The sequence below is a fragment of the Maylandia zebra genome, linkage group LG10, assembly GCF_041146795.1.
Source record: "Maylandia zebra isolate NMK-2024a linkage group LG10, Mzebra_GT3a, whole genome shotgun sequence".
NCBI lineage: Eukaryota > Metazoa > Chordata > Actinopteri > Cichliformes > Cichlidae > Maylandia > Maylandia zebra.
This window is the reverse complement of record NC_135176.1, coordinates 25,870,515-25,976,482: the sequence shown is the minus strand read 5'-3', so window position 1 is coordinate 25,976,482 and position 105,968 is coordinate 25,870,515. Positions and strand designations below refer to the sequence as shown.

At 40.1% G+C, this 105,968-nt stretch overlaps 4 protein-coding genes and 30 non-coding genes across 41 annotated transcripts; 2 read left to right on the top strand and 32 right to left on the bottom strand.

The window, feature by feature from the left end:
• Positions 1-20,859: 20,859 nt before the first annotated feature.
• On the bottom strand, positions 20,860-29,061 carry tmem120aa (transmembrane protein 120Aa). 4 transcript variants are annotated; one of them, XM_076889396.1, is made up of 13 exons: positions 28,887-29,061; positions 28,449-28,478; positions 27,204-27,322; positions 26,219-26,350; positions 25,709-25,768; positions 25,501-25,596; positions 25,214-25,303; positions 24,894-24,959; positions 24,685-24,746; positions 23,968-24,060; positions 21,800-21,864; positions 21,609-21,677; positions 20,860-21,425 (listed from the first exon to the last, which is right to left on the bottom strand). In XM_076889396.1, the coding sequence occupies exons 4-13, from the start codon at positions 26,245-26,247 to the stop codon at positions 21,312-21,314; spliced, it is 744 nt and encodes a 247-aa protein (XP_076745511.1). In that variant the 5' UTR covers positions 26,248-26,350; positions 27,204-27,322; positions 28,449-28,478; positions 28,887-29,061; the 3' UTR covers positions 20,860-21,311. The 4 variants fall into 4 exon arrangements, 3 of the variants coding, with proteins under 3 accessions (XP_076745511.1, XP_014264723.1, XP_076745510.1); XM_014409237.2 differs by lacking the exon at positions 28,449-28,478; XR_013100629.1 differs by lacking the exons at positions 20,860-21,425; positions 28,449-28,478 and adding an exon at positions 22,613-22,735 and having other exon boundaries at positions 21,606-21,677.
• A 1,554-nt stretch (positions 29,062-30,615) lies between these two features.
• Positions 30,616-35,154, bottom strand: styxl1 (serine/threonine/tyrosine interacting-like 1). The gene is made up of 8 exons (XM_004573484.5): positions 34,919-35,154; positions 34,161-34,222; positions 33,898-33,997; positions 33,587-33,720; positions 32,897-33,042; positions 32,693-32,790; positions 32,020-32,132; positions 30,616-31,846 (listed from the first exon to the last, which is right to left on the bottom strand). Exons 1-8 carry the CDS (start codon positions 35,019-35,021, stop codon positions 31,718-31,720), a joined length of 885 nt encoding a protein of 294 aa, XP_004573541.1. The 5' UTR covers positions 35,022-35,154; the 3' UTR covers positions 30,616-31,717.
• Positions 35,155-35,318: 164 nt separating this feature from the next.
• Positions 35,319-60,148, top strand: LOC101472723 (hepatic and glial cell adhesion molecule). 3 transcript variants are annotated; one of them, XM_076889393.1, is made up of 8 exons: positions 49,612-49,823; positions 53,629-53,970; positions 57,310-57,457; positions 57,530-57,591; positions 58,548-58,641; positions 58,715-58,788; positions 58,909-58,982; positions 59,480-60,148. In XM_076889393.1, exons 1-8 carry the CDS (start codon positions 49,661-49,663, stop codon positions 59,627-59,629), a joined length of 1,107 nt encoding a protein of 368 aa, XP_076745508.1. In that variant the 5' UTR covers positions 49,612-49,660; the 3' UTR covers positions 59,630-60,148. The 3 variants fall into 3 exon arrangements, with proteins under 3 accessions (XP_076745509.1, XP_076745508.1, XP_004573542.3); XM_076889394.1 differs by lacking the exon at positions 49,612-49,823 and adding an exon at positions 35,319-35,458 and having other exon boundaries at positions 57,310-57,591; XM_004573485.5 differs by having other exon boundaries at positions 57,310-57,591.
• Positions 60,149-61,362: 1,214 nt separating this feature from the next.
• Positions 61,363-61,451, bottom strand: trnay-gua (transfer RNA tyrosine (anticodon GUA)). The gene is given in 2 exon segments: positions 61,363-61,398; positions 61,415-61,451. It is a non-coding gene; the product is annotated as a tRNA-Tyr (tRNA).
• Positions 61,452-62,219: 768 nt separating this feature from the next.
• Positions 62,220-62,308, bottom strand: trnay-gua (transfer RNA tyrosine (anticodon GUA)). The gene is given in 2 exon segments: positions 62,220-62,255; positions 62,272-62,308. It is a non-coding gene; the product is annotated as a tRNA-Tyr (tRNA).
• A 784-nt stretch (positions 62,309-63,092) lies between these two features.
• On the bottom strand, positions 63,093-63,181 carry trnay-gua (transfer RNA tyrosine (anticodon GUA)). Its single transcript is given in 2 exon segments — positions 63,093-63,128; positions 63,145-63,181. It is a non-coding gene; the product is annotated as a tRNA-Tyr (tRNA).
• Positions 63,182-63,965: 784 nt separating this feature from the next.
• On the bottom strand, positions 63,966-64,054 carry trnay-gua (transfer RNA tyrosine (anticodon GUA)). Its single transcript is given in 2 exon segments — positions 63,966-64,001; positions 64,018-64,054. It is a non-coding gene; the product is annotated as a tRNA-Tyr (tRNA).
• A 784-nt stretch (positions 64,055-64,838) lies between these two features.
• Positions 64,839-64,927, bottom strand: trnay-gua (transfer RNA tyrosine (anticodon GUA)). Its single transcript is given in 2 exon segments — positions 64,839-64,874; positions 64,891-64,927. It is a non-coding gene; the product is annotated as a tRNA-Tyr (tRNA).
• Positions 64,928-65,711: 784 nt separating this feature from the next.
• On the bottom strand, positions 65,712-65,800 carry trnay-gua (transfer RNA tyrosine (anticodon GUA)). The gene is given in 2 exon segments: positions 65,712-65,747; positions 65,764-65,800. It is a non-coding gene; the product is annotated as a tRNA-Tyr (tRNA).
• A 784-nt stretch (positions 65,801-66,584) lies between these two features.
• trnay-gua (transfer RNA tyrosine (anticodon GUA)) lies at positions 66,585-66,673 on the bottom strand. The gene is given in 2 exon segments: positions 66,585-66,620; positions 66,637-66,673. It is a non-coding gene; the product is annotated as a tRNA-Tyr (tRNA).
• A 773-nt stretch (positions 66,674-67,446) lies between these two features.
• Positions 67,447-67,535, bottom strand: trnay-gua (transfer RNA tyrosine (anticodon GUA)). The gene is given in 2 exon segments: positions 67,447-67,482; positions 67,499-67,535. It is a non-coding gene; the product is annotated as a tRNA-Tyr (tRNA).
• A 784-nt stretch (positions 67,536-68,319) lies between these two features.
• On the bottom strand, positions 68,320-68,408 carry trnay-gua (transfer RNA tyrosine (anticodon GUA)). Its single transcript is given in 2 exon segments — positions 68,320-68,355; positions 68,372-68,408. It is a non-coding gene; the product is annotated as a tRNA-Tyr (tRNA).
• A 784-nt stretch (positions 68,409-69,192) lies between these two features.
• On the bottom strand, positions 69,193-69,281 carry trnay-gua (transfer RNA tyrosine (anticodon GUA)). Its single transcript is given in 2 exon segments — positions 69,193-69,228; positions 69,245-69,281. It is a non-coding gene; the product is annotated as a tRNA-Tyr (tRNA).
• Positions 69,282-70,065: 784 nt separating this feature from the next.
• trnay-gua (transfer RNA tyrosine (anticodon GUA)) lies at positions 70,066-70,154 on the bottom strand. The gene is given in 2 exon segments: positions 70,066-70,101; positions 70,118-70,154. It is a non-coding gene; the product is annotated as a tRNA-Tyr (tRNA).
• A 784-nt stretch (positions 70,155-70,938) lies between these two features.
• On the bottom strand, positions 70,939-71,027 carry trnay-gua (transfer RNA tyrosine (anticodon GUA)). The gene is given in 2 exon segments: positions 70,939-70,974; positions 70,991-71,027. It is a non-coding gene; the product is annotated as a tRNA-Tyr (tRNA).
• Positions 71,028-71,811: 784 nt separating this feature from the next.
• Positions 71,812-71,900, bottom strand: trnay-gua (transfer RNA tyrosine (anticodon GUA)). The gene is given in 2 exon segments: positions 71,812-71,847; positions 71,864-71,900. It is a non-coding gene; the product is annotated as a tRNA-Tyr (tRNA).
• A 784-nt stretch (positions 71,901-72,684) lies between these two features.
• trnay-gua (transfer RNA tyrosine (anticodon GUA)) lies at positions 72,685-72,773 on the bottom strand. Its single transcript is given in 2 exon segments — positions 72,685-72,720; positions 72,737-72,773. It is a non-coding gene; the product is annotated as a tRNA-Tyr (tRNA).
• Positions 72,774-73,546: 773 nt separating this feature from the next.
• Positions 73,547-73,635, bottom strand: trnay-gua (transfer RNA tyrosine (anticodon GUA)). Its single transcript is given in 2 exon segments — positions 73,547-73,582; positions 73,599-73,635. It is a non-coding gene; the product is annotated as a tRNA-Tyr (tRNA).
• Positions 73,636-74,419: 784 nt separating this feature from the next.
• Positions 74,420-74,508, bottom strand: trnay-gua (transfer RNA tyrosine (anticodon GUA)). The gene is given in 2 exon segments: positions 74,420-74,455; positions 74,472-74,508. It is a non-coding gene; the product is annotated as a tRNA-Tyr (tRNA).
• A 784-nt stretch (positions 74,509-75,292) lies between these two features.
• On the bottom strand, positions 75,293-75,381 carry trnay-gua (transfer RNA tyrosine (anticodon GUA)). The gene is given in 2 exon segments: positions 75,293-75,328; positions 75,345-75,381. It is a non-coding gene; the product is annotated as a tRNA-Tyr (tRNA).
• Positions 75,382-76,165: 784 nt separating this feature from the next.
• On the bottom strand, positions 76,166-76,254 carry trnay-gua (transfer RNA tyrosine (anticodon GUA)). The gene is given in 2 exon segments: positions 76,166-76,201; positions 76,218-76,254. It is a non-coding gene; the product is annotated as a tRNA-Tyr (tRNA).
• A 784-nt stretch (positions 76,255-77,038) lies between these two features.
• trnay-gua (transfer RNA tyrosine (anticodon GUA)) lies at positions 77,039-77,127 on the bottom strand. The gene is given in 2 exon segments: positions 77,039-77,074; positions 77,091-77,127. It is a non-coding gene; the product is annotated as a tRNA-Tyr (tRNA).
• Positions 77,128-77,911: 784 nt separating this feature from the next.
• On the bottom strand, positions 77,912-78,000 carry trnay-gua (transfer RNA tyrosine (anticodon GUA)). The gene is given in 2 exon segments: positions 77,912-77,947; positions 77,964-78,000. It is a non-coding gene; the product is annotated as a tRNA-Tyr (tRNA).
• A 773-nt stretch (positions 78,001-78,773) lies between these two features.
• trnay-gua (transfer RNA tyrosine (anticodon GUA)) lies at positions 78,774-78,862 on the bottom strand. The gene is given in 2 exon segments: positions 78,774-78,809; positions 78,826-78,862. It is a non-coding gene; the product is annotated as a tRNA-Tyr (tRNA).
• Positions 78,863-79,646: 784 nt separating this feature from the next.
• On the bottom strand, positions 79,647-79,735 carry trnay-gua (transfer RNA tyrosine (anticodon GUA)). The gene is given in 2 exon segments: positions 79,647-79,682; positions 79,699-79,735. It is a non-coding gene; the product is annotated as a tRNA-Tyr (tRNA).
• A 784-nt stretch (positions 79,736-80,519) lies between these two features.
• trnay-gua (transfer RNA tyrosine (anticodon GUA)) lies at positions 80,520-80,608 on the bottom strand. Its single transcript is given in 2 exon segments — positions 80,520-80,555; positions 80,572-80,608. It is a non-coding gene; the product is annotated as a tRNA-Tyr (tRNA).
• A 784-nt stretch (positions 80,609-81,392) lies between these two features.
• trnay-gua (transfer RNA tyrosine (anticodon GUA)) lies at positions 81,393-81,481 on the bottom strand. The gene is given in 2 exon segments: positions 81,393-81,428; positions 81,445-81,481. It is a non-coding gene; the product is annotated as a tRNA-Tyr (tRNA).
• Positions 81,482-82,265: 784 nt separating this feature from the next.
• Positions 82,266-82,354, bottom strand: trnay-gua (transfer RNA tyrosine (anticodon GUA)). Its single transcript is given in 2 exon segments — positions 82,266-82,301; positions 82,318-82,354. It is a non-coding gene; the product is annotated as a tRNA-Tyr (tRNA).
• A 784-nt stretch (positions 82,355-83,138) lies between these two features.
• Positions 83,139-83,227, bottom strand: trnay-gua (transfer RNA tyrosine (anticodon GUA)). The gene is given in 2 exon segments: positions 83,139-83,174; positions 83,191-83,227. It is a non-coding gene; the product is annotated as a tRNA-Tyr (tRNA).
• Positions 83,228-84,011: 784 nt separating this feature from the next.
• On the bottom strand, positions 84,012-84,100 carry trnay-gua (transfer RNA tyrosine (anticodon GUA)). The gene is given in 2 exon segments: positions 84,012-84,047; positions 84,064-84,100. It is a non-coding gene; the product is annotated as a tRNA-Tyr (tRNA).
• A 784-nt stretch (positions 84,101-84,884) lies between these two features.
• trnay-gua (transfer RNA tyrosine (anticodon GUA)) lies at positions 84,885-84,973 on the bottom strand. Its single transcript is given in 2 exon segments — positions 84,885-84,920; positions 84,937-84,973. It is a non-coding gene; the product is annotated as a tRNA-Tyr (tRNA).
• A 784-nt stretch (positions 84,974-85,757) lies between these two features.
• trnay-gua (transfer RNA tyrosine (anticodon GUA)) lies at positions 85,758-85,846 on the bottom strand. The gene is given in 2 exon segments: positions 85,758-85,793; positions 85,810-85,846. It is a non-coding gene; the product is annotated as a tRNA-Tyr (tRNA).
• A 1,286-nt stretch (positions 85,847-87,132) lies between these two features.
• On the bottom strand, positions 87,133-103,632 carry ap2b1 (adaptor related protein complex 2 subunit beta 1). 3 transcript variants are annotated; one of them, XM_004561819.5, is made up of 22 exons: positions 103,474-103,631; positions 101,286-101,339; positions 101,064-101,169; positions 100,077-100,212; positions 99,540-99,785; positions 99,187-99,377; positions 98,815-99,036; positions 98,257-98,377; positions 98,044-98,139; positions 97,821-97,936; positions 97,485-97,650; positions 96,406-96,504; positions 95,907-96,166; positions 93,988-94,180; positions 93,144-93,185; positions 91,976-92,128; positions 91,745-91,890; positions 91,516-91,645; positions 91,053-91,137; positions 90,610-90,696; positions 89,694-89,848; positions 87,133-89,090 (listed from the first exon to the last, which is right to left on the bottom strand). In XM_004561819.5, the coding sequence occupies exons 2-22, from the start codon at positions 101,320-101,322 to the stop codon at positions 89,016-89,018; spliced, it is 2,862 nt and encodes a 953-aa protein (XP_004561876.1). In that variant the 5' UTR covers positions 101,323-101,339; positions 103,474-103,631; the 3' UTR covers positions 87,133-89,015. The 3 variants fall into 3 exon arrangements, with proteins under 3 accessions (XP_004561876.1, XP_004561877.1, XP_076745507.1); XM_004561820.6 differs by lacking the exon at positions 93,144-93,185; XM_076889392.1 differs by lacking the exons at positions 87,133-89,090; positions 89,694-89,848 and adding an exon at positions 89,869-90,158 and having other exon boundaries at positions 103,474-103,632.
• A 678-nt stretch (positions 103,633-104,310) lies between these two features.
• On the top strand, positions 104,311-104,399 carry trnay-gua (transfer RNA tyrosine (anticodon GUA)). Its single transcript is given in 2 exon segments — positions 104,311-104,347; positions 104,364-104,399. It is a non-coding gene; the product is annotated as a tRNA-Tyr (tRNA).
• The last annotated feature ends 1,569 nt before the right edge of the window (positions 104,400-105,968 follow it).

Below are 105,968 nucleotides of genomic sequence, written 5' to 3'. Positions count from 1 at the left end.
GATTTACACCAGTCAGTGCTCACAAACTATCCTATTTTTGGAAGCCACACAAAGGGCAGCCAATCAGAAGAAAGTATTTTGGATACTTTTGGATAGTGCAAGAACAGGGGGGCTGCATTAAAGGTCAGTATATTTGAACTCAAAGAATAAACAATCTAGTCTGACAAACACCTATTTCTTGATTTTGCACTGGGGTTACACTTATATGAGTCATTACTCAGTCAGCGTTGTCAACTCAAAATAAACCTAATGCTTCATGCTGAAAAGGGCATAGCAGCAGCTGCATGCAGTGTAAAAGTGTATATTGCGCCTCACATCAGAAAATATTTGGTTTGAATAGAAGCCAGCTTTTCTGTAGGAAATCTTTCTCACATGTACCTACCCCTTACTCCTGAAATGATTCTCACCAGGCTTCTCTAAAAAGGGAGTTTTTTTCCCCCAACTCTCGGCCCACACATTTTCTCCTTTGTTAATACCAGAGGCTCGGTATCTCTCGTCTTCTTCCACCTCAGTCTGACCTAGTTACCCGCATTACTGATGAATATAAGCTTAGACCTCCCTTTGAGGTAGAAGCCTTGCAACAGTATTTCAGCTGAAAACTTTAAGAGAATTTATTTAATAATTTATCGTACTTTGAGATGCATGAGAGTTGCTTCAAAACACTGTATTCAGATAGAAAGTGAAATAAATGTTTTGCTTTATTTGCATGAATTTGACTGCAGATGGCTTCAAAACCAGCCAGTCACACCATGTCTTTCCTTTATATCCCTGCAGGCTGTGTCTCTTTATGTTTAGTCAGCACTTACCCAACCTGCATGTGTTTTTCCATCAATTTTAGCTTTGTACCAAATTGTGCTCATATTCAACCGCTTCACATTTTGAGCTGTGATCCAAAATTATGCAAAAGTTTTTACATTTAAAATTTCTAGACTTTTAAATGCTTGTTAGTGCATAACAAAGTGAGATGTCTGAAACCATCAGTTTAACACTGCAGTGTTGGTAAGGAGTAAAACACCTTTACAAACATGGTGACACATACCTTCTCAGACACAATCTGGTGCTGTGTAGTGGTCATCTTAAAAGCCCTGTCTTTTATCACTTACTTTGAATACAGAAATAGCCACAATCAGCGACAGCTGTTGCCATTATCTGTGACATTTCTGGCATCTGATGACTCTATGCAGCACTAAATAGTGTTGTGATTATTGGGCTCACTGATGCAGTTGTCTTAGAGTCATTATTTTAAATTTTCGCATTGTCCAACAACAGAAAAAAATGTCTGGAGAACTAAATTGTGATGTTTACATAGTTTGTATTGCTATACTTGCAGCTTTTCTTTTGCAGAAATAAAGTGATTGGAAGGGGAACAGAGCAGAGGCTAAAGGGGTGCCTGCTCCACTTGGTACCAGATATAAACTATATATAAACTTTTTGCCAGCACATCTGTGTAAATCCAGTGGGAAGAAGGAGGATGTAATGGTTTTCCCCATGAATGTTTTGGAGACCTTCAGCTAGATGATCTGATAACTTTAGTGTAGACACAACAAGCATCATGTACCTGACTCATGCTTTAAAGCATGTGCATTTCCTCATCTTTGCTTTCAAGAAACTATTATTACTCTCTCTTGAAATTACAAATGCAATATTATTATAACTCCTGTTCTGTTAAATGTTAGCTCATTTATGACCATGGCATGCATACAGAATGACATAGTTCCAAAGTTTGAACAAAGTCAGCTTTTTAAAATTAAAACTGTGTTTTGATGTGTTGGTGCTGTGGTTGACGGTTAGTTAAATGTAGCCTTTAAAAAAGAGATACTGTGGTTGCTGTGTGTAAATAGATCTACTTTGTTAAGATTGGGGAATCTTGTTTATGTGCTTAAAAAGAGAAACTATTTGTTTGAGGTCTAGGAATAATTTAACATGTTTAAAGGAACCAGTGTTGGCAGAAAACAGGAAGTAAATGGTGATTACCTGTATGTTAGTATATCAACATATATATCATCTTCCCTTTTCAGAGAATGTGGCTTTATATTAAAGCTTGCTATATCTTTCATTTATCAAAAACAGTGTTAAATCCAGTTGAGCCTCAGTTAAATATCTGCAATGTCCGTTCATGAACTTTTTTCTTCTTCTAATTTAGAGCCCAATTCCCTTTGCTCTGCAGTCATTTTACTATCACTTCTGTTGTCCGGGGAAGGGTGTGTACAGGCATGTGCTACATGTATGACAGATGGTATGGACAGCCCACTTCTTTTCACCTGCCACGAGAGGGGAGCTCCATCAGAAGAGCATAACATGCCTGAGGTTTTTGCTATCCCCTCTAGTTCACAGCCCCCCCTCTGTGCAGGCAGCCCAACAAAGCATGTGCTCTCATAACTCAACTTTGACTGGAGCTCGTGAACTTTTTGCCAGGAGGCAACAAGGAAAGTTAGGCATCTCTGTAAAAGCTTTTTGAAATAATCGAATGCATCTAACCTGCTTTTCAGTCTTCGTTTAATCATTTCTTTGCCTACTCGTGAGACACTTCACTAGTTTTTGAACATAGCTACAACTTAAATCACTGCGAGGAGTAGCAGTAGAAATAGTTTGCATTTTTTTATTAGTAGTATGAGGTGAGATGTGTAGAATCAATCAAAAATATACAGAAAACAGAGCCTCTGTCCAGCCAGACTCCAGCTTGGTGCAGAAAAGCCACACACGAAGGCTGCCACAGAGATTAAACATCCGTCTCCAGTATCAGATTTCTCAGTATCTCTGCCTGAGTTATCAACCAAACCAGGACTGGAGAGCCATGAGGAAAACACCAGCCAGAAAGAAAGAGAGAGATTAAACTGAGAAGTAATTCTGACAAGCTTGAGGCAGTCTAAGGCATCTTAAAAATCAATAAACAACCATGAAATGTATGATTGATCAGTTAACAGTAAGGTAGTGGTGTCATTAATGGTTTATACTTGTATTACTATACTTATAGTGAAGAATAGCCAGAGAAACTATTGATGATTACATGCCTAATAAAGTGCTGATGTTATAAGTGTCTTCTTGTAAAATCAGAAAGTGAAAGGATTTTGAAAAACAACCAGAGAGGGTCAGTGTCTGCTGGTGACTGGGAAAAAAAGAATGTATACAAAGGTTTTAGTGAAATTAAACATGGTAACTAATTTGATTATTTACCCATAATGTGTGTCATCACACCATCTATTACCCCACTTGACCTGATAGGTAACTGGGGTAAGCTTATGCAGGATGTTCAGCTACGACTGGCAAAAATGGTTTAGAAACATTCGGACTTTATAAAGTTTACTGCTGCCTTGGGCTTCTGCATCACTTTAAATCAGGATTCTGAATCTATGCAGAGCTCTCAGCCGTGTTACACGGTCAACAATGACTGAGTTTCAACTGATTTTGGATTTAGTCTTCAGCTTTCAGAGAATAGTAGCCTGAGTGGGCTGCTAATGCTACCAATTACTGCATGCATTAAGTAAAGTAAAATTACATTAAAGGTTTTAGTAGCATTATTGTATTTGAGTTAAAGGCGTCTTTATGGTACCCGTAACCTCTCTTCACTGACGTAAAGGTGTGTGCCTAAATCAAGCCCATTAGATGAAAGCTGTTGTTGCTTTGTCTAGACTCTGAAAGTAACAATCCCTCACCAGTAAAAGTTCATTTACAGCATAAAACTATCCATCAATTAAGAACTATTTCAATTTTTGCCATTAGGCAAAGAGATTTCATAGTTTTCTTGGGGTTGGCCGGTATGGGTGTTGTTGAAAAACTAGCAGTGAATGGTTTGGGAAGTAAGACCACAGCTAGACATATCACCTTGACCTCAGGCTTTTAGTAAAAATAATTAGAGTCTTGCTGTGGACAGATCATTAGCCAGGCTAACATATCAGTTTACTGCGATGACTGAACTAGGCTCCTGAGTGGAGTTGCCAAAGTATCAGCGTTGCCAGATTGTAGTCAGTAACTAAAGTGCACATTCCTGAGACAGGATTTTGATTCAACACGCGCGGCACTAAAGTGAGAGAAAAGGACTGGAGTCAGAGAGACCGGGGTGGGTTGATAATACACTAAAAAATCTATATTCATCTCTTTAGTTCTTGGTTGACAGACATAAGTGGAGGGCCACACAAACATCCCTCACCCATAGAGATGAAGTCTGTTTTATATAACAATGAAAAGAGAGCGAGAGACTTGTGAGAAAAGGTCTTTGAAGTGGGCAGAAATCCCAACCCTGATCGAAAATCCTTCATTTCCCTCCAATAATGGAGCTGGGGGGAGTCAGAAAGAAAGATGATTCCCCTCTGCCAAATCTTTCCTCTGCTGTATTTTAAATCAACTCTGCCTCTTTGTCATATTCCTGCCTCTCACCTTTTTCCATACTTATCTTTATTGCAGTCATCCGTGGCGCCGAGGAGTGGCTGGAAAGCAAGACGGGAGAGGGCGGAGGGAGAAGCCATGTGTCAGCTGTCACCCGTTAGTGTGTGGAACTGAAGATTTAATGTTTGTGTACACATAACCTGCCATGAGACATAAAACTGATATCCCTGTTAATTCGGTAAGGTGAGCTTTTAAATGACAACAAACAAAAAACTGTAAATGTCAAGTTAAATGTTTCATTGTGTTTTTTTTACCGAGCCAACAGAAATCTTTGGCTGTTGGAACCCCAAATATTGTTGCTAAAACAAACACATTTTTATCTTGATAGGACTGTCTGACTCAAGGCTCAGGTGAGAACTTATAGACCTCTAACCGTAAAAGTGTAAACAAGAATCCTAATTTAACCATTTTGTTTTCTAGCCAAACATGTGCCACATATTGAATTCAACATGTTGAAAAAATCTCTGATGTCTTCCAATAACTAAAGAAATGTCAACACAGGCCCTGGTTTCTCATTACTATTAAAGCCAGTTATACTCAGATTGCACATCACTGTGCCATTCTTTGTTTTGAGCTTGTATACAGCAGATAAGGGATGCGGTGGAAGATAAATTATAAGATGGTTTAAAGACTAATGTGCCATGGCTTTTAAGCGCTCCGAGATTTGAATGTACTTTAAAAATTATTGGGTTTAATTTTGAGTATATAAGGTTTAAAATATTTGAAATCCTAAAGATATACTTAGTCAATGGATTAAGATGCGGGGTTGTACTTTGAAAAGAGCATTTTGGTTGTAATGCAAAAGATAATGGTGACATCCATCCATCCTCCTAGCTGCTTATCCATGGGTCATGTGGGGTTTCAGAGCCAACTGTCATAGGGCAAAAGGTGAGATAGCCCTTGGAAATGACTGCAAGTCTAAACAGGGTGATAACAGCTTTGTATTTTCTGTTATTTGGTACTTATATTGATTTAGTTTAATCGATGGTGCAGATTTTTCTGGTTGAACACTGTGTGATACAGCAGGGGATGCTGATAAACATCATCAATTAAGATTGCATGAATTTCTCATTTCAGTCTAATCATTAAATAACTGCCTCCCGAACTTACACGATTAAAACTAGTAAACTAACATAGTAGATTTACAAAATTAAAATTAAAATCATTAACTACGGAAGGACAACACACCCACATGAGACTGGTGAGTTTCTTTATTTAGAGGTTTTGCTACAACTGAACTGGTTTTCTGCAGATGCAGGGGTCAAACAGGAAGCTGTAAGAGCAGGTAGAGGAAGTACGGTGGATTATTCTGGGTGGGGTTTAAATGCAAGTTTGTTTGGCTGCACTGTAACAGGAGTTATGAGCTGTTCTGCTGCAGTGTTTTGGATTAATCAAAAAAAACGAAAAAAAAAACAAAACAGCTTCTCCAGCTGTGCTTCACTTGTATGAAGAGTCAATGTGGATTTTACTATAATACTAGAAAAGCACTACATAAATGTCAGACCATTTACCAAAACTAACCAACTACCAAAAATAACCAAGCATTCAAAACAGAATAACTAAGCAATTCACTATATATATATCTATATCTATATATCCATATAGATATAGATATATATCTATATCTCTCTATATATGTATATATATGGTAAATATTAAACAGCTCCAATCTCTCGAGCTGTTCCCACGAGATGATAACTGTACACTTTCGTGCACCAACATAAAAACGTAATCACCTAATGGCTTAAAAACTCTTTACAGTAAGAAAGGACATGGTACTTAATCATCATCATCATCATCATCTTGATGTCCGGAGCCTGGAGTGAGCCTGCACACTGGCTGCTCCGCTCACACAGATTGGGAGCAGAGTGTTTCACCACAGGAGTGCCAGACAAAGTCAAGGGCCGATGGTTTGAGCAGGCAGACACTTACAGAGGAAGGGGTGGGAAAGAAAGGACACCATTCACTAAAAAAAAAAAAAAAAATGCCAGGGGGCTTTAAGGGCACGCTTCCCTGTTCAAGCAATGGATTGCAAAACCTTGCCTGTGTTGACCAGGGGAAAAAGATTTATGTCTGTGATGTCTGTCTTAAAGAAAATTGCAGCAATCAAACTAACAATCTTCCAAATGGGAACAGGAGGACCGCTGGGCCAGAAACGACATAATTAGACAGAAGATTCTTGTGTGTATTGACTTAACTGCTTAGTATTCAGACTGGAAATCTTGCACTGCACATTGCAGTTTGAGTTTCAAAGCAAAGCTCATCCTGCAGCATCACCCAGGAAGACAGAACGAAAACATTAGGCTGGAGGAGGCAGAAGAAAAGAGTGATGGAAACTGCCAGGCTGGGCATTAAATTATATAACAGATTGTTTATATTTATTGCTATAATGGTCTTTTTGTTCCAGTGTTTCTTCCTTAAGTCGTGTTTGGTTTAGGGTTAAGCTTCTCTGGTTACCAGGTTATCTGTTTATATAATACGTATTGGTAAGCATGCTAAACAAACTAAATACACAGCACATTTCTTGGTAATAGAGGAAAACACAATATTGCACAAAAAGGTTGATCCGAGACTGACTTCTTAACTTGAATTCTTGGTATGTAATGTTCATAATACAAATCAAATAAATGAATAACCCATTGTTTACATTTCTTTCTTTCTTTCTTAAAAAAACAAACATTATTTAACATATCTTGTACGGCACTAGTGCACTGGAAACGCTGAATAAATTGAGCTTACAGTCAGAGCAGATTCTGGATAACACACACACACAAAAGAAAAAAAGAGATCCATGTGCTTTCACCTCCATTAGCTGCGGTGAATTTTGCCCGACCAGAGGCACACTGGAACTATACAGAGACACTACCCAGAATTTCTTATTAGATCATAGCTGGAGCATTGTGTGTTGAGGCGATCTGCGTGAGTGTGTATACGTAGTTGTTTTTTGTTTTTTTTCTAAAGCTGAGGGCATAAATGGGTTAGGGGACCTCATGATGTTTTGGGGGTGGGGCAACTGATTGTACCTCCTGCCATTGCTCAGATCGTGTGACAGGGTTCGCCCTGAAGGAGACTGTCATGTTACCGGTGACCCCGTTAGAAAGATTGTTGCCATGGCCACAAGACGCCTTAATGAACTAATGAATCACTCTGGCACACCTCAGCTCAGACGCATCAGTGTCTCGTTGAGGGCACGGTGGGAGGGAGCGGAGGGGTGCGGTCAGGCCTCAATAAGAGGGTTTGCTTGAAGCAGACTTGGGGACCCAGGTGGCCAATTGTTCGTAAATGTACTGAATCAGAATTTGGTCAGGGGGAGCTCTTAATCATCTGCAGAAAGCACACTTCTCATTCATTCTTCTCTGATTACATTAACAAGGCGTCTAGGAGCATGCCATCTATTTTTTCCTTCACATAATGGAGAGACTGAAACCTCTTTTGTTTGCAGTGAATTACATTATGTAAAAAAACAAGACCGTTTAGTTGTTATATCCCATGATGTCAATCCAGTATTAAGGAAGAGTTTAGCATTTTGGGAAGTAATTGTATGTTTTTTACTTACTAAGTACGAGATGACATTGCTGTGGTATGAGGAGATAATCAGTCAAGTTCAGGATAACGACTTGAATCTGAGGCAGGAAAATCTACCTCACCTTACACCTGGTCTCTATGAATAAAGGGGCAACATCAGGCAGGTGCAGTCACTGTGTATCCTTAAGTTCCGTTATGGCAGTCAGGTTGCCAGGTTTGGCACCAATGGCAACTTTAAACGCTACAACGAATTACTTGGTGGGTGGATAAACTGTTTGTCGGGACACAATTAAATCACACATATCCCTCCCCAAACCACAGATTGCCGTAGAAGTAAACAGAGCTCATACAGCCACATCAAAAGCAGCGGATTAAGGACACATGCCGAGCGCTCGAGTTGGGAAGCCTCTCCTCTGGCTCTGATTACCTTCTTAAAGTATAAGTAATGTTATCCGTCTTAGCAAGACTTCAGAAAAGTTGCCTACAGATGCCGTCGTCATTTGGGTTTTAAATCATGGGGTTTGATGGGAGCTTAGATTGTATATAAACAGTAGATGCAGACACTATGATGTCACTGACTGGCATATGAACTCCAGTCTTGAAGATTCAGCATTTTGGTTGTCGCCATGCTTTTTTTCTTAACCCGACATAATGAGTGAGGGGATGGTCTGACTGAGAAACAGAAGATACTCACACAGTAGCTACTTTCCAGTAAAAAATAGCAACACAGTAAAGTATTTCCTGCTAAATATAAAATAAATATGACCATAATTTACTAAATTTGCTTCATGCCATCTTGAAAAAGACCTGAAACTAGTGACTGAGACCAGAAAATCATTTTTAAAGTCTTTACTGAAGTCGAAAATTAGGGGAGAAGTAAAGTGATTATCTCATAGATTTCAATATAAATGGACTTATTTCTGCAGCCAGTGGTGTCGCCACCTGCTGGCTAACAGAAAGACTGCAATTTTAAGATGCTTCTGCATTGGCTCTTTCATGGCAGCACTTTGAGACAGTTATCCACGCCTTTGTTACCCATATGGAAATGAAATAGTAAAAACTTGCATAAAAAGACTTGCATAAGATGTGGTCAACTTCATATAGTGAATCATGTAAGGCTTATATGATTTACTCATGAAAGTGGCCACTTTCTCATTACTTTCATATAATTAGTAAGTATCCAAAACATACAAGTTTCATTTATATAATTTTTTTAAGGGATCTTATATCTGTTTTCACTCTTGTATGCTTTTCATACAAGTTTCACACAAGCCGCAGCTTGTCTTTTAACCGGCACTCAAAAGTTTGGGCACATTTCCCCTATTTTAGCTTCACTTCACTGGCTGCCCGTTCATTTTAGGATTCATTTTAAAATTCTTTTATTTGCTTTTAAAGCCCATGGCCTAGCCCCATCTTATCTCTCTGAGCTGCTACAGCCTTATACACCCACCCACTCTCTCAGGTCAGCTGATCAGCTGCTCCTGAATGTACCCAGGACTGAGCGTAAACTTAGAGGAGATCGTGCTTTTGCTGTAGCAGCTCCAAAACTGTGGAACGATATTCCTTTAGAGATTAGACAGGCTTCTTCTCTACCTATTTTTCAATCACTCCTGAAAACCCACATCTTTACCCTGACCTTTGACACCACGTGAGATGTTGGCTTTTATTTTTAGTTTTATTTTAATTGTTTTTAGTTGACTCTGTGCTGTTTTATCTTGTTTTTCTTAATATAAGGCTGTTTTAATTTTTATGTATTATGTGTTTTATTTAGTTATTTTTGCTGTTTTCTGCTATTCTACTGTTTTTAACTTATTTTCTGTACAGCACTTTGGTCCTGTGCTGGGTATTTTAAAATGCTTTATAAATAAAACTGGATTGGATTGGTGTCACCTTACAGATCCAGAAGAGATGTCCATCTTTTACTAGAAATACAGTTTACATTGAGTTTTTGCAGTGGAGGAATTGAAAAACAGAGCGGCAACAGAGCTGTCTTCTTCAGCGGGTTTAGTGCTGCAGTTCATGTAAACCTAAAGGATTTCTCCCAGATTTATAAATATGTAGTGACTCACACTCACAACAAACTCCTCATCCTGAACACAATAGTTCAAATCCTTCTTAGCATTTCTCCCCCCCAACATTACACGGAGCAGCTCAAATTATATTTGCTCCTGTTGAGTAATCCTGCTGAATTTAATTTACTAAAAAACAAAACAACAACTAAGAAAACAGGGTTTAAATTGATGAATTTGAGCCTTCGGGCAGCTCTGATAACAAGCTTTAACCCCTCCTTGCTCTGCCCTTTTAGCTGTTTACAGCTTTACACAGAAAAAATGGGAGCTTTAATGCACTTTTCTCGGGTATCTCACTGACTGACGCATGCACTTCTAAACCGAAATGAGAAAATGTAAGCAAAGTCTTGAGGAGACCTGGCGACAGACCTCTTAACACTTCACAGGACTAATGGGAGCTTCTATTCCTTGTTTATGTATTGAAGGGCATGTAGAGGGCCAAGACGGGCCCCTTGAAACTGGCCTCCGGTTACTTGAATGACAACCCCAAGTGTGTTTGCTAACACCATTAACCTTAAAACATAAAATTATCCAATCACATAAAAAGTCAAGTGTTTAGTATTCCCAGTGGTGTTATTCCCAGTGCTCAGAAGGGCAGCAGGTCTGTTTTCGGTGCAAAGGGTTAGCAGGTTTTATTCTCATCATCTTTTTAGTAGGCTTGTTTTCTTAGCAGTACTTACATGTAGTTATTTTATGTTCTTTTGATTTGGGTTCCTGTTGCATTTAGATTCTCCTTTTGACCTTTTAATACTGGGTTAGCTGAAAGAGGTCTCCCTGTTATTTTGACTGGTGTCTTAGTTGCGATCCCATTGTTTTTTGCTGGTTTATTGCAGTGTTGTTAAGTGATGTGGCACTGTTTTCTTGCCCCTCCTGTGCACCACAGGCAGCTGTGACACAGCATTCAACTCTATTGTCCGGGGTGGCTTTTTATAGTGTGACGTGTCTTGCAGCTGCCAGCCATTTAGTGTTTGCTTGATGTTTCATTTGTGGAAAGTGAGTAATGCCTGAATTGCAATGTGTAATTTAACATCATTAAATTTGCTTGTGTTCTTTAGATTTACTCAATTTTGCATTCCAAGCATTGGATTTTAAAGACAGTGCCAGACAGTATCGGTGGGTATTGCATGTCTATCAAACAGTTGTCTCACAACATTCAACACCAGCGCAGGGACTGTTGTACAGTTTATATTGCAAAGTGGAAAGTAATGGGCTGGAGGTTGTCTAATTGGTATAGCAGACTCACAGGCTTGCAATTAAAAAGAAAATGCAATTACTGACCTACGTCGTCCTTCCGTAACTATGACTAAATGTTTTTCTTGCTTAAACTTAACCACAGTTTATTTACTGCCTCCACAATCTTCCTGTTAACTCAGCAACAGTGTATACAATAAGACAGAGACAATGTAGAAAGCAGTGCTGACAATGGAAACTCTGAATGTAGCATGTTGCAGAATGATCTAATACTGGTGTTCTTGACTGGTTGTTCTCTCTGTCCAGTACTTAAATCTTATCCAGAACAAGATAAGTCAGCACATTTGCAGCACAAATTTGCTACAGTAATTACATTTTGCCAGAGATTACATTTTCCCTGACCTGTACTCAGGACAAGAAAAACACTTTTGTGAGAAAGTTCAAGTCTTAACAGGCAGATAGACATGAAACCTATGAATGACATTTGCATTCTTAAGTCCTGAACTCTTTCCATTTTGGGCACCGCCATCCGTGAATGTGAGATGTTGTTACTTTCCACTTCAAATACTCATTATCATTAAATGCAATGGCAGCTACTCAGTGTATTTAAGCATGAAGACATTGTCAAGATTACTCACTGAAGTCAAACCTGAGCATCACAATGAGGAAGAGTGGTGATTTAACTGACTTTGAACACTGCATGGTTGTTGGTACCAGACGAGCTGGTGATCTCCTGGGATTATCCCACATAAGCATCTCTAGGGTTAAAAAAAATGGTCCAAAAAGGGAAAATATCCTTGGTTGAAAATGCCTTATTGATTTTAAAGGTTAAAGGTGACTTGGCAAACTGCTTAAAGCAGAAAGAAAGCCGACAGTAATTTATGTAACAACTCGTTACAACCAAAGTATGCAGAAGAGAATTGCTGAACATGTTGAACCTTGACGTGGGCTACAGCGGCAAAGATCAGACCAGGTGCCACTCCTGTCAACTAAGAACAGAAAACTGAAGCTACAATTCACACATACTCGCCAAAACATTGCCTGTTCTCATGAGCCTGGATAATTGCTGTGACATTCGGATGGTATGGTCAGATCCATGCTTTCATTCAGACTGATGATGGTGTAAGGATGTGGGGGATATTTTCTTGGCACACTTCACCAGCTGAGTATCGTTTAAATATCTTAGCCTACCTGAGTATTTTTGTTGACCATATCCATCCCTGTATCACAGTGGACCCATCTTCTGATGGTTGCTTCTAGTAGGTTACTGTGCCATGTTTCTGGAATATGACATTTAGTTCTCTGTACTCAAATGATCTCCACAGTCACCAGATCTCAATTGAATAGAGCGCCTCTGGTATGTAGTGGAACAAGAGCCTCAGATCATGGATGTGCAGCTGACAAATTGCAGCAACTGAGTGATGTCATCATGTCAATAACAACTAAAACCTGCGGAATATATCCATTCCTCTCCGGTTCTCATATAACGCTGTTCTTCTCTAACTGAGCACTTAAAGTGCTTTCTACTACAAGAATATCACTTTATTCTGTGCCTTTAAGTGCTTTCTAACTATCACATACATGCATTAGGGGAAATTAGTGGTTTAGTATCTTGCAAAAGGACACAATCACTCCTGGTTATATCTGCACAGTGAGTGCAGGTATAAGAAAATAAGTGAAGCATCATTTATATTTATTTAGACCTAATATGTGTATTGTCAGGTTTGTTTTATTTGCTTGTTTACACCTCACTTCAGTTTGGGGAGGGTGCTATTGGTTTAAAATGGAAATGGTAACCAGGGGAAACTGAAAATAGCAGTAACAGCACTCACTGACAATGGCCGCACTGAGCATAACAATGACAGCGGAGGGAAATAAGGGCTTTAGGTGGCTTTTTACTGAAAATAGATTGAAGTAAAGGGAATAAACTAGAGGCTGTGAAGAAAGCCCTTTCAACAAGCAGTGATGTGATATTCTAAAGCTGTCAGGCTGAGATTTGTGTGTAAGTAATGGGAGCATTTCAGCCTCTTGGTTCCTTAATACCTGCTCTAAGTTATTTCTGTGTACAAGCAGCTTCTCGGGTTCAGTGTATTGCAAAGCAACAAATCAATCAACATCCCACATTTTTTGGAAGTGACAGCAAGGTTACGTCCTTTGTTATAGTCCTTTATTTTCTCTGGGAATATGAGGGCTTTAATGACCTCAGGACAGTATTACATTACACAAAAAAAGAATGTGCTGACAGCAATTTTTCTTTCAGACTTGTTATCTTCAAATTTCACAGTCTTTAGGCAAAGACTATTAAATTTAATTAAAATTTAATAAAGTCTGAAACACAATTATATTCCTGGCAGTGAGGAGATGATGATGACTTTAGACCATCACAGGAGAAATGAACTTTAAGAAAACATAATTAACCAATTCAGTGAATAAATATAAAGGAGAACATTTCGCAGAAACACTGCAGCACACCTATGGGAGACATCATCAAAATGCCAAATGTGGAAACTGTTTTGATGTTCCAAGGAGCTCCAAAGTCATTATGGGGCCACAATCATATGCCAACATCTTACAAACCAAACACTTTATGGTTTGTCAGACATTAGTAGGCTGCATGGAAATTGTTTTAATTCGCCGATGTTTGTTTATATTAGAACAACTGGATTTCTTTTCTATTTTATAGTGAATTTGTTAGAAAAAGTGTCAGGACCAAAACACAATAACATTAGCTGCAATAATGACCAGAATCAGCCTCGGGTGAAACCTTAATCGCAACATCAAGTTTCAGCAAAAGCCGTTTTTGTAAATAACTGGCTCGTGTAAAGCTTTGTGGGCCATGTTTAGGCAAATAGTACACAAAAACACTAGAACACCAAATTACAAACTAACGAGCGCCACTGATAATACAATATATGATGAACCACGGGTGGAGTCCCCTCCACCCGTGGTTTACCATAGACTGCTGTGTATGTAATTGTACAGTGAGTATGTGGCACTCGACTGCTGCGTGCACCGCGGGAGGCTGCAGGGTCTTTATTCTGCAGGGTGTGTGCTGATTGAATTCAATCAGATGGTGGACAAAATGTGTTATGATTAATCTTCTCATGGCTCCAACCAAATTGGCCATCTGGCTTGCAAGAACACACAGAGTGTGTAGGAGTGGACCTATTGACCCACTTCACTGCTTATTCTTTTGACCCTCAGGGCCAATTGTTTTCAATATGTGGGTCAAGGACTCTGTGGATGCGGTTATGATGGTGTATGTAAACACTCCCATCTTTATGTTGCTGTGTAAAGAACTGCAGATAGCTTTGAATTGTTTCTGTTTAGTTTGAAATATAGATTTGTCTTTGTTCTGTGACTTAAAGGAATTTGTTAGCTGTTATATTTTGAAGAAATGTCACATGATTAGGTTGGAGGAAGTAAAAAAATCCACAATGTTTTCCCTTTCTCACAATAAGGTGTAACAAGGGTAATCAAGAACTAGGACTTATTTGGAACGGTACCTTGAGATTTCTATTCTACTCTGCAGAGACTACTTTAGAAAGCCTGGGCCCGATTCTCTGATATAAAAAATGGTTTGATCAGAAACTTAATGTTGTAGTATCCCTAATCCAGTATGACACCATAGAAATAGTGTCTGAAATTCTGTGAAAAAGAAAACATAATTTTAAGGAACACCTTAGGCTAAAGTCAAAGGGGAAAACAGTGGCTGGTTGGTTGCAATCAACTTGCATGTTCTTGCCTTTGAAATGGCCGCTTCAAAAAGGGGACCTGGTCTAAGACCAGCTGCAGTCAGTTGCTATCAATCTGACATTGGTGCGTCAAGACGGCAACAAAATGGGATAAAACAGCAGCAAGAGGGAGTGATTCGGTTTTCAGTTTAATGGGGTCAAGTTGGCACTTACATGCAATCTCTTTGCAATAACACTGACATTCACTGTGATAAACTGTCTACATCAGACCTGTAGTGCTGTACTTCAGCCAGGAGTGGACTCATCATGCACATATGGGGTGCAAAATCAGACCTGTTTTTGTTGTTTAAATGTGCAATTTACAGCAAAGTGTAAACCGCCAACTCTATATGGATATGGTGAAACGGGAGATTTCCATCAAGGACCTGTAGCAGACAATCTACAGCAACCACGTGATACTATCATGTCAATATGGACCAAAATCTCTGGGGATTGTTTCCAGCTCCTTGTTGAATTAAATAAAAAATAATTAAAGCAGAACTGATAGTGGATCCAACTTGCTAATGCAAGCTGTACCTAATAAAGTTTTACAGTGATGGTATATTGTAATCCTGCAGGTAGGAGGCAGAGGGAATACCCAAACACTGGACAGAAAAACAGGCAAAAATAAATAAAAAGTAGGGCTGCAGGGAACCCACATAGAGGTGTATGAAGCCTGAGAAGAAGACTCATGCGTGCAAATAGATGAACTCACAAAAAGAAATATTACATTATACCCTATATACAAAGAGGACTGATTGTAGGGCACTGGTGAAAACAATTAAAGGAAGACACAGGTGGAAACAATCAGTAACCAAAACTCAGCAAACACTAAACGGAACAGAGACAAATTTAATACAATTTCCTGAGATTACTGGGTACTCCTGGATGCTGAAAAGGATTTTATTTATGCAGAATAAAATAATTTACTGTTACACACTCATCAAAACAGGCCCACATCTTGACTCTGTACTAAATATATCATACTTTAAATAAGATATTCTTTTTATCAGCGATGCATTGGCTGGATTTTAAGATCTGACTTGAGCAGAAGTAGACACTTGGCAGCGCAGAGCCTGTTCCAAAATGCTGTTTGAAGGTTCAAGAGGTAGTAAAGGCGCATGGCAAGGCAGTCTCCTCCTCACTGTCGTCTTTTTGCGGTTGCTATGGAAACATGCAGTCCAAACCCCCAGAAAGGCAGAATGTATGTAATCAGCGCTACAGAGAGGAGGCAGGGGGAGTCCTGCTAGGGTTGCTCCCAAAGAGCCATGCTGAAATAAAGATGAATTCTCTTTTTTCTTTCCAAACTCTGCAGGCCATAAAACTCAGCCTCTTTCTCTCAGTCAGATTTCCTCAGTGCTCATACTCTCATTTAACAAGTGGATGCAATCCTGTTCCCCTCCTATTAAATATGCATGTTTAATTTGTCTCTCAGTTCATATTTCAAGAGGTGAAGGAGTTGCTGTCATGGGACTTAATTTACTAATGAAGAGGGGAAAGAGCTGAATCTCATAAGTGTAAGAACATAAGGCTGGAGTTTCTATAAAAGCCTTATTTTGCTGATTTATTTGTTGATCCACTTAAAAGATCTACATGTCTTTCACCTTCTCCTCTGATTGGCTATATAATGCCATCCATATGCAGGTATAATGAAAATCTTTGACAGACTGCTGGCTGTTCTTAGTCTTGATGGTGATTCCCATAGATGTGGAATTAACTAGGGAAAACAATATAAACACCCCTTAAACCTCTAAAAATGTAAATGAACTGAAATTGGTGAGATACCTGTCTTTGTTAACCTGTTATGAATTTGATGGACTTGTTATTTTGGAGTGATAATTAGTGGCCATTATTTAGAAGAGAGGTTGTAGTTTTATTATCAGCTAACGCTAGCACGCTTGGTTACCAAGCTCCATCCATAGGATGTAGGGGTGCAGGGTGAAGACACAGATAACTGGCAATTAGTACTAACAGACTAATAAATGTTTTTGGTCTTCAGCGGTGTGCAGTTACAGAAAGCCAAGCAGACACCAAACCTCTACCAGTGCTTTGCTTGCTTTTATTAATGCTGTACTCGGCGTGGCTGAAGAATTGTTAAATGTTATTAGTTCTATATTTATCATTAGAATATTCACTGATCGCTGTACTACTAGCTAAGTACTAGTAAAGTACTTAAAAATGTTACCCATTTTCAGAGTTATATGGATCAATATTTCTGGTGCAGATGTTTAAAAAGGAACAAATTTTAAATACTTTACATTCTATTTAATCTCCAGTAATGCATCATATTCTACAAAATCATATGTTTGTGGTGGCTGACATGAGCTATATAGGCTATAACAGGATTAAGTTATGACTAACAAAATAATATTGAAATAAAATAACTGTTGAATAAACAATCTTGAGCAGTGTATGAAATTGTTAACTGATAAAAATCTACAAGGGGATTAAAAACAATAAAAAAATTGAACTATTCAGTCAACCAAGTGATTTCTCACAGATGTTCATTTAAAAGTGCTGGCTGAGCCTGCACCAGTTCAACTTGCATGTATTTTTCTGTCTATTTATTTAACTGGTAAAAGCAGGAGCCTTGTGTTTCCTTCCTATCATCAAAGCTTTCCTTCCTAACATGCTAAAGAAATTATTAAAGTTTCTTACATTACACATGTTGGTCAAACTGATTAGTAACAGAAAATTTATATTTTGTGATGTTAAACCAGGGGGCATTTTATTTGTTAATTCTAGCTCAGTTTCTGCAAAATGTGTAGATTGTAACTGTTCTCAGAGCAGTAAAAGCAGAGCTGTAACACACTAGTCTTCAAGATCAGACGCTTGTCTATACTGTGCATGTGCAAATAACCAGAACAAACTGTCGACCGTTTAGCTTGTCCAGCGCAAGCCTTTGGTAGGACTTGGACATGCACATGAATTCCAGCGACTACAGATTTCAGTGGAATCATAGACAAGCAGAGTTACGTTCTCTTCCAGCTACAATAACTGCTAACTGCTGCCACAAAATGATTGAATGTAATGAGAGAATCTTTTGGAATGGAACAGTGTTTGAAACGTAAAGAGAGAGAGAGATCACTTTCACTTTGACTTTTATTTCACTTTCAGATTTAACTGGACAAGCACTGCTTGCCTTGCTTGCCCTGACAGAACACTTCTGTTTTATCGATAGTTTCCCCATTCATAGTATCTGTAGAGTATTATTTGTATGTGTCAGAACACCTATTTACCGCATTGGCCTTAACAATTTCCAAATGGATAAGGTATAAAATCCACCTCTGTAAAGTATACAGGGGGAAAATAGACAAGTCCATGAACGCTTCTTGATCCAGGATATAAAAATATATTGCATGGCTAAAGTTGGGCATTTTACCATGAAAGTGAGTAAGTGGGGGCTGGCTCATTTTCACTAGCCTCCAGTGGCCTTTGCAGGAATGTGGTTTTAGCCACTTCCATTTTTCAAAACCAGACTTTCTGCTTGGCTGGAAGTGATTATTCTCTAAAGTCTTGGTGATGGTGGCCTGTTGCTAGCTAAACTTAAACTACTTTCTTGGCAGCATCAAACATCTGCAACTATAAATTCTATACAGCTAAACTATAAATGGCCTGCATTTGTATAGCACTTTACTCAGTCCCTAAGGACCCCAAAGAACTTTACACTACATTCAGTCATTCACACACATTCACACACTGGCAATGGCAAGCTACGTTGTAGCCACAGCTGCCCTGGGGCGCACTGACAGAGGCGAGGCTGCCAGACACTGGCGCCACCGGGCCCTCTGACCACCACCAGTAGGCAAACATGGGGTTAGTATCTTGCCCAAGGATATTTGGCATGCAGCCAGGAGGCAGCCTGGGATCGAACCACCGACCTTCTGATTAGTGGCTGACCTACTCTGCCACTTGAGCTACAGCCACCCATAACCTGAAATAAACTTTGTGGGAGAAAATACAACAACAAAAAAACAGGCTTTAAACACCATAAACCTAAACATGGGAGTATCACTGGAAACGCTCCAGTTAAAGACCCCATGTGGATCAGCCTTTTTCTTCAGAATCAACCCTTCTGTCATGAACTACTTCCTCTCCTCGCCTCTCTTTTAATCAGTCTTTCCCAGATGGAGGCTCATCAGGGCTGCCCTCCTCTTTCATATACAGTCCCTGAGAGAAAGCTTGTGCATTTCGGACCTACTCAACCAGAGACGCCCCCTCGGCCTCTCTGCAGCTGTTAGCCATTCCCAGGCTGGGAGAGAAGGTGAGCACAGATAAGAGGTCTTTATCTGGGCCCCAAAGGAAGGCAGGTTAAGTTTAAGGTGAAGGTTTGACATGGCCGCCGTCTGCTTGCGCTGGCTGTTTCCTCCCACCTCCTCCACCTCCTGATGTGAGGCTCAGGCTCAGTCCCCAATCCCCATGTCCCTGGGCTCATTCTTGATGGCCCCTACTGCTTCAGCTTTAATGAGAAAGATGAAAGAAATGCAGGCTGGGAGAATACCCAACCCTCCTCCCCTCATCTCCTTCTACCACCCCATTCACTTTGCTCCTCGTCCCATTTGTTCAGTACAACCTCGCTCTCACTGGCCCTCCAGCATTAACTCATCTAAGACTTTTTACTGGGGTGGGGGAGTTTTACTGTGATAAATCAGTAACAAGGGTAGTTTCTTTTAAAATTTCAGGTATTATTCCCTCTGATCTTACGTGCAAATTTCTTTCCAGCCTTTATTTCTCGTGCCCTGGCTCTTTGGTTCTGCTGTGGACATGTTTTAATCATAAAGCAATGGAAAAGTGGCTCTACTACTTTTTAATTTTTTTTTATTTTTGGTTACAAGATAGTTTTTTGGGATTTCAGGGTTTTCTAAATGTCCCTACATTAAAAATAATCAGTATACTCTGGAATGAATATATATATATATTTATTAATGACAGAACATGTTTTTTTATTAAACCACTCCATTTTTCCATTTTCAAAATCAAAGATAAGATCCAAATCTAGATCAAATCATCAGAGTTCACCACAGGTGAACTCACAGCATGACCTTTACCTGAAAAGGAGCATTATCAGTGATGATCTTCATGTGACTAACATTAAAGAAGCCAGACTAATGATGAAAAGAGTCCTCAGTCTACTGTCGACATTACTCTTTATCTCTGAGTCCAGTGTTGCACCTAAAGCACTGATTCTGAACAATGTGGCTGTGTTGACAGCACCTAAACAACAGTTCAGCCCCAGAAGGCACAGAAAGATCACACCTCAAAAGATGGGTGTGTTGTCCAAAATTTAAAAAAAAAAAGATAAAAATAAAATAATGTATACAGTCTTTTTGCAGCTGGGTCCAGTGTGTTCACCATCAGTTAGTGTAATTCAGTGCTTCCATCTTGTGGTCAGTTTAGGTATTGCAGTACCAAACAAAACTTCTCAAACAACAGCTGTACACTTTAACATTACCATTGCTGTCACCATATTAAAGTGTGCAATCAGTTTCAATTTTCAGGTAAGAGAGCTTCCTTTTGCTTTATAGCATACAGAAATTTGCAACAGTCTTGAACCATCCTTCGTTTTTTGCTTCCAGGAGCCAGACGGTTTTATTCTTTAAGTGTTTGTGAGCAATAGCTCTCCAAGCTTTCTGAAAATTTATTTGTACCTTGCACTTGATCACTTTCATTCTTTGTTTGTTTGTTTGTTAAGTGACTGTCATATAAATCATTCAAGGAAAAAAATGCACCTAACTTAAGTGATAAAACCTTTAAACTGGTTACAATTAAAATGTTAAATTAAAAACATTAAAATGTTTAAAAGTACATGTCAGAAACAGAACTACAGGATGAAATTGTACCTAAGACACGTTAGAGGCACGTATGTACACAGAGACAATAGTGCAGCATAATAAAGAGTTAATATTTCACTGTGTGTTATGAGCCCTGCATAGTACTAAAACCCAAAACACGTGGAGGATGGCGGAGTGTTTTTTATTCAGCAATGCACTTTCTCCAAGGCTAAGATACAAAGCAGCTCAGGATTGAGAAACTTTAGAGCTTCCTAAATAAATACAATGTAAATAACAAGCTGTTTAACCAAGAGAGACAGATAATTCTGCCCCAGCGATCTCACAGTGTAACTTATTAAGACCAACAAAGTATCTGATTACTTCTTTTTAAGTAAGTCATTGTGACAATATTTTAACATGGTGGTCTGACCAACATTTGGAGAAATATGAAATGAAAGGGACTTCAAAGATGCAAATTAATAGAAGAAGCTGTATATGTAAACACATGGACAATAATAGAGACCACGTGCTCCTCCTAAGAAAACATTAAAGTGATTGTAATTATATGAATTTACCGATCCATATATAGGACGGAGTTTTGGAGAATTGGAGAAGCCGTCTCATTAAGGATTACTGTCTTACACGTTTTTAGACTTGTCCTGGTTGTTCATGTATTTCTGGTAAACCACTGCCAGCGTGGTGAAGACGTTTCCCATGAAGAGGACCAAGTAAGAGCAGCCGCACATGAAAACCTAGACCACAGCAAAATAAACAAAAATAATACACACAAATAATTCTAAATACAGAAAATGTATACCTTTTATGAGGATGTGTTCACTAAAATATCTGTTTTCATGTAATTTTTGCTTAATGACCTCATTTATAAAATAAATAAATTTAAAAAAACAAACTTGTGAAAGCTCTGGTGTACAAACCTGCCACTCTTTACATTCTGGGAGCTGAAACATCCTGAAGAGTGTTATGCTGTTGTAAAGCTGCCAAAACTGTAACAGAACAAATAGTTAACAGTCAAAAATGTCCTAAAACACGTTCCTGCAAGAATTTTCTAATTTAGTATCTAGTAAAGAGTTCACAGTATTACAGAAAAGAGAAAAGAGCCACTTACATGATAAAAGAACAAAAAGGGCAGGAGGAAGGTCAAGCCTCTCCACATCCAGGACTGGAACCCTTCTGAACACAAAGAGGGGAGAGAAGAGAGGCACTCGTATAAGAGAGACACTGAGACGATGCATGTGTGTAGGAGGACTATAGACATAGTACACAGCTGACATAAAATAAGATGTTAATATGTAAATGAGACACTGGGATTTAAAAATACTTATCATGTACAAACATGGTAGTACAGGGATCATAATATTGTTTGTGCCAAGTTAAACATAACTATAAACCAGCTGCCAACATGCCAATCAAATCACCCCTTGGTTTCTGGACTCTACACTGTGTTGGGAGTTCGCCTTGTAATCGGAAGGTTGCCGGTTCGAGCCCCGGCTCGAGCCCCAGCTCGGACAGTCTCGGTCGTTGCGTCCTTGGGCAAGACACTTCACCTACCGCCTACTAGTGTTGGCCAGAAGGGCTGATGGCGCGATATGGAAGCCTCGCTTCTGTCAGTCTGCCCCAGGGCAGCTGTGGCTACAACTGTAGCTTGCCTCCACCAGTGTGTGAATGGGTGGATGACTGGGTGTGTAAAGCGCTTTGGGGGGACTAGTAAAAGCGCTATACAAATACAGGCCATTTAGCGTTTTTAGGATCCAGAGATGACTGTCTTTTTATGTGAGGGTACCCTGAAAAGTTATCTGTTAAAGCAAGTAAACTGCATTTAGGGCTGGGCGATATATCGAGTTTTTTAAAAATATCGATATATTTTCATACGAGATATAAGATGTGACAATATCGTTTATATCGATATAGTCTATGTTACGTTATAATTATACTTGTGGAGCCGCAGGTTTGCCTCTCTTTCGTCCACTTTTGTCTCTACGCAACGTTACTCGGCCTCGCCTCTCCTTCACTGAACACAACTCCGCCTCCCCCATAGCTTCACCTGCAGGCAATGACAAGATGAAAGCGGAAAATCTCCATTAGCGAGTTACCGTGCGTGGGGCTGGACGGCGTCAACGTGTTAGCGAGCTAACCGCGCTAACGAGCTAACCGCGCTAACGACATGCAGCCCGGAGGAGCTGCACGGCCTAAAATCCTTTCATTTTCTCAAAAATCGACAGTGCGCCTTATGTATGAATTCTGGTTGTGCTTACTGACCGCGAACCGATTTTATGTGGTACACAGCGCTCAGCAATCTGTCAAAAAAATGTTTTAATATGACTTTGCTAAGCTACGGAGCTGCACCGCTTGATGGATTGTCGGAGGATTACGGCTACCAAGGAGGAGCCTCGCGGAGTGATACGTACTGTGTGTGTATAAGGACCACAAACGGCACCTGTTCAGAGATGTGGTGCAGCTGTGAAATCTGTCTCTTTGTTATTATGCTCAGCGTCTATTAGTTTACATTTTGACTGCACAATTGTGAGCTTTTTGTTATGCACAAAAACAACATTGTTTTCTTTTATTTTGGGACCATGATTATTTAATAAATGCTGATAATTTATTTTTGAGTAATTTCTTCATGTACATCTACGCTGTATGTAAATAAAAGTGCCCGTGTGACATCTGGGACACAGTGTGACTAAGAACTCTCTTTTTGTTCTTAACTTATAGCTTTAAAAAAAAAAAAAATCGAGATATATATCTTATATCGCCATCCAGCTAAAAAATATCGAGATATGAATTTTGGGTCATATCGCCCAGCCCTAACTGCATTGATAAAAAGTTAAACACTACAATGCAAAAATAAATGTAAACATAGAGAATTTCACTCGCCTAAACTGAAGCAAAACTCCTTATTTGTCAGATAAAAGGCACTAATCCATAAAGAACAAATGTTTTTCTTTTGTGAAAACTTGCTTTTGAAGCCTGCCTCAAGTGGCCAGTCTGGGAACTTCAGTTTCTGGCTTAAACTTTTTAGTCAGGCAGCATAACCAACCTGGTGGTGATGCTAAAATGTAATCTCAACTGTTTTCATTGCCTCAGACATACCTTTATCATTCAGTAAATTTATTAGTAAATTACCAAATGTACCACCTGTAACACCCTGAAGTCAGATGCCAAGATCAGCCAGATAAATATATCATGCTTTATCTTGTTCTGTACCACCTTCCTCTTCGGCTTGCGTTATTTCAAAGTCATTTATGAATATAAATAACAAGCTGGTGTACTCACCCACTGTAAGGTCCATATTATGTCTCTCTCCCAGTGCTCTGAGTCTGTACAAACAGCCACTTTGGTAGTAGTACTGGAGGAACTGAATGAAACCTAAAAGAAAGAGAAGTGCATGTATGACTTCATTGTTGGGCATCTTGCCCAACAATGAAGTCATACATGCACTTCTCTTTCTTGTGACACAAGTGAGACGAGGACCAACCACAAACAGACTTGCTTACTTTGAATATTATCAACAGTTTACACATTTTAACCGTGTAAGAATGACATGCATGCAGGAAACGCATCAGAATGAGTACATTCATGTAGCTTTCCTGATTGAGGCTTGTGCATATAGAACCCTAACTGTACAAAATTCTTTATTAAAGTGCATTCATTTCCACATTCCAGGTGCCTGATCTAATGTTTCGGTCTCTATACTAAGAGACAGATACAGCTTTTATGCACTTTTATGATGCTTCCCATGATGAGAATCGAGTCCCCACAAGATATTTAAATGACTATGGGAAAAATATGCTTTCTATGCTTTTCTTTTTTTTCAGTTTTTGTTTGCATTTGTTGTAAATTATTGGATAATTTAGGCCTGAATGAATCCTTAAATTGAAATATGCAGTTCTGCTAGGTAGGCTCAGCTTCATTTTAAGAGTTTGCAAGCCAAAATCATCACCTGACAACTCATACTGCAAGCATGTCAATGAAACAGGGGCAGTCTCTTACTTTGGTATAAGCAGTAACTTAGAAACTGGTTCCTAAACATCTGGTAGAGTGCACCTTCAGGCCTGTCAACAAGGACATAAAAACAAAGCACACCCACATAATATGTATGTCATTTAAAACGGAAAGGATTTCGATAGCAGGGATGCAAACAGTTATTGTATTATTGAATAATTTTAAAACTGTGATAAAAGTGCAAAAACATCACTCACCAAGTGAGCATGACTCCAGACAAGAAGGTTGACACATAGTGATGGAAAACCCACCAGCCTTTGATCCTGAAACAATTTGGAAGATTGAAGGATTACAGACGGGATACCAACAAGAAAATAACATCTCATAAATAAGATAAACCAAACAAAATATATAATAGTCATTATAACTGGTCACATACAGTAGTTACAGAAAGGCTTAAGAATAAGGCTTTCTGTAGTTGACAATGCCCTGCTTTATTACAAAGCCTTTGCATATAATCTCCTATTATCATTAAAAGAAAAACAGTGGAGACAGAGGAAATAAAATGGTCACAGACCTAGAGCCGTTGCTGATGAGGATACTCTCCCGGATGGTGAGAGTGCAGTAGTACCACACCAACAGGAAGTTGAACAGGGCGTCTAGGACTCTAAAAACAACAAACATGATGATGATTATCTTCCTTTATACATTAACATGGGACCTGTAGTGGATTTGCAGATAATTCAACATTTACTACTTGCTGCTACAAACATTTGCCAATAATGAGCGAGCTGACAACATCATCCACAAGTTTCATGAAAACCAACTCAAAACAAAACAGTAATGAGGTGTGGGGAATCATACCTGTAGCTTAACAAAAAGCGACATGTAAAAGAGAATACAAAGAGGATGACAGTGAGGACCAGTTTGAACTTCTCATATTCGTCTTTGTAGGCAAATCTGTTTCATGAAAGAATAGAAATGATTATTATTGTGGTGCTCATGTGGCCGCACTTTAAGAGGCATTTTTAGGTTTGAAAGAAGAAGAAAATTACCCTTATACTGGACTTACTTTGACTGTTTGTTGAGGAGTGTTATATTGACATTTCCTAAAACAAGATTGAGATATAACCTAAACAGGAAGAGGCATTAGTTATCCAAAATGTCCTCAAATCTTATATAAATATGTTTTATTTTTAAAACGCAAAACTCATCCACTTTAAACTAGTGGATGGTGTAGGTTTAAGTTTATTAGATTGATCAGTATTGCTGAACTATGAAATATTTTGGGTGCAGTGTATTTTTTGCATACAGGTATAACAGAATGGCTTTAGTGTTGTTTATTTAAACTTGAGTATGAACTTATACAAAATGCAGCAAGATATTAAAAAAACTGTTTTATTGATTAAAAAACACACTATATCGGATTCATATCGGTATCGGCAGATATCCAAATTTATGATATCGGCATTGGACATAAAAAAGTGGTAACGTGCCATCTCTACTTTAAACATTTTCCTTGTTTACTTCCATTTGGACAAAGAAAATTGTAGCTATTTATCATTCTCATTTAGAATCATACCCATTCCTCTTGGGGAGAAATGCTTCCATCTCAAAGAAAGTATGTGCTCTGTCTTTGATGGAGTCCTCGATTTCTGCGATGGCATCCTCTTCCTCTGGACTTAATTTGGCTGTTGAAGAATTTGATTTGCATCTAATGGAAAAAAAAGATTTGTTAGGACAATTGTTAGGTTTCATGCATGTAGGAAGATGTTCACAGAGTCACTTTTGATTTTAGATCCAGTTTGTGGACGAGGTAGGTTGTGATTCTGTTGTGGCAGTTATAATCCATAATAATGCCCTCCTTCGGAAAATGCCTGCAATTGGTCAGATCCTCCTATTGCAGGCTAGATTTTGAGAACTCAGTGGAGGTGCAGGAGTTTAATATCCTCCTTAGCACACATGATTATAACATGCTGAAAGATTATCAATTTTTTGCTAAGTGATGCCAAAAATGACTACCTATCCCAGCTTTAATAGTAACACTCTCCATGTTATGAGAGTGTCAAATCAAACAAAATATATCCATGAACTTAAAAAGTCTGAATTATGAACCCTTAGTATCTGAAGAAAGTATTACGTGAAGTACATTCAAATATAACTCTTACTTGACTTTTAAAGTCCTCACATTTTTTTGCATTTATACTCCCACTGACCATATCTGTCATACTAAGTTCATGTTTTTTTGTAGAGCACAAAGTCTTCCAACACCCAGCTGAAGTTTTTTAAAAAGAAACAAAGCTTCTTTAAATGCCAATTAATACTGAACTGCAAAACTAAACATAAAAAGCTGCAGTTACTCTTTAAAAAGCATGTCTGGTAATATTGGAGAAAGTGGAAAAAAAGTCCCTGAAAACAACCAGCTACTAAAAAGCCAGAATAAATTCCTACCCAATTCATTTTTTGGGCTTCTGTATCCTGAATGAGCTGATGACACAAATGCTTTTACAAAAACATTACATACACATATTTCAAGTTATCTTGTCTCATTTCTGATCAATACTTACTCTTCTAGGGACACAGTAAGCTCTTTCAGTTTCTTCCTCTGACGTGCGATAGCGTTTGAGCAGCTGTCTTGCAGTTTGGTCACGTCCTCAAGTTTCTGTTTATATAGACGATGGGTGTCCTGGGGTTAAAAAGAAAAAAAAATCCAGAGGATAATATAAATATGTATGGTGTAATGCAAAAGTTTTAATTATGATGAAATCTGCAAGGTAGGATGGGCACAAAAAGATAAAAACCAACCAAAGCTTTAACCAATCAGAATCAGAATCAGAAAGACTTTATTTATCCCCAAGGGGCAATTAAAATTAACCAAAGAATCTGATGCTGTTGCATGTTTTTCTTTAATGGTTGCAATACAGGCTGCTAAATGGGTTATCATGTAATAATCATGGATTTATTGTTAATGGATTCTTGGATTCTAACCCTAACCCATAGATATTTTAAATGATTACATGAGAAAATCTGTCTAGCTTCCAAAGCATTTAAATAAGTTATTGTACCTTAATTATTTAACTATATATTTGAGGTAGGTATAATCAGACGTAAGTATGTTGCTTTCCAGAAAACATGTGACTGGTTATCACAGTTGGTTTGTACAAGTTTAAGACACTTTTAACTGCCAAATTTTTCTGTAAAGTGATTCTGTAAAAGTTGGGCACAGGAATAATTTTTTACCCCCTTGGCTTCATATTGTGGCAAATTCCCAGAACTGAGCAATCAGAATTGCACAAGAGACAGAGAAATGGTTGTGCCCTCTTTTATATGACGGAAAGTGATGCAATTTTACGCAGAATTTACAACTGCAGACAGCAGTTACTACTTTGCATTTTACTATTCACACACACATATTGATAAAGGGCAATCTGGTATTCAGTATCCCACTCAAGGATACTTTGAAAGGAATTGATCCAACAACCTTCCAGTTAGTAGACAACCCACTGTACCACCCAAACCACAGCTGCTCTAATATGATGTGTAAATTGACATGGTAAGACAAGTTACCTAGAAAAATATTTGTGTATTGTGCTACATTTACTAGCATAAACAGACCTACTCAAAAAACTCTGTCTCAATGTATTAATCTTAGCAAAGACACACTGAATATATAAAATCTATTTTATGTGTTTGCATCATTGTCTTGCAGTTAAAATGCTCGCCTTTTTAAAATGTAAAATTTCCAGTTACACCAAAATTCACATTCAGTATATTGCTCCAACAATTGTGTTTTTAAATTTAGTTTTTCTTACCTTGATGCTGGTTTAGGACCTGAACACTTCCTTTGACAAGTGACAAACGCATTTCAGTGCCTGCCATTTAGTTATATATTAACACCACACCTATAAACGACAACTAACCAGGCCTATATCAATATATGTGCACTGTAACGGATCTAAGCTCTCAACGATAACAACAAACCAACACCCATAGCCCCGAGGTTCTTCCTTTAACAGTGTGACAGCTGTCACGGTGGAGGAAAAAAAAAGAGAGGCTGTTGTCCTCGCAGGAATTAAGCTTACGTTTCAATTACATTTTCTGCATCTCTTGGCTGTCACAAGACAGTTATCTTGAGCTGCTGAAGGCAAGCCCCTCATTCTGTAGCCTGTGCGTTTCCCCCACCTACCCCCGACTGTTAGCTTACCCGGGCAGGGGTAACCAGGGATGGACACACCATTTAGTTAAAATACCTGAATCTGTTGGTAGTCCTTATCTAAATCCTCCCATTCGCGTAAGCACTCAGATAAACCACCTGGACTGAACAACATTTTTCCCTCTGGCATCAGGAAACCTCGCGGAGTTGGTCAATAATCACACTCGAGTGAGCAACAGTTGTACCACCCAACAGAATTAAAGCTTAACAGATAAACTGGCGCTACTTCCTGCAAGCACCTTCATAATAAAGGTGTTGAGGTATTTTAACGTTCCCAGTTCAAAACGGATGGATAATAAAATACGTAAATTGGCATTAGTTAAACATAATTACAAATGTGTTGTAACTAATTGCGGTTTAATATTTTATTAATTTATGTTTTAGTTTCCAATGAATAAGTGGTTTATGGGGTACTTTCAATGAGTTTTTGTTACTGACACCGATGGTCCAAAAAAAACAAAAACACCCCCCCAATAAAAAAATAAATAAATAAATAGATAAATAAATAAATAAAAACAGAAGGTAGAAGGACACACATTATGTAAACACAGTAATTATAGTGTGTGTGTGTCTGTGTGTTTGTCTGATTTTGGCTTAAACCACCATTATTTGTAAGTCTATTATTTTAACATGAATTTGTTTTAATTTAATTTAACTTCATTTGTAATTTCATTTACTTATTTCATTGCTGCTCTGTTACGAACATAATGTATTCGAATGGTGGCTTACAGAATAATTTCATATATATCTTTTTTTCAAATAGTATAGATAGCAGTATTCCTATAAAGTCCAAATATATTACTTTGTTCACTCCAAAACCACTTTGCACTAACAACAGTACTATTTAATTTCAAGGATTAAAAATGTATGCTTTTATTTTTTTTTTTTTAAATGTCCCATCCGGTTAAATCATAGGCTTATAACTAGTTACCCCAATCAGATGTCAGGCTGGCATTTCGGTTTCCCCTATCAGCCAATCAGCTCTAGCATCTTTAGAGCCGCTTTGTCACATCAGGAAATAGTGCCCTGAGTTATATCTTTCAGGCAATACAACAGCTTTTTATCCATCCAAACTAACCAAGCTAATAAGCCGGGTTTGCCACATTACCCTAAACTGTCATCTAATCCTAGCCATGCTAGAAACTACAGAAACACAGATAATTAGGATATATGTTACTACTCAGTTGGGATTTTACAGAGAAGGCATTCTCTCACCAGAAAGGTAAAATCTAGGGTTATAAATTGCCCACCACTTGGCCTGTGGCCTGTATTTTTAGAGGTGACGTTGTGCAACTGCAAATAGGGGAAAGTGTTAACGTCAATAATGTAAGCGCCTCTGGCAGGGCCATTTAAGAACCTAAATCAACAAAACCTTTGTCAATACAAACCAGGTCCTTTAAATTCTGCAAAATACAAAAAAAAGCAAAAAATAAAAAAGGAAGATGTTACCTTCATTTTTTTTTATCCTTGTGTATTGTAAAACTATATCAACACCTGAAATTGAAATCCTTGCTTTTTTAACCTTAAAAATCCATAAAAATGGTGAAAAGGTTATTTGTTTGCATTTAAAGCAGTAATGAATAATGAATGGAGAAATTCATTATTTAGAAAAGTTTATTTAAATACAGTTTTATTAACCATTTTTACTTGAAATTGATCCTTTAAATTACACCCAAAATTTTGTGATGAAAGGGAATGTTTGGAGATTTCATTGCTTTGGATCAAATTTCCACTTAAAGTCACTGGACATTTCAATACTTTCAACGTTTCCAATAAATCTCAGTGTATTTATTTAAACAGTTCAATCCAATATTAAATGAACTAATACTGAATGAACCTAATCTGTATCTTAATTAAAATACAATTCCCCTGTCCCCTCCGTGAATTGCTGCCTTATTTTGGTAGAGGGGTTTTTGTGTCCAAGGGATCCTGGGGGCTATGTTGTCAGGGGGCTTTTGCCCCCCTGGTAGGGTTTACCATGGCAAATTGGTCCTAGGTGAGTGACCAGACAAAGAGCGATTGAAAAACCCCTGTGAGTGTGAAATCTAGGGAACAGTTCACCCTGCCCAGGATAGAGTTACAGGGTTACTGGGGCCCTGCCCTGGAGCCAGCCCCGGTGGTAATGGTAGTGGTGGTAGTGGTACAGCCCAAAGAGGGGACACCACCCACAGGAGGCGCTATGGGGTAGGGTGCAGTGTGTGCAGGGGTGGAGACCCTGACAGAACAATCACCGGGCTACCGAGCAATTGGGATATGGAACGTCACCTCTCTGGTGGTGAAGGAGGCTGAGCTAGTGCGTGAAGTTGAGAGGTACTGGTTAGATATAGTCAGGCTGACCTCAACGCACAGCTTGGGCTCTGGAACCAGTCTCCTGGAGAGGGTCTTGACTCTGTTCCAGTCTGGAGTTTGCTTTGATGAGAGGTGGTGGACTGGGATAGGTATCTTAGTATCCCCCTCCGCTTGCTGCCTGTGCATTGCAGTTGAGGTGGTTTGGGCATCTGACAAGGATTTCTTCTGAGCGCCTCCTGGGTGAGGTGTTCTGGGCATGTCCCACCAGGAGGAGGCCCTGGGGCAGACCCATGACATGCGGGAGAAATTATACCTCTTGGTTGCCCTAGGAACGCTTTTGTGTTCCCCTAGACAAGCTGGCCAAGGAGAGGGAGGTCTGGGCCTGCCTCTCTGCTTAGTCTGCTGCACCCATGACCTCCCCGCAGATAAGCGGAAAAGAATGGATGGATTAAAAACCAAGGTTCTGTGAAGTTACAGACTTGCATGCAGTCAATGTAGGTATATCAGATATTTTAAATGTTGCATGGGCCACATATACAGAATCCAGAGTTCAGATGACTAAAAAAAATTCTTCTTTTGCTAAAAATGTGAGACAAAATCAGTCGTTGTTGTTCCCAAAGTGTGAAGCTCCCAGTTGGACAACTGCTGCAGAAAACCTGTGTTTGGCCTCATGATGGGTTTACATTTGAGCATATGCGTCCAGGCCTCCTGAAAAAGTTAAACCAACATCATTATGCACTGTATTTACTGTACTTTCTATAACTAGGATCAGTTCTTTCTTGGTGCCATTTTGGAAAATATATTGTTTTTCTTGCCATTTGAGGACACAAGAGCCACACTTTGTGCACATACTGCCACTAAACTGAACGAAACAAACTTGCCTTTAGTGTGTATTTGAGGTAATGGATGAGAAATGCAATGGCCACTGCGCTGGCGCGGCTTCTGCCTTGCTTGGAAACTATCAGGACACGAGAGCCCATGTTGATGTGGGAACCTGAAAGCAGGAGATAACAAGAAAGCCCTCTGCAACACCTGTTCTGTGCAACACTTACTACATTTATAGCAACAAAAAACAGAAATTAGAAAAATCTGAAATCACTCATTACAATTTGTGGTGGATGGATTGCATTGCATAATACACATTGCCTCAAATAATAATTTTCTTTTTAAAATACATTCAGTAAGTTAACGTTACACTCTGTGATTTTAAGTTAACGCTATGACTCTGATTCATGATACATGATGCATTTCTTTCAGATGGACAGTCTTGAAGCTGTTGTATTTTTACATATTAATAACAAAATAATCAGAAAACAAAATAATTCAGAATTTGAGTAATATGCAATCAGTTTTTTTTAGTTTGAGATCTTGAAATTTTTACCTGAACTAAGACAGCCAACTGCATTTATATAATTATTTCTGTTCTCCTTCTAGAGTTTGCCCAACTGAAGAAATTCAGACACCTATAATTCACTAGTTTCTGACTTCTATGAATTAAATTATAAAATTCAGATTTTTAAACGTCTTGTTAATGAAAGCAAAGGAACAACTTACTAACAAAATTGCAGATCCTTTCAAAGCTTGAATATAAATCAGACCGCACTGAGTCAGCCACAGGGGTGATAAGCAAGGTATGGATCTCCTTCATGAACCTTGATTTGAAGGAATTTAAAAGAGTAAAAAAACAACAACTAATAAGATCTATAAAGCAATATGTTAATTATTCTCTCTAATACTCAATATCCAGCCCAGCCTTACTCGAGAGTGTCACTCTCTGAGATGCTGACGATAGCACCAATTTTCAGGTCTTTGATAAGAGTGAAGTCCATGGATTGCTTCTCATCGCCCATGTACAGCAGTCCTGCTAAGATCTCCACTGGGTAAATCTTAAGGCTTTCCAGCTCCTGAGGTAGCCCACAGATATATACAATCAATTACAACAATTCTCCAAACTGCTTAGACTGGAGCCTATCTCAGCTGTTATGGGGCTAACAGAGTGACAGAAATACTCAATGGTGCCATCCACACTGAAGGCCAATTTATAATCACCGGTTAACATAACATGCATGTCTTTGGACCATGACAGGAAACTGGAGTACTTTGGGAAAAGGGTAAACATCCAGGTTAACCAGTAGGTGGCAAACAGGAAACTTATTGCATGCAAGGTGGCAGTGCAATAATTACCTGACACATTTTATATTTATTAGGCAGAAACTGGAATCAGTTCACTTTAGCTGGATATGTGGGAACACATGAGTAAGAAACTGCCCTGTAGCCGCTAAACACTGGCCTTATGTTACCTTATATTGCAACATATGTAATTTGGCAATTAATTGAATGCTGATGGAAGATTTGTATACCTGGCTCCAGATAAGACAGCCCCCCCATAATCTTAAATTGATGAAAAAAAATGATGGCAGGAATGTTTGTGTTTTAGGAGAGTTCTACCATGATGGTGTTCAGGATTTTCTCAGTCCTCAAAAAAGGGTATTGAGCTGAGAATCTCTGAAAGCCTCCTCTCAATATCTTGACTGGATTGAGGCTAGCCTTAGCGAACACTTGGGCACACGAAGTTGCTCTGCCTGTAATCACAGGGAGAGAGCCACAATAAGCATTGCTTTTAAGGCTGAAATACAGATTTTATTTATTTATTTTTGTTTGTTTGCAGGAAACCAGTTGTTTTCTTTTGGCACAACAATGCAAATAAAATGCATAAAAGTGGACTTGCTCTGAAGAAATCTCTCATTTACCACTCTAACCTTGCTCCTGTAAAGAGCTTGTGTTGTTGTCGTAGACCACCACATGCTCCATACTTTCAACCTCCACAAACTCTGGAAGAAGGAATGTCCCCTCTGAGTCCTGGAAAAAGTCAATTTGAAAGTTTTGGTACAGTCGTGTGCAAAAAGTTTAGAGGAAAGGTTAAAGCCTGACTAAATGTACAGGAGAAATTTGTAGTTTGAGCCCTGGGTTTTTGCACACACACACAGACACATGTCAACTGTGGGCCCAATGATAGCCATACCATTTTAGCATTTTTAGCAGTTATGATGTGACTCCTGTAGTAATCTTTGACTTCATTAGCATCTGGAACAGAGACATACAACACTGAACAAAGTTACAACTAATGGAATCAAGTTTATCTATCAATCAATCAATTAAAACAGATTATTATCAATCTCACAATCTTATTTGGTTTTCATATTTTTAGTGATATCAACTTTTGTATTTGTCAATTATTATCAATTCTTTTCTTTCTCTCTCTTTTTTTTAGATATATGTAATTTTGCCTATATTTGACAACAGCATAATAAAACTGGAAATTCAGTTTTTTAATGTGCCACCCCAATATTTTTGTTGGCCCCCATATGGCCACCACTATAAAAAAAGACTGGAGGCGCCCCTGCTAAAGGGAGCAGGTGAAATAAGAAAATAAATTATATTGCAAAATATAATATTGCATAAAGTTACAAGTAAATCCATTAAGTGTCATGTTTGTGTTTGAACACTTTTTACGTTTTACTCTAAATCAAGCCTGCGGGTTTGTTTTGTTTTTTGCGCTAATGGGCAAGGTTTTGATAAAAGTATAAAATCATCCAGCACAAAATTGGGTATATCTTTTGCAAAGGTGAGACTTTATGCACAAAAAGTTGTGAGAATGAGTCTCCTAAAGAAACAAAAAGCATGTGCTATAGCACTCATACCCATAGACAACACATAGAGTAATTAAGCATAGGACTTATCTAACCAGACAAATGTTGGTACTGGCCGATTTTCTCTTACCAATCAAACACAGGTAGTTGATCTCTGCGAGTCTGGGCACACGTCGGCACTGATTGAGGATATTGTAGAGCTCAAGCGTCTCACACATCACGATTTTAGCCATCACACGGACAGCTGTAACAAGAAAACACTGAACTGGAAAACTACTGTCAGCAAGCGATCCGAAAAGCTTGACTTGCCAGGTAAACGCAGATACAAGTAGCACGTCCGCTTCCGCTTTTTTTGTATGGGTTCTGTTGCTAAGCAACTCAGCGTTATCGCTCATTGGGCGTTGGCGATGATGTAGATTCTGCATTGTAGAACGGTAAGTGACTGCACCTGTGGGAGGGAGAGCCTGAAAGTATTTAAAGGAGCTCAGTGAACAGGCATGTATTGTTCTGGAGTGAGGAAGCTGGTGAGTGTAGCGTGTGCCTCAGCCAAGCAAGCTGCAGCCTATTTTACTTTTAATTTTGGGAGAAGTGTTCTAGTTGCATCCTGATTCCACTGTTTTGGGAGTCCATTGAAGCTCTAACCCTTGGGGAAATACTGAACCCAGGAAGAGTTAAGTGGTTTTAATGACTTAGTTATCCGTCTCTGTGTATGTTATTTCTAGAAAAAATTGAGGACTTAAACATTTATTGTAATAGTAGCTTAACAGTATCTTAGCTTCACCAACTAGCTTTTTTAATGATTTCCCAAAGTACAAATGCAAACAGAGTCCATACAAAGGCATTTAGAAAGAGTTTCTCCCTTTAATTTGAAGTTAAGTGTTAGCTAATCTTAAAATGTCTATTTCTTGCTTTCACTTAACATCAGTGTGTTGAGAAGTCTTACGAATCCTTCTGCAATATATTTGTTTGGAGTGACGTTTGGAAATCTTTCTAAAACATTTCTGGACTATTATAATTGAGGGTAAACGTTCATTTACCCTCTGAGCTTGCTAAGTGGCAAATATTGGTGCTGTTTCAACTAACACTGCTGTTAAAATTATAAGGGGCAATTAATAAGAAATTGAGAGGGATTTTTATTCTTTGAGATGTTAACGTGATTCAAAGCAACTTCTATGTTGCTCACCATCCTTCTATATTTCCTAAAAACAATGCTGATCTTAGAAGGCAAAAAAAAGCAACCCTACCTAATCTCTGCCTCTTCCCTTAATTTAAGACTTGGTGATTTTAATACCACAGTGATGGCATTGATTGTCTGGTGTGCACAGGCAGGAATTGGAGCTTTCCCTGGTAGGATGAAGGAATGTTTCTCCTTTGGGATTCATTCATAAACTCTTGGTAGTGTTGCAGTGAAAGTGGTCAGAGCAGTTGTCTCGGGGGCACATCCCTAGACTCGAGGGGGTTGCTGTTTATACAGTTGCCTTTCTCACTCTTGTGGTTTTCAGTGCATAAATACCCACTGCAAGTAACTGCATGAAGACTAGGGTTGAGATTAGTAAGTTTCTTGGTAAGCAGTCAGTGGGAGAGCTCTAATTAAATTGCACATCATGGATCACTGCTGTTCTCTAAGGCTAGCTTTGTTTAACCTGCATTTGAACAGAATACTTTATTAATCATGTGGTGATAGTTACAATAAGAAGAGTGAAAGAAATCTCCATCCCGGGTCATCCGTGGATCGGGTTTTCCTCCGAGGCGTGGGCACCTATAAGCAGAGTTTTGTCTTTACCCTATAAGATTCAAAATTATTCAAAGTAACACTCAGGTATGCCGTTCAGCAGGTTAGTTACGACGTCGGGAGTAGCTTGGGAGAACAAGGAAACACAGACTGCTTCAGGTTGCCTTCCCAAACCAACTCAAAGGTTTATTCATCATACAACAGTTTATATAGGGGAAAAAGGTTCGTGTGTCAGCAGATTCTCAGTTCAAACTGGTACAAACCAAATAAGGAAGAGTCTTCCTGCCCTCTGAGCAAAGAAGTATCCTTTGTATAGTTTATCAGTTCAGCTACAATTTATGATTATCCCAGCGAAATACACTCCTAGACATAGAATACAGAGTTCTTTCATTAGTGAATTCTGAAACAAACCACCTGGCCTTTAACAAACCCTCTTCTAAGAGATAAAGAAGGGAGGATGGGAGTAAGGAAGTGATCTCTGTGGTATTTTCGACCTTGAGGTACCAGCCTGTGATTCTTACACATTAATTCTTGGGTCACAGAGAAAGAGGAAAAAACTAGTAAATGGGCCTTATTGAGTAACAGTTTTCCTGTATAATATCACTATAAAACAATATCCTGTAAATGCTACCATGGTATCAAAATATCACAACAAACAGTAACAGACTGAACTAAATTAATGATATTAAATATAAAAATACTATTTATATTTTTTTAATTATTGTGCCATGGTCCTGTTCCTTGATAGGTGCCATTATTGCTGGTTGGATGTTCTATTCTCAGTGTTCAAGAGAATGCAGAACACAGGTTTGATATCAAATTTCATCAGGTTAATGTGGATCATTAGTTCTCAGTTTTTTGCCATCATGCTTGCTTATCCTTTGTGGGGGTTTTTGTTTGTTTTGTTTTTTTTGTTTTTTTTTTTGTGTTACCCTGATAAACAAATTCATCAAAATCTTAATGCTCCTATTTAAAACAAAAAAACTAGCAAAACATGCTTGCAAGGTAGAAATTTCATAAATTGGTTGATATATTGGCCATTGTTATTACATTCAAATTGACACACTATTGCAGAATTAAACATGGAGATACTGCTTATTTTAGAATATTTTAATAATCCCTACAATTTTTTTTTTTTTTTTTTTTTTTTTTTATATAAACTAAAGAATCAAATTATAAGCATGCATGCAAATCAAAACACTGATCCAAAGACTTGCCCACTAAGGTGATATTAGTATTTATTTTTGTTAAGTTTGAAAATGTGTGAAACCTATGGAAGTCAAACAACAGCCTCTAGCTCAGCTGGCAGGGATAGGTGAAGGGAAAGGCTTACATTCAATACAAGTCCACTTGTTCACTTATGACTCTCAAAAGGTTGATTCTGTTCATCTGGACGGGTGTTCTCAGTGAGAGAAATGTTTCTTCACTCATATAAGTGACTCCTTTAGTCTCAGCTGACTGAAGGCTTCCCCAACCTTATAAACAGTACATTTGCACAACTAGCCCACTAAATGAACAATGGGCTGAGAGGTCAACTCCTTGATCATTAACATGCAAACTGTCATGACATTGATCAAATACCATTGATCAGTGGCCATGAGTAGCATGAGAGTTAAAATGGCTGCAACCACAGCATTGTAAGATGTTGACAGATGTACCCTTAGGCACCCTCCTCGATTCAAAGATGGTCTTTCCCTTTTCACATAAGTGACCCAGGGTGATATATAAAACTGTTTTGGGGGGTTTTGTTTTTGCAATTTTATTTTATTTTTTTCTGATAGTTTCCAACATAATGGCCACCTCCACTGAAAGACACTTTCCATCCTCAGCCTGTATCACCACCAAATCAAGACAGGATGAGCTTTACTCAAACTCATAAACTTCAGTGATGAATCAGAGTAGTAGTAACTGGTGTTGCTGACTTGCCTTGTTTTCCCAGGAAAATCTTGTTTTTTGGAATGTGTTTTATGGCCACCTACAAGAAACAAACAGGATTTTGGTTAGCGCTTCAGAATGATATAGTTTGCATTCTGTTCATGAAAAACATGTAACGATCCTTACCGGTAAATTGTCTGCTTTACGATAGCCAGCAAACACTGATCCAAACCCTCCTTCACCAAGTTGATGCTCCTGGATGTATCTGGCTTCAAATTCAGCTGAACGGACACAATCAAGAACCAATTTGGTTTCATAACGTGTGAGAAAGGACTATGGTAATATGGTACCAGTGTTACCTGAACTCTAACACAAGGGAATATCTAAGATTAAGTATTTAATGAGTGTTAAATTAAGCACACAATGTGGTTTGAGGGATTCAGAATTTCAAGCATACCTCTGCCAGTGTTCACCGAGGATGAAGTTGGATCATTCTCCTTGTAGTCCAAAGGCCCCTCGCCAACTCCCCTGCTTGTCACAGACTCTGACAGCCTTGTCCTTTTGCTGAAGGCCTGTTCAGAACTGGCCTTCCTTTTGGTTGCCTTGCAGAGCCTGCAGTGCCATTTTGTTTGTTGAAATAAAGGCAGACTACAGATGGCCCTGAATTTATAGTGACCTGTAGCCATTGTCTGCATTGCAGACACTGCATGTAGCAGCAGTAATGACACCTGGTTATGTCATTTGGAGTTCATCAAATTTAATATTGAATCTAAGTGTGACATTGCCAAATGATGTTGGACTCTCTAGTGGTGTGGGTTTTTTTTTTTTTGGTTTTTTTTTTTTTGGGGGGTCCCCTCCCAAATTAGACCAGGAGTGACATGTTTAGTTGAATGTTCTCATATTGCAGTCTGAGTGGTGTCTAAAAAGACATGGCCTTTATAGATTGGGGAACCTAGTCTTATTAGGAGAGATGACATCCTACTTTGGATGGAGCAGCTCTCATTTCTAGAAATCTGGACAGTTTATTCATGCTGAAATGGTGGTGCAAGAGAGGCATGCTGGGCTGTTTCGAAGGTTGTCAACTCTTCGGTTTTAGCAGGACATCCTGTATAATGAGCAAAATTGGTTTGTCCCTTTAATTTACCTTAAATGTCCCATACTGACAGTTACCTGCAATGTCACTTTCTGACAACAGATGGCACTCTGATAAATTCTAAATCTGATTTGACCACAGTTGTATCAGGAGTGCTTGTGTCCAGTCATAGCCGTAAGTGATGGTGGTGTGTCAAAGTTGAGACTTTAAACTGTTACAAATGACTTGACCTAAAATCTGACAAATTGGTCAATCGTATCTCTCCAAGAATATAAAGTAATTTGGAACTAGAATCTCTTCTATCAAAGTACCTGCTGCACTCAGTTCCACAATGGCTCTACCCATAAGGGCAACAGAGAGGGAAATTGGTAAAATACCAGTTAATGCATCATGCTATGGAAGCTGCACAAAACTGCTCAGACAATGTCAATCAGCAAGACATGTGGAACATAGGTGTAAAAAGCACAGATATGGGTTGAAGAAAGGCAGTTTGTACAGATGTCTTTAATCACTACAGCCTACAAAGCCACACCCCTCCCCCACATTGGACAATCGGACCATCTCTCCCTGTTCCTCACACCTCGGTATTCACCACTCATCCAACGTGTGAAACCTGCTGTGAGGACAATTAAAGTGTGGCCAGAGGGGACAGACGCAGTGCTCCAGGACAGATTTAAAAACACAGACTGGAATATGTTCACCCACACAGACCTGGACCAGTACGCCTCATCTGTACTGGATTACATCTCCAAAACCACAGACAGTGTCACCACCCAGAAACGGCTCACCATGTACCCCAACCAGAAGCCTTGGATGAACCGGGATGTTCGTCTCCTCCTGAAGGCCCGCAACACTGCCTTTAGGTCAGGAGATGCACACGCCTACAGTACAGCCAGGGCTAATCTAAAGAAGGGCATCAAAAAAGCCAAACACCATTACAAAAAGAAGGTAGAAGAACACTTCTCCAACTCCAACCCCCGACGCATGTGGCAAGGACTCCAGACCATCACAGACTACAGGACCACCAAACCCTCCCCCGCATCCCCCGAGCCTCCGGACTAAGACCACCAGGTACCGGAACAGCTTCTTCCCCACAGCTGTCAGACTCCTGAACTCTGCCTCCTGACATCTGACCCACGTTAACACATGGACTGAACATACACACACACCCACAATGGACAACTGTACCCTCAAACACAATAATAACATGGACTGAACCACCACTCACAACCACTAGCACTTTATATAGCCTCTGTAGGAATTATATCTCACTTATCTTAACTGCACTACTGTATAGCTCTGTGTAAATAATCATTCTGTACATTCGATAATCTTTAATCCTACAACTGTTTACAACTTGCATAGTTCCCATTTCTGTATAGCTGTATATCCCAGATTCTGTAAAGTTATTTATTTCATATTCTGTATAGTTTTTCATATTTATATCCTGTTCATATCCTGTACATAGCTTGTACTCACTACAGCCTGTACATACTTATAGTTATAGAATATTCACAACATACTTCATACCGTGTACACTATAACATACCATAATAGACCCATTTCTGTAATATACTCACATATCTATATTATTGCTAATATATATTGTAATATCACTAAAGCACTTCTGGATGGATGCAAACTGCATTTCGTTGCCCTGTGCATGTGCAATGACAATAAAGTTGAATTCTATTCTATTGTTGTTGGTTTTTTATTTTTGTTGTTTTTCCTTCAGTAGTTTCTCCTTACACAAGCAATGAAGACAAATAGGCCAGTATGAAACCTGTGCAAGGCAAACAGAAAGCAGAGTCTAATTGGGGTGGCGGTATCAATAGAAATCTACTGAAGTTTACACGACTAAGTCGGATGATTTCTTATTTTTGTGTCTTTAGGTTAGGCTATGATTGACACTGGAGCTGCTCCATCAGGAGACCGTCAAATATCAAGAAGTCCTGCTGCTCCTGAAAGGGAAGAAAGGCAGTTTGTACAGATGTCTTTAATCACTACAGCCTTATCAGTTGTATTCAATTCATGCAGTACCTCTTCAGATTGAGATGAGTGATTGTGTCAAACCATCAATTTTGTAGAGATTTTCAAACAGTGCCACCTTCATTTAGAATAAACCTTTATTATCCCATGAATGTTACATAGCTCTTATAGCAAGAGGAATATAGACCTAAGCAACTGAAAGACATATGCATAAATAAGTGTTCAGATATGTACACACGGGGGGGGTGTAGGAATACTGGTGAAATATACAGTGTACAAACAAGATGCAATGAGTAGCAGCAATTAAACCGATGATGAGTAACCATGTTAAACTGTTATAGAGTCTAACAGCTGCTGGCAAGAATGACCTGCGGTAGTGCTCCTTCCTTCACTGTGGGTTCACTGCTGAACGAGCTGCTCAGTGCTCATGCAGGGGATGGGAGGTGTTGTCCATGATGGATATTAGCTTAGTTTCCCCAGTCCCCCTCTGCCATTCCAACGACCACAGCATTTAATAATACAAAAAAGGCAGATGCCACGACAGTGTCATAAAACGTCCCTAGAAGTCCTGTTCACCTCAAAGGATGTCAGCCGCCGTAGCAGGTGAAGACTACTTAAACCCTTTTTGTAAAGAGCATTTGTATTCATGGAGCAATCTAGTTTGTTATTGAGGTGAGCACCCAGGTATTTGTACTCCCCCACAGTTTCAATGTCCAAACCCCGGATGTTCACTGGTGTAATAGGGGGTGACTTCTTGCTGGAGTCAATCACCAGCTCTTTTGTCTTGCTGGCTTAATGCCAATATGGTTCTGTTCACACCAGCTGAGAACGTCATTAATGACTCCCTGTATTCCAGTTAGTTTCCCTTTGACCCCCGACCCACAATGGCGGTGTCGTCAGAGAACTTCTGGAGATGGTAAGTGTCTGTGTTATAACCGAAGTCCGCAGTGAAGAGAAATGGGGCAAGTACTGTTCCTTGTGGGACCCCTGTGTAACAGACTACCACCTCAGACACGCAGTCCCACATACTGGGGTCTACTAGTAAGGTAGTTAACAATCCATGTGGACAACAGATGGTCCACTCACTCCCTGCAGCTTCCCACTTAGCACTGCGGGCTGGATTGTGTTGAAGGCACTGGAGAAATCAAAAACATGACTCTTACATCAGGTGTCTTCATTAGGTGTGAAGTCAGGGCAACGGGTCTGAAGTGATTCGGTTCCTTTGTGTACCTTGTCTTTGGAACTTGCACCATGCAGGAGGTTTTCCATAGCCTGAGGACTCTCACCAGACTGAGGTTGTGGAGACTTGTGAAGAGCTTTGGATGGGGGAGGGAAGGGCTTCTGAGTCAAACCTGTTAAAGAACTGGTGCAATCTATTAGCCCAAACCTGATCTCCAGACTCTGGGCCTTCTCTGCTCGCTGTACTCCATCTGGTGATTGTATTCAGTCCTCTGCACACTGTAGCAGAACCAGTGCTGCAGGTGAATGGAATGTACCCATTTTACCTGATGGTCACAGAAATGTGGGGAAAGAACATAAGAGACTGTCTAGCTTATATTACACGTCACCTTAACAGAAAGCCAAAAATTAATAACTCTGTTCAATATTATCGTGTGTGTGCGTTACCATTTCAGTTTGAGAGCCACGGGTGCTGATAGAGTTGCTTCAGAGTGGGACGTTGCTCAGGAACTTTATTTAGACAAGTTCTCAAGAAATGACGGCAATCTGAGGAGCAACCAAAGGAAATGTGGTGAGATCTACAGTGATTTAAGAAGGTGAACTACACCAGACCTGTGCTGACAGTTCATCATGCAAGAGTGTGTTTCTTACTTTTTGAGAGCCTGTTGCTGATCTTTAGTTTGTGCCTGATAAACTCTTGGGTCTCAAACTGTTTTCTGTGGAGGCTTTCATAAAGTAGCACTCCCAGCTGCCACACTGTTGTAGGACCAGCACTGTAGCTGAGTGTTAAATTAAGCACACAATGTGGTTTGAGGGATTCAGAATTTCAAGCATACCTCTGCCAGTGTTCACAGAGGATGAAGTTGGATCATTCTCCTTGTAGTCCAAAGGCCCCTCGCCAACTCCCCTGCTTGTCACAGACTCTGACAGCCTTGTCCTTTTGCTGAAGGCCTGTTCAGAACTGGCCTTCCTTTTGGTTGCCTTGCAGAGCTTGGCTGATGTGTTCTGTGGTGCCATTGTGCTGTTTGTTGAAAGAAAGGCAGACTACAGATGACCCTGAATTTATAGTGACCTGTAGCCATTGTCTGCATTGCAGACACTGCTTGTAGCAGCAGTAATGACACCTGGTTATGTCATTTGGAATTCACCAAATTTAATATTGAATCTAAGTGTGACATTGCCAAACGCTGTTGGACTTTCGTGGTTTTGTTTTTGTTTTTTGTCCCCTCCCAAATAAGACCAGGAGTGACATGTTTAGTTGAATGTTCTCATATTGCAGTCTGAGTGGGGTCTAAAAAGACATGGCCTTTATAGATTGGGGAACCTAGTCTTGTTAGGAGAGATGGCATCCTACTTTGGATGGAGCAGCTCTCATTTCTAGAAATCTGGACAGTTTATTCATGCTGAAATGGTGGCGCAAGAGAGGCATGCTGGGCTGTTTCGAAGGTTGTCAACTCCGGTTTTAGCAGGACATCCTGTATAATGAGCAAAATTGGTTTGTCCCTTTACTTTACCTTAAATGTCCCATACTGACAGTTACCTGCTATGTCACTTTCTGACAACAGATGGCACTCTGATAAATTCTAAATCTGATTTGACCACAGTTGTATCAGGAGTGCTTGTGTCCAGTCATAGCCGTAAGTGATGGTGGTGTGTCAAAGTTGAGACTTTAAACTGTTACAAATGACTTGACCTAAAATCTGACAAATTGGTCAATCGTATCTCTCCAAGAATATCAAGTAATTTGGAACTAGAATCTCTTCTATCAAAGTACCTGCTGCACTCAGTTCCACAATGGCTCTACCCATAAGGGCAACAGAGAGGGAAATTGGTAAAATACCAGTTAACGCATCATGCTATGGAAGCTGCACAAAACTGCTCGGACGATGTCAATCAGCAAGACATGTGGAACATAGGTGTAAAAAGCACAGATATGGGTTGTTTTTTTTTTTTTTTTTTTCCCTTAGTAGTTTCTCCTTACACAAGCAATTAAGACAAATAGGCCAGTATGAAACCTGTGGAAGGCAAACAAAAACTCCATCTTCACATCAGAAAGCAGAGTCTAATTGGGGTGGAGGTATCAATAGAGATCTGCTTAAGTTTACACGACTAAGTCGGATGATTTCTTATTTTTGTCTTTAGGTTAGGCTATGATTTGTCTTGCTGGCTTAATGCAAAGATGGTTCTGTTCACACCAGCTGAGAACATCATTAATGACTCCCTGTATTCCAGTTAGTTTCCCTTTGACACCCGACCCACAATGGCGGTGTCGTCTGAGAACCTCTGGAGATGGCAAGTGTCTGTGTTATAACCGAAGTCCGCAGTGAAGAGAAAAGGGGCAAGTACTGTTCCTTGTGGGACCCCTGTGTAACAGACTACCACCTCAGACACGCAGTCCCACATACTGGGGTCTACTAGTAAGGTAGTTAACAATCCATGTGGACAACAGATGGTCCACTCGCACTCCCTGCAGCTTCCCCCTTAGCACTGCGGGCTGGATTGTGTTGAAGGCACTGGAGAAATCAAAAACATGAACTGGTGCAATCTATTAGCCCAAACCTGATCTCCAGACTCTGGGCCTTCTCTGCTCGCTGTACTCCATCTGGTGATTGTATTCAGTCCTCTGCACACTGTAGCAAAACCAGTGCCGCAGGTGAATCGAATGCACCACTCTGTACCCATTTTACCTGATGGTCACAGAAATGTGGGGAAAGAACATAAGAGACTGTCTAGCTTATATTACACGTCACCTTAACAGAAAGCCAAAAATTAATAACTCTGTTCAATATTATCGTGTGTGTGCGTTACCATTTCAGTTTGAGAGCCACGGGTGCTGATAGAGTTGCTTCAGAGTGGGACGTTGCTCAGGAACTTTATTTAGACAAGTTCTCAAGAAATGACGGCAATCTGAGGAGCAACCAAAGGAAATGTGGTGAGATCTACAGTGATTTAAGAAGGTGAACTACACCAGACCTGTGCTGACAGTTCATCATGCAAGAGTGTGTTTCTTACTTTTTGAGAGCCTGTTGCTGATCTTTAGTTTGTGCCTGATAAACTCTTGGGTCTCAAACTGTTTTCTGTGGAGGCTTTCATAAAGTAGCACTCCCAGCTGCCACACTGTTGTAGGACCAGCACTGTAGCTGCAATCGCTGTACCACTCAGGAGGAGCGTGAGCAACTGTGCCTGCAAAATACAGGAATGAGACCTCATTAAGAAAAGGATTAAAGCAAATGGGTAAACTGGTAAACAAATAGGTAGGCTGAAGCAGGACAACGTACCATAGAACACTTTGAAAGAGTCTTCCTGCACAAAACAGCTAAGGCCAAAGTCAATCAGCCAAACACGTGGAACATCTGAGCCAGTCTCTATTAGAACATTTTCCACCTTAATATCACGGTGAAAGATGTTCTTGTCCTCAAACGCCAATGCTCCAGCGACCAGCTGTTTCAGTATGATCTGAAAGAGGCAAATAAACATGCTGTGTGAGAATTGGGGGTTTTCTATGCATTGCTAGTTCAAAGTGCCATACTGCCATCCCCACAAGGCAGTCCTATTACTGTAATTACTTGTATAAAGATGGCATTTACATGACCAAAATGAAAACTGCAGGACATGTTGCCAATTCCACACTTTGTTTAGGTGCTCAGGAGGTGAATAAATTTAATTCTCCTCCTCAGCATAGCTGAATTATAGGTAAATTTTGTCTGAGGCCTTCAAATGTAGAAATGGTGAAAGGTTACAGGCAATTTAGTATCAGCAATAGAAATGTTTAATACACACTTATAAAGACCCCCAATCATCTTACCTTGGCCACGCCCTCCTTTACACAACCTCCATTGACTTCAATGAACTGAAGGAGGTCCTGTGCAGGGATTGGTTGCTCAAGCACCAGAATTTGCTCCTCCTGTAGATTGTACCAATCCAGCAAGGACACAGATGTCGAGTTCAGCAGCTGTCCAGTTTTTCCATCCTGGAGTTTCAACATAATGGCCACCTCCACTGAAAGACACTTCCCATCCTCAGCCTGCATCACCACCAAATCAAAAGATTGGAGCATTACAGAAACTCAAACTCATAAATAAACATCAGTTATTTCAGTGATGGATCAGAGTAGTAACTGGTGTTGCTCACTTGCCTTGTTTTCCCAAAAAATCTTGTTTTTTGGAATGTGTTTTATGGCCACCTACAAGAAACAAACAAGATTTTGGTTAGCGCTTCAGAATGATATAGTTTGCATTCTGTTCATGGAAAAACATGTAACGATCCTTACCGGTAAATTGTCTGCTTTACGATAGCCAGCAAACACTGATCCAAACCCTCCTTCACCAAGTTGATGCTCCTGGATGTATCTGGCTTCAAATTCAGCTGAACAGACACAATCAAGAACCAATTTGGTTTCATAACGTGTGAGAAAGGACTATGGTAATATGGTACCAGTGTTACCTGAACTCTAACACAAGGGAATATCTAAGATTAAGTATTTAATGAGTGTTAAATTAAGCACACAATGTGGTTTGAGGGATTCAGAATTTCAAGCATACCTCTGCCAGTGTTCACCGAGGATGAAGTTGGATCATTCTCCTTGTAGTCCAAAGGCCCCTCGCCAACTCCCCTGCTTGTCACAGACTCTGACAGCCTTGTCCTTTTGCTGAAGGCCTGTTCAGAACTGGCCTTCCTTTTGGTTGCCTTGCAGAGCTTGACTGATGTGTTCTGTGGTGCCATTGTGCTGTTTGTTGAAAGAAAGGCAGACTACAGATGACCCTGAATTTATAGTGACCTGTAGCCATTGTCTGCATTGCTAGCGACTACTCAGCCTACCTGATTAGTCAGGTGGCTCATTAGCATGAGTGATTACAGGGCTCTGTTCACATTTACCGTAATCCTTTTCAGGGAATTGGAGCAGGGTGAGGCTTTTATGCAATGCCTTTTGATCATGATGATTGAATTTAAAAGTTTCAGGTTGGTTTCTTTTAATGTCTTTTTAGGTTGCCTGACTGACTATTGTAATGTCTTCAGGCTCTATGTAGTGATAACTGTTTTTAATTATCTATTGGTAATTTTTAAATTCCAATGGTTGATTTTAGTTTCCACTATGTATTACATCATTTTATTCCAAATAGATTACAATATTAACGAGTGACTTTAAGTGGTTTAAGCCACTGCAAAAGTCTTGGATGAGAGGTGAAACATCTTTGAGCAACTTAAAGTCCAGACGCTTTTCTTTCCAAGCTTCTTAAACAATATATTAAAGATTTTCCATTTATCACAATGTAATATTCAAGTATTATCTTCATTTTAATGACTTTTTAAAACTCTCTTGAGTGTAAGACTCAGCTTTGAGTTCCATGTTTTTAAACAATCAGTTGGAGGCTTAACGTACACATGAATAATTGATGTAGATGGCCATTATACAGATGATTAGAACACAAAGGTGTGAATAGGTGAACTTAAACTGCTCAAAGATAATGACATTGTGACTCTAAGTGGTTTAAGCCACTGCAAAAGTAAAAAGATTTCTCCTTGGGCCCACCAATGTAATCAGTATGCTATATTGCAACTGTTAAAGCACAATGAGGGGGGGAAAAAAAGAGAATACAAGATAATGAAAGAAAACACAAAGCAATGAAACTAATGATCATACAATTACCCACCCTTTGTCACAGCTTCAGCAACAGATGTGTGGAGTTACAAGAGAAGGATCCAAGTGCTGGCACTGGCTTTACTGCGAGTTAACTTTTATTTTCAAATGGTGACAATTCAAACAGAAGTGGAAATGGCAAGGACAGAAACTTAGAAAAACCTAAATTGGGAAAGCTAGCTAAACAAACCTGCAGCTAGAACACGATGACTCAAAGAATTATACACAGGTGGACCAGCAACAAGCAGAGGGGGGAAAAGGGCTTAAATACACAGGTGGTAACAAGGGAGTGAGAAACAGAAACAACTAATTACACATAACGAGATCAAGGAAGCAAAGCAGAACATGCTGACAAAGGACAGGGATTATCAAAGTAAGACAAGAAACACACAGGCTGAACTCAAGACATGTAAGCTTAACACTTGGGACTGGAGGAATGAAACAGAGACAAGACTCACAAAACACAACACCTGAGTAGACACTTAGGGAGGTAAAAAAAAAAAAAAATAGATCACTAACAGCAAGGAACTAAACAACCTAACATAAACCACTCAGAGAACCTAAACTAAATATTCTTTTAACCCCAAAACACAGTCCAATAGGGACGGAACAGTAACATAAACACAACAACCAACTGATACAAAACCAAGGAATATCAATCATACACAAACACATGGACACTGGGTCACCCTTTATCTAAAACTTAAACACTCAAGCCAGCAGATGGTGCTGCACTGAACTGAACCGAAAAACCAGTTTATTTGTTCAGGATTTTTAATTTTTATTTATTTATTTTTGAGTAATAAACGCAACTATGGGTTTTCTCAGTGGTTGACATGGTCAAGAAGTGGTTGCCTTCTTGTGGCCATGTCCTGGCCCCCACACAGGTTGTAACACATGACTAATGTGACTATGACTGGAAAAGGAGTTTCAGGGTTTTACACAATGCAGCATTTTCTCATAAAATAGAAAGCACCTCTGTTTATTTATTTACTTCTCTTTTAAACCACTGGTATCTTTCTGTCTAAAAATAGTGTATGTTAGTATGATTGTAGATTATATGTGCATTGTCTTTAAAAGTTTAGATGGAAGCAGATTACAATGGATAAAATTGTCTAGGCTACACATTGGGTGCTTTGTCAGTGATAAATGTTTGGTCCAGGATGCCTAATCTCAATGTTTGTATTTTGTTAATTTATGAACACTGAAATCTCACCACAGTGAAGCATTGTTGATATGAAATTTAGTTTTTCCCAATAAAAATGTAGACCCATCTATAGAGATAGAGACACACACACGCTTTTGTCCTCTTTCTACAGTGGCTTTTGTGAACAACATGTACTCAGTTCCAGCAGAGCCTGAATGAATGACTGTGTCCTCCGTCCAACCCAGAAGCACAAATCATGCTGCTCGTCTGGGAGGAAAACAAAGCTTGAGACCCAAGATGAAGGAAGAGAAGGGTGCTCCATTGAAAAACAAAATAATTTACCAGATTTTTTTGCTTGTGTGTTTTGGTTTCTGCAATTCAGGTATGTTACCTTCTTTTATATGGGTGCTTCAAACTTATTCTCCAGATGAGCAAATACTTGCCTAGTACAAGTCTATATATTAATGTACTGGATTATTAGGATTTGTGCATAAAACAATGTGTAGCAGTACATTTGTCTACATGTACTGCTGAAATTTGCAAATCTTTAGAAAACTGAAATTTGCTTCTTTTTAAATGTCATTTTTCATGTTATTGCATCACCAAGTCATTAAATGAACAGATGCTTCTAGTAGATTTTGCAAATTAACAAACATTTTCAGAATAACTGAATTATAGGGGCAGGTGGAGTTTTTATAATTGCCAGCTGTGACGTGGATGGAAATGGCAACAACAGCTCCAGATACGGTTGCATACTTTGATCTAATTAGATATAGTATTGAGAAATACGGTATGATCACTAGTTTCTGATCATTTTTGCAACATTTTGCCTATTTTAAAGTTTCAATGGTATTACAAAAAGTACGGCTTCAGAGAATATATATTTAAATTTAATTACATGAGGTTCTGGGGGTGTTTTGTGCCCATTCTTCTAATTAATAAGGGCTCACAGACTAGAGCCAGTGTTTTCAGCTGTTTTCAGCTGTGGCTGGGTGTCATCACTGTCCTGCCATTGTTGTGGTTAGCAACAGAGTTACTGAGCTGCTCTGTTTCTGCAGAGCTAGCGTGGTGTCTGGATTGCTCCCATTGCTCTTTTCATGAACTGCCAAGAAGGAAATTTCAACAAACAATCCTCACTTTTGTTGGTTCATGCTGGCCCATCCCAAAGTCTAAAAGCCATCACCATGGTAATATAGATCTGTCATGCAAAGGCTTCCAGTATACAACAGTGACGGGGTGCAGTGCCCGCTTTCCCGCAATGATAAAGTATTTGGTCTTCATCTAACCACTGTATCACTTCCCAAAGTTAAAATACTGATAAATTATAATATATTTATATAAATTATTTAATTGTGCACAAATTCTTCATTGGCAGTAGATTAGTTGGGCCCTTATTCTATTCAGATAGGTATAATATTCAAAAACGGATGGGTGTGTAGTTACTTTTAAATCATTGAAGCTTTCCAATTGTAAACAATACATTCATTATCAACTTTGTCAAGCTGGAAGGTGTATTAAGGGTTTTTATGTCTTAAAAAAAAAAAAGTCACTAGGCTTTCAGGACTGTCCAGTTGCAGCACTTCCTCTTTAAATACTGCTGGTTATATGAATATTACATATTTATAGTTTGCAGAATTTACATTTTTCAGCATAGAGTGTAAAAAGTTAAGATAACTCAGTCTGATTCATAGATATAATATAAACTTATATTTTAAGATTATGCATAGCCTCGCTATTCTTGTGTGTTAATTTTCTACTTACTTTTTCTAGGTTCGTGCATTTGCTTCAGAACATTTCTTATCTCAAGAGTATCATTTTTTTTTTCTTTTAGTTAACATTGAATTGACCCTAATTTATTTATATAGCGCCAAATCACAACAGTTGCCTCAAGGCGCTTTATAGTGTGAGGTAGACCCTACAATAATACATACAGAGAAAAACCCAACAATCATATGACCCCTATTAGCAAGCACTTTGACGACAGTGGGAAGGAAAAACTCCCTTTTAACAGGAAGAAACCTCTGGCAGAACCAGGCTCAGGGAGGGGCGGCCATCTGCTACGACCGGTTGGGGTGAGAGAAGGAAGACAGGATAAAAGACATGCTGTGGAAGACAGAGCCAGAGATTAATATCAGCAGAGAGGTCTATTAACACATAGTGAGTGAAAAAGGTGACTGAAGAGGAAAAACTCAATGCATCATGGGAATCCCCCAGCAGCCTACACCTGCAGCATAACTAAGGGAGGATTCAGGGTCACTTGATCCAGCCCTAACTATATGCTTTACCAAAAAGGAACGTTTTAAGCCTAATCTTGAAAGTAGAGATACTGTCTGTCTCCCGAATCCAAACTGGAAGCTACTTCCATAGAAGAGGGGCCTGAAAACTGAAGGCTCTGCCTCTCATTCTACTTTTAAATACTCTAGGAACAACAAGTAAGCCTGCAGTGTGAGAGCGAAGTGCTCTAATGGGGTGATATGGTACTACAAGGTCATTAAGATAAGATGGGGCCTGATTATTTAAGACCTTGTATGTGAGGAGCAGGATTTTGAATTCAATTCTGGATTTAACAGGAAGCCATTGAAGGGAAGCCAATACAGGAGAAATATGCTCTCTCTTTCCAGTCCCTGTCAGTGCTCTTGCTGCAGCATTTTGGATTAACTGAAGGCTTTTCAGGGAGTTTTTAGGAAATCCTGATAATAAAGAATTGCAACAGTCCAGCCTAGAAGTAATGCATGAACTAGTTTTTCAGCGTCACTCTGAGACAGGATGTTTCTAATTTTAGAGATGTTGCTCAAATGGAAGAAAGCAGTCCTACATATTTGTTTAATATGTGCATTGAAGGACATATTATGGTCAAATGAATTATGAAGGTTCCTCACAGTGTTACTGGGGGACAAGGTAATGCCATCCAGAGCAAGAATCTGGTACCATATTTCTAAGATTTTCAACTTAAAGCTTCATTATCTTTATTTTAATCAGTAAAATTCAGGAAACTCACGGCAGCAGAAAAATAACTTCAACTATTTTAAAAAGACATTTTAAGTACAAAAACACTAAAAACAATTTTTTTTCTTTTTATGGTACAAATGTAAAGTAGCCACAAAAAATCTTAAACTTTAAATAGAATTTTAATCTTATACAACCAAATCACAAAACAGTCTTGTAGTATTTTATGTTGTAAGGTCAACCTTACATTGCTGTAGATATGAATTCAGGGTCATATAAATAACTCACTGGGAAAAGTTAGGAGGCAACAGTATCTCAACCACCAAGCTAAAGAAGGGCAGCCAAGGGAAGTAAGCAGACAAAAGAATAGCATAAAGAAAGAAGTCTAAAAATTACATGTTGAAGCAAAAACCTTCACTGAAATATTTGAAAAGCATCAAACATTAGAAAGATTCTCACATCTAGTTTTGACTAGAATATCATACCAGTTATGCAACCTCCAGTCTTTATTTGGGAGGAGCCCATTTACAGGTTGCGCTGCTTGCAGTTGCAACAGAGGAAACTACAGGACCAGTTACAGAGGTGTGGCAACAAGCGCAGTCACATAATCTGTTTTGTGATGTTTTACATGATTAGTTGTTGTTCAACTAACTTAAACTGCTGATAATGCTGCCCAGATAAACCTAATCATTCAAAATTTGTTCTCTTAAGAAGATGACCTAAAACTAACAAGAAACTCTTGCAGTCTTTGAAGTGTTTAGAGAATTTAAAGTATTCACTGTTGAGATTGGCTATGAAATAGTGGAGTGGGATGATTTTAAAGTAGCCTACACAACATTTCTGTATTCAGTTACCAGTTTATTAAGTATACTTAGTAGAAAAAAAATATTATTATAAAAAAAGATTTTTCAAGATGAAAAAGTTTTACCTTTTTTCAGAGTTGCTGATTGAGTTCTGATCATCTGGGTGTAGGCGCCTCTAATTAATGGTGGAGAGTGTTGGTGTAGAGCAATGACTGTTTTCTACAGTTATTGGTGTAGAGCTGCATGATGCTATTTTTCATGCCAGTGTAGTTGTTGTAAAGTGCATTAGGAATATTTGATGGAAAAACATTGTTCCCCAAAATCTGGCTCCCCAAAAAGCCAGTCATCTTAAAACTCTGTAAAAGTTAACTGATACTAGAATTTGTTTAAAATGGAAAAGAAACTTCTCATGGACCTTTCTTCTTTGTTTCTGTGCAGGTGGAGTGTTGGCAGTGAATATGACTATCCCAAATACTCTCATTAGAGGTAAATTAGGAGGGGAGGCCCTTCTGTCAGTCCGCTATGATAGTTTCAGCTTAGACCTGCCAGTTATCAAGTGGCTACTTAAAAGGGAAAAATCTGTCACGGTTGTCCAGTCGATTGGAACGGACATCATTGGGACGCTGAGGCCCGAGTACCGGGATCGTATCCTGGTATTTGGGAATGGGACTCTGCTTCTCCACAACCTCAGATTTGCTGATGATGGAACATATGACGTAGAGATCTCCATCACAGATGATACCTTTCCAGGAGAGGGCAGCATCACACTCACTGTGGATGGTAGGAGGACATGTCCATTTGTACAATTCTGTAATGTTTTCAGGTGTAAAAGCACATTTTATTAACCCTTGTCTGCTGTTGCAGAATGCAATACTATCAGTTTTAATATATATAGAGAGATGTGTTTATTGTCTGAACTATAAGTTTAAACCATGATGATTCAAAACACTTACCTAGACTGTAAAAAAGCCATTAATGAACTGTTCAGCATGAAAATTTGGAGCTAAACCTGCTGAACTATAATTTAACACTCATATTTATCTTTCTTTCCTCCTGCTATGCTGCCTATGAGTCTTTGTGGCTCTTTGTTCATATTGCACACCATTAGTCTTGCTCTGAGTTCAGGTTTCTGAATCATTGTGTGTTTCAGACGTACTCAAACACTCAGGCGCTTCTGCAAACATTTTATCCCACAATGCAAAAGATTTTATTAAACTGTACTGCACTGTTCACGCTTTGTAATCAGCTTTCTTTCCAGACAGTTTTAAAGTCCTTACACATTCACATGTTTTTCTCTTTGCCTGATTGGGCTACTGTTCAAGTTGTAGGTGGCTGAAAGAATGCTGGGAATCTCATGAAGTCACTCCATGAATTATTTGGCTGTACTGATATGTCGGCTGTTAGCAGACAGGCACACAGATGTAAATCATCTAATTTTTATTAGCATAAATTTATGGAACAATAATTAACTTTAACTTTATTTTTCCTTTACTTTTTAGGCTCTGTTGAGACATTTTGTTGAGACTTTTTCATCGATATTATTTGAGATGAGCATGCAAATGCTCATGCCAGCTCAAACTTTTTCCACAATAGTTTGAGCTGGCATGAGCAGCAAGTGCTGTTTTGCTTGTTGAATTTAAATGGAATGCAAACCACTGGCATAAACAAAATAAATAAATAGTTCCAGAGGCGAGGTCACTGAGGCAGTTAAACAACTTCTTGGTGGCAGAGCCCCTGGTGTTGATGAGGTCCGCCCCGAGTTACTGAAGGCTCTGGACGTTGTAGGGCTGTCCTGGTTGACACGCCTCTACAATGTTGCATGGAGATCAGGGGCAGTACCCCTGGACTGGCAGACCGGGGTGGTGGTCCCCATCTTTAAGAAGGGGGACCGGAGGGTGTGTTTCAACTACAGGGGGATCACGCTCCTCAGCCTCCCTGGGAAAGTCTATGCCAGGGTGCTGGAAAGGAGAGTTCGTCCGCTAGTCGAACCTCGGATACAGGAGGAACAATGCGGTTTTCGTCCTGGTCGCGGAACACGGACCAGCGCTTTATCCTCTCAAGGATACTTGAGGGTGCATGGGAGTTTGCCCAACCAGTCTACATGTGTTTTGTGGACTTGGAGAAGGCATTCGACCGTATTCCTCGGGGTGTCCTGTGGGAGGTGCTGCGGGAGTATGGGGTGTCTGGCCCATTGCTATGGGCCATTCGATCCCTATACAACTGTTGCAAGAGCTAGGTTCGCATTGCCGGCAATAAGTCGGACTCGTTCCCGGTGGGTGATGGGCTCCGCCAGGGCTGCCCTTTGTCACAGATTCTGTTCATAATTTCTATGGACAGGATTTCTAGGCGCAGCCAAGTGGCGGAGGGCTTTCACTTTGGTGGCCTCAGAATCTCATCTCTGCTTTTCGCAGATGATGTGGTTCTGTTGGCTTCATCGGGTGAGGGCCTCCAGCTCGCACTGGAATGGTTTGCAGCCGAGTGTGAAGCAGCGGGAATGAGGATTAGCACCTCCAAATCTGAGGCCATGGTTCTCAGCCGGAAAAGGGTGGAGTGCCCACCCTTTTCGGGGATGAGTTCCTGCCCCAAGTGGAGGAGTTCAAGTATCTCGGGGTTTTGTTCGCGAGTGATGGGAGAAGGGAGCCGGAGATCGACAGCCGGATTGGTGCGGCGGCTGCAGTGATGCGGATGCTGCACCGGTCCGTCGTGGTGAAGAGGGAGCTGAGTGTAAAAGCGAAGCTCTCAATTTACCGGTCGATCTACGTCCCTACCCTCACCTATGGCCACGAGCTGTGGGTAGTGACCGAAAGAACAAGATCGCGAATACAAGCGGCGGAAATGAGCTTCCTCCGAACGGTGGCTGGCCTCTCCCTTAGAGATAGGGTGAGAAGTTTGGCCATCCGGGAGGGGCTCAGAGTAGAGCCGCTGCTGCTCCACATCGAAAGGAGCCAGCTGAGGTGGTTCGGGCTGACAAGGATGCCTCCTGGGCACCTCCTGGGGTTGGTGTTCCGGGCATGTCCCACCGGGAGGAGGCCCCGGGGAAGACCCAGGACACGCTGGAGAGATTATATCTCTTGGCCGGCCTGGGAATGCCTTGGTGTTCCCCCGGATAAGCTGGAGGAGGTGGCTGGGGAGAGGGAGGTCTGGGCTTCTCTGCTTAGGCTGCTGCCCCTGCGACCCGGCCCCGGATAAAGCGGATGAAGATGGATGGATGGGATGGATAGTTCTAGTCAGGTTTTGGAAAACACTTATATAAACTGATAAAATACTTAATTTATCTCACAGTAAAAGGTGAAGATAACAGGAATGGAGAGGTCAACCAAACTAAATGAATGCACACCAAACCTTTTATCTGTGTATATAAAACAAATATATAATAGTGAGTATAGGTGTGGCCAGCAGAGACATTCACATCAGCTCAGGTTGAACAGTTTGCAGACAACCTTGAAGAGGCAAGGCTGAGGTGGTTTGAACATGTGCAAAATGAGGGATAGTGGATATATTACACAAAGGATATTAAAGTTACCAGGCAGGAGGCAACTTTAGACCACAAAGAAGATTTGTGCCTTTAGTGGATAGCAAGGGATAGTGTGAAGCTGTGGCGACCCCTAAAGGGACCATGCAAAAGGAGAAGATTAATATATTGTCTGATGTTATGATAGAAGTTATTCCCTGAGAAATTATAAGTAATAGACTGACTTCTTGAAACCAAGCACACCATTGTTTTTCTTGTGACATTACCAATAAGTTTGATGTGTCACATGGCCCTCTTCCTATTGAAAAAACAAAAGTTGTATCCAAGATGGCCGACTTCTAAATGGCCCCCCTGGTCACCACCCATCTTGAGGAGTTTGCCCCCTCTCATATACTAATGTGCCACAAACAGGACTTTAATATCACCAACCATTCCCATTTTATTACGGTGTATCCATATAAATGGCCCACCCTGTAGAAAAAAAACTAATATTCTTGGCATAATTTATTTCAAAAGTTCCTTCAGTGTTTCTTGCATGTGTAAAGACTACAAGAAAGAAACGACTTCAAAAAAGGACAGAAGCATGTTTATTGTTTTTATCTGCTAACATATCCAGAACTATTGTATCTACTGTCTCTTGTATCCAGAATCTATATCCAGGCCTTATATCAACATGGAGTCTTCATCATTACTGGAGCTTAGCGAAAATGTTGTCCTCAACTGCTCTCATGACAATGGAACCAGGACTACATACAGGTGGTTCAAAGGTGGAAAACTCCTGACCAATGAGACAAGGTTCGTGTTTTCTCCTGATCAGAAGCTTTTGACCATCAAGCGGGTGTTGATGGCAGATGATGATGTCTACAGCTGCACAGTGGAGAATCCGGTGGGAAATATGACAAGTCTGCCAATTAGACTGACTGTATACAGTAAGTAACACTGCCTTAGTTAGTTATTGCAATGTCAACAAGGGTTAAAAACATCATGGTAGACACAGAGACATGGGCAGCAGATTTCAGTTGAATTCAGTTTTATTTTTATAGCCTCAGTTCAAAACAAGTTTCATCTCAAGGCCTGTAAATAATTGCACAATTTAATAAAGGTGGTGATTTTGACTACTAAGTATTGCAGTGCACTGCCTAAAATATTAAATTCAGTAGTATAATTTCAGGTGTTTAGTTTTTGTTCCGTTAACAGTTTAATAGCTCATTTGAAAGACTGGTTCAGGCTGTCCTGAGGGTGACATAACTTATATAACTATGCAGCTGTAAGAACACAGCAGGTCTACATAAAGTAAAGAAAATAGTTCCTTCAGTTGATCAGAGAGGATGCTTTTCTACATTACTAAATTTTCCCTAAATCTTTTGACAGATTTCTCTCAGAAATTACAAATGTCTGCCTTCTGGTAGGGATGGAGGAAAAGTCTGAGGTTTTTGAAAGCCAAAGAAAGGTGTCTTTGAAAGACCTGCATAATGCATTGCGTATCTGCCATTCACAGCAGACACATGAGGCATGGAGCAGGTCGTCAAAGACACAGCTCAGTAAGTAAGTAACATCTCATGACTCAGATCTCTGGAGGAGCGGGAAAGTAATATAAAAAAACACTACATGAACCACAGTTGGCCACAGTTGACTGTTGTTAAAAGATCAAGTTTAAGCAGGGTTGACAACATATACATTGCTCATCAATGATAATGTGATAGTGATGTGAAAGGCTGGTACAAACAGTACAAAAATAGTGAAAAGCAGACCCAGAAGGTATATGTGTGTCACATGGGCATAAAGAGAAGGAATACTGTGTGTTATACCATTCGCTCTAGTTGCACATTTTGTTTTGTCAGTGCCTGTGTTGTTCATTAATTGTAATCTTGTACATTCTAAACAGAAAGAAGTTCCCTTTATATCATCCTTTCTACTGGAGGCATCTTTCTTTTGATCACCTTGGTGACTATATGTGCCTGCTGGACACCTTCTAAAAAGTAAGACTGGCTATTAAATAATTGAATTCAATGCCAAGTATCACAAAACTGATCAAATATTTTGTCTACACAGACCAAGACAGCCCCCTAGAAAGCACCTCTCCAGGTTTTATAACCGCTCTCACCAAACACCAATCAATCACACAGGTAAAGTATAGCTGTGACGACAGTTATGAAATGTGAAAACGAAGTGTGAATTTGTATTCAAATAATAATAAATTTGAATACTAATTTATTTATTTATTTATTTATTTTACTTCATCACAGATTGTGTGCTTCCAAAAATGCCACAGCACAATGGGATAAATGCAGTAACTTCACTTTATATCCTCCAGCAAAAGGTAACACTTTTCATTAACGGTCTTATTTTGTTACATTCTGTGAGTCGTGAATAACACCACAACAAATCTGAAGCAATCTGAAACTATCATCTAACAAATTTTGTCTTCTATTGCATAATCTTTAGGCATAAAACCCACAAGTCACTACAAGGAATACATGCAACATTATGTTCTGGCAAAAAAAGTACTAAGGAATGTTTATAAAACTCAAGGCTAGCCAGTTTAATAGCTGCATGGACAGACAGACCAGCTATAAGGTGCTCATTATAAACTGTCTCATTAGCTGCATATACTTCAAAACCAAGCTATCAAAGTCTTTTTGGTCATTTAATAGCACCTTATCAGTCTCACAGGCTAAGCTCAGTAAACCGAAACCAGTGAGTTTCGCTATTAGGTAATCTGAGAGCCATCTACACAAATAGCCACAATGAAATTTAATAAAAGTAAAATATTACTTTTGGAGAGTGAAGTTGGGCTCATGTCACTGTGTTTTGCAGGATCCTTCCACAGATGACTCCTCCAGCAACAGTATTGGATCTCCATCTGAACTTGACAACCCACCATGCTACACCACTTCCCCCACATATACTGATCCTATTACTCTTACTGCTGGTTCCCCTGCTCACATCTCCCGTAAGCATACCTGATGGGTCATCGGTTTAAACAGTCCACAGTACAACAAACAGAAGGTTACATGCTCTATATTCTACTGCTCCGAAATGCAAAGTACTCTAGACATCGTGGAGAGTGTCGTAAAATGAAGAAAATGCTGTGAATTAAACACTGTAACTTAAATAACAGTTGTTTTAAAGTTTAGTAGCACAGCCTGGAATGAAATATGAGGACAGTTTGACATTAGAGTCAAAATGTTTCAGTTTTTATGATTTAAATTTTTTATTTGGTTTGTTACTCAACACCATTGCAGTTTGTTACATGTCAATTCCAGACAATTCCAGACATATAACTGACTTGTTATCTCTCTGTTATGTCAAATTTTTTGTATACATAAAAATACAGATTACTTTGTGAAATAATGTAAATTAGTATTTTAGTTCTACTAGATTGCTTAATTTATGTGTATACAGTGACAAAACCATGTTGGGGTAGGATAGGGGGCCATGGTATTTGAATTTTATACATACTTTAATAAAAATGTAGAATTATCAGAAATTTGTCTTTGTGGTATTTTGGAAAGACTGACCTGTGCCAGTTGACTTGAACAAGTAGCGTCCTTGTTTGCTTGTCATTTATCATGGATAGATTAGTAGATTTAATTTTTAACAACATTTGCCTCAAGCTGCTTTATATTGCAAGGTAAACCCTCTACAATAATACAGAGAAAACAGGGAAGATCCCATCAGATGACAGTGACACAACTGTCATTGATGTCCACTACCGCTGATCAAAAAGAAGTTTTCATCATAACTATGTTCCCATTTTAGGACATGGGTGTCTAATTTTTACTTACCAGTCTATACTAATCGGTCTTGAAGGACGTAGGCCTTGTTACAGAGGTAAATTTCAAATGTTCAGCATGAGCAGGAGGAGGAAAAATGTGGTACTTTTAACAGTTTTGCTTTCTTTATACATAAAGAAATGGTGTAATTTATGCCATGTTCCTTCATGCCTAAGGCACTGAACATTATCCATATCAACATGAGTATCCTTCTATTTTTCAACTCTTGGGCTGCATTCAGACCCAGGGGAGTAAAGCTAACAATTTTGACTTCTCCATTGTACAGAAATTGATAATAGAGCATAGTACTGTGTTTTTTGTTTTTGTTTTTTTTATGTCACTTACCTTAATACTGGGAGTACAAGGGAGCAAATTTGAAAAATTGATACTAGAGCATAGGACTGTGTTTTTTTTGAATGTCACTTACCTTACTGTTGGTAGATCCAACGCTGTTGGACCATGGGATTGCACCCAACTTTTTCTCTGAAAATTGTCCTAACCTGTCTGGAACATGTCTTATGTTCGCTGTGTGTTACACTGCATGGGCACCTATAGCTACTGACTTAGAACCCTTCACCTTATCAAGTCAAAGGGAGTACAGGAAGCTGTTTTGATATTTCCCATACACCTACAGTGTCCCTCAAATGTATACTTGATTGTAGGACGGTGGGAGTTTAATGTCAGCGACCTTTAATGTAGATCAGTCTTTTTTGACCTAAGGACTTGGCCCTACTTTCTGACTGAAAACTAGAGTAAAGTGGGAGGAAACATGTCTTCTTCCAACACACAGAGAAGTCTTTGCTTTTCCAACTGATCACTCAAAGGAGTACAGCTATACTATGAAATGGTATTACACGCCATTGCAATCAATTTTTTCGTTTTTAGCTGCGTTCAATCAGAACAGACAGAAGGTATTGTAAAATCTCCTCCGAGCCGGAGTTGAACCAGCGACCTAAGGATTCCTGTTCCCATACACCTACAGTCCTCCGCTCTACCAACTGAGCTATCGAAGGGATCACATGTGCAGTGTCTGGTTTGTTGGACCATCGGATACATGGGACCTAACAGAGTCTGTGTTTTGCAAGAATTCCATGTTGCAAGGACTTGAACATAACAAAACTGTATCTGTCTGACTCTACATGTTCCTTCATGCCTGAGGCACTGAACATATTTCACATCAACATGAGTATCCTTCCTTTTTCCAACTCTTGGGCTGTGTTCAGACGCAGGGGAGTACAGGGAGCAATTTTGAGAAATTGATACTAGAGCATAGGACTGTGTTTTTTTGAATGTCACTTACCTTACTGTTGGTAGATCCAATGCTGTTGGACCATGGGATTGCACCCAACTTTTTCTCTGAAAATTGTCCTAACCTGTCTGGAACATGTCTTATGTTCGCTGTGTGTTACACTGCATGGGCACCTATAGCTACTGACTTAGAACCCTTCACCTTATCAAGTCAAAGGGAGTACAGGAAGCTGTTTTGATATTTCCCATACACCTACAGTGTCCCTCAAATGTATACTTGATTGTAGGACGGTGGGAGTTTAATGTCGATCAGTCTTTTTTGACCTAAGGACTTGGCCCTACTTTCTGACTGAAAACTAGAGTAAAGTGGGAGGAAACATGTCTTCTTCCAACACACAGAGAAGTCTTTGCTTTTCCAACTGATCACTCAAAGGAGTACAGCTATACTATGAAATGGTATTACACGCCATTGCAATCAATTTTTTCGTTTTTAGCTGCGTTCAATCAGAACAGACAGAAGGTATTGTAAAATCTCCTCCGAGCCGGAGTTGAACCAGCGACCTAAGGATTCCTGTTCCCATACACCTACAGTCCTCCGCTCTACCAACTGAGCTATCGAAGGGATCACATGTGCAGTGTCTGGTTTGTTGGACCATCGGATACATGGGACCTAACAGAATCTGTGTTTTGCAAGAATTCCATGTTGCAAGGACTTGAACATAACAAAACTGTATCTGTCTGACTCTACATGTTCCTTCATGCCTGAGGCACTGAACATATTTCACATCAACATGAGTATCCTTCCTTTTTCCAACTCTTGGGCTGCGTTCAGACGCAGGGGAGTACAGGGAGCAATTTTGAGAAATTGATACTAGAGCATAGGACTGTGTTTTTTTGAATGTCACTTACCTTACTGTTGGTAGATCCAACGCTGTTGGACCATGGGATTGCACCCAACTTTTTCTCTGAAAATTGTCCTAACCTGTCTGGAACATGTCTTATGTTCGCTGTGTGTTACACTGCATGGGCACCTATAGCTACTGACTTAGAACCCTTCACCTTATCAAGTCAAAGGGAGTACAGGAAGCTGTTTTGATATTTCCCATACACCTACAGTGTCCCTCAAATGTATACTTGATTGTAGGACGGTGGGAGTTTAATGTCAGCGACCTTTAATGTAGATCAGTCTTTTTTGACCTAAGGACTTGGCCCTACTTTCTGACTGAAAACTAGAGTAAAGTGGGAGGAAACATGTCTTCTTCCAACACACAGAGAAGTCTTTGCTTTTCCAACTGATCACTCAAAGGAGTACAGCTATACTATGAAATGGTATTACACGCCATTGCAATCAATTTTTTCGTTTTTAGCTGCGTTCAATCAGAACAGACAGAAGGTATTGTAAAATCTCCTCCGAGCTGGAGTTGAACCAGCGACCTAAGGATTCCTGTTCCCATACACCTACAGTCCTCCGCTCTACCAACTGAGCTATCGAAGGGATCACATGTGCAGTGTCTGGTTTGTTGGACCATCGGATACATGGGACCTAACAGAATCTGTGTTTTGCAAGAATTCCATGTTGCAAGGACTTGAACATAACAAAACTGTATCTGTCTGACTCTACATGTTCCTTCATGCCTGAGGCACTGAACATATTTCACATCAACATGAGTATCCTTCCTTTTTCCAACTCTTGGGCTGCGTTCAGACGCAGGGGAGTACAGGGAGCAATTTTGAGAAATTGATACTAGAGCATAGGACTGTGTTTTTTTGAATGTCACTTACCTTACTGTTGGTAGATCCAACGCTGTTGGACCATGGAATTGCACCCAACTTTTTCTCTGAAAATTGTCCTAACCTGTCTGGAACATGTCTTATGTTCGCTGTGTGTTACACTGCATGGGCACCTATAGCTACTGACTTAGAACCCTTCACCTTATCAAGTCAAAAGGAGTACAGGAAGCTGTTTTGATATTTCCCATACACCTACAGTGTCCCTCAAATGTATACTTGATTGTAGGACGGTGGGAGTTTAATGTCAGCGACCTTTAATGTAGATCAGTCTTTTTTGACCTAAGGACTTGGCCCTAATTTCTGACTGAAAACTAGAGTAAAGTGGGAGGAAACATGTCTTCTTCCAACACACAGAGAAGTCTTTGCTTTTCCAACTGATCACTCAAAGGAGTACAGCTATACTATGAAATGGTATTACACGCCATTGCAATCAATTTTTTCATTTTTAGCTGCATTCAATCAGAACAGACAGAAGGTATTGTAAAATCTCCTCCGAGCCGGAGTTGAACCAGCGACCTAAGGATTCCTGTTCCCATACACCTACAGTCCTCCGCTCTACCAACTGAGCTATCGAAGGGATCACATGTGCAGTGTCTGGTTTGTTGGACCATCGCATACATGGGACCTAACAGAGTCTGTGTTTTGCAAGAATTCCATGTTGCAAGGACTTGAACATAACAAAACTGTATCTGTCTGACTCTACATGTTCCTTCATGCCTGAGGCACTGAACATATTTCACATCAACATGAGTATCCTTCCTTTTTCCAACTCTTGGGCTGTGTTCAGACGCAGGGGAGTACAGGGAGCAATTTTGAGAAATTGATACTAGAGCATAGGACTGTGTTTTTTTGAATGTCACTTACCTTACTGTTGGTAGATCCAATGCTGTTGGACCATGGGATTGCACCCAACTTTTTCTCTGAAAATTGTCCTAACCTGTCTGGAACATGTCTTATGTTCGCTGTGTGTTACACTGCATGGGCACCTATAGCTACTGACTTAGAACCCTTCACCTTATCAAGTCAAAGGGAGTACAGGAAGCTGTTTTGATATTTCCCATACACCTACAGTGTCCCTCAAATGTATTCTTGATTGTAGGACGGTGGGAGTTTAATGTCAGCGACCTTTAATGTAGATCAGTCTTTTTTGACCTAAGGACTTGGCCCTACTTTCTGACTGAAAACTAGAGTAAAGTGGGAGGAAACATGTCTTCTTCCAACACACAGAGAAGTCTTTGCTTTTGCAACTGATCACTCAAAGGAGTACAGCTATACTATGAAATGGTATTACACGCCATTGCAATCAATTTTTTCGTTTTTAGCTGCGTTCAATCAGAACAGACAGAAGGTATTGTAAAATCTCCTCCGAGCCGGAGTTGAACCAGCGACCTAAGGATTCCTGTTCCCATACACCTACAGTCCTCCGCTCTACCAACTGAGCTATCGAAGGGATCACATGTGCAGTGTCTGGTTTGTTGGACCATCGCATACATGGGACCTAACAGAGTCTGTGTTTTGCAAGAATTCCATGTTGCAAGGACTTGAACATAACAAAACTGTATCTGTCTGACTCTACATGTTCCTTCATGCCTGAGGCACTGAACATATTTCACATCAACATGAGTATCCTTCCTTTTTCCAACTCTTGGGCTGCGTTCAGACGCAGGGGAGTACAGGGAGCAATTTTGAGAAATTGATACTAGAGCATAGGACTGTGTTTTTTTGAATGTCACTTACCTTACTGTTGGTAGATCCAACGCTGTTGGACCATGGGATTGCACCCAACTTTTTCTCTGAAAATTGTCCTAACCTGTCTGGAACATGTCTTATGTTCGCTGTGTGTTACACTGCATGGGCACCTATAGCTACTGACTTAGAACCCTTCACCTTATCAAGTCAAAGGGAGTACAGGAAGCTGTTTTGATATTTCCCATACAGCTACAGTGTCCCTCAAATGTATACTTGATTGTAGGACGGTGGGAGTTTAATGTCAGCGACCTTTAATGTAGATCAGTCTTTTTTGACCTAAGGACTTGGCCCTACTTTCTGACTGAAAACTAGAGTAAAGTGGGAGGAAACATGTCTTCTTCCAACACACAGAGAAGTCTTTGCTTTTCCAACTGATCACTCAAAGGAGTACAGCAATACTATGAAATGGTATTACACGCCATTGCAATCAATTTTTTCGTTTTTAGCTGCGTTCAATCAGAACAGACAGAAGGTATTGTAAAATCTCCTCCGAGCCGGAGTTGAACCAGCGACCTAAGGATTCCTGTTCCCATACACCTACAGTCCTCCGCTCTACCAACTGAGCTATCGAAGGGATCACATGTGCAGTGTCTGGTTTGTTGGACCATCGGATACATGGGACCTAACAGAGTCTGTGTTTTGCAAGAATTCCATGTTGCAAGGACTTGAACATAACAAAACTGTATCTGTCTGACTCTACATGTTCCTTCATGCCTGAGGCACTGAACATATTTCACATCAACATGAGTATCCTTCCTTTTTCCAACTCTTGGGCTGCGTTCAGACGCAGGGGAGTACAGGGAGCAATTTTGAGAAATTGATACTAGAGCATAGGACTGTGTTTTTTTGAATGTCACTTACCTTACTGTTGGTAGATCCAACGCTGTTGGACCATGGGATTGCACCCAACTTTTTCTCCGAAAATTGTCCTAACCTGTCTGGAACATGTCTTATGTTCGCTGTGTGTTACACTGCATGGGCACCTATAGCTACTGACTTAGAACCCTTCACCTTATCAAGTCAAAGGGAGTACAGGAAGATGTTTTGATATTTCCCATACAGCTACAGTGTCCCTCAAATGTATTCTTGATTGTAGGACGGTGGGAGTTTAATGTCAGCGACCTTTAATGTAGATCAGTCTTTTTTGACCTAAGGACTTGGCCCTACTTTCTGACTGAAAACTAGAGTAAAGTGGGAGGAAACATGTCTTCTTCCAACACACAGAGAAGTCTTTGCTTTTCCAACTGATCACTCAAAGGAGTACAGCTATACTATGAAATGGTATTACACGCCATTGCAATCAATTTTTTCGTTTTTAGCTGCGTTCAATCAGAACAGACAGAAGGTATTGTAAAATCTCCTCCGAGCCGGAGTTGAACCAGCGACCTAAGGATTCCTGTTCCCATACACCTACAGTCCTCCGCTCTACCAACTGAGCTATCGAAGGGCTCACATGTGCAGTGTCTGGTTTGTTGGACCATCGCATACATGGGACCTAACAGAGTCTGTGTTTTGCAAGAATTCCATGTTGCAAGGACTTGAACATAACAAAACTGTATCTGTCTGACTCTACATGTTCCTTCATGCCTGAGGCACTGAACATATTTCACATCAACATGAGTATCCTTCCTTTTTCCAACTCTTGGGCTGCGTTCAGACGCAGGGGAGTACAGGGAGCAATTTTGAGAAATCGATACTAGAGCATAGGACTGTGTTTTTTTGAATGTCACTTACCTTACTGTTGGTAGATCCAACGCTGTTGGACCATGGGATTGCACCCAACTTTTTCTCTGAAAATTGTCCTAACCTGTCTGGAACATGTCTTATGTTCGCTGTGTGTTACACTGCATGGGCACCTATAGCTACTGACTTAGAACCCTTCACCTTATCAAGTCAAAGGGAGTACAGGAAGATGTTTTGATATTTCCCATACAGCTACAGTGTCCCTCAAATGTATACTTGATTGTAGGACGGTGGGAGTTTAATGTCAGCGACCTTTAATGTAGATCAGTCTTTTTTGACCTAAGGACTTGGCCCTACTTTCTGACTGAAAACTAGAGTAAACATGTCTTCTTCCAACACACAGAGAAGTCTTTGCTTTTCCAACTGATCACTCAAAGGAGTACAGCTATACTATGAAATGGTATTACACGCCATTGCAATCAATTTTTTCGTTTTTAGCTGCGTTCAATCAGAACAGACAGAAGGTATTGTAAAATCTCCTCCGAGCCGGAGTTGAACCAGCGACCTAAGGATTCCTGTTCCCATACACCTACAGTCCTCCGCTCTACCAACTGAGCTATCGAAGGGATCACATGTGCAGTGTCTGGTTTGTTGGACCATCGCATACATGGGACCTAACAGAGTCTGTGTTTTGCAAGAATTCCATGTTGCAAGGACTTGAACATAACAAAACTGTATCTGTCTGACTCTACATGTTCCTTCATGCCTGAGGCACTGAACATATTTCACATCAACATGAGTATCCTTCCTTTTTCCAACTCTTGGGCTGCGTTCAGACGCAGGGGAGTACAGGGAGCAATTTTGAGAAATTGATACTAGAGCATAGGACTGTGTTTTTTTGAATGTCACTTACCTTACTGTTGGTAGATCCAACGCTGTTGGACCATGGGATTGCACCCAACTTTTTCTCTGAAAATTGTCCTAACCTGTCTGGAACATGTCTTATGTTCGCTGTGTGTTACACTGCATGGGCACCTATAGCTACTGACTTAGAACCCTTCACCTTATCAAGTCAAAGGGAGTACAGGAAGATGTTTTGATATTTCCCATACACCTACAGTGTCCCTCAAATGTATACTTGATTGTAGGACGGTGGGAGTTTAATGTCAGCGACCTTTAATGTAGATCAGTCTTTTTTGACCTAAGGACTTGGCCCTACTTTCTGACTGAAAACTAGAGTAAAGTGGGAGGAAACATATCTTCTTCCAACACACAGAGAAGTCTTTGCTTTTCCAACTGATCACTCAAAGGAGTACAGCTATACTATGAAATGGTATTACACGCCATTGCAATCAATTTTTTCATTTTTAGCTGCGTTCAATCAGAACAGACAGAAGGTATTGTAAAAGCTCCTCCGAGCCAGATTTGAACGAGTGACCTAAGGATTCCTGTTCCCATACACCTACAGTCCTCCGCTCTACCAACTGAGCTATCGAAGGGATTCCATGTGCATTGTCTGGTTTGTTGGACCATCGGATACATGGGACCTAACAGAGTCTGTGTTTTGCAAGAATTCCATGTTGCAAGGACTTGAACATAACAAAACTGTATCTGTCTGACTCTACATGTTCCTTCATGCCTGAGGCACTGAACATATTTCACATCAACATGAGTATCCTTCCTTTTTCCAACTCTTGGGCTGCGTTCAGACGCAGGGGAGTACAGGGAGCAATTTTGAGAAATTTATACTAGAGCATAGGACTGTGTTTTTTTGAATGTCACTTACCTTACTGTTGGTAGATCCAACGCTGTTGGACCATGGGATTGCACCCAACTTTTTCTCTGAAAATTGTCCTAACCTGTCTGGAACATGTCTTATGTTCGCTGTGTGTTACACTGCATGGGCACCTATAGCTACTGACTTAGAACCCTTCACCTTATCAAGTCAAAGGGAGTACAGGAAGCTGTTTTGATATTTCCCATACACCTACAGTGTCCCTCAAATGTATACTTGATTGTAGGACGGTGGGAGTTTAATGTCAGCGACCTTTAATGTAGATCAGTCTTTTTTGACCTAAGGACTTGGCCCTACTTTCTGACTGAAAACTAGAGTAAAGTGGGAGGAAACATGTCTTCTTCCAACACACAGAGAAGTCTTTGCTTTTCCAACTGATCACTCAAAGGAGTACAGCTATACTATGAAATGGTATTACACGCCATTGCAATCAATTTTTTTGTTTTTAGCTGCGTTCAATCAGAACAGACAGAAGGTATTGTAAAATCTCCTCCGAGCCGGAGTTGAACCAGCGACCTAAGGATTCCTGTTCCCATACACCTACAGTCCTCCGCTCTACCAACTGAGCTATCGAAGGGATTCCATGTGCATTGTCTGGTTTGTTGGACCATCGGATACATGGGACCTAACAGAGTCTGTGTTTTGCAAGAATTCCATGTTGCAAGGACTTGAACATAACAAAACTGTATCTGTCTGACTCTACATGTTCCTTCATGCCTGAGGCACTGAACATATTTCACATCAACATGAGTATCCTTCCTTTTTCCAACTCTTGGGCTGCGTTCAGACGCAGGGGAGTACAGGGAGCAATTTTGAGAAATTGATACTAGAGCATAGGACTGTGTTTTTTTGAATGTCACTTACCTTACTGTTGGTAGATCCAACGCTGTTGGACCATGGGATTGCACCCAACTTTTTCTCTGAAAATTGTCCTAACCTGTCTGGAACATGTCTTATGTTCGCTGTGTGTTACACTGCATGGGCACCTATAGCTACTGACTTAGAACCCTTCACCTTATCAAGTCAAAGGGAGTACAGGAAGCTGTTTTGATATTTCCCATACAGCTACAGTGTCCCTCAAATGTATACTTGATTGTAGGACGGTGGGAGTTTAATGTCAGCGACCTTTAATGTAGATCAGTCTTTTTTGACCTAAGGACTTGGCCCTACTTTCTGACTGAAAACTAGAGTAAAGTGGGAGGAAACATGTCTTCTTCCAACACACAGAGAAGTCTTTGCTTTTCCAACTGATCACTCAAAGGAGTACAGCTATACTATGAAATGGTATTACACGCCATTGCAATCAATTTTTTCGTTTTTAGCTGCGTTCAATCAGAACAGACAGAAGGTATTGTAAAATCTCCTCCGAGCCGGAGTTGAACCAGCGACCTAAGGATTCCTGTTCCCATACACCTACAGTCCTCCGCTCTACCAACTGAGCTATCGAAGGGATCACATGTGCAGTGTCTGGTTTGTTGGACCATCGGATACATGGGACCTAACAGAGTCTGTGTTTTGCAAGAATTCCATGTTGCAAGGACTTGAACATAACAAAACTGTATCTGTCTGACTCTACATGTTCCTTCATGCCTGAGGCACTGAACATATTTCACATCAACATGAGTATCCTTCCTTTTTCCAACTCTTGGGCTGCGTTCAGACGCAGGGGAGTACAGGGAGCAATTTTGAGAAATTGATACTAGAGCATAGGACTGTGTTTTTTTGAATGTCACTTACCTTACTGTTGGTAGATCCAACGCTGTTGGACCATGGGATTGCACCCAACTTTTTCTCTGAAAATTGTCCTAACCTGTCTGGAACATGTCTTATGTTCGCTGTGTGTTACACTGCATGGGCACCTATAGCTACTGACTTAGAACCCTTCACCTTATCAAGTCAAAGGGAGTACAGGAAGCTGTTTTGATATTTCCCATACAGCTACAGTGTCCCTCAAATGTATACTTGATTGTAGGACGGTGGGAGTTTAATGTCAGCGACCTTTAATGTAGATCAGTCTTTTTTGACCTAAGGACTTGGCCCTACTTTCTGACTGAAAACTAGAGTAAAGTGGGAGGAAACATGTCTTCTTCCAACACACAGAGAAGTCTTTGCTTTTCCAACTGATCACTCAAAGGAGTACAGCAATACTATGAAATGGTATTACACGCCATTGCAATCAATTTTTTCGTTTTTAGCTGCGTTCAATCAGAACAGACAGAAGGTATTGTAAAATCTCCTCCGAGCCGGAGTTGAACCAGCGACCTAAGGATTCCTGTTCCCATACACCTACAGTCCTCCGCTCTACCAACTGAGCTATCGAAGGGATCACATGTGCAGTGTCTGGTTTGTTGGACCATCGGATACATGGGACCTAACAGAGTCTGTGTTTTGCAAGAATTCCATGTTGCAAGGACTTGAACATAACAAAACTGTATCTGTCTGACTCTACATGTTCCTTCATGCCTGAGGCACTGAACATATTTCACATCAACATGAGTATCCTTCCTTTTTCCAACTCTTGGGCTGCGTTCAGACGCAGGGGAGTACAGGGAGCAATTTTGAGAAATTGATACTAGAGCATAGGACTGTGTTTTTTTGAATGTCACTTACCTTACTGTTGGTAGATCCAACGCTGTTGGACCATGGGATTGCACCCAACTTTTTCTCCGAAAATTGTCCTAACCTGTCTGGAACATGTCTTATGTTCGCTGTGTGTTACACTGCATGGGCACCTATAGCTACTGACTTAGAACCCTTCACCTTATCAAGTCAAAGGGAGTACAGGAAGCTGTTTTGATATTTCCCATACACCTACAGTGTCCCTCAAATGTATTCTTGATTGTAGGACGGTGGGAGTTTAATGTCAGCGACCTTTAATGTAGATCAGTCTTTTTTGACCTAAGGACTTGGCCCTACTTTCTGACTGAAAACTAGAGTAAAGTGGGAGGAAACATGTCTTCTTCCAACACACAGAGAAGTCTTTGCTTTTCCAACTGATCACTCAAAGGAGTACAGCTATACTATGAAATGGTATTACACGCCATTGCAATCAATTTTTTCGTTTTTAGCTGCGTTCAATCAGAACAGACAGAAGGTATTGTAAAATCTCCTCCGAGGCGGAGTTGAACCAGCGCCCTAAGGATTCCTGTTCCCATACACCTACAGTCCTCTGCTCTACCAACTGAGCTATCGAAGGGATCACATGTGCAGTGTCTGGTTTGTTGGACCATCGCATACATGGGACCTAACAGAGTCTGTGTTTTGCAAGAATTCCATGTTGCAAGGACTTGAACATAACAAAACTGTATCTGTCTGACTCTACATGTTCCTTCATGCCTGAGGCACTGAACATATTTCACATCAACATGAGTATCCTTCCTTTTTCCAACTCTTGGGCTGCGTTCAGACGCAGGGGAGTACAGGGAGCAATTTTGAGAAATTGATACTAGAGCATAGGACTGTGTTTTTTTGAATGTCACTTACCTTACTGTTGGTAGATCCAACGCTGTTGGACCATGGGATTGCACCCAACTTTTTCTCTGAAAATTGTCCTAACCTGTCTGGAACATGTCTTATGTTCGCTGTGTGTTACACTGCATGGGCACCTATAGCTACTGACTTAGAACCCTTCACCTTATCAAGTCAAAGGGAGTACAGGAAGATGTTTTGATATTTCCCATACAGCTACAGTGTCCCTCAAATGTATACTTGATTGTAGGACGGTGGGAGTTTAATGTCAGCGACCTTTAATGTAGATCAGTCTTTTTTGACCTAAGGACTTGGCCCTACTTTCTGACTGAAAACTAGAGTAAAGTGGGAGGAAACATGTCTTCTTCCAACACACAGAGAAGTCTTTGCTTTTCCAACTGATCACTCAAAGGAGTACAGCTATACTATGAAATGGTATTACACGCCATTGCAATCAATTTTTTCGTTTTTAGCTGCGTTCAATCAGAACAGACAGAAGGTATTGTAAAATCTCCTCCGAGCCGGAGTTGAACCAGCGACCTAAGGATTCCTGTTCCCATACACCTACAGTCCTCCGCTCTACCAACTGAGCTATCGAAGGGCTCACATGTGCAGTGTCTGGTTTGTTGGACCATCGCATACATGGGACCTAACAGAGTCTGTGTTTTGCAAGAATTCCATGTTGCAAGGACTTGAACATAACAAAACTGTATCTGTCTGACTCTACATGTTCCTTCATGCCTGAGGCACTGAACATATTTCACATCAACATGAGTATCCTTCCTTTTTCCAACTCTTGGGCTGCGTTCAGACGCAGGGGAGTACAGGGAGCAATTTTGAGAAATCGATACTAGAGCATAGGACTGTGTTTTTTTGAATGTCACTTACCTTACTGTTGGTAGATCCAACGCTGTTGGACCATGGGATTGCACCCAACTTTTTCTCTGAAAATTGTCCTAACCTGTCTGGAACATGTCTTATGTTCGCTGTGTGTTACACTGCATGGGCACCTATAGCTACTGACTTAGAACCCTTCACCTTATCAAGTCAAAGGGAGTACAGGAAGATGTTTTGATATTTCCCATACAGCTACAGTGTCCCTCAAATGTATACTTGATTGTAGGACGGTGGGAGTTTAATGTCAGCGACCTTTAATGTAGATCAGTCTTTTTTGACCTAAGGACTTGGCCCTACTTTCTGACTGAAAACTAGAGTAAACATGTCTTCTTCCAACACACAGAGAAGTCTTTGCTTTTCCAACTGATCACTCAAAGGAGTACAGCTATACTATGAAATGGTATTACACGCCATTGCAATCAATTTTTTCGTTTTTAGCTGCGTTCAATCAGAACAGACAGAAGGTATTGTAAAATCTCCTCCGAGCCGGAGTTGAACCAGCGACCTAAGGATTCCTGTTCCCATACACCTACAGTCCTCCGCTCTACCAACTGAGCTATCGAAGGGATCACATGTGCAGTGTCTGGTTTGTTGGACCATCGCATACATGGGACCTAACAGAGTCTGTGTTTTGCAAGAATTCCATGTTGCAAGGACTTGAACATAACAAAACTGTATCTGTCTGACTCTACATGTTCCTTCATGCCTGAGGCACTGAACATATTTCACATCAACATGAGTATCCTTCCTTTTTCCAACTCTTGGGCTGCGTTCAGACGCAGGGGAGTACAGGGAGCAATTTTGAGAAATTGATACTAGAGCATAGGACTGTGTTTTTTTGAATGTCACTTACCTTACTGTTGGTAGATCCAACGCTGTTGGACCATGGGATTGCACCCAACTTTTTCTCTGAAAATTGTCCTAACCTGTCTGGAACATGTCTTATGTTCGCTGTGTGTTACACTGCATGGGCACCTATAGCTACTGACTTAGAACCCTTCACCTTATCAAGTCAAAGGGAGTACAGGAAGATGTTTTGATATTTCCCATACACCTACAGTGTCCCTCAAATGTATACTTGATTGTAGGACGGTGGGAGTTTAATGTCAGCGACCTTTAATGTAGATCAGTCTTTTTTGACCTAAGGACTTGGCCCTACTTTCTGACTGAAAACTAGAGTAAAGTGGGAGGAAACATATCTTCTTCCAACACACAGAGAAGTCTTTGCTTTTCAGACTGATCACTCAAAGGAGTACAGCTATACTATGAAATGGTATTACACGCCATTGCAATCAATTTTTTCGTTTTTAGCTGCGTTCAATCAGAACAGACAGAAGGTATTGTAAAATCTCCTCCGAGCCGGAGTTGAACCAGCGACCTAAGGATTCCTGTTCCCATACACCTACAGTCCTCCGCTCTACCAACTGAGCTATCGAAGGGATCACATGTGCAGTGTCTGGTTTGTTGGACCATCGGATACATGGGACCTAACAGAGTCTGTGTTTTGCAAGAATTCCATGTTGCAAGGACTTGAACATAACAAAACTGTATCTGTCTGACTCTACATGTTCCTTCATGCCTGAGGCACTGAACATATTTCACATCAACATGAGTATCCTTCCTTTTTCCAACTCTTGGGCTGCGTTCAGACGCAGGGGAGTACAGGGAGCAATTTTGAGAAATTGATACTAGAGCATAGGACTGTGTTTTTTTGAATGTCACTTACCTTACTGTTGGTAGATCCAACGCTGTTGGACCATGGGATTGCACCCAACTTTTTCTCTGAAAATTGTCCTAACCTGTCTGGAACATGTCTTATGTTCGCTGTGTGTTACACTGCATGGGCACCTATAGCTACTGACTTAGAACCCTTCACCTTATCAAGTCAAAGGGAGTACAGGAAGATGTTTTGATATTTCCCATACACCTACAGTGTCCCTCAAATGTATTCTTGATTGTAGGACGGTGGGAGTTTAATGTCAGCGACCTTTAATGTAGATCAGTCTTTTTTGACCTAAGGACTTGGCCCTACTTTCTGACTGAAAACTAGAGTAAAGTGGGAGGAAACATGTCTTCTTCCAACACACAGAGAAGTCTTTGCTTTTGCAACTGATCACTCAAAGGAGTACAGCTATACTATGAAATGGTATTACACGCCATTGCAATCAATTTTTTCGTTTTTAGCTGCGTTCAATCAGAACAGACAGAAGGTATTGTAAAATCTCCTCCGAGCCGGAGTTGAACCAGCGACCTAAGGATTCCTGTTCCCATACACCTACAGTCCTCCGCTCTACCAACTGAGCTATCGAAGGGATCACATGTGCAGTGTCTGGTTTGTTGGACCATCGCATACATGGGACCTAACAGAGTCTGTGTTTTGCAAGAATTCCATGTTGCAAGGACTTGAACATAACAAAACTGTATCTGTCTGACTCTACATGTTCCTTCATGCCTGAGGCACTGAACATATTTCACATCAACATGAGTATCCTTCCTTTTTCCAACTCTTGGGCTGCGTTCAGACGCAGGGGAGTACAGGGAGCAATTTTGAGAAATTGATACTAGAGCATAGGACTGTGTTTTTTTGAATGTCACTTACCTTACTGTTGGTAGATCCAACGCTGTTGGACCATGGGATTGCACCCAACTTTTTCTCTGAAAATTGTCCTAACCTGTCTGGAACATGTCTTATGTTCGCTGTGTGTTACACTGCATGGGCACCTATAGCTACTGACTTAGAACCCTTCACCTTATCAAGTCAAAGGGAGTACAGGAAGCTGTTTTGATATTTCCCATACAGCTACAGTGTCCCTCAAATGTATACTTGATTGTAGGACGGTGGGAGTTTAATGTCAGCGACCTTTAATGTAGATCAGTCTTTTTTGACCTAAGGACTTGGCCCTACTTTCTGACTGAAAACTAGAGTAAAGTGGGAGGAAACATGTCTTCTTCCAACACACAGAGAAGTCTTTGCTTTTCCAACTGATCACTCAAAGGAGTACAGCAATACTATGAAATGGTATTACACGCCATTGCAATCAATTTTTTCGTTTTTAGCTGCGTTCAATCAGAACAGACAGAAGGTATTGTAAAATCTCCTCCGAGCCGGAGTTGAACCAGCGACCTAAGGATTCCTGTTCCCATACACCTACAGTCCTCCGCTCTACCAACTGAGCTATCGAAGGGATCACATGTGCAGTGTCTGGTTTGTTGGACCATCGGATACATGGGACCTAACAGAGTCTGTGTTTTGCAAGAATTCCATGTTGCAAGGACTTGAACATAACAAAACTGTATCTGTCTGACTCTACATGTTCCTTCATGCCTGAGGCACTGAACATATTTCACATCAACATGAGTATCCTTCCTTTTTCCAACTCTTGGGCTGCGTTCAGACGCAGGGGAGTACAGGGAGCAATTTTGAGAAATTGATACTAGAGCATAGGACTGTGTTTTTTTGAATGTCACTTACCTTACTGTTGGTAGATCCAACGCTGTTGGACCATGGGATTGCACCCAACTTTTTCTCCGAAAATTGTCCTAACCTGTCTGGAACATGTCTTATGTTCGCTGTGTGTTACACTGCATGGGCACCTATAGCTACTGACTTAGAACCCTTCACCTTATCAAGTCAAAGGGAGTACAGGAAGCTGTTTTGATATTTCCCATACACCTACAGTGTCCCTCAAATGTATTCTTGATTGTAGGACGGTGGGAGTTTAATGTCAGCGACCTTTAATGTAGATCAGTCTTTTTTGACCTAAGGACTTGGCCCTACTTTCTGACTGAAAACTAGAGTAAAGTGGGAGGAAACATGTCTTCTTCCAACACACAGAGAAGTCTTTGCTTTTCCAACTGATCACTCAAAGGAGTACAGCTATACTATGAAATGGTATTACACGCCATTGCAATCAATTTTTTCGTTTTTAGCTGCGTTCAATCAGAACAGACAGAAGGTATTGTAAAATCTCCTCCGAGGCGGAGTTGAACCAGCGCCCTAAGGATTCCTGTTCCCATACACCTACAGTCCTCTGCTCTACCAACTGAGCTATCGAAGGGATCACATGTGCAGTGTCTGGTTTGTTGGACCATCGCATACATGGGACCTAACAGAGTCTGTGTTTTGCAAGAATTCCATGTTGCAAGGACTTGAACATAACAAAACTGTATCTGTCTGACTCTACATGTTCCTTCATGCCTGAGGCACTGAACATATTTCACATCAACATGAGTATCCTTCCTTTTTCCAACTCTTGGGCTGCGTTCAGACGCAGGGGAGTACAGGGAGCAATTTTGAGAAATTGATACTAGAGCATAGGACTGTGTTTTTTTGAATGTCACTTACCTTACTGTTGGTAGATCCAACGCTGTTGGACCATGGGATTGCACCCAACTTTTTCTCTGAAAATTGTCCTAACCTGTCTGGAACATGTCTTATGTTCGCTGTGTGTTACACTGCATGGGCACCTATAGCTACTGACTTAGAACCCTTCACCTTATCAAGTCAAAGGGAGTACAGGAAGATGTTTTGATATTTCCCATACAGCTACAGTGTCCCTCAAATGTATACTTGATTGTAGGACGGTGGGAGTTTAATGTCAGCGACCTTTAATGTAGATCAGTCTTTTTTGACCTAAGGACTTGGCCCTACTTTCTGACTGAAAACTAGAGTAAAGTGGGAGGAAACACGTCTTCTTCCAACACACAGAGAAGTCTTTGCTTTTCCAACTGATCACTCAAAGGAGTACAGCTATACTATGAAATGGTATTACACGCCATTGCAATCAATTTTTTCGTTTTTAGCTGCGTTCAATCAGAACAGACAGAAGGTATTGTAAAATCTCCTCCGAGCCGGAGTTGAACCAGCGACCTAAGGATTCCTGTTCCCATACACCTACAGTCCTCCGCTCTACCAACTGAGCTATCGAAGGGCTCACATGTGCAGTGTCTGGTTTGTTGGACCATCGCATACATGGGACCTAACAGAGTCTGTGTTTTGCAAGAATTCCATGTTGCAAGGACTTGAACATAACAAAACTGTATCTGTCTGACTCTACATGTTCCTTCATGCCTGAGGCACTGAACATATTTCACATCAACATGAGTATCCTTCCTTTTTCCAACTCTTGGGCTGCGTTCAGACGCAGGGGAGTACAGGGAGCAATTTTGAGAAATCGATACTAGAGCATAGGACTGTGTTTTTTTGAATGTCACTTACCTTACTGTTGGTAGATCCAACGCTGTTGGACCATGGGATTGCACCCAACTTTTTCTCTGAAAATTGTCCTAACCTGTCTGGAACATGTCTTATGTTCGCTGTGTGTTACACTGCATGGGCACCTATAGCTACTGACTTAGAACCCTTCACCTTATCAAGTCAAAGGGAGTACAGGAAGATGTTTTGATATTTCCCATACAGCTACAGTGTCCCTCAAATGTATACTTGATTGTAGGACGGTGGGAGTTTAATGTCAGCGACCTTTAATGTAGATCAGTCTTTTTTGACCTAAGGACTTGGCCCTACTTTCTGACTGAAAACTAGAGTAAACATGTCTTCTTCCAACACACAGAGAAGTCTTTGCTTTTCCAACTGATCACTCAAAGGAGTACAGCTATACTATGAAATGGTATTACACGCCATTGCAATCAATTTTTTCGTTTTTAGCTGCGTTCAATCAGAACAGACAGAAGGTATTGTAAAATCTCCTCCGAGCCGGAGTTGAACCAGCGACCTAAGGATTCCTGTTCCCATACACCTACAGTCCTCCGCTCTACCAACTGAGCTATCGAAGGGATCACATGTGCAGTGTCTGGTTTGTTGGACCATCGCATACATGGGACCTAACAGAGTCTGTGTTTTGCAAGAATTCCATGTTGCAAGGACTTGAACATAACAAAACTGTATCTGTCTGACTCTACATGTTCCTTCATGCCTGAGGCACTGAACATATTTCACATCAACATGAGTATCCTTCCTTTTTCCAACTCTTGGGCTGCGTTCAGACGCAGGGGAGTACAGGGAGCAATTTTGAGAAATTGATACTAGAGCATAGGACTGTGTTTTTTTGAATGTCACTTACCTTACTGTTGGTAGATCCAACGCTGTTGGACCATGGGATTGCACCCAACTTTTTCTCTGAAAATTGTCCTAACCTGTCTGGAACATGTCTTATGTTCGCTGTGTGTTACACTGCATGGGCACCTATAGCTACTGACTTAGAACCCTTCACCTTATCAAGTCAAAGGGAGTACAGGAAGATGTTTTGATATTTCCCATACACCTACAGTGTCCCTCAAATGTATACTTGATTGTAGGACGGTGGGAGTTTAATGTCAGCGACCTTTAATGTAGATCAGTCTTTTTTGACCTAAGGACTTGGCCCTACTTTCTGACTGAAAACTAGAGTAAAGTGGGAGGAAACATGTCTTCTTCCAACACACAGAGAAGTCTTTGCTTTTCCAACTGATCACTCAAAGGAGTACAGCTATACTATGAAATGGTATTACACGCCATTGCAATCAATTTTTTCGTTTTTAGCTGCGTTCAATCAGAACAGACAGAAGGTATTGTAAAATCTCCTCCGAGCCGGAGTTGAACCAGCGACCTAAGGATTCCTGTTCCCATACACCTACAGTTCTCCGCTCTACCAACTGAGCTATCGAAGGGATCACATGTGCAGTGTCTGGTTTGTTGGACCATCGGATACATGGGACCTAACAGAGTCTGTGTTTTGCAAGAATTCCATGTTGCAAGGACTTGAACATAACAAAACTGTATCTGTCTGACTCTACATGTTCCTTCATGCCTGAGGCACTGAACATATTTCACATCAACATGAGTATCCTTCCTTTTTCCAACTCTTGGGCTGCGTTCAGACGCAGGGGAGTACAGGGAGCAATTTTGAGAAATTGATACTAGAGCATAGGACTGTGTTTTTTTGAATGTCACTTACCTTACTGTTGGTAGATCCAACGCTGTTGGACCATGGGATTGCACCCAACTTTTTCTCTGAAAATTGTCCTAACCTGTCTGGAACATGTCTTATGTTCGCTGTGTGTTACACTGCATGGGCACCTATAGCTACTGACTTAGAACCCTTCACCTTATCAAGTCAAAGGGAGTACAGGAAGCTGTTTTGATATTTCCCATACACCTACAGTGTCCCTCAAATGTATACTTGATTGTAGGACGGTGGGAGTTTAATGTCAGCGACCTTTAATGTAGATCAGTCTTTTTTGACCTAAGGACTTGGCCCTACTTTCTGACTGAAAACTAGAGTAAAGTGGGAGGAAACATGTCTTCTTCCAACACACAGAGAAGTCTTTGCTTTTCCAACTGATCACTCAAAGGAGTACAGCTATACTATGAAATGGTATTACACGCCATTGCAATCAATTTTTTCGTTTTTAGCTGCGTTCAATCAGAACAGACAGAAGGTATTGTAAAAGCTCCTCCGAGCCGGAGTTGAACCAGCGACCTAAGGATTCCTGTTCCCATACACCTACAGTCCTCCGCTCTACCAACTGAGCTATCGAAGGGATCACATGTGCAGTGTCTGGTTTGTTGGACCATCGCATACATGGGACCTAACAGAGTCTGTGTTTTGCAAGAATTCCATGTTGCAAGGACTTGAACATAACAAAACTGTATCTGTCTGACTCTACATGTTCCTTCATGCCTGAGGCACTGAACATATTTCACATCAACATGAGTATCCTTCCTTTTTCCAACTCTTGGGCTGCGTTCAGACGCAGGGGAGTACAGGGAGCAATTTTGAGAAATTGATACTAGAGCATAGGACTGTGTTTTTTTGAATGTCACTTACCTTACTGTTGGTAGATCCAACGCTGTTGGACCATGGGATTGCACCCAACTTTTTCTCTGAAAATTGTCCTAACCTGTCTGGAACATGTCTTATGTTCGCTGTGTGTTACACTGCATGGGCACCTATAGCTACTGACTTAGAACCCTTCACCTTATCAAGTCAAAGGGAGTACAGGAAGGTGTTTTGATATTTCCCATACACCTACAGTGTCCCTCAAATGTATTCTTGATTGTAGGACGGTGGGAGTTTAATGTCAGCGACCTTTAATGTAGATCAGTCTTTTTTGACCTAAGGACTTGGCCCTACTTTCTGACTGAAAACTAGAGTAAAGTGGGAGGAAACATGTCTTCTTCCAACACACAGAGAAGTCTTTGCTTTTCCAACTGATCACTCAAAGGAGTACAGCTATACTATGAAATGGTATTACACGCCATTGCAATCAATTTTTTCGTTTTTAGCTGCGTTCAATCAGAACAGACAGAAGGTATTGTAAAATCTCCTCCGAGCCGGAGTTGAACCAGCGACCTAAGGATTCCTGTTCCCATACACCTACAGTCCTCCGCTCTACCAACTGAGCTATCGAAGGGATCACATGTGCAGTGTCTGGTTTGTTGGACCATCGCATACATGGGACCTAACAGAGTCTGTGTTTTGCAAGAATTCCATGTTGCAAGGACTTGAACATAACAAAACTGTATCTGTCTGACTCTACATGTTCCTTCATGCCTGAGGCACTGAACATATTTCACATCAACATGAGTATCCTTCCTTTTTCCAACTCTTGGGCTGCGTTCAGACGCAGGGGAGTACAGGGAGCAATTTTGAGAAATTGATACTAGAGCATAGGACTGTGTTTTTTTGAATGTCACTTACCTTACTGTTGGTAGATCCAACGCTGTTGGACCATGGGATTGCACCCAACTTTTTCTCTGAAAATTGTCCTAACCTGTCTGGAACATGTCTTATGTTCGCTGTGTGTTACACTGCATGGGCACCTATAGCTACTGACTTAGAACCCTTCACCTTATCAAGTCAAAGGGAGTACAGGAAGATGTTTTGATATTTCCCATACACCTACAGTGTCCCTCAAATGTATACTTGATTGTAGGACGGTGGGAGTTTAATGTCAGCGACCTTTAATGTAGATCAGTCTTTTTTGACCTAAGGACTTGGCCCTACTTTCTGACTGAAAACTAGAGTAAAGTGGGAGGAAACATGTCTTCTTCCAACACACAGAGAAGTCTTTGCTTTTCCAACTGATCACTCAAAGGAGTACAGCTATACTATGAAATGGTATTACACGCCATTGCAATCAATTTTTTCGTTTTTAGCTGCGTTCAATCAGAACAGACAGAAGGTATTGTAAAAGCTCCTCCGAGCCGGAGTTGAACCAGCGACCTAAGGATTCCTGTTCCCATACACCTACAGTCCTCCGCTCTACCAACTGAGCTATCGAAGGGATCACATGTGCAGTGTCTGGTTTGTTGGACCATCGCATACATGGGACCTAACAGAGTCTGTGTTTTGCAAGAATTCCATGTTGCAAGGACTTGAACATAACAAAACTGTATCTGTCTGACTCTACATGTTCCTTCATGCCTGAGGCACTGAACATATTTCACATCAACATGAGTATCCTTCCTTTTTCCAACTCTTGGGCTGCGTTCAGACGCAGGGGAGTACAGGGAGCAATTTTGAGAAATTGATACTAGAGCATAGGACTGTGTTTTTTTGAATGTCACTTACCTTACTGTTGGTAGATCCAACGCTGTTGGACCATGGGATTGCACCCAACTTTTTCTCTGAAAATTGTCCTAACCTGTCTGGAACATGTCTTATGTTCGCTGTGTGTTACACTGCATGGGCACCTATAGCTACTGACTTAGAACCCTTCACCTTATCAAGTCAAAGGGAGTACAGGAAGGTGTTTTGATATTTCCCATACACCTACAGTGTCCCTCAAATGTATACTTGATTGTAGGACGGTGGGAGTTTAATGTCAGCGACCTTTAATGTAGATCAGTCTTTTTTGACCTAAGGACTTGGCCCTACTTTCTGACTGAAAACTAGAGTAAAGTGGGAGGAAACATGTCTTCTTCCAACACACAGAGAAGTCTTTGCTTTTCCAACTGATCACTCAAAGGAGTACAGCTATACTATGAAATGGTATTACACGCCATTGCAATCAATTTTTTCGTTTTTAGCTGCGTTCAATCAGAACAGACAGAAGGTATTGTAAAATCTCCTCCGAGCCGGAGTTGAACCAGCGACCTAAGGATTCCTGTTCCCATACACCTACAGTCCTCCGCTCTACCAACTGAGCTATCGAAGGGATCACATGTGCAGTGTCTGGTTTGTTGGACCATCGCATACATGGGACCTAACAGAGTCTGTGTTTTGCAAGAATTCCATGTTGCAAGGACTTGAACATAACAAAACTGTATCTGTCTGACTCTACATGTTCCTTCATGCCTGAGGCACTGAACATATTTCACATCAACATGAGTATCCTTCCTTTTTCCAACTCTTGGGCTGCGTTCAGACGCAGGGGAGTACAGGGAGCAATTTTGAGAAATTGATACTAGAGCATAGGACTGTGTTTTTTTGAATGTCACTTACCTTACTGTTGGTAGATCCAACGCTGTTGGACCATGGGATTGCACCCAACTTTTTCTCTGAAAATTGTCCTAACCTGTCTGGAACATGTCTTATGTTCGCTGTGTGTTACACTGCATGGGCACCTATAGCTACTGACTTAGAACCCTTCACCTTATCAAGTCAAAGGGAGTACAGGAAGATGTTTTGATATTTCCCATACACCTACAGTGTCCCTCAAATGTATACTTGATTGTAGGACGGTGGGAGTTTAATGTCAGCGACCTTTAATGTAGATCAGTCTTTTTTGACCTAAGGACTTGGCCCTACTTTCTGACTGAAAACTAGAGTAAAGTGGGAGGAAACATGTCTTCTTCCAACACACAGAGAAGTCTTTGCTTTTCCAACTGATCACTCAAAGGAGTACAGCTATACTATGAAATGGTATTACACGCCATTGCAATCAATTTTTTCGTTTTTAGCTGCGTTCAATCAGAACAGACAGAAGGTATTGTAAAATCTCCTCCGAGCCAGAGTTGAACCAGCGACCTAAGGATTCCTGTTCCCATACACCTACAGTCCTCCGCTCTACCAACTGAGCTATCGAAGGGATCACATGTGCAGTGTCTGGTTTGTTGGACCATCGCATACATGGGACCTAACAGAGTCTGTGTTTTGCAAGAATTCCATGTTGCAAGGACTTGAACATAACAAAACTGTATCTGTCTGACTCTACATGTTCCTTCATGCCTGAGGCACTGAACATATTTCACATCAACATGAGTATCCTTCCTTTTTCCAACTCTTGGGCTGCGTTCAGACGCAGGGGAGTACAGGGAGCAATTTTGAGAAATTGATACTAGAGCATAGGACTGTGTTTTTTTGAATGTCACTTACCTTACTGTTGGTAGATCCAACGCTGTTGGACCATGGGATTGCACCCAACTTTTTCTCTGAAAATTGTCCTAACCTGTCTGGAACATGTCTTATGTTCGCTGTGTGTTACACTGCATGGGCACCTATAGCTACTGACTTAGAACCCTTCACCTTATCAAGTCAAAGGGAGTACAGGAAGATGTTTTGATATTTCCCATACACCTACAGTGTCCCTCAAATGTATACTTGATTGTAGGACGGTGGGAGTTTAATGTCAGCGACCTTTAATGTAGATCAGTCTTTTTTGACCTAAGGACTTGGCCCTACTTTCTGACTGAAAACTAGAGTAAAGTGGGAGGAAACATGTCTTCTTCCAACACACAGAGAAGTCTTTGCTTTTCCAACTGATCACTCAAAGGAGTACAGCTATACTATGAAATGGTATTACACGCCATTGCAATCAATTTTTTCGTTTTTAGCTGCGTTCAATCAGAACAGACAGAAGGTATTGTAAAAGCTCCTCCGAGCCGGAGTTGAACCAGCGACCTAAGGATTCCTGTTCCCATACACCTACAGTCCTCCGCTCTACCAACTGAGCTATCGAAGGGATCACATGTGCAGTGTCTGGTTTGTTGGACCATCGCATACATGGGACCTAACAGAGTCTGTGTTTTGCAAGAATTCCATGTTGCAAGGACTTGAACATAACAAAACTGTATCTGTCTGACTCTACATGTTCCTTCATGCCTGAGGCACTGAACATATTTCACATCAACATGAGTATCCTTCCTTTTTCCAACTCTTGGGCTGCGTTCAGACGCAGGGGAGTACAGGGAGCAATTTTGAGAAATTGATACTAGAGCATAGGACTGTGTTTTTTTGAATGTCACTTACCTTACTGTTGGTAGATCCAACGCTGTTGGACCATGGGATTGCACCCAACTTTTTCTCTGAAAATTGTCCTAACCTGTCTGGAACATGTCTTATGTTCGCTGTGTGTTACACTGCATGGGCACCTATAGCTACTGACTTAGAACCCTTCACCTTATCAAGTCAAAGGGAGTACAGGAAGGTGTTTTGATATTTCCCATACACCTACAGTGTCCCTCAAATGTATACTTGATTGTAGGACGGTGGGAGTTTAATGTCAGCGACCTTTAATGTAGATCAGTCTTTTTTGACCTAAGGACTTGGCCCTACTTTCTGACTGAAAACTAGAGTAAAGTGGGAGGAAACATGTCTTCTTCCAACACACAGAGAAGTCTTTGCTTTTCCAACTGATCACTCAAAGGAGTACAGCTATACTATGAAATGGTATTACACGCCATTGCAATCAATTTTTTCGTTTTTAGCTGCGTTCAATCAGAACAGACAGAAGGTATTGTAAAATCTCCTCCGAGCCGGAGTTGAACCAGCGACCTAAGGATTCCTGTTCCCATACACCTACAGTCCTCCGCTCTACCAACTGAGCTATCGAAGGGATCACATGTGCAGTGTCTGGTTTGTTGGACCATCGCATACATGGGACCTAACAGAGTCTGTGTTTTGCAAGAATTCCATGTTGCAAGGACTTGAACATAACAAAACTGTATCTGTCTGACTCTACATGTTCCTTCATGCCTGAGGCACTGAACATATTTCACATCAACATGAGTATCCTTCCTTTTTCCAACTCTTGGGCTGCGTTCAGACGCAGGGGAGTACAGGGAGCAATTTTGAGAAATTGATACTAGAGCATAGGACTGTGTTTTTTTGAATGTCACTTACCTTACTGTTGGTAGATCCAACGCTGTTGGACCATGGGATTGCACCCAACTTTTTCTCTGAAAATTGTCCTAACCTGTCTGGAACATGTCTTATGTTCGCTGTGTGTTACACTGCATGGGCACCTATAGCTACTGACTTAGAACCCTTCACCTTATCAAGTCAAAGGGAGTACAGGAAGATGTTTTGATATTTCCCATACACCTACAGTGTCCCTCAAATGTATACTTGATTGTAGGACGGTGGGAGTTTAATGTCAGCGACCTTTAATGTAGATCAGTCTTTTTTGACCTAAGGACTTGGCCCTACTTTCTGACTGAAAACTAGAGTAAAGTGGGAGGAAACATGTCTTCTTCCAACACACAGAGAAGTCTTTGCTTTTCCAACTGATCACTCAAAGGAGTACAGCTATACTATGAAATGGTATTACACGCCATTGCAATTAAGTTTTGTTAGGAAGCTGTTTTGATATTTCCAAGGTGAATTTAATTCAACTTTATTCCAATAGCCCCAAATCACAACAACAGTCGCGTGAAGGCGTTTTATATTGTACAGCAGATCATACAATAGGTAGAGAATCTAACAATCATATGACCCCACATGAGAAAGCAGTTTGGCAACAGTGGGAAGGAAAAACATCCTTTTAACAGGAAGGCTGAGGGAGGGGGGCTATCTGCTGCAACCGGTCATGTAGGTAAAGGTTAATAATAGTGTACTTTCGGGCAACTATTTAATTCTGGGAGACTTTTGAGTGTGATTAAGTCTCTTAGCAAGAATCCACAGCACGGTAGAGATGCAGCCCTCTTTGCTCTCATGTTTCTGATAAACAGAAAGCCAAAGCAACTTCCTCAACATGGAGATGAAAGGTAACGAAAGGATACCCTTTATCTTCCACCTGCAGTCCTCTGTACCACTCACCCCCTTTTTCAGGTCTGCTGTGCTGCACATGACTTACAAAACACACAAATAAAAATAAAAAAACAACAACCATGCACCACCACCAAGGATTTGACGATTTATTGACACAAGATGTGGTACTGTGACAGTAACAAATCATTTACAACAAGCTTACAGCAATGACACAAACTTTTCCATTTCATAAGATGCCGTGACCGACCTCGGCCCACATTCTGTGCTGCTGGAAACATTTCTATTTGCAGGAGTGTGTTTAAGACGATGCTGTGTTTAGAAAAAAAACAAACAAATAAAAAACTAATGGGATCTACAATGAAACGTAGGTTAGGAGCAGAATTTCAGACTTGAGGAAATCCACAGCTGAAATTAAGAAAGGGTAAAATGACAGCGAGCTCATGCAGGCACATTAATGTTCTCATCTCATGTACGTCACCAACACAACTGACACACTGGGATAGGGAGAAAGCATTTTTGCTTCATTTTTATACATAGTTACTAAACATTTTCTTACTACACCATTACTGGCCTACAGTACAACTCTGGGGGTTTGGGTATATGTACTCTAATGTTCATATAGCTCACACTATGCCAACTTTATAAGGATTCTTTTGAGAGTAATAAAAATAAACTTGGCAATTCATTTTTGTAAATGTGTGGTCCTGTGAATCTGACTTGGCGGATTTCCCACAGTTTAGCATTACATGAAAATCCCCCCAAGAAAATAAAAAATAAAAACACTGGCATTCAAATGACATGTAAAGCACATCAAGGAAATGAAACTAATGCAACAATAACACCTGTGAAAAGAAAACACACAGAGGTAGATGCACAATAAATAGGAATGAAAATATAGTTGTGAAAAGTGTGGCTGCAGTAAATGGGACCGTTTCAGAAAAGAGGAGGAGGAGAAGAAAAAAAAAAAATCGTGTCAAGCAAATAACCGGAAACAGAGTGGCACTGGAGTGTGAACACAAAATTGGCTGCTCTTGCTTTTGTAGTGGTTGTAAAACTTTAAGAATTTAAACCCATCAATGTCCTTTATGCCACCTGCTCATCAGAAGACTAAACAGTGTAACTTTTCCTTTGCTTATGGATTTATTTAATTTTTGAAGAGCACTTCATAAAATGTTATACTGAAGTTGTTTAATATCAGAACCAGCACAGCGAACTGCTTACGAACGCTTTAACAAGAAAAGGATAAGGTGGAGTGTCATTAAAAGGATTTAGAGCTTTGTGAAGACCGGATGGTTGTAAACGCCTCTGCCAGAAAGACCATAAATGGCATAAGGAAACAATGAAATGCCTAGATTTTGCAATTACAGGGTTGCTAACTTATCGCTAAGTTTCTCAATTAGTGTACAATGCTTCACAGTAAGGGGAGAAAAGTTGACATTTGTTTCTAAACAAATTGCACAAATTGTAAGTGATCCCACCAGATGTGGCAGAAGCAGTCAGACAGACGTTTCTGGTCTCAAAACAACAGAATACTGCTGTGACTCTGGAGGTACAACTGAAGCAAAGAAAGCGTCAAAAGTGGATCTAAATTAAAAGAAGTGCGAGCTGAACAAAGCAAGTCCCCACTCAGGACAATTTCATCATTAATCACATCTTCACAACAATAAGACGTAATGTTAAGGATGGAATGGTTTTCACTGAGATGTAAAAATAGGGGGTAGAATTAAGAGGATTTTAATGATGCTTTCAACTGCCAAAATAAAGGAAATGTCAACAGTACGCTTGATAATCACTCCCAATACCCTTTGTCTCATCTCACATTTACCCTGTTGATCACTTTGAGGAAAAACACAATCTCCAAAATTGCTTAGTATCCATCTTTTACTGTTTGGATTCTCTTGTTTTGGCAGTCAGCTGCACATACAAAAAAATAAAATAAAAAAAACAAAACAAAACAAAAAAAACACTGCGGTTTGTTGTCAGGATGAAGCAGAGTCGGCAAGTGGTGAAGTGCGTCAATTCTTCAGCACAGAATCGTACATCTGGTAGACGTACTGAGACACTTCTGGAGCCCGACACTTCAGAGAGAGCTGTGGACAAAAGGAGAGCAGAGTTATAAAGGGAGACGCACTCACTCACACATTTATAAAGATGCTCAATCACAGCTCTGTTTACACTGCTTATACTGACCAACTGAGGAATAAAGGAGTAAAACTGGAATGAGGGATGTTATTGACAGTGCTTTTCCCATTTTACTTTGAGGATTTGTGCTGTGTACAAGGAAGGTCAGGATGTGGGTCAGGATCTTGTACGAATATTGTAGCGTGCTTCCCCTACTGAAGGGTAGTGCTGTGTAATTGTATTCCCTTACCATTTTATTACAGCATTCTCACTTTTTGTCCACAACTGAAATGATCAGCTCATTAACACAAATAACCAGTAATTATTTGAAAATCATTAGCTGCTTTTCGAGTAGTATAAGTTAAAATAAATAAATAAATACTGGTTATTTTCTGGATTCACTATATTCTATACCATGACTTACTGATTTTCACTGTATTTATAGTTACTTTGAACTTTTAACTGGTGGTCAGCTAAAACAAGAAAATCTTTGTAAGCGAAGGTGAAACTTTCCTCATTACTTTTTAAAACCCAGAACAGCGCGTCAAAATGTAAATCTTGTGATGCTATACCGTGTAGTTGGGGTTGCCAGGTTGAATGCGGAGCTCAGCCAGGATCCAGATGCCATTGGTTAGCTTCAGGGACTGGTAGAGCATGTCTTGGCCTTCTACATTTCTCTTGGCAATGGTGTAGATATTGTTATTCTGCAGCTTCCCTGAAACTGTGTCTGCAAGACCGGAAGGTTTCTCAGATTATGATTACACCTCACTCACATTTCAGAAGCCACATAAAAACACACACACAAGAGGGTGCTATCACTACTGGAACCATAATCACTTTAAGGAACTCACACTAATGTATGCATGGGCTAATACAAAGTCCACTACTGGCAAAGGGTAAACTAGGTTTGTGAGGATTTTAATCAACTTCAACCTTTAGATGTCAGTAAAGCTGGACAGATATTCTGAAAGTAGTACTGCTTTGGTCAACTTTTAGCTATCAGAATACTAGGATTATAGTGGCAAAAATATTGTGAACTTTTTTAAAGGAAAGGAGATGTTCAGCATTGGTTAAAAAGAAAGAGTATCCAAAGATAAGCATGCGGGTGGAGAAAGAAAACAGAGAGAAATAAGGCTTTTTGGATAAGTTGGAGTATTTTTGATGTCTTAAAAATAACAGAGGTTTTTAAACACTGAGCTGAGAATGTGTTAATCAGTCATCTATATATTTAATGCAACCACGCTGATGATATGGTTAGCTTAAATTGTATTCAATCATTGAAACAAAGAAAAACTACTTCAAAAATGCATCATTGTGCCATTTGCCATATTTTGCACGAGTAAAAGCATTGTCTAATATTTTGATATGTTAGAGAAACTACCAAATAAAGAAGTATAGAGCCAAGTTATGAGGACGAGAAAGAAAACAATAAACAAGCAGGTAAAAATAATTTAACATGCTCATGAGATTTTTGACAAATTTGTCTACCTGCATTAAGGTGGCAGTCCTTTATCTGATACTGTAGCTCATTCTCATTTGGGATGTCTTTCCAAGTAGCCAGGAACACCTGTCGCTCTGAAGAAGAAAAAACAAAATATCCGACAGCAGTGATGTAGAAAGTGTTGGATGTTTCAAACCACTGACATTGATAATTCAAAGCCCTTTAAATGATTTACTGTTTTGTTTGATTCTATTCAGATCTATTATTAGGGATGAAGGAATTCTTTTCATTCCATAGAAATTACACTTCACAATAAGGTAGGTTTCAGTTGCCTATAACATACTTTTACAGCCCAAAAGCAGACTGAATATACATTTCCCAAGTAACAGCAATGTTTGTCAAGCTTCAATAGCTGTGAGGAATATAATTAGCCATTTAAGGAATAGTACCACACTGTTGTTGCTGTTTTAAAAGGTTTTAAGAATTTTACCCATTTTTCCATCCTCAACAAAGAATACATTGAGAGGGATGAGTACGCTGAAGTAGAACACATCAATGCTGTTCTTTACAGCCACCTATAGGAAAGACAAGAGAACATGGTAAGTTTGACATCTTGAGTATAACAACCAATATACCAACATTTGCATTCAATCAGGTTAAAACTGTAAACTAAACATCAGTTTCTAAAATATATTTTATGAGGGCTAGCTGTTTTTCTCAGTTTCCAATTCTTGTACTGAGTGCAAACACCCTGGAATTTTCATTTTTTGCAAGATGCTGAGAAATTATTTCTGAACTAATGGCCATGTCACACTAAATAATAATTAAAAAAAACCAAACAAAACAAAACACACATTTCAGAGAGACAGAAAAAGCAAGACACCTGTCCCTGGCCAGGTCTTTAAATGTGTTCCACTGCTGATAAAATGTGTGGCCACTGTGTGCTGCTGTACCTGAAGATTATTGAGAGGGTCCATCTTCATAACTGGCCCAATGGTGTTAAGAGGCAAAGAGATCTCAATACTCTGATTGGGCATCAGTGGAGTATGAACGGGCAGAGGACTGGTGGGGATCACCCCAAAACTGCAGAAACATATATTAATATTAAAGTTAGTTTTAAAACGTTTCTGAAAGAGTGCAATAAGCAACGACATGACATTCCTGTTGAGTCAGATCACTGACCTGTTCTTGTTAAACTGGATAGCAAAGTCGGTCATGTGTTGTAGGGCTTTGTTGGTGAAAGTCATGTCCATGTACATGTGACCCTGACGGCGAGAGAATGTTCCAGAGATCTCGAGCCCTTTAGCTTTCACTGCAGGAAGCCATACCTGGTAAAAAGTACAACTGCAGTCAATAACACAGACAGTGTTTTACTTACGTTACACCTTCCAAGAAAAAGTTGCGTGAACTCACTGCTTTGGGGACTGCATAGCCTCCTGTGGTGATGGCCATGCCTGTGGAAAGCTCAAATAAGTCGTTGAGGCCACTGCTGGTGGCAGGAGGTGCAGGTGTAGGTGAAGGAGCAAAAGTGTTGGGGACTGATGACGGGATAAAATTTTGTCCCACCTGCAACAAAAATCACAACAAAAACACACACAAAACACAATCTAATAAAGTATAATTTTATGAAGTATCGCAGAAGACTTGAGAAATTTACTAAAATCTACTAAACGGGTCACACAGAAAATAAAATCTTAGACCAGAACAACGGAAGAAGCAACTGATTTGGTCTTTGTGATTATGAAGAAAAAAAACAAAAACAAGATTTCAATCACATCAAAATCACGATTAGCCAAATCAAAAAAATCAAATGTGAGATTAATTTAAAAGAGTAAAAATTTTGTTTTGCCTGTTTGAGCCCATTTGTTATAAAAAATATTATTTGAAAAAATACATTAGAAGTCCAAATTAACATCATATTAACTAAGCCTCTTACAATGTATAAAATCATACAAGAGTATGGAAAAGAGGGCATAAACAAATATATCAGTTCTGTGTATATTTTTATATGTTCAAATTGATGGAAAAAATTATGATATATTGATATATTGAAAGTGATATTGATGGAAAATATGAAAATCTACTATTTTCATAAGGTGGTTGTAATTATTGGTTGCCCAAAAAATTACAAAGGATTTAGAAAAGAGGTTTCTAGTCTATGAATGGCTCTACAACACAGTAAAATCTGTTGCGTCCTCATTACTACACAATGACCTCTTCCTTTCTTTAAAGCCTATAAATGGTGTCAGTGGCCATGTCACCACCACCCCCCCACCCCCAAAAATGACCATAAATATAATGTCTACTGCATTCCCACACTATGAATATTTAAGGAAGGTCTTAACAGGAAGTGAGAAAGAGAACTAAGTGATGTATTCATCCTGATGTCTGACAGAAGGAGAAGGCTTTCAGTTTGCCCCTGTATGCCTTTGTGTGTCCCATCAAAGACTTAAATGGGCTAAAACATTCAAAACATCCGTGTGGTCATCTTGTTGAAAAATGCGTGAGTAAGACGAGTGTGGTGGGTTAAATTCAGGAAGCATGCAGCATGCAGACGGCCAAACAGAAGGGCTTGACTTACTGCTGGACTTCCCCCAACACCTCCGCCCAGGTCTCCCCCCAGCTACAGGAGAGAGGAGAGGCCACCAAAGACAGCATCCAAACATTATCGACAGACCAAAGACACAAAGACAGAGACAGAGACTTTCTTAGCAACCATAACCCATCAAGAGGAGCCCTCACTTTCTGGGAAATATTAATCTCTGCATTGTAGGTTAGACATTAAAAAAAAAAAAAAAATCACTCTGCAAGGAGATTATGAAGAAATCCAGATATTCCGGCAGCTCGGAGAAGTGGTAATAGAAGACAAATACCTAGTAACATGTTTATGAGCCAATGTTACGGTATTAAAACATTTTAAATTTGTGTTACAGCAAGATACAGCATATGAGCATAACAGTTACTTTTTATCACAAGCGCACTTGCATGAACACATAAAACCCAGTAGAAAAGAAAATGGTGTCAGCAGGTACAAGATCTGAACAGGTCTTCTTCAACTATAACAATCCTAAGGAGGAACAAAGAAAAACTAACTTTTCATCATATACCCATTTCTTTTGGGAAAATTTCAGCTTTCCAGATGTTTTACAACTGCCTGCACAGCCTCTTTCCTCCTTAATGTGATGAAAGAGTCATTAAAATGAATGGTGATAACCACTAGGTAGCATCACGTAACCAGCACTGGTAAACTATAGAAGGATCTAATGGGAGTCAAAGCTTGAATACAGTATAAACGTCTATTATTATTCCATACAATGTGCCAAACACGTAAGACCCATTGCTGCAATGACAATTAAGTGCAATCGCTCAGTGGATCTTTACCTAAATTTAGTAAAGTAAGTGTGCATAAATATGCTCATGCTCACCAAACTGTCAAGGCCTCCTCCCAGAAGGTCCACCGCACCCATCTGCATGGAGGAGACCTGGGGCACATTGACTGGAGGACCCAGGTCCAGGTTCAGCAGATCACCCAACAGGTCACCCTGACTGGGAATGACATGTGGCTGGTCCATGGCTGCTGCTGGCCCACCGCTCACTGGGCTCTCACCTGTGTCGATGCTGTCGTAAGGCAAAACAGTAGACTGGTAAATGAAATGTACTTGGAAACTCAAATCCTAAGAGCTCCAAAAGTATCACAGATCACTGGAAAATTATGAAAGAATGCAAAATAGTAGAATCTTTAGTTATGAAGCATGGCAACAACTTTCTTTAACCTCCTAAGGCATGCATTTTTAATTTAACTTTGATATTTGGGCATATTGGGACCCAATGAATGTAAAAACAAAAGAATTACCAGTTCTTGTTTTGTTTTTTACCTGATTTTTGTTTTTTAGAAAAATGAGAGCCACATATGAGGATATTTGTTTAAAATTTTGATAGAACAGTGGCAGTATATTGTCCTTGTAGGTGGATGTCAGTCCCTTGTAGAGCAAAATTAAGTATTTTGGTCGAAATAACCCAAAATGTGATGTCCACATATGTGGACGCCAGGTCCTAGGAAGTTAAACATTATATTTGGGGGAGGTTTTTATTGCATTTAGTAGATTTACTGGAGAGTAGACAAGAAGGCAGGTGGGCAAAGATGAGCAGTAAAGGGCCATTGGGTCCAGGCTGCTGCATGAGATTTCCATCTCACCTTGTGAGCTAAACTAGCAGCAAACAAGCACACTGCTAAAGAGGGCCTTGTGCTACAGCACTGTGTTGGAACAGAAATGTCAAATTTTTTATATCATAAAACTTGTTTCCATTATGTAAATACATTTCCTTATTAAACTGGGACAAATACAGTACATCCACTTCAACGGAAATTCATCTAAAAGTCCTCAAGTCCACAGCTTCCTGTTGTAGATTCTTCTTTCACACAAGATTTTGCCTGACTCTTCAACATCAGTGGGGCATGAGGCAATATCTTAAGAGTTGGGCAATGTCCTGTTTTCGAAACTAGTTTAAAGCATAAACTGAGCTATGATTAACAAATTGAACAGTTCTCAGCTCACATATACAACATACAATATCACATTAATAAGTATTATCCAACATTTTCTTGAAACCAAACCAAATGCTTTGAAACCAGAAGACTGCATTTTAAACTGCTGGATGAATAAGAAACTCTGTCTTTATCTTAAAAACATCAAACCACTCACACCAATTACTTTTTTTTTTTTTAAGTAGCACTAATTTTAACAGTTTAGACTTTAGACTCAGCTGCTTGTTGTCAAACAGATCAATACGGGCACATTCCTGGAAATTATGAAGTGGTACAAGTACAACGATAGCCACTATAGTGTTTCTGCTTATAAACACCAGGGATCAAGCAAAATCTACTCCTCAACAATTACAGGTTGTGTAATTTTATCTCACAATTTCGACATATGACACATTTTCATGAACTGACCTTCCTGGCCAATTTGCAAATTTTCCATGCAACAGAACTGAACTGCTGAAGGGATAAATACTTCCTCTTATATATGGAAAATGGAAGCAAAGCAAAGTGCGACCAATATGAAATATCTGAATATAATCAGTTTACGCCAGTGTGATTATCAAAGTTAAGCTCCTTTCAAGAATTTCAAAAATTCAACCGTTTTATTACACTGATCTTTCAGGCCATCATGTCCAAAAAGCCATATATTAAAGTATGAGCTCTATGTATTAGTACAATGGACTAGTAGTGAAAGCAATAAAAGTTTTGCATGACAGCGTCCGGCACCCAGAACAACAGCTGGTAAAAGCAGCTGACATGACATTGTGTAGAACTGGTATGGCACTGAAAACAGTGTCTGACCTGCTGTGCTGAACAGGAAGGTGCTTCCGGTGGATTCCATGGCTTCCCTCCACAAAGGCGCTGGGGGGCTTGTGATACACAGAGGCCAGGGAACCAATGTGGCATATAAGCTCATCCAGTAGGGTGGGCTCTATTAGGTCGGTCTCCTCTGAGATTAGGGGTTTCTCTGACAACACCACCTCTTTAGCGGTTACGGGGTCAGTGGACAACAGGCGCCAATAAATGTAGCCTCTGTCACGCAGGTCAGGATTGTCAGAGTCCTGCATAGGAGGTCAACACGTTGTGCAAGTTATACTCAACATAGGCAGAAATCACATACCAGAAGATTGTGAGGACCACAGTTTCACAAGTCGTTACAAAAGTGGCAGCTAAGAAAGCTACATATCTGAGAATAATACTTTCATATATGTTAGAGAAAGAAACACTTCTCAGAGAGAGGGAAACCGAACAAGTCATCAAAATCATGCAAAGCCTCTTCAGAATAAAATATACGACTCACTTGAGTGGCCAAGCTGAGGACTTGCTGCACCAGCTCCTGAGTCTCTGATGGCTTCTTAAGGAACAGCTTGACAATGGCGGTCAACAGAGTAAGCTGGACCTGCAAGTCCGAGCACACACACACCATTGGAATATGGCTGTGTTTTACATGCAATGCCTTTGAAAGTCTAACCCCTCATCATAGCTGTGGTAGGTCAAAAAATATTTGAAACAGTCGATCCCCGACTACAACACTTAATGATATTTACAGAAACATAAATCAGAAAGGCCAGCTCTGTTCTGGGATGCTCTCTGGACCCAGTGGAGGTGGTGAGTGACAGGAGAATGGCGGCTAAGCTGTCATCCCTGTTGGACAACGTCTCCCACCCCATGCAGCAGACTGTGACAGCACTGAGCAGCTCCTTCAGTGGGAGACTGCGGCACCCACGGTGTGGGACGGAGAGATTTCGCAGGTCTTTCCTCCCCACTGCTGTCAGACTCCACAACAAAGACTTTAACTGAACAAACACACACATCCACACATGTGCAATAAGACTAAGTGCAATAATCTTTTCTGGCATCGTTGTATTTTTACTCAGTTGTATATAGCATTCGTATTCTATTTTTATCTTATTGTATATTTTTATTCTATTTTATTCTACTGTATATAGTATATTATTTTATTCTATTCTGTATAGCTGTGTACTGTATTTATTCTTATTGTATTCTAATTTTTGCGTCATAACTTTTGCACTGTCCACTTCCTGCTGTGACAAAACAAATTTCCCACGTGTGGGACTAATAAAGGTTATCTTATCTTATCTTATCTTATAAGATTATTGAAACCTTTCTTATTTAATTCATAACAATACACAATATAATTACAAATCATAGGAACATTGTTGACATTGTTAAAAAAGTCAAAATGATAAAATACATGAAAACATTTTATTATTCTAGATAAACTGTTAAAATTCAACTCAATGTTTTTTTGTAAGCAAGACTAGCCTTTCTGAAATATGTAATGCTGCTCTCGTATATTGTATCGTAATCTGTGTATTTTATTTTACATGAGTATTTTTTTTTTTAAAATAAACTTACCTGAGTGCTCTCATCATGGAAGCCCTCAAGGAAGCTCTCCAGCAACTCATCAGCGTTGTCAATCCGCTCAGCATACTCGCCAACAATCCAGATCATGGCAGCTCGAGCGTCAGGCTCATCCAAGGAATCCAGGTTCTCACAGAGTGTGGCAATGATGCTTTCATACCTAAAGAACACCATATCTCTAAAGTAAGAATCGGACTACACACTACACATCACATGAAATGACATGTACACATGTGAGCTACACAGTCCATCAATTTTTTAAAAAGGTTTATATAGAGCACTGGATAGTTACTCGATAAACACTTTTCACGCATTCAATGAGAAACCTACTTGTTGGGGTACTTGCGGAAGATGTCCCTGATGACCACAATAGCCTCCTGAACCACATAGTTGACCTTAGTCTGGATCAGGTCCAGCAGAGTGCTGACACAGCGCTCTGCCGATTGCTGAAGGGAAACAGGACAGAAACATCTGTCACCTTTACTACCAGAAAAGAGTTTTAAATTACTAATGACACATCATTATTTTAGCTCACTGGGCCCATAATTCTCACCTCAACTTTGATGGCACAGCGTCCGATGGCTCGTACAGCTTTACGCACAAAGTCCACATCTACCTCTGTGGCATACTCCTTCAATTCAGCCAAAACCTGCAAATCACAGAACAGAAGTGAATCATTTTAAAACTACTTTCTATAAATAATGTTAAAGATTTTCGAACAATTAATTGCTACAATATACTTTTAGTCTTGTTTTCTGTGAAGTACCTGGGCAATGTTAGCCTGAGAAGCCAAACGGATCATGATGTCCAGTTTCTCCAGTTTCACATAGATGGGGTCATTGTATTTGACAAAGAACACCTTGATCTCCTGCTTCAGGATCTCAGGCCTGCACAAAATCAATACATGACACATTATAATGTGGCACCTAGTCCAAAAGAAAAATCCCAAGAAGGGATTTAATGCTTTTCAAGTAGCAGGCAACTAAGCATGTAAGTGTCAGTCATAGAGTAATATTGCCTGCTATAGCCCTTAAGCTGCTAGACAAGAAGGTTTATCCTGTGTGTGTGCTAAGGTTCAGTTCAGTGTGTACACACAAAAAATATACATTAAAAGGTGGTGAGAACAAAAATAGAAATCTGTCTTTCCCAGCTTCCAATTGCTTGTCATAAGAGTGTGTAAACAAACAAACACAGTAAAATATGAAGAAATTACAATAAGGAAATAACCAAATTTCAAAATCTATATATTAAAAATATTTTTAGAGTTAATATTAAACCCAGCAGCTCAACTTGAAACCTTTCTCTGTCCTTTCTGACAATATACCTCTTCTGGACGATGAGGTTGATGTTCCTCAGAGCCACATACTGGACCTCTGGCTCCCCGGAGAGCAAGGTGACCAGTGGGGGAGATAACTTCTTCAGCAATGTGTTGTAGTAGTCAGAATCCTTGGGCAGCAGCTCCAAGAACTTCATCAGTACCTTCACAGCTGACAGCACCACCGCTGAGTTGGCATGAGACAGCCGGGGGGTGACACGCTCACAGATGCTTTGAGGAGAAGAAGCAGAAATCTCATCATTTTCAGTGGTGTCATGTAGTGATAATGCTGGGCTTATCTCTGGTCTTAAAAGGATTTTTCTAACTCTGATTAATATCACAAATGGTGTAGTTTTAAGTAAAAGTTGACAGGACTGCTACCTTTGAGCCTCACGCTCATCCTTGGGGTTGTAGTTGGACAGGCAGTCCAGGATGAAGGTCTGTCCCCACTCTGTGCACTCGTTGAGGGCCGTCAGCAGCTTGTTGATATTCTGTGGATTGAGGTCCAGCAGGTTGCTGTTGGGGTGAGACTCACTGATCTCTGATAACGCAGCAACTGCATTGGCCACAACCTAAAATGCAAGATATGAAACAATAATGATTTCAACAATAATTAACTCTATATTAACTTAATTATTCTTTAATAGTAATCCAAAGGAAACTAACAGCATTTTTAAAGCACTAACACAACTTTGGGAAAGATACAGATAGAGGTGTAAAGTACTGAGACCTACCATGGGATTGGAGTCAGCAATAAGATCTCTCAGGGAGTCCAGGAAGCCCTGGTCCTCCACCATCTGGGCATTGATGTCATGAAGTTTAGCTACACAAACAGCTGCAGTCTTCCTCACATATGGGTCCTCATCCTTCAAGCACTTTCTCAGTGGCTCACACAAGTACTCTGTGATCTTGTCCACCCGAATGCAACCCATGGTGCGGACGGCAAGAGCCCTGATCAGAGGATTGGGGTCCTCACAGTCCTAAGGAATAGGCGAAGAAAGATTTTACATAGGTACAATGGGCGTCAAAGTTAAAAAACTAACTCACTTTGTAATTTGGAGCAAATCATGAGCTTGTGTGCAAGACACATCTGAAAACTGTACAAAAATCTTAATCCCTATTGGCATGTAGGAAACCCATTGATCGATCCTGTGCAACAGCATGGACAAACTATGGTAGCAGGAAAACAATAAAAAGTATTTTTAGATTTAACTGCCTTAGTGCAGATTAGTGTAGGATGCCGTTAATCAACAGTTCATTCTCTGTCTTGCCTTGACGAAGCTGTTAACGGCCATTATAGCCATATCAGGCTGGCTCTTGGCGTAGTTCATCAAGTAGAGGTACACCAACTTCTTCAGCTCCAGGTTGTCAGTCTGCATGCAGTTGACTACATCTGGGAACAAAGAACTGAGAGCAAAGCAAATTGACTTCAAAAAGGAGTACTAGACAATGTTGCGACACTGTCATGTTCTCTCACACTAGCTGTGAATTTACTGCATGAGTAACTGTCCTGAACTCACATCAGTACAAATCGGCTTAACGGACATATCATACAACTGTAGTATGACTAATTAATGTCTGTAAAGCTTTAGCACACTGTGAAAAAACACTGTGTGCAAAGTGATCATCAATAACGATGTCTGAATAGCCTGAAAGTAATAAAAACATCCTTTCATTCACACTTTTACCTCCTGATTTCTGAGCCTACTAGTCAGATATATAAAAAGAGTGAAAATGGCCAGAGCTCCAAGTACCTTAGCAACTGCTCTCTCCTATTTTTTAATCTCTGCTACTGTGTTCTCTTAATTTGCAATGACTGATTTCCTTGACCGATGGCAATCAATAGCAAAGCAGTGAGCCCCCTGAACAATACTGAGACTTTTATTTACTATTACTCTCTTAGCAGCACTGACAGTTCCAGGAACATATCCTGGGAGTTGGCAGAGAGCAGCGGAAACAAAAGCAGAGCCGGAAACAATGACCACACATCAGTCTACTGAGGATGAGACTAATCAGCTTTCCAAAAGCAAAACTCAGAGTTAAATATCAGCAGCTGAATTACTTAGGAGAGTGAAGGACTTTAATCCAATTGTCTGTTGGTCAGTAAGCACAACACAATTTTCTTCTTGTTTAAGATATTCGGTGCCAACACATAATGCAACTGAGAAATCACAGACGCCACGTCACTTTGATTTGCTTATCTTATCACACTGTTATAATTATAGACCTGTGTGGCGCATGTCATAAATGCAGTGTACCTGACATCTTTGCCAACAGTCATGGCAGCAATGACCTTCTTCACTGCCTCTTTCCTCTTCTCCTTCTTCTCATTGTTCAGCTCTGCCTTCAGTTCAAAGATCTCCCCTGAAAGATGAATCAGATGAAGAGTTGACGGCAGTACTGTTTATATATACACTGCCATAGATTTCCAATCTCTAACATGTCTACATGAACAAAAACAATTTCTCTATCATACTCACCTTTTTTGTTTGTTGTGAAATATTTGGAGTCCGTCATGATTGTGGTCCTTAGTTCTGTAAAAAAATAAATAGATATATACATTTAAAAAAATATTACATAATCATTCAGTGAGGCTGCCATATGACTAAGTGGCGTGGTGACAAGCCACAAAGTAGTTCAATGAAATTCAGTCATCAGGTTTGCCTCCAACATAGTACACTGCAACAGCCAGTAACCAATCTAAAAATGTTACAGGTTTCTTCTATGACAGACCAACCTGATGTGTTTAGTTTCTAAATGAATGTATGAATAACTGCCTTACAAATATACAAGGTTACACTACAAGTATGGAGAACACCCCTTTCAATAAATAACTGAGCAAAATCCGTTGTGGAAATGAAAGCTTATGAGCCCCAAGCAAAATACCAAATATTAGCTGGAGTGGTGTTAAACACAACCAGTGGACTACAGAGCACTGTAATCGCATAGTCTGGATTCATTAATATGGCTTTATTTTCAGGAATTGTAATGGAGGATCCTGGGTTTGGCACAGGTTAGGAGAACCATTTATGTCTGAATTATACACTCCCAACTGTTTTACAGAGTATATGAAGTTCTAGTAAACTCTGAAATAGGCAACTTAATTTTATCATAATGCACCACACTAGGGAAGTACAGAATGCAATTTTATTATGTTTAATTTGTTTTTGTTATTATTCATTCCCCTTTCTTCTTCTTTCAGATGATTCCTTTAGGGGTCACCACAAAGGATCATCTGCCATCCTATCCCTTGCATCCTCCTCTGTCACACCAACCCTCTGCATGCCCTCCTTCGTTAAATGCATGAATTTTATTATTTTTATTTTCTTTGCAGTCTTCCTCTTTTCCTCCTGTCTGGCAGTTTCCTATTCAACATTGTTTGTCTGGTATTTCCACTATCCCTCCTCTGCACATGTCCAAACCATCTCAGCCTTGCCTCTGTAACTTTGTCTCCAAACTACTCAACCTGTGCTGTCCCTCTGTACTCATTTCTAATCCTGTCCAGTGTGGTCTGAGCATATTGTGCTTTGACAGCTCCAGCTCGGCCTTCCATCTTTTTTGTCAGTGCCACTAGAGCATATCTCTGCCTCTCCAGGCTCTCTTTCACCTGCTCCCTTGCTTCAAGCTCAACTGCAATTTGAAACATAGTCAAGCAAAATGCCTTCTGTAGAAAGGTTTTATGGTCAGATGAGACAACGATTGAGCTATTTGACCACAGTGACAAGAGATATGTTTGGAGGAATAATGGCAGGGCTATCAAATCTAAGAACAGAGTGGCAGCTGTAAAGCACGGCGGTGGTAGATTTATTTACCAATTCTGACGAGAAGAGTGGTCAAGAATTATGGCTGTTGATCGCTAGCAAAAGCATCTGGGGAAGATACAACTTACTAAGGGACACTTAACCAAATATTAATGGGGGTTTATGTATATATTTGAATCTGTATGGATGAGAGAAAATCCAACATAATTTCAAACTTTTGCAGAGTTATTAATGATGTAAGCTCTACAATCATGCAAACCTGGAAAAGAATTCGAAGTTCGGAGCAATCATTAAAAGCACAAACATATGATATCGATGTCCATAATGACTGTATGTAAACCTATGACCACACATTTATGTATCTGTACAGCCCTAGCTAAAACATGCTATTACATTGAAGAAAACGTACTTAGCGTTACATCTTAAACAATTAAACCTTTACTTTAGCCGGCATTAGCCATTTTCTTCATCTGTATGGTGAAGAAGAACCTACTCTAATCTAACGGTGACATTAACTGCTCTGTGTTTCTGGGTGTGACGACGTTTGACCTCTCAACAAACATCAGGTTAGCTTTAATTAACCGGGAGGCACAGCACTTCCACTTAGCTAGCGTTAGCTAAATGCTAAATACATCCGCTCCCTCCTGCGATACCACAAATATTAACAACAAACTCCAAACACAGACAACTTCTAACATCAACCTGGGTTTACAGTCCGATATGACAAGATTTCGTTATGTTAAATCTGGAGTCAAAATAGAAACGTGAGCAGCGGCCCAGTTTCCAGGAGCTGCCTTTACGGTAGCTAAACGATGAGCAGCCCTGCAAAAATACAGTCGATACAAAATCACACCACAATGACAGCAAGGTTAAAAGAAGGTCCTGTATTGTATAATATCGCCCATACCTTGCTGAGTATACGTGAGAAGAGAAAAATATTCCACTGGGTGTCAGACGCAGGGTGCTCCTTCGTCTGTTTGGAGGAAGATGGAGAACCAGGATAACGATGGTGCGTTCACACTCATCGGAAACTGGACAACTTCCCTCCTGAGGTAAAGAATACCAGGATGCGTTGTTGCAGCGAACACATTTGGTTGATTTTATAACGGCTGTTAGTAGATGTTTGTATAGTTAAGATCTGCGAATATAAATGATGTATTATATAAAATGTATATGCAAATCCAGGAAACCACTAACGGCAATGACACCACACGGTTTCGAGGTCATGTGTACAAATCGGTCGGTAGGGTTTATATATTTTTTTGTAATTGGATTCACAGGCAAATATAAATCAGTGTAAACTTTAGTATTTAAAGGGGAAATTTACATTACATAATAAATGACTCTATATGACGGCACGGTTTCCTATGACCATGAATGCAACACTGGAGGGAACTCTTGGTAGGGATTTCGCCGTGTCCTCACAGCCAGGAAAAGAATTCCATAACATCAGCGTTTCACCTTCACTGTACAGTCCTGGCTTTTTCAAAGCAGTTTCAAATCAGGAGCTGCAAAGTACTCCCCTGGGTCTGAACGCAGCCCAAGAGTTGGAAAAAGGAAGGATACTCATGTTGATGTGAAATATGTTCAGTGCCTCAGGCATGAAGGAACATGTAGAATCAGACAGATACAGTTTTGTTATGTTCAAGTCCTTGAAACATGGAATTCTTGCAAAACAGACTCTGTCAGGTCTGTCAGGTCCCATGAGAGATGGTCCAACAAACCAGACACTGTACATGTGATCCCTTCGATAGCTCAGTTGGTAGAGCGGAGGACTGTAGGTGTATGGGAACAGGAATCCTTAGGTCGCTGGTTCAACTCCGGCTCGAAGGAGATTTTACAATTCCACTTAGGGCTGCCACGATTATGTCGACTATTAAAATCGTAGACGACTAATTTAATAGTCGACACGTCGTTTGAAGCTTTGTAAGATCCCAAAAGACGCAGGAATAAGTAGTAGGATTTAAGAGTGTAATAACGGACTGAAACAGAAGATGGCAGCACTGCATGTTTGTTTTTGTTTTTTTCTTTTATTAGTAATATAAACATACAAACAAAATGCACCATATATTACAGATTCAGAGAATAAACATTTCTTACATATTAGCAACTTTCATATATAGTGAAAATAAAATATAAAGATGGGGTCACATAAATTAACAGATTATTAACTCACTAAATCAAAATCTTCTACAAAGGAAACAAAAAAAGCAGCCTTTTTCTTTTTAACTAAAGTCAAAGATTTAACCAACAGGTTTAGGTCGTTTTTCCAGTGAGCCAGTGTTGGTTTAATCTTAAAAAAGCGACATTTATGTATAAAATACTTACACAAGATTAATAACACATTAACACCATAATTAGCTTTCTTTTCTTTCAAAAACACTCCAAACATTATCATATTTAAGGTAAATGGGGTAATTTGAATCCCACTGGAATAAAGCCAGGTATGAAAATCCAACCAAAATATTTGTATAAAATTGCACAAAAAGAATAGATGGTCCAAATCCTCCTCTTCTGTTTCACAAAATACACAATTACCCGTTTCTATTTTGAATCTATCACTAAGGAGTCTATTTGTCGGGTAAATTTTATTCAAGATTTTAAATTGGACTTCTTTCCCTTTAGGAGGGATAGGGAAGGTGATATAATCAGTTCTTATTTTTTCAATTTCTTCCCTTTGGAAATCTTTTAATATGTAATTACGTCTAAGTAAATTTGGGGAATAAAGACTCCTTAATGAAGATCTAAGAAACTTATTGTTGCATTTAACATCACAAAATCGAATACCATCTATATATAATTGCCTTAACTTGGGGGAGATGTCAGAATATATTATATCATTTACAATTATGTTTTTAAGTGACAATGGAATGGATTTTATAACCCGATTAAATTTACTTTTAGAACATTGGATATTAAACTTTTGGCAAAAATCTTGATGTCCTAGAACATGTCCTTCCTCATCTACAAAATGGGCAATTGCCCAAACACCTTTTGATAACCAATCTTGAATAAAAATAGATTATCTGTTCATCAGTATATATCTATTGTTCCAAATTGGGCTATTATGTGGAGTGAAATTATGTTTAAATAACATTTTCCAATAAAGAAGGACCTGTTTATGGAATTCAGAGAGTTTAGCAGGTAGCTTAGTAATTTCAAAGTCACACTTTAGGAGAAAGTCGATACCCCCTAGTGTGTTAAAGACCTTACTTGGTATAAAAAACCAAATGGAGTGTGGATTATTTAGGAAGGATTTTAACCATTTAAGTTTCAAAACACCATTCATTATGTCAAAATCAATTGCGTTTCCACCGCCTTCAATGTATGGTTTAACCAAATCATCTTTAGATATATAATGGCACTTATTTCTCCAAATAAAATTAAAATTCAAGCTATTAA

Coding starts and splice junctions, on each gene's coding strand:
- tmem120aa (XM_014409237.2), bottom strand. CDS start 28,979: ATGCCAGAGGGAAAAATGTTGTTCAGTCCAGGTGGTTTATCTGAGTGC. Junction 27,323..28,886: donor AGGACTACCAACAGATTCAG/GTATTTTAACTA, acceptor TTTTAACCCCAG/GACACCCATCGTCTATATAA. Junction 26,351..27,203: donor CTTACTGTGTCCCTAGAAGA/GTAAGTATTGAT, acceptor TTTTTCCATTAG/ATGCAAATCAAATTCTTCAA.
- LOC101472723 (XM_004573485.5), top strand. CDS start 49,661: ATGACTGTGTCCTCCGTCCAACCCAGAAGCACAAATCATGCTGCTCGT. Junction 53,971..57,309: donor CATCACACTCACTGTGGATG/GTAGGAGGACAT, acceptor TCTTGTATCCAG/AATCTATATCCAGGCCTTAT. Junction 58,789..58,908: donor AACACCAATCAATCACACAG/GTAAAGTATAGC, acceptor ACTTCATCACAG/ATTGTGTGCTTCCAAAAATG.
- ap2b1 (XM_004561819.5), bottom strand. CDS start 101,322: ATGACGGACTCCAAATATTTCACAACAAACAAAAAAG. Junction 97,937..98,043: donor GCTGTGCCATCAAAGTTGAG/GTGAGAATTATG, acceptor GTTTCCCTTCAG/CAATCGGCAGAGCGCTGTGT. Junction 97,651..97,820: donor TTCCGCAAGTACCCCAACAA/GTAGGTTTCTCA, acceptor GGTGTTCTTTAG/GTATGAAAGCATCATTGCCA.
- styxl1 (XM_004573484.5), bottom strand. CDS start 35,021: ATGGCTAAAATCGTGATGTGTGAGACGCTTGAGCTCTACAATATCCTC. Junction 33,721..33,897: donor AAGCTCTTTACAGGAGCAAG/GTTAGAGTGGTA, acceptor CTGTGATTACAG/GCAGAGCAACTTCGTGTGCC. Junction 32,791..32,896: donor TCAGAGAGTGACACTCTCGA/GTAAGGCTGGGC, acceptor CTTCAAATCAAG/GTTCATGAAGGAGATCCATA.